Raw genomic sequence first — 144179 nt, 5'->3', positions numbered from 1 at the left:
GCTCATCTCAGGTTAACTTGTTGAAAACAGGGCAGGATTGTTCGGAAGCCGGTTAACGCTAACCAAGGATTAAAAGTTAACCGAATTATAACTTTTTTTTCTATACAAATGTTTTTTGGCTGCTTTGTTTTGTGTATACAGTGATTATTAAAGCTCAAAACCGTGAGAAGGCCAAACAATATACAGAGAACCGCGCCGCAAAGCTACAAAACTGAAATCAAAATTCTACCTTTCTCCTGGGTTATTTGACTCTGAACAACGCGGCCCAGGAGCTACGCTTTTAGGCTGGCCTAAATCTATATATTAGAATTAGAACAAGAGTTATACGTACCTTTCGTGGCATTGTTCTGGACCTGAGTGTTATCCGAATCCGGCAATCAAGTGGACAGTCCTTACTCTTTACATTCTTGTCATTCGTGTGCTTGCTTGCTTCGATTGCTCTTTAACATTGCATCCAACAACGGAAAGACAAACAGTTCGGTAGATTTCTGATTTTATTTATTTTGATTGGTGAAAGTATTTGTGTTTTAACAGAACAATTAAAGAGGACACTTGAATGGACAATTTACCAAAGTATGTTGTTCCCGATAGAAATAAGAATAAACGTTGACGTTCAATTTAATTAGACAACCAAAGGTACAATTTAAAAAAAAGGAAAAAAAAAATGAGAACCGCGCTTTCTCCAGTGGAAACAGAATAAACTTGAAAGCAAAAGAAGATAAACTTATTTAACGCTATCACAAGTGTTGAATTTTTAGTTTTCATCGATAGCGATGTTGGCAATGGGAATGCCTGTATGATAACAATCGTCGGTCAAATGGCAAGGTAAACAACTGATTTAGGGCGGCGGTGGCATCAATCGTTCGCTCCTGTAAGCTGAAAGCCCACGGTTGATGGTCGTTGATGATAATGTTCTTTTCCCAAGTTTCGTAATCACCATCTCACGCTATTTCCTATAATACTGATTACAAACAGCAACGTGGATACCGCTAATTAGTACGGTTTCCATTTTGTCTTGAAACTCAACAAGCCATGCGATGGAAATCTTAAATATGCCTGGAAAGATCATGTGCTTTTCTTTTAAAAAGTAATTGGGTTGAGATGGGTGTAGAAGCCGTTGAGATGGACTTACAATACGGTAAGCTTTAAAATGATACCAAGTTGCTGTCAACTGAAAAGTCACGTGACGAATTATTCACTTCCGGAAAAGCCAGTACAAGTGTGTATGTTATGAAAGTACGATGTTCGGGTGCAATTTTTCGATAGTAATTGCGTTGAGATGGGTGTACAAGCCGTTGAGATGGACTAATAAGACGGTAAGCTTTCAAAGGATACCAAGTTCGTGTCAATTGAAAAGTCACGTGACGAGTTATTCACTTCCGGAAAAGCCAGTACAAGTGTGTGTGTTATTAAAGCACGATGTTCGGTTGCAAGTTTTCGATAGTAATTGCGTTGAGATGGGTGTAGAAGCCGTTGAGATGGACTAACAATACGGTAAGCTTTAAAATGATACCAAGTTACTGTCAATTGAAAAGTCACGTGACGAGTTATTCACTTCCGGAAAAGCCAGTACAAGTGTGTGTGTTATTAAAGCACGATGTTCGGGTGCAATTTTTCGATAGCAATTGCGTTGAGATGGGTGTAGAAGCCGTTGAGATGGACTTACAATACGGTAAGCTTTAAAATGATACCAAGCTGCTGTTAATTGAAAAGTCACGTGATGAGTTATTCACTTCCGGAAAAGCCAGTACAAGTGTGTATGTTATGAAAGCACGATGTTCGGTTGCAATTTTTCGATAGTAATTGCGTTGAGATGGGTGTAGAAGCCGTTGAGATGGACTAATAAGACGGTAAGCTTTCAAACGATACCACGTTGGTGTCAATTGAAAAGTCACGCAACGAGTTATTCACTTCTGAACAAAGGATATTTACAGCATCTTTTTACAAATTTACGTGAGCGTTTGGCGCAAATTAATAGCTTTCAATGCAGCTAGAAATTGTTTTTGAGCAATTGGTAAAGATATTTAAATGATTTTATGTTCTAATTTCCACTACTGAATTTTAAATCGAATTGGCAGACAGTTTCAGCCGGTCGAATTGGCAGATGGCGAATTGGCAGTGAATTGGCAGACAACTTCAGCTTGGTAAACAGGACCCGATCTTGAAGATTCGACTGTGAAGTTTGCGGGAGCGAAAGGTGAATATTTATTTGCTATATGCTACATTTTAGCCATCGTTTTCCGATTTCGCGATTTTGCTTTAGAGTTTAAATGCGTAACAGCTGTTACATAGTCTTACAAACTTCAACTTTTAATTTACTCCCAAATGCAAACGATCAATACGATCAATGAACATCTTGCAAATGGTTTTCTTCGAAAACCTAGCGTGACCCAAGATGTAGTCACATTGAGTCACACAGCCGGTTTGATTTTTCTGCTGGTAAAAGTAAGTTGTTCAGGAAAACAAAGATTAACTCAAGATATTACATTTGAAGGAAATTGTATGAAAAAACGGGCAAGGAATTAATCGGAGGTCATATCAGCAGTTAAATTGTCAGAAACTTTACCAGTAATATTTTAGGATAGTGATTTGTTTTAGCCCGGATTTTAGTTAGGGAATGAATGAATGAATGAATGAAAGACTTTATCAAAGTATCAATACTATTTAGCTTAAAAAACTAATTGGGGACACTATTTACACAATAAAATATACCTTAGCTACATAAAGTTAAAACTATTAACAATTTAATGATAATGTATAACATAAATAAATAAATAAATAAATAAATAATTAAATAAATAAATAATAAATAAATAAATAAAAGATATCATATGTATATATATAGAAAGTTAAAAAATTGTGAGAACGGACAACTTCTGACGTAAAAAAGATTAAAAAGTTTAATAAAAAACGTTTCGGTCGGAGACCTTCTTCAGTGATTACAACTTTTGAATAAAAACGAGCTTTAAATAAGATTAAGGTGCTAGTGATTACGTAATTACAAGTGACAATTAATAAAAGTACAAAATCACGTAAAAGAGCAAAAAGTGGTGTTAATTAACAAAGAACAAAAAACAAAATCAACAAAGCGAAAAAATATTGAATAAGTCAAAAACAAACTATTATGAAAATAATCGGCAGAGTCTGAGAGATAAAAGCTAAAAACTAAAAGACCAAACTGGCTAAAACAAATAAAATAACCGAAGAGGCAACCCGGCAAGCATTGGAAAAAGTAAAACCTTCCCCTACATATAACTGAAAACATCAACTGTAACAAAATCCCAAAACGAGGCCTTTGGAGCCTGAAAGGGCAAATTAGCAACAAAATCCCTGGAGGGCCCTTAAATAATATTAATCATAATAAGATCCCTTGACAGGGCTTTTGATTCTAATCAACACCTAAAACGCTGACAAAATCCAAGAAAAGGGCCTTTCAACGATCAATCAATAACGTACAATATAGGAAAGGACTTCATTAATTATAACAAATTCTATTTTTCGAATGAAATTCCTTTCTTTTATTTAAGCCATGGGGTGCCAAAGAGAACAGCTGAGCACTCCAATAAGCCTCTTTTGTAATTAGAAGCCTATCGATCTCCTCAGAGTTGTTTGGGGTCTGTACCTGATCAATACATTGAACGAAAAGTCATCTAGAGTGTGTGGGATTTTGTTAAAATGTATTGCTACTTCACAAGTTGTTTTGTTTGTGAGCATATTGGAGTGCTCAGCTGTTTTTGAGCTATTAAGAGTAATAGGTCTTTACTCTTAATACTGATTTTAAAACTCTTAACATTAGGTACTTGGTGACCTTCGAAAAACGCAGTGCATCAGTAAGATTTTGTTATTTACAATGTTTCCGTGTTAACGTTTCCATCCGTCAGATCTTTTGCTAACGCACGAAACCTCAGATGGGGTCCCTCCGGTATGTGTCTAAAGTAGGCTAACCACCTTTTTTCTTTCCAGCTATCTAAGAATAGATCTTCTGCCGCTGTATACCTCTCCTTGGCCCAGAGCTTATTTCCCTTGGGACAAGGAATCTCTCAGCCACTAGCCAGCCTACTTGTCAAGAAACTCCGTCAAATCAAGATTGTTCTCGTAGCTTCTCTGATAATCGCCATTGGTGGAAATGTGATGTACATTGCTGCGCAGAAAGCCAACTCTGTTTTGCTTATCATTCTGGGAAGAGCGTTGGCTGGTTTCGGTGCAGGTGAGAAAATCAACGAATACTTCGGAGTCCTTGTCGGTGATAAGCCATCAGTTTCCACGTACAAAAATCCCGGTAGCCTCCAGAGCTAACGGTGATGATGCCTTGAAGTGTTTAGTAGAATCTCGATCGTTTTAGTGGTAAAGGATCGTCATTTCCCGGGAGAGGCGCTCCTATACAAAAGAGATGGGGGTGCTCGTGGGAAATTTTGAAAAGAACTCCTAAGAGGTACCAAGATATTTTTTTGAATTGCTTTTTTCCCCTAAGAAGTACCAATTCTAAAACAAGACATTAACTGACACTTTCATAATTTTTTAATAGCGATAAAAACGACTGCTTCAAATACCTTCTACGCTCAAACTTGATTGTCATATCTTTTTCGGCTCAATACCCCAAAGGTACCGCGAAAGCTCTCGCTGTGGACTTTTTGAAGCTAAACACCCTAAGAGGGACCAAAAACCAAGTTTTCAGCCCGTAATAGGTACAACGAGCACCCCCGTTCTTCAATTCACCAAGGAGAAAAACATGAAAGAGGCAACAATGATGGCTAAGATTGTCACACAAGACAAACCTAGTGTGTCACCTAGTGAATCTAGTGAACCTAGTGAATCAAGCGAGCACCATCCTAGTCAACACAAGCCTGTATTTTGTTTGTTCCCAGGTAGTGGAGGAGTTGCTTATGGCTTCATTGGCGCCAACACCAGTCGAGAATCCCGCACAAAGTTCATGTCCTACTACAGAGTTACATGCATGGTTGGAGTGATGTCATCCACGATCGGTAAACAACCACAAACAATATTCACTTGTCTGCCGGTGATGATAACTAAGGCAATAAATAATAATTATACCATCACAAACATAATGTCGTCTTCATGGTTTTTTAGCAGTATTGTCTTCATAAATAATTATCATTGGGATGACCAACAGCAGCATACACGAAGCACCACCAATATCGTTATGAAGTCTCATTTTCGTCGTTTCTTCACAGCATCAGCAACTTTTTTACCCAACTTTAGCAAGAATGCTCTTGGTAAAGCAACCGGACTCGATGAGTTCTCTGCTCCAGCAACTCTCACCATCCTCTTCTTGTGTGTCTCGTTAATCCTGGTCAAATTTGCTCTGGACGAAACGAACTGTTCTCCAATCGGTGAGTTTGTTTAATTGTTGTTCATACCACAGACTACGTCAAACTAAGTCAGTTAAACATAAGAAATGTGACAACTAAAACCATAATTAAGTAATGAAGATCTGTTACACAACAAAATATTTTTGAAAACGAGTGTGCCATTATAAAGAGTAAAAACTTTCCTCGTTCACAAGGTAGAACATGTCGCTATGATCCAGAATATACCGCACTTGCTCTGTTAACATCTCCCATCAATCTAGCCACTCCCCTAGAATACACACTCCACCAACCCCTCCCTCTTGAAATCGGGATATACACCAAAGTGTTGTTTGCTTCATATTAGTTTTTGGTTTACTAAAAATGATTGGTTTCAACCATCTCTAGGAAACACGCTGACAAGAAAAATGTTATCTCCATGAACTTTATTTTTAAGGGGGCTCCAACGATGACGTGTCAGTGGTACGTTCACTCAAGTCACGTGGTGTACTTCTTGGCCTGATGCTGTATCTATTGAATGGCTATATAACCACGTGGGTTGGCTTTGTGTTACCACTGGTCGCTTACAATCATTTCCAGCTTGAGGTCATGCAGTATGGTTGGTTGATGGTTGGTGTTTCAGGCACAGCCACTGTCGCCTCACTCACCATGGCGTTGCTCTCTAAAGCCCCGTGTATGGCTGACAATAAAAACGGCGAAAGACTGGTCCTTATAGCCTGTTATATGCTCATGATCACTGCGATAGTTGTCTCCTATCTCGGCGGGCCTTCGGTAAGTGCGTAAAGTTGTAATTAATTCTTGAGCTTGTTGTTACTGAATTCGATTTTTGCTATTTGCGAATCTTATAGTGATCGCAAATTTTAATACTTTATTCTTTACAATGTAGAGCACCTTATCGAATTCTCCCACTGGGAGAATTTGTAAAACATTTTCGAGTAGCTTTCACTCCCTTAACTCGTTATCTCTCGAGAGGTTTTGGTGGGGTTGTCTTGCTAGGTTTAACCAGCCTTTACCATATTTTCTGATCAAAACATGTGATTTCCCTTTTACTTGAGCTCTGTAATACCTCAAATCTGAAGCGTTAACTTTTTAACAACTCTCTTTCTTGTATCATTTAAAGAGCTACCGAGTTACTTCTTTCCGTGAGTAAATGTATGAAAGATCATATATTTGAACTGCGGAGAAAGATGCAAAGATAGATTAATCATCGCAGTCATGTGAAATTAAAGCCTGAAACATTTCTGCCAAAAAAGGGATTTTCACCGTCATTTAGTTTAGTAAAACATCCCATAATTAACATCAGCATCTGCTCTTATAAACAGGGTGACCAAACTGCGTTTTTGTTTGGATCAGTTTATTTTCGCTCCTAATTTCTACTTTTGATTCATTTTATCAGATTCTAAACACTTTGCGAGTTACGGTCAAAGAAGCTCTTTTCATTGGTGGAGTAATCATGGTGTTTTTAACGTATTCTGTGGCTGGAGTAATATTACCTTCACTGACGACCAAATATGTGGCCAAGTCCATGATGGTAAGAAAAGGGACCCTTTGTAAACAACCTGAGATGAACTCGAACATGCTGAAGGTGACTGAACCATAGCATGAGGGAAATTTAGGATCTTCCCAATGCAGTCACTCACGACGAAGACTGTGCGTTGTTTTAATTTAGTTTGATATTTTTTTTCAGAACAGATTAGAAGTGTTAAACTCGGTTTTGGTTGCTTTTCATTCCTGTCCCAGTTTCATTTCTTACACTTTTCCCTACTGAAGCTGGCAAAAACATTTAGTATCTCATAATTGTAAACAGACAAGCAAGCAAACAAACAAATCTGCCAGTAGCGCGAGTTAGCATTTACCGGATCCCAATACATCACTTCCACTCCCTACCACCCCTCCCACAAAATTTCCGCGTTGAGCGTGTTAGGTAGCTCTTAGGTTTTTTTTGGTAATTCGAATATTCTTAATAATGTACTTAATAATTACTCATTAATTGTATTTCCTGATTATCATTTTGTTTCATAATTTGTTTTTCTCCTTTAGCCAGTCATAATGCCTTACTGTATCACTGCGATGTCGATCGGAAAAGTGATCGCTCCACTCCTCAGCAAAGCGGAGTTAACAATCCAAGGGTGGGAGCTTCTCTTCATGGGCTCAGCTGGACTAACATTCCTAGGTGTCGCCCTGTTTTTGTTCCTTTACCGTCCACCTGAGCCAGAAGAAACCCCACTCCTTCCAGAAAATAGACGCATATCCTCGCTGGAAGTGACATTAATTGATTCAGTGGAACAAGGGCTCATGAATCCTCAAGATTAAAGACTAAAAAACGTGTCCAGATGTCAACAGATAAGTTAGGATCATCATTATGCGCATAGAAAAAGATTGTCAAGTACCAAGTACATAAATGCTTCCGTTGTATTCTACTGTACGGGAACTGTCCCGTCCCGTCCCTAGAACACGTTTCCTTTCCTGAGCACTATTTAAAATAAAGATGTAAAGACTCTTTTAACGAGGTTCATTCTGCTAGCTATTTAATGAAAGAAGTAGCTTACAAAATGATTAAAAACAATTGATTTATGTGTAATAAGTTTTAATGTACACATCAAATGACCAAGCGAGGTACAGCTGAAAGAATTAAAACAAGAAGAATTTGCGAATCCTGGTTAGAAGGTATGTTAGTAGTGTACGGGGACTGAACTCGTTATTGACTCATGGTCCCCAAATTGGCAATTCAGTTTTTAGTGCTCCATTACATTAATCTGGCTAAAATGAAAGTCTTTGTTTGGTTTCCAAGGAGAAACTTTTGGCGCTCTTGGGGTTCTGTCTCTTACAAGACCCTTTTTTGCACAGGCAGAGGTGGTGCTTCATTACCACATTAGAACAGAACTTTTGGCCTCTCGCTCTTAATTGTCAGTACATTTTCTTTCCGGGGCATTTCCTTCCGGCCAAGTTTTTGATTTTAACTCCCAAAGGTTTTCTCAACCTCGGTCCCAGGGTCTCTCATCTCCCCGCCACCCCGGAGAGAGGAAGAGGGAGGACGGGAAGATGAGAGATCCTGGAAACGAGGTTGAGGTTTTCTTTCCGCTGGTCAGTGGAAACCGATATGGATCTTCGTCTATTTGTTTCCTTTCTTTCCTTCTAAATCAGTTAACAGCTTCATTTGAACCCCAGAACCTCTTCATGTTCTTGTCTAATAGTTATGCACATAACAGGAGAGCCCTGAGGGTAGCCGATAGTGTGCCTGTACATTGACATGCAACCTTGGTAGCCACATTTTTTTAAAAGTTATAACTTCTAAGTTTAGAATAATTAAGTCACAGCAGAAACTGACTCTGACAGAAACTGACTGAATGAGAGCGCTTGATAGTGAAATACCTTATTTGGGCACTTAGTCACAAAGGGATATGTATTTGGTCATAAAAATTCACAGCATTCTTGATTTTGATTGCATTTTATTGGTCAACTCTCTTACATACGGTTTTAGTTATAAACATAAATTAATATATAGGTACAATTCCAGGGAATGAATAAGCTCATTGCTAATATGTAATAATGCTTTTGGAACTCACTACAGAAAAGTAAGTTTCCTATTCAAATTCCTAGCTGTACATCCTAACGAAACCTTGCAGGAGGCTTTTATTTTCAAATACAAATTCTAACTTGTAAAGCTTTCATCCCAATTGTTTAGTCTTTACAGTAATTCCAGCGAAATAGAACTCACTTTAGATTTTCTTTCAAACTTTGCCTGTTGGCTGCTTATATCAAGAGAACTAAAAATTTGAAATAAAAAAGGGGGTCCTCATGTTCGTTTAGGAGCAGAAGGACCCTCAATAAACCCCATAATTGCTGAAATTATCTTTTTTCAGAAACTTTTATATTTGAACCATTCACCTTAAGTATTAAGAGTGCAGAAAAATAGAGAGAAAATTAAGCGAGAAATATAACAATGGATGTATTGAATAAATGTTAAGGAGCAGTTTGATGTACGTTTCATGATAAGGGCACTCATATTTTAGTTGACAGGGATGCAAAAAAGTTCCAATCATGCAGTGTTCTGGGGCCACGTATATCTTTTACGAGTGCTAGCTATGCTCTCAATTTCCGTGATAACTTTTTACTCTGCAATAGAAATTGGTCCATATTCACTGTATAGAAAGAAGGTGATCTCTGCCTTCAAACTAAATTTAAAAATAGATAGGTCCCGGTGCTCGTTTCCGAGAAAACAATGATGATTTATCTCTCGTAAGCCAAGAGACACTATTTTGTATATGTTGTGTATGTGCACGCGCTCCTGAGCGCCCGCTAATGACGCAAAAATTAATGAGAACGAGATCTCAGCAAGTATCTAGTTGTACTTTATGATGGCTAGTCCCAGTCCTTTCTTAGGCTCCCCGTCATAATGTCCATTAACAAACTTCTCGTACACAGGCCAGCTGCGATGATAGATGACAGCCACGTTGTCTGTCCTGAAGATGTTTTTGCTGGAGATTATGAAAGCGAGTTCTTTCAACAAGTAGTAAACTCCCTCTTGGATGTTTTCGTCTTCTTCGAGCTTAAATAATTCAGAGGATTCTAAAAGAGGAAGATTCATAAACAATCAATGATGGTACATCAACAAGATGTGGATGGAACACTGAAGAAAAAGCCGTACCATCGACGGGATGCTGCAGAGAATGATTGTGGCTTAGCATAATAAATACGAAGAGCTGTTAGTGTCTCTAGCGGTCCTGTTATTACTATAGTTACATGGGAAAGCAAAAATGATTCTATTGCCAAAAAAACAACAACATCAACAGTAAATTATTAAAGCAAGAGCTAACGATCCAAAACCCAGCTTTTCCAAAGTCAATAGATGGTTTTCACTGTCACGCAACGAAAAAATAAATCGAAAACTATTCAGTGGATAAAGTCAAGAAATTTTGATATTATAGGAGACAGGTAAAGGAGAAACTTCTCCAATTTTTGGGTCTCTGCGTTTTCCCAAACTTCAGATATTCGTCGAAATGTTTTGCGCAAATTTACAGAGCCCAGTATGGAGCCGCCATGTTGGTGGAGCTCTGTGCTCCACCAACATGGCGGCCGGAAAATAGTGCAAACATCTGCAACTTACTTTGGCTATCTAGGTGACTGATTATCTGAACTGAACCAACAAACATTTACACAAGCACTTTTCCTAACACTTTAACTCCTAAAAAGGTTAAAAATCATTAGATAAGTGTATATTTCTCCACAAACGCGATCGGAGTGGTATGTCACGCACCGACATAACTCTGAACTTCAAACGGCACTGGTTTCTAAACCAAGCACACTATTGAGCTTAAAAGTTGTAAACAGATTTAAGTTTAGATCCCCTTATGCCTTATGAGGATAAAAATTTTCGTGGCTCTTTAGTTTTGGATTTTGGAATTTGATGACGTCACGTGAAAACGATCTATACGGTGGTTTCGAGCAGTTAATTTACCTTAATCAACTAGCACTAAAGTTTTGGAAGAAAGAAATCGTTTCATTTCACAGGAAACAATTTGTCTTTATCAGTCATACCTGATTCACTCTCATCGGAAGATGTGACATCTTTGCCTAAGACCTTGGCAGTAGATATTGCTACATCGAGACGGAAGTTGGAATTGTTCTTATAAAACTTGATGACGAACTCCAAAGCTTCTAGGTAAGCTTCGTGTGTATCCACCTCTCGCGTCCAGTCCAACATGTAAAATTCTCCGGCCATTTCCTCAAACCTGCTTACCTGCGGAGAAATTTTACAAGGCATAAAGAACAAACTAATGCACATCAGCTCTCCTAACCACTGGACATACTAATGACTTAATGAACCATCTCGTTTGTTGTTTTGTTGTATATTTTGTCTATAGTAGTAAATGCGCTTAATAGCTACACCTAGCTAGTTCACAGGATGCCACCAGGAGCCCATCACTTGGAGTGAGCAACTACCCCATATTCCTGTCACGGCGTTTTCGCAGACCGATCTATTTTTGGTTTGAATTTACCGCGAATTCTAAAACTCAGTGACCAATCACAAGCACGGACTTAATTTCTAACTGACGTCCTCATTTCACCGGAAGAAGAAAAAAAAATGGCAGAGTGAGGCGAGGAATCCTCTGATAGTTCTAGTCCTTCTAGTGTAGACCGGTCTGTAAAAATGCCTAGTGCGGGAGTTGCACGCTCCAAGGGATGGGCTCCTGATGCCGCTTAACTGAAAGAAACAAATATATCAACTAAACATCATAGGCTTAAAAATCCCAGCTGATGGGAGGTAGACCAGTTGGCTAGTTACAAGCATGACCGAGGAGTTGAACTAGGGTCTACCGAGAAACAACTCCAGCTAAGTGTCAGAAAGGGACTTGGACCTGCTATCTCCACGTTATCTCCCTGACATGGAATTTAGATGGCTACTCGGCCGTATTTCTGAAATGACGTAGATACATGCTGTCGACAAAGGAGTTCAGCATTAAGACAAAACTTAATAAATTGAAATCGAGAGATGCCAACAATTCAAAAATCCGCCAAAGGTGAAAGTGGTTGTGAACTCAAGAGACGTCAAACAGTTATGTGAATTGGAGACGATCAGCGGCACTTCTCGCAATTGGATAAAATTTTATTTAACACTTGCTCACGCTATATTGGACGATGAATTCCGATGAAATATCACGTTCAAAGTAAAACTGGTGTTTTTTAAGAATTTTTCTTATTTTCTGTCCTGGTCCTCAAAAGACATATGTGCCAGGAGTTTTGCAATCCGGTGCTAATAACTTATTATAGTTCACAACTAAATTTTCTCCGATTCTTATTGGCTTAAACTGATCGCATGACGCGATGATGTTCGTCCGCGGCGAGACACTATTAGCCCAAAATGCCCGTCCAAGGAAAATACCCGGATGGATAGTTCTCGTCCGTAAAAATTTTTTCTGTAAACAAGCGGGCTTATAGAAAATAAACAATTGAAATTGTATTAAGTGGGTTTTGTCTGTTTTCTTTTTGAAATTTTAGATTTGGCTTTCACGGCTTTCATCTAGAAAAGTTGAAAATAATTCAGTATGATATTTGAACTGGCGCACGGAAGAAAATTTAGTGGTGAACAATCAAGACCATAGAGTGTTTATGTCTCGGAACTATCGGTCTGATAGTTGCCCCTTGGAAATTTGATGATGTTCTTAAAAACTATCATATTTTCCCTTGAAGCGTCGCTTCTCGGGCAAATATTTGTTTTAAGAACATCAAATTTCCGCGGCGGGCAACTATCAGCCGATAATTCCTCGACAGAAACACTCTGTTGTTTAATTAGTCATTAATTCTGTTATTGTTATATATCACAATTTAAAAAATAGGTCCGCAATGCGAATTAGTGTGGAATTTCAGTCAAATAAAAATTGATGCGATATGGATAAATCAGAGAAATTGTAGCTTTACAGTGAATATTTTGCATTTTGTCACGTTGAAGTGATGAATGTCGAGTAAAGATACCGTACAGTCCTGGTTATAAGACCCGAAGCTGCAGACGAAAAAACGGTTACAGGAGAAACATGTTTGGACTTTAGTTTCCAGGAAATTTTCTCTCTTAGGGTTTGGTTACACGGGGCTCTTTTTACTGTGGTAAATGACCCTTGTACCACGGGAAACTGCATTTAGTGAGTATGACCAATACTTCCGGAGGTAAATTTCCCGTGGTTAACACCCATGGATACGTCAAAAAGATCACATGCAGCGCCCTTGACATTTAATGTGGTAAGTTGCAATGGTGTTTTGATGTCCAAGGTAAACGAGCAAATCACGATTCTCCGTTTGACATTAATACGTAAGCGAAAAGGAAAAATGGTTTTCCTCCGTGTGCCATTTTTGTTACCTCGGCAAAATCCCGTGTAAACCGTTGGTTCAAAGCGTATACTAAAACCCAGCAAACAAAAAATAGAGTCAGCAGACATATAGCCCCAAGTTATTAAGGGGGGGGGGGGGGGGTTGATTGACAGATTAAAGAGTCATTGAAGTAAACACAGTTTGCAGGTTAGGCTTGTTCTTCGCAGCAGGTCGAGCACGGGCGAAAACAAATGGCATCATCGCAAAGCACGTGCACACGAGACGGTTTGGTTTTTAGTTGTGATTCTGGACCGTGCAATGATCAATAACGTGGCCTGTTCGTCGGGATGCGAGATGACGTGCTATTGTGCTTTTGTTACATAACTGGGACAATTATTCATTCTGTTCACGAACACGACTTTTGAATCGCGTTGGCTTGGGGACGTTTACTGTGGGAACAGCTTTATTTCATTGGCTGTTTTTTAACTACATTTCAGTTCCGGGTATTAGTTGATTAGTTCCAGTGGAGACGCCTCAGCACCTCGGCAGACGCTCCCCCCCCCCCCCCACCCACATGAATAGTTCAGTCTGTATTCAGTCGAAATTGTTTGGAAAAGTACTCTAAAGCCATAGGAGTAAGCCTGACCCAAGGAAAGGCAATGTAAATGTTTTCTACTTTTATTCATCAGCGGAAATATTAGAATCGGTCGCTTGTTGAACGGTATTGGTTTTAATACGATAAATCCTGTGCACGCGATTGGAAATGTCAGCTAATATCCGTGCTTCCAGCTTAGAAAACTGTATGTAAATTATACTTTTAGAAATTGGCTTTTGTGCTTAAACATGGCCAGTAAATGTGAAAATGTTTAGCATGAAGTTTGAAGGCAAATGCAAATGCTTTGGTCCTATTAATCTTGTGAGTCTACGGAAACTGCACCGTCACGCAACGTATCAACAAATCATGGTTTACAGAGGGGACCTAAACTTGCTAACCATAAATACACAGGAAATTACTGGACTTTGTCATTATGTTACATCTGTCCGTAAAACTTGGCTGTTCCGAAAACGCGGAGTGCGGAAAAGAAAAATTAAAAGTGAAGTCAACAGTCCGGAATATCCCGATATATGAGGACGGCCATGACGTCATGAAACTATTGTTAGCAGGAAAAATGGCGGACCTTCCATGCGGACAAAGAAAACATGTTGTTTCCTGTCTCCCATAGACTCTAGTCAGCATTAAACGGGACTTTTTGTGACGAAACGTTGAGAAGGAGAATAAGCGGCCATTTTGGCAGTGGGAGAACGTGAACTGTCCTCTAATCATTGAGTTTTTTGGTGTCAAGCGACGAAGTACACGCGATTTTGTGGTCAAATATTAAGGTTAGTAAAGAGTACGCGTTATTTTCTAGTATTTGCGTATTTTTAATTGAGCTGTGAATATTTTTTACTGGTTCTAGTGTTGTTAAAGTTTCATCATGCCAAATTCCACGGTTGTAAACAACGCCAATATTTTGTAAACTCTCTTTGAATCTGAGGCCTTACAAGTGTACTTTGCATAGAATAAAAAGAATTGTTTCTTTGCTAAAGATCTGGTCTTGAAAGCCGAGCTTCTCAAAAATATCTGACTGATGACACCAGTCTTCACGCTGTTGTTGTCACATAATAACTCGCTGGCCTCTTTGAAGTTTTTCAGTAATTGGCGATGTTTACCTTACTTTATTCGCCTTGAAATCCCCTAAAACTTTGCAAGGAATAAAAAAAATTGTTTCTTTGCTAAAGATCTGGGCTTGAAAGCCGAGCTTCTCAAAAAAATCTGACCGATTGACACGAGTCTTCACGCTGTTGTTGACAACAACTTGCTCGCCTCTTTGAAGTTTTTCAGTAATTGGCGATGTTTACCTTACTTTATTCGCCTTGAAATCCCCTAAAACTTTGCTAGGAATAAAAATAATTGTTTCTTTGCTAAAGATCTGGGCTTGAAAGCCGAGTTTCTCAAAAAAATCTGACCGATTGACACGAGTCTTCACGCTGTTGTTGTCACACAATAACTCGCTGGCCTCTTTGAAGTTTTTCAGTAATTGGCGATGTTTACCTTACTTTATTCGCCTTGAAATCCCCTAAAACTTTGCTAGGAATAAAAATAATTGTTTCTTTGCTAAAGATCTGGTCTTGAAAGCCGAGTTTCTCAAAAAAATCTGACCGATTGACACGAGTCTTCACGCTGTTGTTGTCACACAATAACTCGCTGGCCTCTTTGAAGTTTTTCAGTAATTGGCGATGTTTACTTTACTTTATTCGCCTTGAAATCCCCTAAAACTTTGCTAGGAATAAAAATAATTGTTTCTTTGCTAAAGATCTGGTCTTGAAAGCCGAGTTTCTCAAAAAAATCTGACCGATTGACACGAGTCTTCGCGCTGTTGTTGTCACACAATAACTCGCTGGCCTCTTTGAAGTTTTTCAGTAATTGGCGATGCTTACCTTACTTTATTCGCCTTGAAATCCCCTAAAACTTTGCTAGGAATAAAAATAATTGTTTCTTTGCTAAAGATCTGGTCTTGAAAGCCGAGTTTCTCAAAAAAATCTGACCGATTGACACGAGTCTTCGCGCTGTTGTTGTCACACAATAACTCGCTGGCCCCTTTGAAGTTTTTTTTAAAGTAATTGGCGATGTTTACTTTACTTTATTCGCCTTGAAATCCCCTAAAACTTTGATAGGAATAAAAATAATTGGTTCTTTCGTTTAAGCAAAACAACTGCGCGCTGGTCGGTTCCCGTGCTGTTCTCTTTGTCTGCGTATCACAAGCTTTTCGTTCGCCTTTCTTCCTTGAAGAGAAGACGTCTGCTACGCAGGATTACAAAAAATATTGTCTTACGCTATACATTGTCTACCTCTGTCCTACTATGTTGATCAGCAGGGGATGGATCGGGGTTTCGAAGAGTTCTGAAAAGAACTCCCGATCACTTACGATTTCGCTTTCCATGTTCATTGAGCAACAGGTTTTCGAATGAATCAGCTGCGCCGACAGCATACTTTTGAAATTCGCGGTAATGAATATTTCAGTTACAGTCAAGTGGTTTTCTTGAATGGGTATTGTTTAGTTTTGACAGCCATTGTTATACAGACGTGTGCTTAAGACAATAGCTCTTCCATCGAAGACGCGCCATTTTCAAATGCAACTCCAACAAGAAGTTTTCAAACTCAAAAAGCTACAGGTTCCTGTGGACCGATTTTCAAATTTGAAACGGGTTTTGTTTCAGTAAAAAGCCATCTTTCATTTGCCGTGCGTGAAAATTAGGAAGGCCGGTTTAGATGGTCTGAAAATTGCTTCTGAAAACGGTCCCCATACAAAAAATGGCCAATTTTTGCCCATTTTCAAGAGCAAAAAGCTACTCCTTATACCTCATATATCAACTTACTTAACGGCTTAAATTGAAGATTCAACCTTCTTCTTCAAAAAGCCGCGCGTGAAAGTTGAAGTTTTAACTCCTGGAAACCAGAACAGTAAGTTTTATCAACGCTATTGGGCCAATTTGGACCCTTTCTTCTCTTAATCAGGAGATTTCACGACACGCAAACATTCAAATTTGCCGCTTCGCCGGTCATGAATAATTAATAATGTCCAGGCATTCTACCCGATGAATTATATGTAAGCTTTCATAATTTGAATGTGGAAATCAGACATGATATCGTTTAGCACAGCAACAAATAGATACAAGAAATATCTGAAATAAATACCAAAATGGAGAAATTTCAGATTTGCAAAGAATATATTAACAGAATTTTTGACTATCTATGCATCTGACAACACTAAAATTTTGGCTACATTTTTCTAGCTTAGTTTATCTTGTATAAAAGAACAAGAATTTCTCACTCGTATGCGTTATTGAAAATTCTGTTTTAATAATGATTTCATTTCCTCGATTTAGCCAAAATGTATGACATTTTGGACATTTACAATTTATCTTTGCTGGCATATAAGAACACGCGCGTGCTGTCGATTTCGGCCCGATAATCCCCAGATAAAGTCTCAATTCTCATATCGATCATTTCTGTGCCTAGAAAAATGCAGAGTAAAGATGCTTACCGATTGTACGGTCTCTTTCCAAAGAATGATAACAGCAGCTCGTCAAACTTAGCCCGCATTGCGTTCCGTAGTGCTTCCTTCAGTCTGAGGGTAATCGTTATCTGGGCAGAATTGTCTGTGACATGGAACGCGAACACAAACTTTCCTTTTATTTTATAATTTGGACAGTATTTATCTCAATTCGAGATAAATATATACCTCCTGAAGGCCCGCATTCATGGCATTGGAAAGTATTTGCGACTCTCTTTGTCCGCCATCTTGAATCTCTTGGTTTGTTGTGAAACACAAAACTCCAACCAAAACACGCATTCTCATTGGTTGAAACGTGAGTTTCGTGACATCACAGCCGTCCTAATATATCGGGATATTTCGGACTGTTAAAAACATAATTAAATACATAAATAAACTCGACATAGAAATTAAAGATATAAAAATAATAATTATTTTAAAAAAATTCACACCGCCTGAGGTGGACTGTTCATATTGCGTATTCATTCAGTCTAAATAGTATATTCAACTCACGATTTTCATACCTAGCAGTTCACTTTTAGGAAAAAAAGTAAAGAACAGTCCAGTTTTGACCATGTTTAGAAAATGTGAGAAATTACACCTTCGGTATCCTAGGAAAGCCGTGTTGCCTCGAAACAAACTCAAGCTTCGCTTTCCAAAAATAAACTGCCCTTGTGAATTAACCCTTGAACCATTCAACAACTTGTCAACTGCGCGTCCTAAAATAAAGTTCTGGCAATTTGATTGAAGTTTAAACTAAAACCTTGAAATATTTTCAGCGCTGAAAAATAGTAAGATAAAAAAATGTACATTGGCAAATAAAGAAACAAATAAGTACCCAGGTAAACTGAGTTGCACTTTGAGGAAACAAATTACAAAAATAAAGTATTTTCCCAAACAGCCATTTAACTGCACAGCGTCGCTTGTCTCGCCAATTCCACGTGCAACTGCGGCCATGTATTTTTTGCTGTTGGAATTTCATATCTTCTCCGGTAGAAAATTACAGATTTATGTCTTCTTCCCTTGTTTTCAAAATTTTAACTATGAAGCTATACCTATGTCAATTTTTTAGGTCAACAGTCGAGCTTTGTTTGCTAGAGCGCTGCAAGAAATCGAAACCAGACAAGTGGTTGTTGGGATAAATTTTGGCCACGCAGACTGACCTATTTATTCATTAAAACTAATATGAAATACATTATTAACAAATTATTATTTGTTAAGCTCTTGCAAATTATTATTTGTTAAGTGCCCATATTAGAAATACATAATATAAATGAGGTGGAGGAAGAGAGGAGAAGGGTTGAACTCGCTGAGTGTGTCTGGTCTGCAGACAAAGAGGACGAACTCGAGAAACATGCCACGTCTTACCAGTATACCGATCGCTAAAAGCGACGCTAAGTTATTTCTTAGTGAAACTCTTGACTATTACCAATGAACTCGCTATTGTTATCGAAGTCACAAGATTGTCTTTTGATGGTCTTGTGATTAGTGACCTAAAGCCTGAGACTCCCTCCGAATCTTAAAAACAAGTCTAAGTTCGCCAAAAACAACAGCCGATAAGAGTAATCACACTAATGACCGCCGCACAAAAACTCGTTCCCAGGGTCCTCTCTCTTGCTAGTGGAACCCAGTGTACACGCCAAGTAGAAACCACGTGACAAACACTTTGCTCTCGTACACAAATAAAGGAATAAATATCGCTGGCGCTGACAAAGTGTGGGAAATCCCACACAAATAAAATATGCTGTGACGCTCGACAGACAATTTTGCACTTTAAAGGGGCAAGAAAATATCCAGATTTTCCCTTAAAAAAACTTTATCTGGCATGATTTACTGACCTTTTCAATAGCTTTCCTGCAGTGTGATTTTAGCTGACTGGAATTTTTCTTGGCTCGTTTGACAGCATCCTTGCTTCCCAGAGCTCTGTATGTGTGTTCCGCAGGTTGCTGAGGCACGACCACAATGATTCTTCTCTTTTCCTTTCCAAGGTATTCTACATAGTCCTCGATGACACGGGATTTAAAGTAGGGATTTCCAGGACTCATCCCAAACAACACAACGCCATTGTTGGCCATCACTTCCTGGCCTGTTTGGAAAACGATGCTGTCTTCAACTTGAGCAATACTGAGGCTCATTTTGACTCAATGGCAAAAGCTTCTGTTCTCGGAGAAATACTTTTGCGTAGAAAGCCGCGAAGTAGCGTTGTCGCGAGATGTAGAGCTCGCTGGAATTACTAGCAAGTGCTTTACCAATGACACTTTTTATGTCATTCGCCACTTAAGGAATTGGCCAATTAATAGCTAAAACGGCTGGAAAGAACTAAGTTACAATCCCCGGTTTTATTGAATGACGTGTCGATACACTTAGTACCTAATCACCATTATCGGTCACATGGATTATTCTCTCCAGGAAAATCCGTTAGAACTAATTACAAGCAGCTTGCATTTGAATTTTCATTTCTATTTTCCACTAAGAGGAAATTTCCTTTTGAACTATAATAAGATAATTTGCCAAAACATTTGCCATTTTATATCACTTTTTAATTTTTCTCAGCACAACTAAAATAAAAACTTTTTGAATTTGAAATGTTTTCAGGTCGCAAAAGTTGAACCAGGATTACATACATACTGTTATTAGCAAAAACATCAGCTCATATCCTAAGACCAACAAAGCGAATAAAGGTCGGCACACACGCAACTAGTCCCCGCAACTAGTCCCCTGAAGAGTTTACACGAAGGGACTGGCCGCTGGAACTTGTCCCACGAACAGTTCACACGAAGCGTTTTGAGTAAGAAGTCGCAGGGACTTCAATTTCAAACTGGTTGGAATTCGTGGGACTAGTAGCAGGGACCAAAGTTTGGTCCCTGCGACTAGATTTTGAAGCAAAAATGATTAGTTCACACAATGGGACTTGTGCCCGCGACTTGTTGCAGGGACTAGTGGCAGGGACTAGTACCCTCGTGTGTGCCGACCTTAAAGGTTAAGAAAACTGCCGCGACGTAAGAAACTGTAAGATTTCGGCGAATCGGGGAAATTTGTATATTTTAACGTCAACAGTCCGGGATCCTGGCTGAGAACAGGGAAAAATCTAAACGTGCTGAACACGTAAATATACTGTGTCACTTGTATTATCCACTCAGTGATTCAGTATTACCTATTACTCCTGCAACTACAATGTCCACTTACAACAGTCAATTATTTTGGATCGTACAATAGCACGCAACTACAAGGGGTCAAGTAGGCTTTGGTACATTATGCTAGTATTTTTCGAGCATTTTAGTGAGGCAAAAGCATTAAGCATTATTCGAGCATATTAGTGGCATTTTCCCGGAAAATTAATTGTTTTCCACGTACCGAATACGAAAACATAAAGACTTAATGCCACCCTAATACGGTCGAGTGGAGACTAAGGAGAGGTCAGCGGTAGTCAAATCAAATTAAAAGATCATTATTAAAACTATTACATACGTTGAGTTATACTACGTATATGTCTTTTAAGCACCCTGAGCTGTTAATTGTGTTAAAACGTTAAAATGTTTAAAATTAAAAAACCCTATATATGAGCATTAACCGAGCATTTTAGTGACTTTTTGGGAGAAGACCGAGCATTTTAGTGTGAAAAATGGAGCATTAAGGTGGAACATTTTTAGTAGGGAAATATAAGCATAATGTACAAAAGCCTAGGGTCAAGCGCCACGATACAGTAGCTTTCGTTGCAAAATCAACTTGCGGATTTTAATTAATTGGCAAATGTCAGTGGAGACCTTGAATTTGACGTCAACAGAAAATCATATGAATTGCACGCTAGTGTAAACCCAGCAAACAAACCAAAAAAAAAAAAATTCAGCAGACCTATAGCCCCAAGTTATTGTGTAGGGAGGGGGGGGGGGGGGCAGAAAGGGGGTTGATTGACAGATTAAAGAGTCATTAAAGTAAACACAGTTTGCAGGTTAGGCTTGTTTTTCGCAGCAGGCCGAGCACGGGCGAAAACAAATGGCATCATCGCAAAGCACGTGCACACGAGACGGTTTGGTTTTTAGTTGTGCTTCTGGACCGTGCAATGATCAATAACGTCGCCTGTTTCGTCGGGATGCGAGATGACGTGCTATTGTGCTTTTGTTACATAACTGGGACAATTATTCATTCTGTTCACGAACACGACTTTTGAATCGCGTTGGCTTGGGGATGTTTACTGTGGGAACAGCTTTATTTCATTGGCTGTATTTTGACTACATTTCAATTCCGGGGATTAGTTGATTAGTTCTAGTGGAGACGCCTCAGCTCCTACGCAGACACTCTTCCTCTTTCCCCCCCTCCCCCCCCTCCCCATGAATAGTTCAGTCTGTATTCAGTCGAAATTGTTTGGAAGAGTACTCTAGAGCCATAAGAGTAAGCCTGAACCAAGGAACGGCAATATAAATGTTTTGTACTTTTATTCGTCAGCGGAAATATTAGAATCGGTCGCTGGTTGCACGGAGTTTGTTTATGATAAATCAGCACGCGATTGCAAATGTCAGCTAATATCCGTGCTTCCAGCTTAGAAAACTGTATGTAAATTATACTTTTAGAAATTGGCTTTTGTGCTTAAACATGACCAGTAAATGTGAAAATGTTTAGCATGAAGTTTGTAGGCTTTTGTACATTATGCTAGTATTTTTCGAGCATTTTAGTGAGGCAAAAGCATTAAGCATTATTCGAACATTTTAGTGGCATTTTGCCGGAAAATTAATTGTCTTCCACGTACCGAATACGAGAACATAAAGACTCAATGCCACCCTAATACGGCCGAGTGGAGACTAAGGAGAGGTCAGCGGTAGTCAAATCAAATTAAAAGATCATTATTAAAACTATTACATACGTTGAGTTATACTACGTATATGTCTTTTAAGCACCCTGAGCTGTTAATTATGTTAAAACGTTTAAACGTTTAAATGTTTAAAATTAAAAAACCCTATGTATGAGCATTAACCGAGCATTTTAGTGGGGAAAATGGAGCATTAAGTTGGAGCATTTTAGTGGGGAAATAAAAGCATAAGGTACAAAAGCCTAGAAGTTTGAAGGCAAATGCAAATATTTTAGTCCCATTAACCTTGTGAGTCTACGGAAACTGTACCGTCACGCAACGTATCAACAAATCATGGTTTATAGAGGGGACCTCAACTTACTAACCATAAATACACAGGAAAATACTGGACTTTGTCATGATGCTATATCAGTCCGTAAAACTTCGGTTGTTGATATGAAAATGCTTATTTTAGTAATAGACCGGAGTTGAAAATAATGAAATCATGCAAGTATAAAATTTCTTCCGACAGTTGCAGACTGCGCTGCGCGACATTGTTTACCCGAATTTTATTTTCCGCAGAAATTGTCGGCTAGATGGAAAACGCGGGGCCCGGGTTCCGGGATGTGGAAAACACGGGGTCTGGTGGAAAAACCACGAGTTCTGGTGGAAAACACGGGATCTGGTGGAAAACATGGGGTCAGGTGGAAAACACGGAGTCTGGTGGAAAACACGGGATCTGGTGGAAAAACCCACGTGGTCTGGTGTAAAACACGGGATCTGGTAGAAAACACGGGGTCTGGTGGAAAACAAGGGATCTGGTAGAAAACACGGGGTCAGGTGGAAAACACGAGGTTTGGTGGAAAACCCACGAGGTCTGGTGGAAAACACGGGGTCTGGTGGAAAACGCGGGATCCTGTGGAAAACACGGGGTCAGGTGGAAAACACGAGGTCTGGTGGAAAACACAAGGTCTGGTGGAAAAACCCATGAGGTCTGGTGAAAAACACGGGATCTGGTGGAAAACACGGGATCTGGTGGAAAACACGGGATCTGGTGGAAAACACGAGGTCAGGTGGAAAACACGGGATATTGTCGCACACACTTATTACACGTATGCAAATCTTGCCATAGAAATTTTATTCCACCCAAACGTAGATTGAACACGGTAGCTGAAAATAACAAAATTACAAACACGTGAATGAACATAAAATAACTAACAACGACCGAATATGGAGAATGCAGAGAAAAGGCAAAGCGAAATAAACGAGGAAACTTACAAGATGAATGTGACGAACCCCAAAAACCAAAGACGAACTATAAAACTAAAGCAAATACAAACAAGGCGTGCACAGAAACTAAAACCGCTATTGATTAATTACGCGCGAACCGAACACATAGAGTATGCACATGGACATAACATGTACAAAAGGCCACAAAACAAAGGCAACTAATTACGCGAAAACTTGACACCAAACATGAAGCTATGAAAAAAATTCTGGCGCCTACATTCCGGCCCCTTTTAAAAATGCGAAGGTGTAAACCTTGTATTTACCAACGAAACAAACAGAAATTAATCAAGCGGTAGTCACTCAAAGTCTAGACGCCTTACAATAACAACAAAGAATACTGCTATAAAGCGTCATTTTCTAGTGTTTCCTTTGAAGGCAAGTCACACGATCTTTAGCAGTCACGCAAACAATAACAGTCACGTAACTTTCGCTTCAAGTTGCTCAGTTGACTCTTGTAGGCACAGCTTCCTGATAGGGCGTTCCTAAGTCAAAGTCTCTAAAGTTGCTCTTAGCTTGCTCCTATAAACAAAGTTTGCTGATTGGACGTTCCAGCATCGACTTATTCGTCTAAGACGGCCAAAACGGTCGACGTATTTACGACTATGTAGTGCCTAGGCTCTCGATTTATCGGACAAAAATGTACGCCTTTCTAATCCCCCCCTCGTCAAAAAACCTTCCTGAAGACGACTGAACACTCTTGGACAAAAACAATACTTAGCAGGGGAGGTAGGAGAAAATTGTTTAATCCAGGCTTAATGAATAAATTAAGGTAATTCCCCTGAAATAAAACAGCACATAGATTTTTGTTCAAACTTTGTCCAAAGAATATTTATCATATGAGAACTTAGATTATAAAATAAAAAAAGGGGGTACCCATGCTCGTTAAGGAGCAGTGAGGCATTGAAAATGTCCCTTTTTAGCGTTATTTAATGTTTATTACAAGAACGCATTCCAAGTTATTGTAAACCCTTTGTGAGCCCAGACTCATGAAAACACGCCTCAAAATACAGTCAATACTTTTGTCGGACACAAACAAACTTTTTAAGTTTGATTTTGACAGACAGCTGAATCTTTGTTAAAATATTGGAACCAAATTGCTTGCCACGGCTATCAAACTGCAAAATAGAAAAGACTACAGTGCAGCTGTTGTTTTTCTTATTTATTCAATTTTCAAACGCAAAGCTAATGATTAGTTGATTAAAATGACTGAAAAAAAATTCGGGGTGCCTGAGCTCATTAGGTAGCTATAGCCATTTTCAACTGACAGAACTCAATATCAAGGCAAATCCGCCATGTTTTCAATGTGCGCGTGCACGAACGCGCGCTAATGACGCCATAAATTATGCGCAGTAAGGATGCGCAATGCAATGCTGGGGAATGACCTTAAGATGGCTCGATAGAGTTATGCAAGATCACGAAGCGCGCGCCAGTGACAGCAATCGAAAGTTAATATCCTCTTTCTTTTCGCTATTTTCCAAATCAAAGCTACTGAAACAGAACCAACAAGGGCCAAAATTTGCTGTACAACAGTCACCTCTGAAATCAAGACTTTTAGTCTCAAATTAAAACTACTCGAACATTGCCATTAACTGATGTCTGTTTGGCTTTGATTTCAATTTTCTTCAATTTCCTTCGGTAAAATGTGCTGATATTCTCCAACTGGGTAGAGTCTGACAAGAAGAAACTTTTAAAATCCAAAAAAGTAGGGGTTGTCAAGGTAGTTTTTTCGTTTTTAGCATTTTTGTGCTTTTTTGGCTGAGCGAAAACCTTGTCTTACAAATTTTTCTTATAAATTGACAGCGAGGAAAGCTAAAAAGGTATAACATCACTGTCAAATTTTAAGGAATTTCACCGAAGGAAATTCGAGAAATCTTCGGGGAACTCTCTATTTGTTCACCTCAATGGCAATTACGTCATCAGAATAGGAACTCGCCAAGATCGCTATTTGGGTATGCGCGAACTTTCGAACCACGCGTCGAGAACGAATGTGCAAACACGGGCAGTCACTTATCTTTGACGTTTTTATACAAAATGCTTTTGACCTGAAAGTCTGTTGAGGACATACCTTAATTCATTATGTCGCAGAATCTTTGGAAATCTCTTCGAAGTGTTTCAAAATAGCGGAGACTATTCTCGTCGTGTTTGTGATCCTTGGAAGCGATGAGCGACTCGACAATAGCGGTTTCGTCAAAAAAAAAAAAAAAAAAAAAAAGACAAAAAAGACAAAGCAAGACCTTTCCGTCCAAACCGTTGGTACAAATTCTTCAAATCCTCATATCTTAGGCCACTGCCAGCAATTTTTTCGGCGATGCTTTGTTTTATTGGGCTATCCGCATGACCTGGGTTGCACAGCTTTCCTCGAAAGGACAGGAGTCTCTGATGACGGTTGTCAAGATATTTCAGGTCTTCGGCGGCATCCTTGACAGAGATAACAGAACTTCTGTTCACCAGCATTTCATCAGACAAAGCCAGACGAAAGTAAGATTCTTCGAAGAGCGATCACGTCCCCTAGGGCGTCGTGGACGTCAAAGGTTGTTTGAAATAAATGTTCGTAAACAGAACTCTGGCCAGGCTTTGGATATTGACCTTCGGTGTTTTGGAGGGAAGAGTGCTTGCTTTTGATGAGTGACTTCAACAGTGTCAGAGTGTCTGCAAACCGGATGGAACTGATGGAACTGAGCTCCGCGATAAAATTTTCGCCACCATTTCGAAGAAGAATTGGAATATCAAATGTCTCGACGTTGTGTCCAGCCAAGGTTGTGCAAACGGGCTTTGTGGACCGTGACGAAGCTGAATCAATGCTGGACCTCAAAAAAGTCAAGAACTGCCTAAGTGCTTGCGATAACTCAAAGGCTTCTACGGATCGATTATCTTTAAAAAGTCGACGGATTCCATTGACAGTTTTAACTGTAAGTTTGTTGACCTTTGACGTGTGAGAATCTGTGTCCCTGTTTGACAGAATATAGCATGAGAGTTGTTTGTCTGACCTATCCACGGCAGCGAGCTGGCATACTTCTGCTGATTTTCCCGTTGAATTTGTCTCGATGTCAAATCAAACAACCTGATAAAATTTACTGTCATTAAATTTTTCCCTTTGAACTTTGGGTCTCGAAGTGTATTTCGGAACTACATTTTCGTACTGTTCTTGTTGTTGTTTCGTGATAGCAGCGTTTATGCTGTAAAGTTCAGTGATTGAAAGCAGAATTGTTCAAGTCCATTGCTGTCGTAGAAGAGTTTAGGTTTAAGCCAATGCCAGTTTCATACATGGTACCTTCTTTGGCCTCTTTTTTCGAGGTTTCTGAAATCTTGTGTTTGTTTAATTGTCATCGACGTCGCTTGAATGCAACTGTTGACTTCCTTTGTTTGTCCATCGCACTTTTCTTGTCCATTTTCGTAGTATGGTCTACACAGAAAACACCTGACTCTCTTTTAAGTGCTGCTAGAGTTTGAGGAATGTACCTGTAACCTAAATTTTCTTGAGAGACACTGCAGGACACTCGATAATCATTGCTTTCACTTCCCCCGTAAAAGCGAATTTTGGGGTTCTTCGAGACCACCACACTGTTCAGAGACTCGTTACGCTGTGAATTTGCCACAGGTGCAAGTTTGTTGATAACAAAGTCTGTGCTATATTCATCAAAGAGAGACTTCTGGGCTAATTGAAGGCTATCTCCCCTAAGGTCTTTACCAAAGGGAAGATCTCTGTGACAATAATGTGAAGGGTCTTTCTTGTGCCGACACCATGTTTCTCTACAACCAGAGTGGTCACAAAATGCATGAGGCACAATGCTTTGAATTGCAGATTTCATGTTTGTAGCAGCCCCTTTGTTTTGTGCAATACAGTATGTAAAGGACTTGACAAGGTAATTTATGACTTTCTGTGACAACACCGAACTGTTGGGAAACTTACTTCGTTGGCTCAAGTTGTATGGGCGTGTTGTAAGGGATCTTTTTATGTGAACTGTGTCACTCCATTTTTCCACACCGTAGGGTACCTTTGCTTTAGGTGAGATTCAGTTGTTGAATCATCATATCCAGTGTAAATTGAAAATCTGACATTTGATTCAGTTACCTTATCGAAAACTTCAACTGCAGTTTAAGGTTCCTTTGACTTTGAAGAGTCCGAATGATTTTTTCTACAGTCGTGGTCTTTTGGTTGTTTTCCCCCCTTTTTAGCTTCATCACAGGAGCGGCACATTTTATTTTTCGTTGTGTAGTCAAGGACCTTTCCAGTTGAAAGGCCCATGATGTCCGGTATTAGAGTTGAGGCTTCGCCCCCGTTTCTGCCACCCCATGTCGTAAGAACAGGCAATGGGTACCAAATTGTTCTCGTCCGGCTTGTTACAATTTTCGATTGCCTTCTCTCGTTCACGGTTTGAAATTGTTGGCAACTATTTTTGGCTACTAGTACCATTGCCTTTCCAGCTTCCCTTTCCCGATTTTTAAAAGTTGATAAGTTCATTGCAGGCACATTGAGGGTTGAAAGTAAATTGTTTAAATAGGTGTTGCCCACTCCTGTATGTAAACAACCAAGGGCAGCTCTCGTGTTCACATCAAAGGTCAATGGACCACTTGCACCGGACCTGTGCTGTTTTGATGTTTTAATGGTGTTTTCTGCATTGCATTGGCTGCATAGAACAGTAAATGTGCTTGCTAAACCATTTTGTTGTTCTTCAATAACATTGCCAAGGGACAACGGGCCTGAAAATATTGTAAAATACACTGTAAACTAATAGGGAAAAAGGACTCCATCCACAATATTTGTTATGTTTTTTATATGATAATGGTGTATGGTGCAAAATTAACTGACCATGTGATTTCTGAAGGGGGCAAACAACTTCAAATCCAGAAATTTTAGCCAGGTTTTTTGTATTGTGATGAATTTTCTTCAGATTTGCTGTTTGCTTATGCCGTTGCACTACATGGTACACTTGAAAAAAAGAGATTTTTAGCTGTTTTGAAAGATAACTCCTTGTGCCACTAACACGTCAATGCCATACAGAGTAATCTTTCCTAACTTGTAACAAATCCATTATAGTTGTCTATTATCTGACACTCCAGTGTGCTTTTGAGAAAAATACGGGAGTATGAGGTTAAGCTGATTTCCCAATAATTTGCATTGTTTGCTCTCTGGAAGACCACATGGCTAATTTTGGTTGTAATAAGGGACCAATCTTTGGCGATAATTATCTGGTGCTTCGAGTCATCATGCAGAGGTGCTCTGCTTAGACGTCCACCGATACGAAGAAGACCGTTCACCAAGATCGGGTCCGATTTTGCAAGCACCCTTGACTTCTTCACGCAGTTTCCTTTCTCGATGGCTCTTCTTTCTTCTGCGAAGGCACGACTCTGGTCAAACAAGATTACTTCCCTCTCTGCATCATTTATCTCTAAGCAGGTCAAAGGCTCCAAACTGCCTACCTGGGAACTTCTGTCAAAGCCGTCTTGCCTAGACTTCCGTTTCCTGGTAATAAATCTCCTTTGACACCGAAGACAAAGCGCGATGAACTTCAACAACTTGAGCCAGGATGAGAACCGCTGGACCATAGAAATGACTTTTGACTGAATCTCACTCGGACGCGCGTCGATAACAAAGAATTTTGACTCTCGTTTCACCTCGGGTCATCACCAGACAGCTCTGTATTGTGTTTGGGTAGGGTAACCCATTCGGAAGGAGGCTTTAAAAGGAATTCCGGCCCCTTTATCCATCGGTCATTTCGAATGAACGTATCTGCAGAAGTTCCTCGTGAGGCATCGTCGACTGGATTAGACTTCGATTCTGTGTATCTCCATTGTGAAGGACTTGAATCTTCTCTAATGATAGCAACACGGTTAGCGACGCAAGTGTGGAAGCGTTTGGACTCATTCGCAATGTAACGTAGGACAGTCATGCTGTCAGTTCAGAAGGTGATTTTAGCTATTGGAATTTCCAGCTCATTCTTCAATAACTTCTTTAGACGAACTGACACAGCTGCGGCTACTAATTCCAATCTTGGAATACTCATCTGCTTCAAAGGGGCGAGGCGGGATTTTCCAACCAGAAAGAAGTAATGAACCTGACCATCTGAATTAACTTGCCGAAGATGTGAGACAGCTCTACAAGCGCACTGGGAAGCATCGTAGAAATGATGAATTTCAGTGATTATTACTTCTCCCAGATCGGCTCCCTTAACACATCTTTTCAGTGGGAGCTTCGGCAGATCAGCAAGCCACGCCAGCCAACGAGATAAGTGTAAACACGGAATTTCATCATCCCAACTGAGGCCTTTTCTGCATAAGTCCTTTGCTGGGAGAAAGAAGGGTGCAGCCATGCCGAGCGCATCGTAGACTGAACTAACGCCCGAGAGAATCCCACGCCTGGTACAAGGTTTCTCCTTAATGTCCACTTTGAAACCGAACGCATCCGTCTCGACAAACCATGACACGTCCAAAGCTCTCTCTGTAGGAAGCGTATCGCATTCAAGATTAAGCTCCTTCACATCTTTTGCTCTTTCTTCCAGTGGAATAGACTCTAAGACTTGTCGATCACTGCTCGCCCATTTAGTCAAATTGAATCCACCAATCAACATAAGTTTACGTAAATCACCCACAAGCTTGACTGCTGCAGAACTCGACGATAAGGACTTCAGGCAGTCGTCAACATAAAAATTCCTTAAGATCGTATTAGCCACGTCGGGTGAGAATTCGTGCTTGTGGTTTTCCGCGTTCCATCGCATAGCAAAATTGGCACAACTCGGCGATGAAACTGCGCCGAAAAGATGAACAGTCATCCGGTACTCTTCCAGCTTCTTGGTGAAGTCACCTTTGGGCCACCAGAGGAATCGCAGGACATCTCTATCTTCTTCCGGAACGCGCACGTGGTGAAACACTGATTGAACGTCACCAATTACGCAACTGGATCCTGGTGAAAACGAATCAAGACACCAACTAGACTGTTAGTTAGGTCTGGTCCTTGGAACAGCTCGTTGTTTAGAGACGTCCCATGAAACTGGGCGGAACAGTTGAAAACCACCCCTATTTTATTCGGCTTCTTATAATGGTAGACACCGTGGTGTGGAATAAACCACACCTTACCATCCGATCTATCCAGAACATTCTGGGGTGCCTTCTCTGCGTAACCTACACTGATAACCTATTCTAGGAAAGCAACATAGTCCTCACGATGTTTCGTATCACTGGAAAGCTTGCGTTTGAGGTAAGAGGCACTTCGTTCAGCCTGACTCCTATTTACTGGCATTTTCATGGTGAGGTTCCTTAACGGCAGTGAAACCTGGTAATGTCCATCTGCACACTGCACAACCGAGTCCTCTACAATGTTCATAAACTTGAGGTCATCCCTTGACATACTTAGGACCATCGGAGTAAGGTGCATCCACGAGATCAGTACAAGCTGCACACATAGGATGAGTCTCCTTAGACGTAACGAAGAAACTAGGTACATACTTCTGCTTTGTCCCAGTTGGACCGTTGATGACCCAGCCGAGGCCAACTCTGGTTGCATATGGACTTCCATCAGCAGCAGGGATTATTTCTCTCGGCTGCAAGGCTTCAGGAACATCGGCTCCAATCAATAAATCCACGTCAGAATTCAGATCGGTTACGTACACATGGTCCTGAAGGTGAGACCATCGCTCAACATCCTCTTGCTTTGGGGTTTCGTCCCTACCTACGGGCATACCTGGTCTAGAAAGTACTTCAGGCAGGAGTATGGCAACATTTTCCTCCAGATCAGATACCACCAGGTCGTTAACAAGAGCAGTGTCTACACCTTTACTGCTATCCATGGTGGTTAGCTTCAGTCTCGTCTTCTTGCCGACGACCATTAGACGCTCCATCAGGTTAGCTGAACAAAAGGTAGAATTGAAACCATTGTCCAGTAACGCGTAAGTATCGATGCACAGAGGACTTCCTTTAACTTTGACGTTTACAGCTACTATAGGCAACGCAGTAACGGGGAACCTTCCATCGTGGTTAGGCCGCAGAAGTGATCACCAGTGCTCTGGTTCGTGTTCTGGACAGTGTTCGACTGGCTGTTCAAAGATTGAGGTCTGCGTTCTCCCCCCTCAGTTCCAACAAAGCCTTGTTGTGTTCCGACTCCAACAACAACTTCCGGGGTACCTGGATGCAACACAGTGGCATATTTCCTATCACAGTAATTACAGGGTTTCTTTTTGTAGCAACCTTTGGACTGGTAGCCGCCACTCAAGCAAGAAAAGCAAAGCCTCTGCTTCATTACGAAGTCGTGTTGATCAGCATCGGGCACTTGGGCGAAACCGGAACATTCAGCGAGAGTATGATCTGCATTGCAAAAGGGGTACTTCTTCTGGGAAGGGTTAGCTGAATTGGACGAATCACGACTGGATGTACTGGGAGGCTTCTTGTCAGTAATGGTAACGAGGGCAATTTGCTTGTCACCACGCTTCTCAGATTTACATCTCAGGCCTCTGTCCCTGTTATTCGTCTTTTCCTTTTCCAAGAAAGGGAGTTTTCCAAAGACTGGATTGGACAAAGCACGCGCCTTCTCCTGAACGAACAGGGAAATGTCATCAATACAAATGTCTCTCTCTTCGGTGTTGAGGATTCTGTCGGCGTTGTCACGCCAACTAGCTTGGAGCTTCGGAGGAAGTCTCTCGATAATCCGCATGCAATCCGGGCTTTCAAACTTGCTGGAGTAACCAACAGCTTTAAGAGTGTTTGTACAACTGGCCAGCAAAGCGGCGAAACCTTCTAGAGCTTCGGCGTCTTCGGCCTTAGTGGCAGGGACCATTCGTCACTTTATCCACATAAGCCATTACAATTTTATGCTTCTGACCGAATTTATTCCCCAAAGGCTTCCTTTCCTGTAGGTAGCCTGCTTAAGCGTTCATGTAGAGACAGCTGCGCACCAACTCCTGTGGTCTGCCAGCCGTATGCTGTTCTAGGTAATGAGTCTTCGGCATAATCTGACTCTCTAGTCTCGATCACAGTTTCAAAGGCACGAATGAAGGTACAATAATCCAGCGGGTTGCCACTAAACACGGGTACACGTCTCCTGGGGAGCGAGTTTCTTTGTTGTTGGCTCACAAATTCTTTCATGACACGATTCTGTAGCACAAGAATGTCATAAGCCATGTCACTCAGTCCAAATGGACCCTTGCTTTAACGGATCCTTCCTCGTTTTTTCCAGAGGGTACAAACTGCAAACTTCTAACGCCGTTGGTCCTCGTCACCTTGGTGTTGGAGGACACATCTGGAACATCAGCACGAGTGTTAGATGCCGGCAGTTTGTTTGGAACAAAGTGCCCTGCTTCTGCTTGGGCATAAGCTTCCTCTCTAGCCAGAGCCTTAGCATATTCCGTTTTGAGGTTCAACTCATCTTTCTTCAGCTGAAGCTCGTACTCTTGTCGTTTAAGGAGTAGCTCCGTCTCCTGAAGAGAATGGCGCTGATTTAAAGCAAGTACCTCGGCTCGAAGTTCGGCGATCCAGGTTGCTTCTTTGGCTCTTACAGCTGATATAGAGCTTGTTTTAGAGAGCCTGCTTGACCTAGATCAACACTCAGAGGGTTTAGGCTTGTTTCGAAGACCAATTCCAACTTGAGAAGCACTGTCTTACTTGGTTATCCAACTGAAGATTCGTTTCCGTAACCCGTAACCAATCGTTTATCGTTCGACAGAAGAAATCTATACTGCTTTCGATTTCAGCGAAATAGACCTCTGATTCTTGCCTTTGACCTTCGTCAGTCAAAGCCCCATTATACGCGTGCTGGGCTTCAGCAAACGTACGAAACGAAGGCGTAATTTCCGGCAGCTTTATTTTCACTGCTTCCAAATTCGCTGTCATCGGTTGCAAGGTTGTCAATCGCTCTCCGTTTAGCAGATAAAGAAGATAACACTCCTCCTCTGTTCTTTCTTAGTGCTCGAATTCGTTCACGTGGCGCTCCTTCGTGATCCAAAGAGGAGTTAGGTTTAGGAAAACGTGCGCTTGTGCGTTGAACAGTTGACCGCTCTTCCCTGCAGAATTCGACGCATTAACAACCGCAGCATCGGAAGACATCATGATAGACCATACACACAAGCCCTTATTCGCCTTTTACAAATATTGTCGCACAAGCTTATTCCACGTATCCAAATCTTGCCATAGCAATTTAATTCCACCCAAACGTAGATTGAACGCGGTAACTGAAACTAACAAAATTGCAAACACGTGACTGAACATAAAATAACTAACAACGACCGAATATGATGAATGCAGAAAAACTGCAAAGCGAAATAAACGAGGAAACTTACAACACGAATTGTGACGAACCCAAAAACCAAAGACGAACTGTAAAACTGAAGCAAATCCAAACAAGGCGTATACAGAAACTAAAATCGCTACTGACTAAATAAATTACGCGCGAACCGAACACAGAGTACGCACATGAACATAACATGTACAAAAGGCCACAAAACAAAGGCAACTAATTACGCGAAAACTTGACACCGAATACGAAGCTATGACAAAAAATTCTGGCGCCTACACGGGGTCTGGTGGAAAACATGGGGTCTGGTGGAAAAACCCACGAGGTCTGGTGGAAAACACGGGATCTGGTGGAAAACACGGGGTCTGGTGTCTGGTGGAAAACCCACTAGGTCTGGTGGAAAACACGGGGTCTAAGTGCAAAACGGGGGGTCTAAGTGGAAATTACGGGGTATAGTAAAAATGAGAAGTCGAAATTTTGTTAGTTAAATTTGTAATGAAAATCAACTCAGCATCTCGGCGTGAAACGCGTTTCTCAAGCATTTCGTGAGAAAGAAAACCATTCAAGAGCCAACGTGCTGTGCAGTGGTTTTCTTTTGCATGGGGCGTCCATTTTATTTTTCGCAGTAACTTGCATGGATCTTTTTTTTACCTTTATAATAGCAATATTAAAATAACAAATATTGTTTTGCTTAGTATCTTTAACCATGAAAAGCGACTGTTGCCATATTTGCTCAATTAAAAGCCGGTTATCTGTAAGTAGCACCCCAAGAAATGGCAACAAAAATTACCATAGAATATAAGGAATAAACAAATAAAATATTCCTGGCCCAGGCGGGCCAAATTTGGAACAAAAGCTAAGGGGGTTTAAAGGGTTATTAATCGAGAAAATACAGTAACCTTTTCGAAATGCCAGTTCCAAAGTAAATTCTGGTGTTCTTTCAAATAAAACAGAAGTCGGCGCAGTACTGTGGTTAGCAGCGTTAATTTCAGCGCCAATAATCCCACTGTTACGAATGTGGATTTCGTTTTTGGTGTCTCCTTACACAGTTTACAAAAAAAAATGTTGTTCTAATGAAATCAAAATGTTATTTCCTTTACCTCAACTATCGACTGGGACCTCACTAGCGATTCATAAATGATCAGTCTCCAGGTTTACAATTATTTCTGTCGTATGGTACATTAGGGACCGGTCATTATTTATCGCCCGGGCGGGGGGGGGGGGGGGAGAGGATTTTTAGGGGGTATCATTGGATTTTTTGGATGACAGAGAGTGGAATCAGTCATAATTGAGGGCCCAAAAGGGGGATCACTAAATATCACATGCCCATACAGACTTGGTGGACGGCTATTTGGCACTCTAAAAAGTAACTTTGCAGTTTCCAAACACTTGGGATGGTTAGTTGCTGGTCTGTCAACTGACATCAGTCACAGGGTTCTCAGTAGAACGGCGGAATTCTACCGGCTGTAAAATCGAATGTAGCCACCGGTTCCAGTCATTAAAATTTGTACACATATAGCAATAAATTAAGACTTGCAGACTGCGACGTTTCAAGAAGAAAATAGTATTTCAATTAAAAAGGTGAAACAGCGCTACTTGCTACATCTAATTTTTTGATCGTAAACAACTCATTTTCTGTAACACTTTGCCCCCCAAAATGCATGAAATCCCATCTTTGGCAAACTACAATTTCAAAAATTTTCGGGGGAGCTTACTCCCGGACCCCTTACGCTGGCTTGCCCCTTCGGGCGAATCGGGCTTCACTTTAATTTATGCCGCCTGTTATGCTTTATTGGAGGGCTGCGAAAACTTCTGTTAAGAACCCTGATCAGATATCGGGAATCGAAGACACGGATCAAGAGACTGCACCATTGCGGCTTCATTCATCTGTAAGTCAACATCATAGTTAGAAATATTACTGTCATATGACCGTTGAAAGCACTAAATATAGACGTCAAAAGGTGAATATGTGTGCGAAGACATTGAGAAGGGGGGATCACGAAATTTATTAATAGCTATGCGGGGGATACTTCAATAAAATAACATTTAAAGGTAGGATCAGCTAAAAGTTACTGTCTTAAGCCGAAAACCCTCCGCCACCCCCCAGGCGATAAATAATGTTCGGTCCCTTAGTCGCGCTGAACGCTCAGGTCTACAGTCGAAAGTGATTATTTGTATAGAGGGGCTCTTTCATGGTTAAAGATACTAAGCAAAACAATCTTTGTTATTTCATTAAAAATCCACGCAAGTTACTGCGGAAAATGAAATAGACGCCCCATGCAAAAGAAAATCCTGCAAGGCAAGTTGGCTCTTGAATTGTTTTCTTTCTCACGAAATGTTCAATTTGCTTTTTTGAGCGAAAAACGCGTTTCACGCCGAGATTCATTGCAATTTTAAAAAAATTTTGATTTCTTATTTTAGCCGAGGATAATTCATATTTTGGCGAAAAAATGGTTCCCCCGTGCTTTTCACTTAGACCCCGTGTTTTCTACTTAGATCCCGTGTTTTCCACCAAATCCCGTGTTTTCCACCAGACCCCGTGTTTTCCACTCCCCGGGACCCCGTACCCCGAGACCTCGTGGCCCGGTACCCCGTACCCCGTACCCCGGGACCCCGGCCCGCGTTTTCCATCTAGCCAAGCAATTTCAATGTGACATAATTTAAATATGTAATTGCAGACAGTTCTGTCCGAGAACTGGAACTTTGAATGATTGTTCCTTATTCATCCAAGAATTTCGTGCATATACAAGCAGGAAGCGAATGTTTACCCACCTCATAATAAATGGCGCGTCAAAAATAAATTCGGCAGCGAGTGTCTCAAACACTAAGACCTAAGGCCTAAGACTCTCTCCGAATTTCAAAAAAAAGTCAAAATTCGCCAAACACAACAGCCGATAAGAGTAATCACACTAATGGCCGCCGCACGAAAACCCTCAACCTCGCGATCGTTTCCAGGGTCCTCTCTCCTGCTAGTGGGACCTAGTCTACACGCCAAGTAGAAACCACGTGGCAAACACTTTGCTCTCGTACACAAATAAAGGAATAAATATCGCTGGCGCTGACAAAGTGTGGGAAATCCCACACAACAAAAATATGCTGTGACGCTCGACAGACAATTTTGCACTTTAAAAGGGCAAGAAAATATCCAGATTTTCCCTTAAAAAAAAACTTTATCCGGCGTGATTTACTGACCTTTTCAATAGCTCTCCTGCAGTGTGATTTGAGCTGACTGGAATTTTTCTTAGTTCGTTTGACAGCATCCTTGCTTCCCAGAGCTCTGTACGTGTGTTCTGCGGGTTGCTGAGGCACGACCACAATGATTCTTTTCTTTTCCTTTCCAAGATATTCTACACAGTCCTTGATGACACGGGATTTAAAGCAGGCATTTCCAGGACTCATCCCAAACAACACAACGCCATTGTTGGCCATCACTTCCTGGCCTGTTTGGAAAACGATGCTGTCTTCAACTTGAGCAAGACTGAGGCTCATTTTGACTCAATGGCAAAAGCTTCTGTTCTCGGAGAAATACTTTTGCGTAGAAAGCCGCGAGGTAGCGTTGTCGCGAAATGTAGAGCTCGCTGGAATTACTAGCAAGTGCTTTACCAATGACTCTTTTTATGTCATTCGGCACTTAAGGAATTGGCCAATCAATAGCTACAACGGCTGGAAAGAGCTAAGGTACAATCCCCGGTTTTATTGAATGACGTGTCGATACATTTAGCACCTAATCACCATAATCGGTCACATGGATTATTCTTTCCAGGAAAAACCATTAGAACTAATTACAAGCAGCTTGCATTTGAATTTTCATTTCTATTTTCCACTAAGAGGAAATTTCCTTTTGAACTATAATAAGATAATTTGCCAAAACATTTGCCATTTTATATCACTTTTTAATTTTTCTCAGCACAACTAAAATAAAAACTTTTTGAATTTGAAATGTTTTCAGGTCGCAAAAGTTGAACCAGGATTACATACATACTGTTATTAGCAAAAACATCAGCTCATATCCTAAGACCAACAAAGCGAATAAAGGTCGGCACACACGCAACTAGTCCCCGCAACTAGTCCCCTGAAGAGTTTACACGAAGGGACTGGCCGCTGGAACTTGTCCCACGAACAGTTCACACGAAGCGTTTTGAGTAAGAAGTCGCAGGGACTTCAATTTCAAACTGGTTGGAATTCGTGGGACTAGTAGCAGGGACCAAAGTTTGGTCCCTGCGACTAGATTTTGAAGCAAAAATGATTAGTTCACACAATGGGACTTGTCCCCGCGACTTGCTTTAGGGACTAGTGGCAAGGCGGGACCAGTTCCCTTGTGTGTGCCTATATTTTAACGTCAACAGTCCGGCATCCTGGCTGAGAACAGGGAAAAATCTAAATGTACAGAACACGTAACTATACTGTGTCGCTTGTATTATGCACTCAGTGATTTTATTACCTATTACTCCTGCAACCACAATGTCCACTTACAAAAGTGCATGATTTTTGATCGTACTATAGCATGCAACTACAAGGGGTCAAGTGCCACGATACAGAAGCTTTCCTTGCAAAATCAACTCGCGGATTTCAATTACTTGCAAAGGTAGAGGCCTTGAATTTGACGTCAACAGAAAGTCGTATGACTTGCACGCTAGTCATATGACTTGCACGCTAGTGCGTGTACAGCGGTTATTTTAGGTCGAGGGAAAAATATTATTCAAGAGCAGTGACTCCTTCTCACCCACGTTATTTCGGGAACTGAAAACCCTGCAATGATTACAAAACTCGGCTTTCCTGACATTTCTCAACTTCAGTTTTAACCGGCTTCATCATGATCGCTAGCCTTGTCGTCGCTGTCCTAGCTGTCTTATTGCTTTCAATGCTGTGGATTTACAAAAAAATAATAGAAGTGAGTAGAGCTTGTTTGGATTCGTCGAGGTTTTTCCATTTAGTAGCATATTCTACAGCCTGCATGTGAGCAAGTCTAGCAAGCAGTCTTGGCAGTTAGATTACACATTCTGCCGCCCTGTGTGATTCAAGGTCATCATAAATCTTGTTGTCTTTTTCCCTCATTAACCTGCTGCCATAAAAACAAATTAAGCGGCAAGTGCTTTGAAAACATCGAACAACTAGACTTTGCAGAAATATTTAGCTAGAGAACTCGTCTTGGTTTGTAATAAATGTTTTCCGGTTTCTTAACAGAAAAATGACCCAAGCAATCTCGTTCCCAAAGACTGACCTTTTGAAAACTTTTCTTTCAGTTGTACTTCTGGAAAAATGATACTGGTAAATCAATTAAAGGAACTGGATTTAAAAAATTTTCTCCGACACTCATAGCGATGAAAGATGAAAACTTGAAGAAATTCGGAATGTACTTGCTACGATTTTTACCTGGTCCTCCAAAACTGTAAGTACAAATTAATTAAGTCGTATTTCATATTTTTCTGTTACTGTACACGTATTGTAATGCGACAATCTTAACGTGACAACGCGAACGTGACCCGCGCACTTTCGTGACAAACAAAAAATCTCGAGCGGTGCGGTCGCGAGTCGAGAGAATCGCGTGAACGCGAGGAGTTTTCTCGCGCATTCCGCGTTCCTTCTACCAATGTTAGAGAGAAAAGAAGAGATTTCTCGTAATCTAAGGAAAGTTAAGACGAACCCTATATATTTTTCCTTTCGCTCAGTTGTAAACAATCTACTGTCCAGGCTACTGACGACGAGTTGGAGGTTCCTAAACGGACTATCAAAAATGGCATAAACATTCCGTTTTCGGGAAAATGTTTTGGTAGTCGTTTAATAGCTCGGTCAGTGGGTTATGCTGAACCAATCAGAAGGCTGTTTCTCGGTTCCTATCGACTTCAGTTCGCCCCTCGTCAACTAATTTTTTAACTAGAAAGCCAGGGAATCAGATGCGCGTTTACCTAATAGTCGGCTAATAACCCGGGACTGATAATTAACGTTGACCAAGACAAAGTTTTTCTTTTTAAGACTGACGAAAACCGTTTGAAAACTGAGAACAACTAAGCAGGTTTTTCGCCAATTGATAGATAGTGATTCAGGGGGTATGACACAAAAGGGATTTTGATACTTTGCTGTTTAATAACACTGGCCCGTGCGAAACGTCTACATAGACTAAATACTGTTGTTGGTTGGAGATAACCATCTTGATTACGTCGGTGTTGATAGTTCTTTCGGGAAATAAAATCTGAAGTATTTATGTGTTGTATTATTATTGTTATTGTTGTTGTTGTTGTTGTTGTTATTATTATTATTTTTGATAGCATAATTTCAGATCCGCAAGTCGCTGTCAAGTTTATGGCCAAACAACACAAGTATGAGCGGCTGAAGGACTTCCGTCTCGGCAGTGTTTTTCATCAGCTGTTTGGTCACGCAGCTGGTACGGCCAGCGGTGAGGCGCACAAGCGCATACGCAGTACGTTTGACGGGTGTTACAGTGCAGAGAGCGTTTCACAGTCAGTGGATATGATGGAACAGGAATGCAAACAGTATTTACGCCTGATCGTGGAAGAGAGAGAGGTATCATGGAATAACTCATAAGTGATGGTATAGCTTGCATTGTGGCTGTTTGCTTTTTGACCATTGCTTGGTGACTTGTTAATCTATGCTGGTTGACTAACTGGTTGACTGACTAACTGTCTGACCGATGGACGGACGGACTGATTGACTGACTGACTCATTGACTGAATGACAGACCGACTCACTGACTCCCTGACTCATTGACTGAATGACTGACTGACTAACTGACTGACTGACTAACTGACTGACTGACAGACTGGTGGACTGCAGACTGACTGACTGACTAACTGACTGACTGACAGACCGGTGGACTGCAGACTGACTGACTGACTAACTGACTGACTCACTCACTGGCAGACTGACTGACTGTTTGACTGACTGACTGCCTGACTGAATGAATGACTGACTGACTGACTGATTGACCGACTGATTGACCGATTGAGTGAATGACTGACTGAATGACTGCCTGATTAACGACTGACTGACGTACTAATTGATTGATTGATTGATTGATTGATTAGCTGTGATGCCACTGACTTGATGCTGGTACATAATGCTCCCATAAAATACATACAGGTTATTGACCAAGTGTGAGGTCAGAATGGCTAGATATTGGCCAGGTTCTTTTTTTTAGCATGGTTATGGACTGAGACGGAGTCAAGGTCCATAATTTCGCAAAAAAAGAGCGAGGCCAATATCCAGCCATCTTTACCGAACAAGCGTGGTCAATAAGGGAGTTATTATATGGCTGTTAGGGAAATTTTTCTTGCGGGGCACGGCGGGTAGTCCCGAGCGGGCAAGATAGCTCCATCTTGCCCGCTCGGATAGACAATCACAGCGCAGGGTTTCATTCATCTTGCCCGCTCACGGAGCTAGCCATATAATAAATCAGGTTATAGTTTATCTAGCCATTGTTTTAATACTTTATATTTCCTTCAGGGTGTATTTACTATGGATGACCTAATTCTGCTGACGTTTAGAATGCTAATGAAGTTCACGTACGGGAGAAATGTTTCTGAAGAGGAGCTACAAGAATTAATTGAGCTAAGAGCATTAGTGGGCACTCTCATCGCAGACACCTTCACAAACCCTTTTGTTAAATTTCCATTTTACAAATACTTACCGACCGATACAAACAAGAGATTGACGGAGTTTGAAAGACGGTGGCTACAGTTCAACAAGTGGTGAGTAACTTCCCTATTTTTTTGTTCTGAAGATTGTTGCTGTGTGGGCAACTTTTGATTATTTTTCAGCAAATTTAATTCTCTCATTGTGGCAGAAGTTACATGGTGGATAATAATCAGTTTGAAGGTTGACAGGTCGGGTAGAAACTTGCAATGAGCAGACGTCTCATTGTCGTTCATTATTTTAAGCGCGTTTGAACGATGGTCGGATGTATGTCCCAATAATTGGAAAGAATCGACACTCACAACACATTCTAGACAACTAGAGCATTGACATAGTATTCTCGGCCATCAGTTTAGGTTATAAAAAACAGTGTTGATTTCCATTAATCTTCCACTACTTTACTCTTCCTTGGCTTAAGATCGATCACATAAAATTACAATTAAAATATTTGTGACTAAAGTATCTAGCTTTGTATTCACCTTGGGTTCTGATTTTGTTACCCTTAGTTTCGAAGAGCGGTTTTTAGAGGGAAAGTTGCGAGACACAAGCTGTGCTTTTTACAAGATCCAACAAACCCTTGTTAAAAATCCTGGTGCTCTATCACAAGAAGAGGTAATGTACTTTTGATTGTCAATCATTCTAATTTGTAGCAAACCTTCATCTCAGCGGGGTATTGTATCCAGGGAAGAGACTCGGAGAGGGGGTGGCACACCTCAGTAAGCTTAGAACTACTTTCCTTATCCATGTTTGGTCCAGTCAGTCTACTCCGGACCCTAGCCCTGACCGGCAAGTGTGAAATGAACTTACATACTAGGCCTACAGGCCTGTGATCTGTAAACCCTCGTGTAATTGAATAGAAACGCTCGATTTCAAAGCGCAACATCAACTGGATTTTAGAGGCATTGTTTTTGTGCGCCTTAGGCCTGGTTCACACTTGTGAGATGAGCATAACACAAGTGAAATAAGCATAAGCGCAAGCACAAGAAAAAAGGAACATGTTTCTTTTTCTTGTGCTTGTGCTTATTTCGCTTGTGTTATGTTTATCTCACAAGTGTGAACCAGGCTTAAGTGTTTCCACATGCGTGTTTAACTAAGCTTGAGAGCGACTCCACCTAAGCAAGTTTAAAACGACTTGTACTTTTAATTTTGGTTTGAATCTCGCCAAGGTTAGATTAATAAGCTGGGAATTGCATTTGGGAAGCCCTCCTAAATTAAAATGCATCTTAGGCATTGTTTCTTAACAATAGCTACGAGACCTTTGTGAATCTGCCCCCACCCCAGCTGATCATCAGATCAGCTTGCTGGGAGGTTTTACTTACTTTAGGAGGTTTTTTCATGTCTTAGTTTCAAGAAACTCTGGAGGAAGCCTCCTTGGCTAATGTGGATATCACGTGTGGTGCCACTGCCTGGCTTCTGTTTCACGTGGCTCTTCATGAAGACATTCAGAAGGAACTAACAGATGAGATTACGGACTCAACTTCAGAAGTGAGTAAATAACAATCTTAGTACTGCATAAACTCCCGGATGCCTGACTGCTGGGTTCTGTTTGTTTTTCAATCTCTACTAACAACCTGCTACTTATGATTTTAAACATGATACTTTGGCCGATTTGGCTAAAATCATTTGAACACTGCCTAATAGAATGTCAACCAATCTCATATCTTCAACTAGGTATAGCACATATTGTAAATCCTCGAATAAGGCGCCCCCCCCCCCACCCCCCTTCGAATAAGCGGCCCTCCTATCGGCCAAAATTTAACCTCCAATAAGCGCCCCCTTCCCCGCCCCCCATTTTGTGAACGATTTATGAGACAACAAAGGATGTATAGTTTTCGTTGTGCAGTATTGGATTTGTACATTGTTTCAGTTTGTGAACTCGTTAAGTTTGGAAAAAAATATTGCAACGGGTGCCGTGATTTAAACTTTATGATCAGCTTGATATGTCGATAAACATCGAATAAACAGCTTATGTTGTTTTTATGCGCAGATGATGTATTAAAAAAATGATCATGTCAGGCTACGATTTGGGAAAAATTAAATAAGCACCCTTCTCCCCTCGAATAAGCGCCCCCCGTGTTCTCCTATATTTGAAATAAGCACCCCGGGCGCTAATTCGAGGATTTATGGCATAGCAAAATTTACATGCATTTGACTTTTATGTCCATCCTCGGGCATCTTGATAACTTGATAAATAATATTATAAAGCATACGGACTTCTAGATTGCAGAGATCAGAAAAACTGTCTGTTTTCCGCATGAACATGATTTCCTTCAAATAGATGTTTTATTCACGGCTTCATCACATCAAACACCATCAAAGCCAGTCAATTATTCCCGTGCGATGAAACTACTCTAGTTGTCTTGTCTCATACGTGTCACTCTCCTCTAGCTTTCAGGACCATTGAGTTTAGACTTTCTCAGCAGAATGGATTTCTTGGGCAAAGTAGTGAAGGAATCAGCCAGAAAACGGCCCGTGATGGTTATCAGCACCCCGGAATATGTTACTTGTCCAATGGCGATCGGAGATTTTCACAGTCCCCCAGGGGTAAGAGCTTTACAGGGTTTTATGGTAACGTAGAGCCAAATACTAAATTAGAGCTTAGAAATGTGAAATTAACCTGGAGAACAGCAGGGGTTTCATTCAGGGCCGGACACCGGGAAAATTGACCGGGTGTGACAAAGATTTTGCCCGGCTGGTTCGACAATCTAGAGGAAAGTTTTTCTTACAAAGAAGTGTTCAGTTTAAAAAGTTTTGCCTGCCTGTGAAAACCAGTTGCCCTCCTGTTGAAAACGTTAATGAAACCCCTGGAACAGTGAAAGTTTAAAGTAATGTCTTTTTCAGTTTATATCAAATGGAACAAGCACTGATTCAGTTCATATATCCGGGTACAAACATTGACTTTGCTGGTCCGGTTTCTTCTCCTATCTCTAGTAACATTGTTCACTGATGTTCTCATGGTTTGGGGAATCCATCATGGATAAATTTCCGGTTCCAGTTACAAAAACAACCGGTTGTTAAATGCAGAAATTTAATCTATTTTCTTAAACCCTTTCAGTCGTAAGATCAAAATCTGACTGCTCGTTAATGTCGTTTATGATCGTCCCTCTTTGAAATAAACGTCTCTTGCCCTCATCTTCAGTCCGTTAACATTTCTATATAACAGGACTTTCTTAAATTTGTGTTCCGTGCAGTGAGACAAATAAGGTATTCTGTTTTTTCGTAAGGCCAAATTAGGCTTACAAGGTCGTTTCAACATTCTTTTTTCAGGTTGAAGTATCCATTGACAACAGTGCAGTAAACAGCAACATGGGAGTCTGGGGCGAGACCGAAACTTTCAATCCCCGGCGATTCGACAACGAAACACCGAACATGCGCAAAAGCTTGTGTCGCTTTGGTATTGGCCCGCGAAGGTGTATGGGATATCGGGTGGCTGATACCTTCATGAAAGTTCTACTGATTGTATTTTTGAAACACTGCACGGTTACCTTGGAAACCAAAGTCACAGGTGATGATGACAGTGTGCCAGTACAGAACGTTGGACCATTTTGCTATCCGTGTGTAGAATTTAAACTGGAAGCCTTGAAGTAAAATTTTAAGCTGTTGGATGGTTTAATCCAGGTTTACTCAGGAAATGTCATCGTTAAAGTTTAGTCTGAAGGATCCCATTTAAAGAGAGGATAGATTTTCAGCTTTAGATCTAACGACTAATTTAGGAACTATTGTGTAGATGTTGATAGCTGACTATGTGTTTCACCTGTCTGCCATACAATGTAACTTACAGTTTAATTTGTTTTGAAACTACTTGCCCTATAGCAAATTGAGACTATGAAACCAAGCTGTTTACGATTGACCAAAAATCTCAGAAATTTTGATTGGAAAGCAAATCATGGAAAGGTAATTGTCTAAGAATTTCAGTGGAAATTATGGGGTACAGGTAGACTTCTTATTCTAAATGGTAAGAAAATTAAAAAAATCTCACAATATATATATTTCCAGTTTCCCATCATGGGTAAACATTTTCAGCAAACCAAATCTTTCAGTTAATTTGCTGTTCTTGGAACCAGTTCTCTCCGGTAATTTGTTAGCATTATATTTCATATGTGCAAGTTATACCAAAAATGATGCCATCATGCGTAGAACTTAGCAGGAAAGGCATTGGTTCCTAAAGAAACTGCTTGGCAAGTGAAACACTGAGCTATTCATAACCCTGAAAATAACAAACGAAAATTAACCACTTAGAGAGTTTGAGAAGCTGATGTTTTGAATGTTAGATCCTTGTCAGAGCAAGGGCAGTTATAAGTGCAAAGTGACAAATTCTTAGAGCAAAGTTTTGAAAGGCTAATACTTGAAAAAATTAGTTTCACTAGCTTGTTACAGAAGTTAATTTACCCTTATCAGCTTCAAGTTGATAAATAGCTTGGCAAGATCCCAGTTTCTTACAGTGGTTGTAGTTATCGTGAAAGTTTGAGGTACGTGTGTACCTCTCTAAGAATCTAGGGTTTTTTTGTGAAAGAAAATTCTGCAATAGGTAGTATCTAGTATAAGTGGGTGCAATGTACATTATTGTTTATAGGTTGAGCTTAAATAATTGAGGAATATTTATACTAGCATTAAAAATCTATCTTGACATACATTGTAATATGTCGAATTATTCTTGCATTTTGATTGGCTCTTACTTATTATCATTTGATAGACAGACGTATAGATGATGTCATTAACATATAACATATAAAAGATCGCTATATCGGTGAAACAGTACGATCAATTTTCGACATAATGGACTTAACAGCCAAACAAGATATTCCCGGTTTGTTGATCTTCATTGACTTCCGGAAGGCCTTTGATAGTTTGGAACTTAATTTTCTTCAAAGATGTTTAGAATCATTTAATTTTGGTCCAAATTTTATTCGTTGGGTAATGACTTTTTATAAAAATATACAAAGCTGCGTTATTAACAATGGCATCACCTCTAATTACTTCACAATTAAACGAGGAGTTAGGCAAGGAGATCCACTTTCTCCCTATCTCTTTGTGGTGGCCGCTGAAACCTTGGCTATTGCAATTAGACAAAATTCAACGATAAAAGGCATCACTATTGGCAAGAAAGAAACAAAGTTACTCCAATACGGAGACGACACAACGGCAGTTCTCTCGGACATTAACTCGGCTCAAACTCTTTTCAGGCTGCTCGACGATTTTAAGAAGCTCTCAGGTTTAGAGGTTAATCCCACCAAAACTGAAGGAATGTGGATTGGATCTTCAAGAGAAAATAAAACGAAACTCTTGGACAAATAAACCAATTAAAGCCCTAGGGGTTTATTACTCTTATGATCAGAAATTACTACACGAAAAAAACTTCATAGAAAACCTGGACAGTGTTAAGAAACTTAGAAATATTTGGTCTGCAAGAGGTCTCTCCCTCTATGGAAAGGTTACAATAATAAAATCCCTGATTGTCCCAAAATTTGTCTATGTATCGTCATTATTAACTACCCCCAAGGGAGTTATCCAAGAACTGAACCGATTGATTTTTAAATTTCTATGGAAAGGCGTAGACAAAGTCACACGTTTGTCTGTAATATATGATTATGAAAAGAGTGGACTGAAAATGATTGATTTAGAAACAATGATTAAATCCTTACGACTAGCCTGGCTAAAGAGAATTTTCAGCAAAAATGACGGCACATGGAAAAATTACTTACATCACATACTAAAAAGTTTTGGCGGCCCTTTCTTATTTCATTGCAATAATAATATAAAGGATCTCACAATCTCTTCTCAATTTTATACCGAGTTGCTTCAGTGGTGGGCGGATTTTCGAGACGAGTTCTCTGCAGAGAAACCGTGGCACAATATAATATGGAATAACAAAGACATTCGTATAGATAATAAACCAATATTCTATAAGACATTTTTCGAATCTGGTATTACGCGTGTAACTGACCTTCGATTTGATTTAAATGTTACAGAGTCCTGTACTATTGTTACGAAGAAGATGAAAAATCAAATATTTTGGTATGGGCAGGTCTCAGACATGCCGTACTGTCCCACTTAATTTCAAAATCCAAAACAAATAATCGCACCTTTTTAACAATGCCACCCTCTTTGATTATTGAAAACAATGTTTTTGATATTCTCATGAAAAAAATCAAGACTATTACACAATGTTAATAAGTAAAAAGCACAATTTTCTAATAGTTCCTTAGTTCTGAAACGCGATTTTAATTTAAATGGGGATCAATTAAAAAAGTGTTTCTTCTGCCGCATATTGGGTGTTCTGAGGCTTATGTTAAGGCCTTTCAATATAAGGTCCTTAACTTTATTCTATATACCAATAGCAAATTACATAAGATAGGATACATTACAGACGATAAATGCTCTTTTTGTAAGTCTGAACCAGAAACCCTATTGCACCTTCTTTTTAACTACGTATACTCAAAGCTTTTCTGGAAAGATTTTGAATTTTACTTTTACTCTTTATCAAAAGAATTTGTTCATCTAAGCTTGCGAGATGTATTAATAGGCATTATAACTTCAGAATGCCCCTTACTAAATTATTTCTTGTTGATAGCCAAACTATATCTATGGGATTGCAGAAGATCTCAAATACTTCCAAGCTTAGCTGGGTTTAAGATGAAGATCAAAATTAAATTTGAGACGGAAAAATATATCTGCACTAAGAACAAAACTTTAGATTAATTTATTAAAAAATGGGGGACAATTTGTCCTGTGTAAACAATAACTGTATTCTAACTATTTATTGAATCGCTTCCTTTGTAACTTTCTATTGCCTTTGTGATTGTATTTTAACATAAATGTATTGTTCAGTATGTTTAAGCTAGTATTGTAAGTTATGTAGTGTTATTGTAAGTAATAATTTATACGGCTTAATTAGTACGTTATGTTTATAAGTAATGTTTTAGTATTTGTAGTTGTTGTAGTATTGTAAATAGTGTGAGTGCTCTTAAAAAAAATGACAAAAAAATAACAAAAAAAAATTAACATAGTATATTTTGTTTCTTTATTATACAAAACGTATAGTTTCCATGTTGCCGTGTGTCTGTTCAGTAACTGATCAGAAAAAACGTCAAAATGTGGTAAGAACCACAGTGACACAATCTGTTATTGTCTCGTGTGCCACCGTTTCTTGTTCTCCCAGATTTTGACGTCATCCTTTTTCAGTTACTAAACAGACCCATGGCAACACAGAACTAATACTATTGATGTTAAGTTAAAGAACGCTCGTGAAGTTAATAGAGCTTAACAAAACCTTACATGCGTCATAAGATACTACATAAAAGCCAATAACAAATCTTGCAGGAAGTTGATGCTAACAGATAAGCTTACACCACGTTAAACGAGCACTTACGGCAGATAATGATACAGAATATAAATACATCAACTCATAGTTAATAGAGGAGAATGGTTAAGAAGCCCGGCAAACATTAAAGGAGCAAACAAAGATGGCAAGATTTATGTTGGAAGGTCCACGACCGTCCCGGGGAGAGGGGGTACTCCCTTATATGGGCTATATAGGTATGTGCGGCCCCAAAGGGTAGAGGTTTTCAGCCGTTTTGGTCATAAATAGGGTATCGATTTTGGCCATTTTAGCCTTAAATAGGGTATGGTTTTAGCACTATAGTCTTGAATTGGGTATGGTTCTTCGAAGAAGCTACTTTTTCATCATTATCAATAAGGCCGTCAACAAAAGCCCTTCATAACTTATGTTTAGGGCAATTGTGCCAGCCGCAATGGTCATAAATAGGGTATCCAATTCTTGTCCAGGTTACAAATAGGGTAGGAAAATCGCGGATTTTGGTCATGAACAGGGTAAGGGTTCTAGGAAGTGGGCTGCACACCGCCACCCAACTTTTCTGGGAGTACCCCCGGGGATGCACAATCTTTTCTTTTGCGTTCATACACTATGCATGAGTTACGTAATCGAACCATTTCTATTGGTTGGTTCCTCGGTCAGTAGCAATCAACTACTGTGTTTTGTGCACGGTCAAGGCCATAAAAGCCGATAAAAGAGAACAAAAACATACAACAAAGGACTTTGTCAGGTTTCATAATCATAAACCGTCTGTTAACTATTATCAACTGAAAGTCGATTCTATTCCACAATGTATAACTTCTACTTGATAAAGAAATATTCCCGACCAGTAGCAAAACTTAAGTGTTTGCATTCCAGGCATCTTTTAAAACAGTGTTTAAAAGCTTATCGTTCAATACAACAATTACTCACCTGTGTTGTTGTTGTTGTTGTTGTTAACTCTAACCCCCGTCTTCAGCAGCTGGGCGACCACTACACGGAGACGAAGCGAAAGTAAACTGGATTTTGCCCGGCCAAAGCATAGTTCGATGGATTCCTCATCGAAGCTCACATCCCGCACCATTTCAAAAGGACGCCAATTTCTCGAAAGACCTGGTAATTTCGGGCCCGATAGCTTATCGGGTCGTTATCGGGAAACTTTATCGGGCCCGAAGTAGTATTTCTCGAAGCACCCGTAAACTCTCCCGGTAATAAATGACGGACCATTACCAGTCTCTAGCGTGTGCCTCGCACTCGTTCGCAGGACACTTGGCACGACAAGTTTCATTTCATTCGATTTCACGCGGCTGATGGATTCGATGGGGGTGGGCTTTTTTCATGTCTTTTGAAGGACAATGCAATACGTTGGAACTTAAACTTTCAGTTTTTCGTTGTGTCAAAGAAGAGCAACCGAGAGAAATCAGTAATTTGTATTATCATGTAGTTTGGAAGTGACGGTCAGCTGCCTTTTTGCTCGATTCGGCAATCTTAATCTTGGCCACCAAAAAGTTATCTTTTTTGTCGGTAGAGTATTCTCATACTAAACATGGATAGCCGAATTCGAGACATGTTAACATTATTTTGGAACGAACCAGCGTGAAATGTAAGTATATGGAGTTTTCAGGTAAGTTCTATTTGATGCATGAGCTTTGAATTGCACATTCACGGCGGCCATGTTGGTACGCTGCGCTCAGTTTGCGCGGGAAAAAAAATTGGCTTACAAACGCAGTGGCGGATCCAGACCTTGAGCTAATAGGGAGGAGGGGGCGGGGGGGGAGGGCGTTTTTTTTTTTTTTTGTGCTTGCCCTGCTGGCTATTCTTTCTTCTGCGTTTCTTTTTTACCCAAAATAAGAGAGGGGACACCCGGGCCCCCCGTCCTCCTTCCCTAGATCCGCCACTGAAACGTTTTGTGGCGTTAAAAGGTGTGTTTATTTCTTTCATTTTCATCAGTTACTCTATCCATTAGTTTTTTTGTTTAATTGTTAAAATCAAATATTGTATTATCTTTTGTTGGTTTGAAACATTTATTATACCTTTTCTTAGTTTCGTTCCCCCCTCCTCCAAAAAAATAAAAATATGCTTTACTTAGAAACGAAAAAATACAAAATACAATAAGTAAGCCATGGTCATTTAACAAACAAAACGTTCATGGAGATGAGGCTTACCGTAATTAAATTTTCAAAATGATTTGGGTATCATCACACATTCAGTGAGGTTATTGATAATTTATTGTTAATTTTACATATATAAAATTAAATAGATGTCTGCAGAGAAGAAATCGAGAAGTGCACGGTTCTCTCAGGCCATGAGCAAGGCACTTGTGCAGGCTTATGCAAAACACCAAGTAAGCTAAGTCGTATTATAGAATCATTTTGGCATTAATTCCTTAATTTTAAGTAGTTATAATGTGAAAAAAGTTTTGTAAAAATTCACATTTCCCAGAACTTAGAGGTTCAAATGATAAAACAACTTGACCAAGTGAAGAAAGGTGGGCAACAATTTAAACACACTATTATAGCATCAAACATTTTCTTTAAACATACATAAATTTGTATGGATGTATTGAAAAGTTCTTTATTTAAATTTTTTTCCCCTAGTATATCCTTCAGGCTAAATTTTCCGATACTGTATCCCAGGAGAAGAAGAAAGAGGCTTGGGCCTCTGTTTTAGATGCAGTAAATGCGGTGAATACTGGGGAAAAAAACTGTAGAACAGGTATATAAAAAGAACCCACTTTCATTATCTCTTTTTTTTTCAGCAAATATTGTTTAAAAATTTATTCAAATATCGAAATATTTCCTAAAAAAATTGAAATATTATTATGTGAAGAGGAGATGGGAGGACATGACGGGGACAGTAAAGAAGAAAGAGAGAGAAGCAAGAAAAAAGGAGTTAAAAAGGTTGAGAGTGACTGGAAAGGGCCACTTGGCAGATGAGGTAGGTTAGCTTCTAAATTTGTGCTAGACTTGAATTATTCCCATGTCACAAAGTTATTTAACAAAGACTGAAACTATTTTTTAAAGGATGACGACCTACCAGACCCATGTGTCGAGACCTTAAATCCCGCTGAGAAGGAGATTGCCCACATTTTAGGGCCACAAACTTTTGTGTTTAGACCAAGGAAATATCCATATCTTCTGTGAAAGGTCACTGAAAATCCCAAAGGCATGGACATTAGGATGTGTAAGTATGATGCTTTTGAACGCTGGAATTCAGCAAGGGGAGTAAGGGGGGCTACAATCACGGTAGGAAAAAACCAAGGTCTTGTAGAATGCGTAGAATGAACTCACGACAACTCAACACAACACATGTTTAATCATCATGGCGACCCATGAAAGCACGAGGTCTCAGCATGCATTGCAAGCAAAGAACATGCACAACAAATACATATTTGGGCATAACCGTACATCTCCCTAGTACAATCAATTGGACTAATTAAGATAAAGGAAATTGCATGTCTACAAACATTGTTCCATCCTTAAGCCTGGATTTGATGGCAAACATAAACTATCACTTAAGAGGCTGTCTCTCTAAGAACCACCCACTCAGTTTTGCACCAAAAATAATTTTGCCTGAAACTCTGGCAACTGAAAGACTTTATCAAGGTTAGAATAAAAACAGGTTTCGTTTGATTCAAAATTATTTTCTGGTCACGTTAGGAGCCAAAAAATATTTCGTCCGGTCAGCGCCCGTTGCAACGTCTCCAAAAGCATAAAATTGGCATTTTTCGTGGCGCTGAAAAATACTTGATTCGCAACATCTAGTATTGAATCATATGTCAATTTACTCATAAACCTCTCTAGTTTTTCAAGAGACCAGCAATGTTTTTCTTTATTTAAGTGGCAAGAGAAAATCAAGCAAATTGCTCGACACTATTAATCGTCATCGAACGATAGTTGGAAATAGCCTTCATCTAGAAGCTAATTTCTAAACTTTGGGAGCTAGTTGAGAACTCCAGTCCACACAGCCAAAAAGTGTAGTCCTTTGTCGACGAAAATACACAAAGACCCCTGTACGTTTTCAGTATTTGAAAAGTTATGGCCGTTTGTATCAGCAGTAGTATCAGCACATGAACGTGACCTATCTCGAGCAGATTTTATCATAAATACAGCTTACCTGCTACGCAGCTCGGGTTTATCTCCAACTTCGGCCATTTTCCAAGCCTTCACATTGTTGAATTTAGCAACAGTTCCAGTATATATACGTAAACAGGCAGGTGTTGCCTTCGATCGAAACTTGAGCGCGAGTTTTATCGAGTTTCGGCTTGTAAGCGAACAAAGCTTGTCGACTCCTGCCCAATTTGTGCTAAATATCCTATCCAAACATCTTATCAGAGCATGGTTTCTTCGTGAATCAGACAATTAACTATCTAAGTCTAGTATTAAAGAGATAATCAAGACTGGAGGGCTTCAATTTTGGGAAAATCTCGCCATTTAGACGGCCAAAAGAGGGCGTTTCGTTGTGATGCTGCTTTTGCAGGGGTTCGCACAAAAGGGGAGACCGCTGATTGCATGCATGCCCAGATGTTTTTTAATGTCGCAAAAATGAAAACGTGCCTATTTAATTCACTTGCGCCCGATACAAGATTTGAAAGGCCAACTTATGACTCAAAACATCAATTCTGTGAGGTATAGTTTGATAGGCTCACTGCATCTCTAAAGGTGCGCTCCCTAACTTACCCCCTAGTATTAGCTCTGTTATACCTGACATCTTATAGCTCGAAGACGCGTTACTTAGCCAGCAATTGGCGTTAGGTGGTATTACCAGCCCTGTTTCCAATCGCTTTAGGAATGGTTCCAAACAACACATACGTACCAGCTATCGTTTTTTGGTTTGCTGATTTTGAAGCAATGATAACGATAGAAGTAAAGGGGAACGGTATAAAAAAATAAGGATTACTGCTGACATTAAGAGCTACGTAGCTCCTTTGCGGTCTGTTATAAAGTAGCAAAAACGTTGGCCAATACCTTGCAATTGCTGTAAGTCATTTTGAAGCCGGTCGACTTTCTGTTGTACAGTAATGTAATTTTACAGACATTGTTATTTTATAAATAATTACTGAAATACGATAAATGCAATATTTTATCCTACAGCTATGTCTAGATAGCTTTACGGGGAGGAAACTGAAGCTAAGAAAACCCAACAGCTTTTTCATTGGACTGCTTAACGTGGTTGTACTGTGAAACACAATCACATTCATTAATCTTATCCGACATTTTAGCCATACAGTTTATCTGTGAGAGTCATGAGAGACTTTTTCGGTCTCTTGATTTTACAAGAATCTGAAAGTGACTGCAGATCGTAATAAGCATGGTTCTAATGTGAAACACATTCACATTCACTAATCATTTCCGACGGTTTGTCTTTGAGAACTTTCTTTTTGTCTCTCAACTTAACAGGGATCTCAAAGTGGCCGCAGATGATCTTGAGCACGGCTACTCTGAATTCTTGGAGCATATTGCTGTGGTAACGTTCGCACAGGTCAAACTTATCGTAGCAGATGGGGTGCGAGACGTTGAGTTGCGTGTTTACCTTTTCTGTTAGATCTTGTCGGTTAGCGTTCTCCTGCAAGCATTCGGCATCTTCCTCTTGGTCCGGTGATATCCCGACCATACCCTGATCTTTGCGCCGCGTTGCTGCTGGTGGTGAGAAAAAGCTCTGGACTTGGGTTTTCGTAATCCACTCTGCTCTAGTGAACAGACGTTCATTAGATTCATTTTTGGCATTTCGCATGTCTACTGCAACTTGTGCAGGATCGGCTTTGCGCCCATTCCTTTCCCCAAGTGAAAACCGTGCCGTCAGGTATTCTTCAACCTTCTGTGAAAATCTTACGTTGCTTCTTGGCGTGCCCATCCTGTTTGTAGAGGCGGAACATCAGAAATGTCCTCTGAAAGTGTTCTTGAACCCTTGGAATCTGAAGAACAGTTTTTGATATCAGCAGTGTCGACCGATGAGAATTTGAGGGCCTACTCTCTTCTGATCACATCATACTGGCTAACTCTGCTGACAGTATGCTTGCCGACGTCAAGGTGCAGCTCTAGTTGCCCAAACGTTTCGAAAACCTCAACACATCCAAGAACGGAACATTTGAAGAGTGGCACCGGACTCTCAATTTTCTTGCTAACTTCTAAACGGCGCTTAACTTCTCGCTTCTCGCTTCTCGCTTCTTCCATGTGATTCGTCGGTGTGAAGCAATGTTCGACCCTGTTGCTTGATATAGAAACCGTCGTATGGAAGGAACTTCCATTTACCAATATCATAACATTTCCAAACCCTCAGGCCAGAATCTTCATACTGGAAGTTGTGGAGACTACTGAGCTGCTCTATTTTGCTGACTGAAAGTGACTTCTCTTATTCTTTGACAACGCTGACTGCAGCGGTTGTTCCCTTCACTGGGTGTTCTGTTAAGGCGTTTCTCATGTCCACAGCAGTTAGAACATAGTGGCCATTCGTTGCAGTAAGTGCGAGTCGAGGAATTCATTGGACATAGTATACGATCACAAACATCCTTGCCAGATTGCGGCTCTGAATAATGATAATTTTGGACTGTAACGCCAACTCTCTTTGCAACATCTCTCACAGCGAGTATCAGGGAGCTATTGTGATAACAACGAGCTTCATCCGACCTTAGATAGACTCTCTGCAGCTCAGGATTCTTAACTTTCAGCAGCTTGAAAAGTTCTTTAAGGTTTGACGTGACTGCGTACCAGTCCTGAGTACACTGCTCAAACAAGTGCGCGTAAGAGATAACTTCAGTTGTGCCAGAGTGGCTGCTAAATTTTACGCTGCTGATATGCCAACTAAGACCTCTTTTTCCGTACCAGTCACTTTCTTTCTCTTTATGGCGAAGCTGTAGGAACTTCATGGCCCAATCCATGACGAGAAGACAGGAGCTCTGGTCAAGCTTTGCGTGGATATCTTGCTTCGCGTGTTTTTGATTCACGGATCTCGTTATGTGAGCTTTCCACTGGACTATGGCTTCCGAAGATTTGTCAATGTCGTACAAAAAGTCATCTTGTTGCTCCTGGCTGTGAAAACAGATTTTTGCCATCCTGGACAATTTGGTGCATCTTTTGCAAACACAAAGTAATGTCGTCACATTGAGGGCAGCGAAGCGTATGTTGGTGTGTTCAATGTTCCTGGAAATCTGAATCCTTTGGATCGCTGAGACCCAACTTACGGCAGTGGTTGGGGCATTGATTTTCATCATCTTGGCAGTGACTTTGGTATTCCGTTTTGAAGTACCTCTTACCGTCGCGAAGCGATCTTCTCGATTAATCGGCTACGTCCTTCTTCAGGCCTATTTGATTAAGCTCATCTACTATTCGGTCGATTCGCTCGAATCCCACTGAACCATCGGCTGCTATGTTGTCCAAGCTACTAAGTGACTTCTGCTGAGAGGCTTCCCTTACCTCAAGAACTCGAAATAGAGTTGCACGGCTTAGTGGTTCGAACTGCTCTTCTTCACAAAACTGGAGGTACTGCTTGACCATTGTTGCCCTTGTCACCTTCCGAATAACGTTGGGCATCGTGATCTTTTTGCCGCTGTTAAGCCTGAGTTTCCTCGTACCGAACGCCACATCTTGATAGAAATATGGGCGACTCACAAAGTCTAAGAAATGGTGACGTTTCGCCGGGGGTAGACAAACTCGACGAGAAGGCGACGTTTCTACTAAGGAGCCTGGACCACAATCTCGCGCATGAGCTCTAAGACATCAGATTTGCCACTCGGTTAACTTAGCGTATGGCTCATGGATCCTCTGAAGGGTCTTCACTGGACATCGATATTCATACAGGCTCAGAATCTGGGTCTTCATGTTCTTAGTGCTAGCGTTACTGTAGGCTTCCATTAGCAGTACAAGGTCACTGAAGTGTGTGTCTTTTTCCTGGTGTGACACAGGGCTGAAACAGTTCCAGTCCAGCCTTCGGAGCTATGACGTCACATACCAGATTGCAGGCTTCCGTAGCCTTGTCAATACAGACCTCCTTCTCTTGTTCACTCGCCTCGTCCCATGAAGTTTTGAGCTGCAACATTAAGGGACTGACCCTACCAGCATTATTTGCCACGCACTCGCTCGCAGTTTCGTTCTCTCCACGTGCTTTTTTAGAAACGCCTGCTACACAGGCTACTAAACAGTTGCGGCTTATTCTAATGTTGATGTCACCATTTTGGTCAGGTTATACAAATATGGCTTCTAACTGGCTCGGTGAGTCAGTGCTGATTGTGCAGAAATTGCAGCTTGTAGCCATCTCTAGAGAAAAAAAATGTTTCGTGTTACATTGTGTGCTCTTTTATTGCGTGTGTCCGGTCCTTAATTCTTTTTGAGTCAAAGCAAAACTTCATTGAAAGTGCTCACCAGCTGAACACGAGTTTCGCCATTGGTAAACACCCAATCAGTGTCCCAATGCATGTACAGTCATTGTGCAAAATAGTGAATATATTATGTTATTTGTAAACATCAGTATTCTCGTATCATCATTAACGAACATTCATATGAGGATTTTGTTTTTGTTTTTTTTTTTCTAGGTAGAGACGGGTTAATGGACTTTCGACTTCGATTTGTCTTTATTTTTTTTCTGACAGCTGCGTCCCTGTATAACGTGGACAGCCATTATTAATAAAGAGTAAATACAAAGTAACCCATAATCACCTGGAAGGCTCATCGTCCTGTTAGGTAGTGCTCTGGATCTGTTGCCCTTGCAACCACGCCTTGTTTTCCTCCAACTTGATATGGTGAAGCTTAGAGCAAGATACCCAAATCACTGAAAGGCACAGTCTATAGGAAATAACATTCTTAGCTTGGAAACGAATGCAAATTGAAACTGAGTAGCACAAAACGGCTACGTTGTGGTGCTGACCAGGCCCAGTCAGTGCAAAATCTACAGAGCGTACACTAAAAATGTGAGTAATTTTCTCTTTATTTTTTACCTTTTTTTTTCTTTGCAAGTAGCTAATCCCTACCGCAATATGGACAACTCTTAATAAAAAAAAAATGCTTGAACATTTTTACCTGTTTCAATCACCGGCATGATTACGGTGTTTATTTCAGCTGGAGACAGTTGTAAATACTCAAAGAGCTGTAAAAAATTTTAATAAAAACTCAAAAAAATAAAAAAGCGAAAGTTTTTTTTTTCCAGCGGAAACCAAATGCAGTGTACTTTTGAATAATTATTTTTAGTCTTAAAAGTATTTTCATGTCTGTTTAGTTTTAGCGCGTAAAAGGCTGTGCAAACATAACAAAGTTGCATACGCGAAAATTGACCAGCCGATTTTCTCAAACATGCATGGAATTTAAGCTTCAACCTTCATTTTCATGTTTTCTTTGTATAAAAGAAAATTGTTTTTGAACCATTTTCATTCAACACTTCTAGTTAGGAGCGCACTATACGTGTATATTTACTGCGATTTTAATAATTCTTCCGTGCTTATCTAACACTTCAATTTAATTTAATTAAGGCACGTCAACCAACAATATTGTCGGCAGAGACCGAAACTTAAACGCACGTCTTATTTAATCGGACTCAAATTGAGTACTTTCTCCTCGTTTCTTCGCTATCTTTGAATTAGAAAGGGAGAAATTAATGTTTCTTTCTGAAACAGTAATTCTAATCTTAGTCCTAAATATTCTGCTCTAAACAAAGCAAAAACAGCGTCGTAACAATGCCACACATGTTACTTCGAAGTTTGGTTCTGTTGGCTTAGGAATAAACAAAAACTAAAAATTAATGATTTATGCCATATCTGCAATTCTTCAGACTTACGGGATCCCGCTGGAACATGCTTCCCATAAATACCAGTTATTTCCCTTGACATGTCAGGGCTGACTGCGTTTCTTGTCTTCAGTTGCTTCTGCCGACCAGAATGCAGCGGGTATTGGCATGTGCGTCACGGGCGCCAGTTTTTACCAAAGTGATTTCCATTTTTCTCACAGATCCATAGTCCTTCGAGCTGTTCAGGGGAAAGGTCATGAGGCAAACCCAACCTGTTTAGAATTATCTCAAATTCTTGTATGGAACCTATTAGCTGGCTGAAGTGCCACGTTTGCAACTCGTCATCGATATTACTTCGACAGTCAGAAAGCTTTATCAAGCCGAGTGCACGTGCCTACTCGGAACAAAATGATTCCCCTCTAGTCTCTAATAAGCACTTGAGTTCCATATTTTGATTTTCGAGATTACTGAGCCATTTCGCAATTGTAAACTGGCTAGCGTGTTTACACGTGAGGTTATTAACCGGACCTCCGTGGAAGCAGCACCACATCAAAACGCCATCTTTCGGCGATCTAAATGGCGAGATTTCTTCAACCTTTCAATTCTTTTCTCCCTCATACCAGTCTTGGATAGTTAATTGTCTGATTCACGAAGAAACCATGCTTTGATAAGATGTTAGGATAGGATATTTAGCACAAATTGGCCCGGAGTTGGCGAGCTTTGATCGCTTACAAGCCGAAACTCGATAAAACTCGCGCTCAAGTTTCGATCGAAGGCAACACCTGCCTGTTTACGTATATATACTGGAACTGTTTCTGAATTCAACAATGTGAAGGCTTGGAAAATGGCCGAAGTTGGAGCTAAACCCGAGCTGCGTAGCAGGTAAGCTGTATTTATGATAAAATCTGCTCGAGATAGGTCAATTTCGGTGCAGGTGTGAAAGTTGCACATGCACGTACATGTGCTGACACTACTGCTAAAACAAACGGCCATAACTTTTGAAATACCTAAAACGTACAGGGGTTTTTGTGTCTTTTTGTCGACAAAGGACTATACTGTTCGGCTGTATGGACTGGAGTTCTCAACTAAGTCCCAAAGTTTAGAAATTAGCTTCTAGATGAAGGCTATCGTTCGATGGCGATTAATAGTGTTCAGCAATTTGCTTGATTTTCTCTTGCCACTCAAATAAAGAAAAAACATTGTTGGTCTCTTGATAAACTAGAGCGATTTATGAGTAAATTGACATAAGATTCAATACTAGATGTTGCGAATCAAGTATTTTTCAGCGCCACGAAAAATGCCAATTTTATGCTTTTGGAGACGTTGCAACGGGCGCTGACCGGATGAAATATTTTTTGGCTCCTAAAGCGACCAGAAAATAATTTTGAATCAAACAAATCCTGTTTTTATTCTAACCTTGATAAAGTCTTCCAGTTAATAGAGTTTCAGGCAAAATTATTTTTGGTGCGAAATTCAGTGGGTGGTTCTTATAGAGACAGCCTCTTAAAATCTGACTGCCAAATATTTAACATAGGCATGCGAGGCGTGCAAGAGCTATTTGTTTTTGTGAAGTGTCGGAGATAGGAGCATTCATGGAGCTGTTTACAGTAATGATTTGGTTAATTTGACTAGTTATTTTGGTTGCGATGTACAGCAAGAAAGAAACTGGGAATTTATGATGTACATGCGATGTTACATCGGTCATGGTAAGATTGCTAAATAGTAAGCCATAAAATGTTTGACTGAACAAACTACAGTAATCTGACACGTCTCCAGATTAATGTAGATACCATCTTATTTTCTAACAGGCAATTTGATTCGTTCTTTTATACAACCCACACTGTGATTGGTGTGACACGTGAACATGCATAACTTCCTCACTCACCGATCACATAGCCCTTCCAACCCCCAAGAGGAATTCAATGCTCAAAAATACTCAAGTTAAATAAGAGACCTTTTCGCATTTTATACGAGTCGTAAGTTTACTCTTTTTACACAACACAACACTACTTCACCGAAAACAGAAAGAAAGAGGAAAAAACCTCTCTGACACGTTGAAAGTCTGATTTAATTAAATTGCACTTTAACTTGGTGCCACGCGGTCTTCAAAGAACATTTGAACAGTTTTCATACTTTTTACCCTTAAAAATATCGGACAGAAATTAATTTCATCAAATGAAAATATTAAACTGCTACTGAAGAGACGTAACAACCGTCCAGAAACGAAAGTTTCTTTTTTGTTTGATATCCTGGAAAAATAGCCGATAACTTGTCAGCTCCATGTAAAAAGCAAAAGTGTTAAGTTACCATTTGTAACTAAAGATAGCAAACATCTCGTGGTAAAGAGTTGTGACGATTCGTCAGCTCTAATTGAATTTACTCCCTTGTGAAAAACAAGAATGTCAAATTACCCTTTGTAACTAAAAAATAAAAATATCTCGTTATATTTGCATGCAACAAGAACAAAACAATCGTTACCTGCACTTACTATTGTAAACGTTAGAACTCTTTCATATCTAAATAGTCTCGTCTCCTCTAAAACATGTCCTAAGAACTAGAAGCGACTATTCGTGACCTCTAATTGAATTTACTCCTTGTGAAAAACAAAAGTCTCAAGTTACCTTTGTAACTAAAAATGAAAATGTCTCGTTCCATTTGCATACTACTAACTCACGAACTGTTTCAAACCTCAAGGCTCATCTCCTTCATAACTAAAATCCTCAGCCTAACCCACAGAAAATGTCGAAGTAAACCCAATAAAAGAATACTTCCTCCTCTTTTATAGAAGAATAAATATGGCCGTTCTAAACTCTGTCGGGGTCAAATCTTCTCACATACCATTTACCTTTACAACAAGAAATTTAATTGGCTGTTTATAGTAGATCCGATCTGATTGGTGTGACATACATACATCTCTCACTCACTCACTCACTCACTCATCCATTAACCCGTCCATAACATACCCCACGCGCCGACTAAGAGATTTTTTTACAAAAAAATAGCTCAACAAGACTTGATAGTACATAACACAGTCTCTGAAGGGCATAAACGTAATAGCTGTCTCCTAAACTGCCCTGATAGAGTCAGACATATTTGTCTGGAGGTCCAATCGATCAGGCGCCTTAACCATTTTCCTTGAACATCTTTGTAATGGAGCTATTTGACTGGGGACAGGCTGCATTGGAGCTTCAGTTGTAGTACACAGGAGCTTAGATGAACCAGTCATTTCCTCTGTGTCCTGAACAGCATGGTTGCTCACAGTACTGGTGAAAGTGGCTTGGTTGTCTACCTTTGAAGGGGACTGCAACTGAGCTTTGACAAGAGCAGATCTGTTACGTCATAGTGTGCCCTTCTCTGTTTTGATGACAAAGGAGCGAGGATGCTGAGTGCGCCTTTGTATCTTCCCTAGGTGATCCTGGTCTCTGATCCATACTGAGTCACCATTTGTCAAGTCGGAGTTCCTTTGCTTGATGTCGTTGGTTAAAGCTTTGCCTTTGGTTGAACCTGTAGATTTCGTCTCGCTTCATGACTTCTTCACGCTCTCTCTTCAAGTGTCTGGGTGCCAATGTCGTTGCAAGGACAGGGAGCTGAGCCCGGAGTCTTCTTCCCATGAGTAGCTCACTTGATGAGAGACCAGTTTGCACGGGAGTAGATCTGTAGGTGAGGAGTACAAGGTAAGGGTCATCATTCTTCTTTAAGAGTCCCTTTACAGCCCTTACAGCCATTTCTACCTCTCCATTGGCTCGAGGATATCTGGGAGAGCTAGTTGTGTGGACAAACCATAGTTGGCAGTAAACTCTTGGAAGGATACTGCACTAAAACAGGGTCCATTGTCTGAAATCACTATATCTGGTATACCATGGGTTGCGAGTAGCTCCTTGGCAGCTTTGATCACACTCTTTGCAGTTTGTGTTGTGAGAAGTTTGATTTCGACCCATCTGGATTAGTAGTCAACAGTGATAAGGTATGTTCGTCCTCCATACTCAAACAAATCCATGCTAATCCTCTCCCAAGGGCGACTGGGAAAAGATGACGGCATCAAGGGCTCCTTGGGTTCTGGTAGCTCTTTTGCACATGTGAAGCATGCTATGACCATGTCTTCAATGGCTACAGATAGCCCAGGCCACCAAACTGACATTCGGGCTCTAGCGCGGCATTTGCTAATGTCAAGGTGACCACGATGGATGCAGTCTAGTATGTCCAATCTCAGAGCTTGTGGGATTACGATGTGTTCATCATAAAGGAGAGGATCGTCAACGACTGTCAAGTGAGCTCTGCTCTTCCAATATGGCTTGAGTAGGGGTTGATGGGGCGTGTATACTGGCCAACCCGCTTGGCAATACCCTCTGACTTGCATGCATACTTCATCATTTTTTTGAGCCTCTATGATTTCTTGAAGGCGCTGAGTAGTGGCAGGAAGTTGGTCCATTGTGGAGCTAGCAAAGGCTTCAACCTCTTCAATGAACTGTATGTCCGACGTATTTGGGGAGCTAACTGGAGCACGCGAAAGTGCAGCAGCTGAAATCTGACATTTACCAGGAACATGCAAGACTTCGGGGTTGTATTGCATCATTCGAAGGCGGAAGCGCAGTATTCGAGGGGCCATCTTGGACAAGTCGGTTGTTGTGAGGAGTGGAACAAGTGGCTTGTGATCTGTTTCCAGGGTAAACCTGAGTCCAAGGACGTACTCCTCAAGGCATTCGCATGCCCAGGTTGAGGCGAGCGCATCCTTCTTGATGACTGCATAGTTCCTTTCAGCATCACTAACGGATCTGGAGATGTAACAGATAGGACGGCGCTGTCCGTTGTCTTGTGTTTGAAGAAGAACTGCTCCCAGCCCTGTTGATGACGCATCCGCGGTAATGACTGTTTGACGGTTGGGGTTGTAATGTGCAAGGATTTCAGGTGATGCAAGCTTCTCTTTGACTCGCTGGAATGCTGTCTGCTGCGCCCCATCCCAGTACCAAGCACTATCCTTGCGAAGGAGTTGCCGTAAGGGTGCATTGGTGTCTGCTCAGCCAGGGACAAACTTTCCCAGTTGGTTACCCATGCCCATGAACCTCTGTAGTTCTGTTACAGTTGTGGGGGTTGGAAAATGGCCAGTCGCACGTGTCTTCTCTGGGTCAGCATGAACACCCTGGGCATCGACAATGTATCCTAGCAACTTGAGTCTTCCTTGCGAAAACTCACACCTCTGAATGTTCAATGTCAGTCCAGCTCTTTGAAGGCGAAACAAAACTGCTCGGACACGTGCATCATGTTCCATATGGTTTCTTTCATGGATAAGGATATCATCCATCCGGCATATGACTCCATCAAGGCCCTCCAAGATGTCTGACATGGTCCGCAAGCGGTAAAAGCGGCCAAAGGGGGTGACAATGGTGGTCAACAATTTGGAGTCCTCATTCAAAGGAATTTGCCAGAAACCGCTGTTGGCATCTAATTTCGTGAATACTCTGCTTTCATCTAGCATGGCAAGGCTTTCATAAATAGAACCCATGGGATGAGTTTCGCGCTGCACCGCTTTGTTCAGTGGTGTCAGGTCTATACAGATCCCTACACGCCCATTAGGTTTTGGGACAGGGGCAATGCCAGAGCACCAGTCTGTGGGAACAGTAATGGGAGAAATGACGGCTTGTCAAAGCATAGAATCAATTTCGTTCTTCACTTTAGGCAACAATGGGTGAGGTATTTTCGTTGGGGTGTAGAGGCAAACTGGCTTTACAGCCGGGTTGAGCTTGATCTGATACTTGGTTTCCAGTTTCCCCAGACCACTGAAAAGCTGAGGAAATTCTCCAATGAAATTCACTGGCTGAGCTAGTGTTCATCTCTCCAATTTGGGCAATTAACCCCAGGTCAACACAAGCTTTCTTGCTGAGGAGGGAGTAGAACTGATCTTTCAAAACAAAGATAGTTTCAGAAATCTGACGCTATTTATATGTCAAAGTGGCTCGAAAGGTGCCGACAACTGATAGAATGGTGCCTCCTGGACCTCTTAAAATCTGCTGCGATTTCGTTAGCTGGTGGTCTTTGAGCCAAGGTTCCTTATCACTGACAATGGAAACTGCTGCTCCAGTATCCAACTTAAAGTGCGTTTCATGACCATCCACCTTTACAATGGCGGTACAGAAGTCTGCTTCGCTGCTGTAGACTTCACCAAGGAAAGGAACTTCGACCTCTTCAAGATCTGCTACTTCTTTGATGGACGTGCGCTTCACCGCCGGTTTTTTGGAGAGACAAACAGTTCGAAAATGACCCCTTTTGTGACAGCTGTTACAAGTTACATCCTTCGCAGGGCATGACTGCCGTTTGTGTTGCTGTCCACCACACCACATGCATTTACGTTCGCGCTTTGACCGTGCTCCGGTTTCGGGTTTCATGGCTGATTTCGAATCTCTTTTGTGATTTTCCACTAAATCCACACGTGTAGAGTCGGTAGCCGTTTCAGAGATAGCGCTTCCTCAGATGAGATCCTTCTGTTGCTTTTGTGCTTCCGCCTGACAACTCATTTGCACTGCCATTTAGAGGGTTAAATCTGCTTTGGCTTGAAGTTGATCTGACAACGAGTCGTCAACAACGCCTACGACAATTCGATCTCGGATAAGCCCATCTTTTAGCAAACCGTACTTGCAGTCTTCTGCAAGCCTGTATAAATCTTGAATGAATGTGTCCAATGACTCGCCAGCCAACTGGTGTCTCTTGTTAAAGAGGGCTCGTTGCACAATTAAATTGCGGCGGACATCGAAATAGCCGTTGAGGGCGGTGCGAACTTCATCATGCGTAGCTTTGGTTTCATCGAGGCGGAGAGTGGCTAGAATGTCGTCTGCACAGTCTCCCATAGCATACAGTAAAGTACTCACTTTTTCGTACTCGGGTTTAATTTTGAGGTCAGAAGCTATCCTATAGCGTTCAAAACGTCGGCTCCACCGAATCCAACACTCTGCCTGGTTTGGTCCGTTTGCTCCATCAAATCGAGCGGGGAGTGGAAGTTGACTCGTTTGTTGTGGAAGAGTTTGATTTTGTTCCGGTCCCAAGGGCAAACCTTGTTGTTGTACTGGTTCTCGGTCCGACATTTTAAGGGTCAAAGATCGATGCCACCATGTAGAATCCGTAGAATGAACTCACGACAACTTAACACAACACATGTTTAATCAAAATGGCGACCCGTGAAAGCAGAAGGTCCCAGCATGCATTGCAAGCAAAGAACATGCACAACAAAGACGTATATGGGCATAACCATACAGGTCGGATTGCCCGGGGCAAGTACATTTTGCTCTTGGGCAAGTGAAAATGCAAGTTTGGTGGTCTGGTAGGCGAGTGAAATTAGCTTCAGTAGTCTTTTTAGTGATACTTTCCAATCAAAAACAATGTCAAAACTTAAGACTGCAAGATGAACAAAACTCCTTAACAGTGAGATGAAAGCATGGATTAATTTGTATATGTAATGGCATGGCCCTGAGGGCAATTAAGGATTAATTTCACTTGTATGTTCAAAGTTTTCACAAAATTGCCCAAGTCGCGAAGCGACAAGGGCAATTTGGAAGTGAAATTAATCCTTAAATGCCTGAGGGTACTTGTGATTATTTGTTTAATATGTAGATTTAGGCCAGTCTAAAAGCGGAGCTCCTCGGTTATTTTTCGGAATGTTGTTACTAATGAAAATAATCTAACATGTATGTGAGGTAAATTGCGAATGATTTAATAGTTTCAGCCGGAACTAGGATTACATCAGTAGATCGAGGTGTAGGATGGTGTGATTATGAAATATAGAGCCATGATTTCAAGGATTTCTGGGAAGCCACCAAAAATCTTGATCACATAACAGAACTGTCGTCTGTGCTTTTTGGTGGCATTTCTTGTTCTTTCGTACCTTATTCAGAAAGACAAGGCATTGTTATTAATCGTTATATTCTTCCTTAGTTAACATGGGGACTCCCACACAAAAGAAGTTTACACATTTTCTTGTTGTGGGGTGTCACGAGTATCGTTATAGAGCAGGGTTGTTTCCAGACAGAACTCAGGATCGCCGGTAACAGCAACAAACTAATTTATTTCCGTAAGGTAACTTCGCGAATTTACAGCACTAAGCTTCTTCAAATTTGAATCAATCTCTTTTACAGAAGAACCTCTCGCTCTAATATACACGAGGCTTTTAAGTTCCAGAAACTTCTATTAGGAGCTAAATTTAGTAGTTTGACACAGTTTCTAATCTGAGTAATTACATAAGGATCAGAATGTTCTGGGATGTTCTTATACAAATTGTTCACGGCTGAATGACTTCCGGTTCTAGATTGTTCTAGAACTAGACTTAGACAATTTTTCGTAACATGGGGATTGATTGAAATGCAGTGGTTACAATATACTTAGTCCCTAAATCTCTACCAAATGAAATCTCGCAAAAATACCAAAACAGTATACATATGTGAAAAGTTGGAAAGTTTTGTTTTCTAACTTGTCCCCAAAGATGCATTTAGCCATCTTCACTATTGTATGGAGTCTCCTCCTGCTGAAAGGGTTTGCAATGAGCAAAATCCCTCACGCATGAATAGTAATTATGACATTTTTTTTGCTGATCATGAATACTTACATAGGCTTCTAATAATGATTTTATTATTCAATTTCAATGTGATTTGTTCTTTTTCTCGACTGAGACTGTGGACTACAGGAGCTGTTATTGGGTTCCATTAATAAATTTTGCTATGATTAAATTATACCAAGAATTATAAGTAAGCTAAGAGTAAGTTATATTATGTACATGTATTTTGTCTGCACTACACAACCAAATGCACTCAAAGGTTATCAGGCATAGGTACATTTGTAAGAAGAGCCCAGCATATCCAAGATATGTTTTGATTGACACATCAATTAAGATAACTTACAGCAAAATGGATAAACGATACATCAATATCCTACATGCACCAAAGCCAGACATGGGGTTATAAAGTAATCATTTAAACAACAGATTGAAATAATTTATAAATTAGAGAACACTATTTGTACAACAGTATGGAACAAATTAACCTTATTGGACATTGTGAATGGCAAGGCTGTCTGTAGAATGTCACAAATTTCTCAACCCTTTCTTTCTACAAAAATGCTAATCCTGCAACTTTGCTTAAGACCCAGTTCTCCATTTCTTGTTGGCAAAATATCAATTCATGCCATGTCCAATGCAGATTATCACAAAATTGATTTAAAATCTCAATAAATACCATTTTAAAGCCAAAAAGCCAATTATTTAAATAAACCATGAGTAAATTATCTCTAACAAAAACTGATTAATTTAACAGGCACTTAAAATAATTAGTTAATACATGTGTTTTTTAATAATGTAATACAGTGTATCTGTCACAATGTGGCAGCTATAATATTACTGCACAGGATGGGTTGCAGAACTGAACCTCCAAGTCAGTTTATTCAATGAACTTGGTGCAGAATTTATAATCTCATCAAGTTGTCTGTAGATACAGAGAAACCAAACAAAGCATTAGAATCTTAAGTAATGAATTATTGGACTCTTTTACATGTATGTGAAGTGTATGTTCCATTAATATTGGGGATCTCTTAGAAGCTGCATCCATGATAAATTTATTTGTTCCCAGGTGCATTTGCTTATAGAACTTTTCACAAATCAATATCTCTGTCATAACAGTGATGTTGTAAGATAGCTTTAGATAAGGCTCAAATACTCAACGCAACGTTAAACACTGTCAACACAATGTCCGACATAAGCCAACTCACATGTTCGCGAGATGTGGGGCGGCCCACGAAAACGTAAGGGACTCCACAGAGGGGTACCCACAAGTTAATATTACAACATCTCCCCTCTAACAGGATTCAATGAGTCTCTGGGGCTTTTTAACTTGTCGCCCGGATCTGGTTGTAATAGGTGATCGTTCTGCATTTCTTGGTCCTTCTGCTGATTCCATTGGTTCTGGTGCTGAGTCCTTTATAGAAGGTGATGATGGACATATTGGAGAGTCAGCACACTGGGGACTTGAAGGAGGATCATGCAGCCGTGGCCTCATTGGATGATCATTTGGGACTGAGATTATCTGCCTTCGATTTCTTCTATAGACACACCCTCGTTCATCCTGTACTAAGTATGATCGTGGCAACACTTCTGCTTCACGCCATTCTCTATCTCTATTTGGCCGAATTCGCACCTTGTCCCCAGCTTCAAGTGGAGGCAGATCTCTACTCTGTTTGTCGTAATTCTTCTTAGAGACAAATTGACGTAGCCGCAGCGCTTTCACTACTCTATCAGGATCCACTGCCTGCGGTAATAAGAGACGTCGATGGGTTGGTATCATTGTGCGTGTGCGCCGACTCATCAGCAGCTGTGCAGGCGACACGCCGATATCTTCAAATGGAGTGTTGCGGTACTTCAACAGCCCTTCAAAAGGGTCTTTTTGGTCAGCTGCAGCCTTCTTCAAAATGCGCTTTGCTGTCTGCACTGCTCTCTCCGCTGCACCATTTGATTGGGGGTACTCTGGAGAGCTCGTTGTGTGGCAAAAACCCCAATCTTCAGCAAATTGCTTGAACTCATGAGTGCTGTCGAATAGATTCCTGGTATTGCTGTATTGGGAACCATTATCGCTCACAACCTTATCCGGGACTCCAAACCTTGCAAATATTTTCTTCAGGTTGTTAATGACACAGGTGGCAGTGTTCTGACGCAGTAATTCAATTTCAAAGTATTTTGAATAGAAGTCAGTGACCAACAAGTATGTTTGGCCTCCATATTCAAACAAGTCAGTCCCGACTACCTGCCAAGGTAAACCAGGGATGTCATGTGGATGCAATGACTCTCTTTGTTGTCGGTTGCGGAAGGCATTACAAATTGAACAGGAGCTGACTTTGTCTTTGATCTGGGCTGTCATTGAGGGCCAGAAGACGTAATCTCTGGCAAAGCTAAGGCTCTTACTTTCTCCCATATGAGCTCCATGGATTTCATCCAGCACCTCAGCCCTCAGTGGTCTTGGGACGACTATTCGGTCTGATTTAAACAGCAATCCATCCTCCACACTCAGCTCTTCCTTAAAACTCCAGTACTCTCTAGCAAGCTCATCAACCTGTTCTTTCTCAGACGGCCACCCTTTCAAGACATACTCCATCACTACTCTCGAGGTTTCGTCAATGCTGGAGGTCTCCTTAAATCTCTTCAGTGTGCTGCTTTCAAATCCGAGCTCCTCAATAAGATTGATTCCAATTACATCTTCTGGTTCACTGACTGGCTCCGTATCACTGAGAGGTGCTCTGCTAAGACAGTCTGAGATGACTCTAAGCTTCACCTTTTTAGGGTTGAAGTTCAATTCTACCTCCCTGCTCTTGTCAAATACTCTTCTCAATTTGTCATCAACTTCAAGCTGATCTTTACCATGTATCAGGAAATCATCCACTATGATTTCAACAGGAACCCCTTCAAACAGTCTGTCCATCTCCCTTTGGTAGATTTCAGGGGCTGGTGAGACACCAAAAGGGAGTCTTGTAAATCGGTATCGCCCCCACGGTGTGTTAAAAGTCAAGAGCTTGGAACTCTCCTCATCTACGGGGAGTTGCCAGTATCCACTGCATGCATCAAGTGATGTGAAACTCTTTGCACCTGAAAGTCGGTTTGCAACTTCTTCTACGGTAACCATTGGATAATGGGGTCTTTTCAGGGCCTTGTTAAGATCTCTTGGGTCAATACAAATTCTGACATCATCCTTTGACAGTGGAGTGTCCTTTCTTTTATCCTTCACCTTTCTTTTGTCAATAACTAGCATTGATGAGACCCACGACGTAGGCTCATCCTCTTTCACGATAATACCATCTTCTTCCATCTCTTTGAGTTTCTCTCGTACTGGCTCCAACATAGCAACTGGAATTTTCCTGGGAGGGTGAACAACTGGGGGTACTGAAGCATCAACTTCCAGATGTACTTTGTTTGGAAGTGTGCCGGGTTTGTCACTGAAACAATCTGGGTACTCCCTCAATATTGGGTCCTTCTGGAAGATGGTCTGGTCTCCACGTGCTCTTGGCGTATCCGGCATGGCTGGATTAGGTACTGGTGTATCTATCAGTTGGAGATTCATAAACTGAAGGACTTCTAAATCCAAGCAGGCATCACATTCCAATAAGGGTGTAAAGTTCCCGTCAACAACAAGGTACAACAGGTTCATTTGACGATTCTTGTATTGAGTTTGAAGGCGTACACAGCCTCTTGGATGAATGGGCTTAGTTGCAAGCCAGCCTTTCAAGGGTTGCTGAATCTTTTGGAGAGGTTTTTTGGAGATTTTCTTATACAGATGAAAGGGTATGACGGTGGCCTCTGCACCTGTGTCTGCTTTTACTTCAACATTCTGCCCTTCAATCTTAAGAGTGATAAGGCTCTTTGTTGATTTCCTGGAATCGGAAACACTGTCCAGTTCAATAGATCCAAAATAGGTATGTGCCTCCTTATTCATATTCTGAGTGTCTAGGTCTGGTGGACTTTCTTGTTGCACTAAATCAACTTTTGAACCTTCTTTTACATTCCCTGGGCACACTTGGGCAAAATGACCTTCTTTCTTACACTTTAAGCACTGTTTTCCAAATGCGGGACAACGAGATGGTCGAGTAAATGGGTGCTTGTAACCACAAAACTTACAAGAACGAGCAGCTGTCTTGTCAGCTTCTTTTGACTTTCTAACAGGCTGAATTCCTAATGAATGCTCAGTTCCAGCACTCGCTTGAATGTTGAACTTGAACTTTTGTAATTCTGAGGCTTCAAAGGTACGACAATAATCATGAGCCTTCTGTAGGGTTAGATCAGGTTTCTTTAGCAGTTCCCCTCTTAGCTCATCAGATAATACACCTCCCACAATTCGATCTCTTATTAGCGAATCTCGCAGTTCGCCGAATTCACATGTTAGCGACAACCGTTTCAGTTCGCTGACAAAGTTATCAACTCGCTCTCCCTCTTTCTGGTTACGCTTATTAAACACTAACCTCTCATAAATGACATTCCTTGCTCCCTCACAGAGTGCCTTAAATTTGCTGCAAACATCCGCATAACATTCTTTGTCTTCTCCAGCATTGTAAACAAAATGACTATATTCTTCAATCGCTTCGGGTCCAGCACAGTGAAGTAACATGTTTACCTTCAATTTGTCCGGTTTGTCATCTTTGCTTTTCGCCACAAGATAAATTTCAAACTGCATTAAAAACTTTCTCCAGTTGTCCGCTGCGTTTGCATCGAGCACCAAAGGACCTGGAGTTCTCGTATCTCGCTCAGCCATCGCGGTTTGTAACTCAGCCAAGCCCTGATAAACTCCTTGCAATCTCTAAAAGGTTTTCATTTCTGACACCATGTTGTAAGATAGCTTTAGATAAGGCTCAAATACTCAACGCAACGTTAAACACTGTCAACACAATGTCCGACATAAGCCAACTCACATGTTCGCGAGATGTGGGGCGGCCCACGAAAACGTAAGGGACTCCACAGAGGGGTACCCACAAGTTAATATTACAACAAGTGATCTCTGTGTTCTACAACAATTAGTACACAAGAAAAATACACTCAGTAAGATATTGCTTACAATAAAAATCAATGCCTATAAGCAATCGTAACGACCTTAAATTTATATTTCCTCAGAAATATCTCACCAGGCCATGATTGCTTTGAAAATCTTTGATGTTTTAATACAGGCTGCCCATGTGTAACTGTTCATATATTGACTGACAGGAACAGGCATGTAATTCCTTTCTTTAATATACAGTGTACTCCATTGTTAGTTGTTTACTGAGTGTCAGTAGTGAATCAAATGCTACGGATTGGTACTCCAACTTTCACAGTGGCAGGCTCTGCCCTGAGATGCAAAGCAAACTTATATAACTGTTATGAACTTGGCGACTTGCTTTCGAGAGCAAATGCAATTTTCTTCAAACAAGGAACTGGAACACTGCAAGTTACAACAATGTGCACAGTCCCAATCAAAGGGCCATCTAGGCTGTTTGGCTGTACATATAACTGTACAACTGTATATGAGTTCAGCTTCCAAAAGAAAATCAGAGTTTGTCCGGATAAATACTGATGTTCTTGCTTACTGAATGTGTAGTTCCAGAAGATATTCACACCCAACACCCATTCGTGGCCAGTCTTAAGAAATTCCAAATTAAAGTATCGGGAAGAGAGAGCTCTAATAGAGAAAAAACCTCCATGTGAGGTATGAATCTTTTCTTGAAGAAAACAATGTCTGAGAAATCATTAATTACAAAATAATGTTTAAGAAACATCTTACCTGTCAGAAAATTTTGTAATCTAGACTGTATGGTCAGTTCATATATTTGACAAGTTGACACTGGGCATGTTTGTAAATTCGTGCACTTCAACATCACATTACTATGTAGTAGCATTGGTCAACTAAAAACAGCATAATTTGGTTAATTGATATACACTGTACATTATTAAGTTGAAATATTGGTGTAGATTGTTGCACACCAACAGATACAGAAACTATTGGCACCTGAATCATAACAAGTGAAAAATTGTGCATGACACATTTGCAGGTACATGTAACAGCCCTCCACCTCAGAACCATCACAGATATAATATGATATTTTTAAACTCTCTGAAGTTTCAGATTATTCAAGATTAACATGCACATACATCATCTAGGGCAACCCTAAAACACTGAATCCGGAAACCGAAATCCAGAATCCGGAATCCGGAATCCGGAACCGGAAACCAGAATCCGGAATCCAGATATTATGAATGATGATAGAAATAATTCGCTTCAACAATGTCTAATAAATAAATATGAGCAAAAATTATTTTGTTGTTATTTATTTTCTTGGCTTTACTTCAGCCACAAACTGTAGTTGCTAAAAAATTATTGACTAGTTCTGAACAACCCTTAGCTATACATCTGGCCCGGTTGTTCAAAAGCTGGATAAAGATATCCATTGGGTAAATCACTATCCAGTCAGGGTTAGTGATTTTTCGGCTGGATAGAGTTACTCATAGCCTGTGAGCAGGCTCTAGTATCTGTCTCTAGTTTCTGAGCGGGCTAAATAGGTGTCTAGTGTTTTTCTGCATTGGTATGTGACCAAGTGCCTTCATGCGGCTTTGCCGCTCATGCCCCCGGCCCAAACACCATCTTTTGTTCAACCTGGCCCTGGTGAGAGCCCGGTTCTTGTCTAGATCAAATTGCTCTGAGAAGACTGGTGAGCAGCCCAATAACAACAAGCTATTGTGGTGAGTTTCTGGCAGTCTTTTAGCATCTTTTAACAACATGTGGTCTGATCTGCAAGCGAGAAGCAGACAGAAGTAAGTGTGCAACATTTCTACAAATTGTCTTAATATGATGGCCGCCAAGAATATGAAATGCTGATTTGTCACAGTATCAGTGTGGAAATTGTGTTGATCTGGAATTGGTCTCGTATCTGTTGGAAAAATCAAATTTCATATTTAGACCAGCCAGGTTAGCCTTTGGACTTCGAAAGTGGGGGGCGTGACCGTCAATGTACAGGGGCTGCCACTGACGGACATCCTGTTCTCTATGACATTTTCTATCTTGTTCTGTATCTACTAAGCATAAAGGATAAATTTATACCTCCAGTAAATTGAAGATCACTTATTAAACAAAATGGCAATTACCAGCAAGCTTATTTTAGACGCTCTCAGGGTGCTAGGAATAAAATTAAGACGCACCTTACTGAGATTGTAGTAATCATAGCCCTCACTAGAAATAACGGTTGCACGATTTCAACAGATGGGGAATTTTTGTTTCAAAAAAGGTTAAGTTTGAGGTCCTTTTTACTTGGCAGCTTATTTTTTACAGGCGAAAAGCTAAGCAAAACAATTTTCGCATATTTGAAGAACTTGTTTTCTTTGATTTGCAGATTCCAGTTTCTGGTTTCTGGATTCCGGTTTTTGGTTCCGGATTCCGGATTCCGGTTTACTGGGTTTTAGGGTTGCCCCATCTTTAACAGTGTGTTTGCTTCACATTCAGTTTACACATGGCTGTTATCCACCATAGGCAGACTTATAAGTTTTCCTTCAAAAAAAATATTGTAACAACTATTGTATCTTTCATTACCTATTCTTGTGATGAAACGACACAAAATCCAAGTACAAGAAGTCATAAGCATAAAACTAACTTACGTGGTAATGCTTACAGTTCTTCTTACTGTCTGCATATGCCGTCCATAAACTGGTACTGCCTGGACAATATACTCATTATTTTTCTGATCACACCTTTTAAAATGTCACTGTTATATAACTTGTCCTGAAAAAGCAATACATGAAATGTTATGCCTTTGGCACTCACCAAATATCTTTACATGATGTACAATGTACACCATATCAACATTCACAATTCTTTTTTACTTTTATTGTAACTCTTTTGTGTCATTTTCCCTCACTTGAAGAAAGGACTTCCACATTAGGTGATGAGTCGCAGCCAACACCAACATCAGGTTATGTATACACATGTATATTTGTTGTCGTCTGTAATCACAAAAAAATAAAAATTTAAAATCCTCCATAAAGTTCATACTCAATAACACTACTACATGTAGTGCTGTTACTGGAAATCAACTTACGTGAAACTGTTGAAACAGCTCTGTCAAAATTGTTTCTAGCAGTTAAGGCAGGATAACAGAATATACATGTAGTACACAGCAAAGGCTAGAGATACACACATGTTAGTTATTACATGGTGAGCTTCTGTGCTGTAGGCGTGGTGGAAAATAATGGATTATCAAAAATGAAGGTTCCTGAGACATTTTGACAGCACTGAGAGGAATTAATATATGTATGTTATTGGCCGGCTCCGGGGGAGGTCCGTATAGGGGAAAACTGTGACCAAGGTCTTGAAAATGCTGCCCGAGGTCACAGTTTTTCACTATACGGACCGACCCTAAGCCGGACAGTAACATGTTTATCTTTTTTTCTTGTGGTAAATTAGCTTACAAGTGGGTTTGTTTACGAAGCTTTGTCACTGAATTAGTTTACGCGCCGTTTACAGTCTCAAACCATTGGTAAAAAATCTAATGAGCGAACGAGCGAGTAACTCAGATACTAGACAAAGAAAGACGTATTAAAGAACAAATTTATACCGAACTACTTCATGTTAGTTGCATTTAGGTCACCATCTAAGTTCTCTACAAGGGGTATATATATAAATAAAAAATTTGCATTAAATTTTCTCTATATATATCAAAATTTTTTTTCTCCGTCGAGCTTACGTTTGTGGAAGCGAGTTAAGGCATCTACTAGACTTTGTTCAGCATCTAGCTTGATGTCCTTGATTTCTTTTTAAAATATGTTATCCGGCGTAATATTTAGTTTCGCCGTGTATCGCAAAGATTTCGGACAAGTCCGATTTGTTAGGTGTTCCTCTAATAGTTTTATTGAGTTTTCAGTCTTTGCTATTTTGTTCTCCACAGTTCTGTGGTCTGTGTATTTTCTTTTTTGGCCTCGCTTCGGCAAGTTGGATTTTGGCGGGCTGTCAGGCCTGTTGCTCGTTGGCAGGTGGTTTTCCCTGCGTCCCCTTGGCGGGCTCTGGGTTGGTCCTGGTTGTGATGGCGGTGGGTTGTTCCCCGAATCATTTTCTTCATCGGTGTTAAGCATTTCGTCATCGTCCTCATTTGGACGGTAGTCTGGCGTTTTCGGTGGCGTGATGATATTATCTGTATCTAGTTCCTCTTCACCATTACTGGGATGGAGGTATTGCGTGTTTGAGTCATCGCACATTGTTGCTGCAACAGTTACAGTGGCTACAACAGGACCGGCGGTTTCGACTCTTTCTGAGTCAGCTGTTGTTTGAAGACAGAGAGTGTTGCAAGTTGCTTGAGGGAAAGGTAGAGATGTTTTCTCAATTCCGTTCCCGTTAAACTGAAAAAGATCTGATTTTTGCGGTTTACGATCGAGTTTGCATTGCTCCTATTGGCCCTTTATAGAAGGTATATCAGCCAATCGGGTGTCAGCATTTTCGATCCAGATGGTCGTAAAATTGAGCTTGTGTTTGTTAGAAGGCGTTTTTTTACTGTATAATTCGCCTAAACGGCTAGTAGAACGCATACAAATGTTTTGGACGACAATCCGCTCATTGTTGGAATTCCCTTAGTAAGGGAAAAGGCTGAAAGCCTTTTATTAGCTTTGAAACGTGCTCGTAACATTTGTATATTGTGTGCATAAACTGATTATGCACGCTAGAATGGTTCCACGAGGGACGGGGCCTATCTGGAAAATTTCAAACTAGACAGGAAAAAACAGAGACAGGCCTGCACGGACTCCCAATGTGGTTTTTGTGGTTGCGTCGCATTATCAAAAGCCTTCAGATTATAGTTTTGCTCTTACAAGCATGTCTTTTAGAGACTTACCTCTTTTGTAAGATATGATGGGAGGCTTTTTAAAAATTGTTTTCAGCAGAGGCTGATTTTCTATGGAACTCCAGTTTTCCATCACGATTTTGTTAAGTTTCTTTACTGCAGGGTGGTATGTAGTGACAAAAGGCAATAGTCTCTCTGCCGTTTTTTGTTTTCGTGGTTTAAGAGCCGATTGTCTGGAGTCAAAGATGACCTCTGACAGGGACCTTTCTATATATTTCCTCGGATACCCGCGTTCTTCGAGACACTGCTGTCTTTGTGCCCATTGCGACACCATGGGTTTGGAGATAATTTTTTCCACTGAACTCAAATGAGTTCTCTGTTAGGATTCCCCTCGACGGGATCAAAACAAAAGTCTTTTGTATCATAACACCCTATATCTTAGCTCTTTTCAGTTCTTTTTCAAAAAAATTATCCCATTATTGAAGAACACGTTGATATCATTTTCGTAAACCAATAGGTATGTTCTGCTACAAACACCATTACTATTAGCTTTTAAGTGGTTATAATACAAACAGCACGATGAAACGCATCTTTTAACATTGAAATTTTTGCAAAGTTTAAAAAAATTCTGTACATGGGATTCACAGCTCACTTAAATTTTCAAATTTCGCTGTAATTTACTGCTAAATCGAGAATATTTTAGCCGTTAATTTACTACAAAATCGAGGGCCATGTTTATTGTATGGAACAAATTTAGCCGTCGATTTAAGGCTAAATTGAAAACCTTACATTTTATACAATTTTAGCCATTACTTTACCGCTAAATCAAGAGCCCTGTAATTTATGCAACAAATTTAGCCGTCGATTTAAGGCTAAATTGGAAACGTTACATGTTATACAAGTTTACCAATACTTTACCGCTAAATCGAGAGCCCTGAATATTGTATGCAACAAATTTAGCCGCTAATTTGCGGCTAAATCGATAGCACTGTATATATATGGAACGAATTTAGCCATTAATTTACGGCTAAATCGCGAGTTTTGCATATTATGTAGAAAAAATTTAGCCGTTAATTTGTGGCTAAATCGAGAGCACTGCATATTATGTGACAAATTTAGCCGTTTATTTGCGGCTAAATCGAGAGCACTGCATATATGTGGAACAAATTCAGCCATTAATTTACGGCTAAATCGCGAGTTTTGCATATTATAGTACAAAAAATTTAGCCGTTAATTTGTGGCTAAATCGAGTGTTCTGCATATTATGTGGAAACAAATTTAGCCGTTAATTTACTGCTAAATCGAGAGCCCTGTATATTTTGTACAACAAATTAAGCCGTTAATATACTGCTAAGTTGAGAGTACTCTATATTATATGCAACAAATTTAGCCGTTAATTTACGGCTAAATCGCGAGTTTTGCATATTGTATAGAAAAAATTTAGCAGTTAATATACTGCTAAATCAAGAGTTTTGCATATTATATGCAAAAAATTTAGCCGTTAATTTACTGCTAAGTTGAGAGTACTCTATGTTATATGCAACCCATTTAGCAGTTAGTTTGTGGCTAAAAGTGAATTTTGTAATATACTAAGTAGGTTTATTGCGAAATTCTTTCTATATCTGTAGAATGCGTTTGCTGCAAAATTCGCCGTTGTCTAAACTCCGCTCTACAAGTATTTTTCCGGTGTGAAATTTCGTGCAAAGTTTGAAATTCTACTACAAAAACAATTTCTGTCAGTCGTTGTGAATCACTCAAAATCAGACTTTTCTACCGTAAGTTGAGTGGCAGATAGCGAGGAAATTCGTGAAGTGTATTCCACAGAAATTCTCTCAAATACGGCAACGATCGGAGAGGTAAACTCGACTGAACTGTGAAAATGACTTATTTTTTACTTAAAATTGTACAGAGAGAGACAGAGGATTACGCGCCATTACAGCGCCGAGCTGCAAACAGCCAAACAAACTCTCACAACTTCAAAAAACTCAATTGAATTTACTTACAGTGACTTTCCTTGCCATTTAAAGGTGAATAGAGATAAACTTGCGTTGATTAATCGTCTATGGAAGTGACGATGACGATTACCGCTAATTCATTCACGAAAATAGATCAACTTGACGGATTCCGCCTGCTGTGGCGGTCTGGATGAGAAAATTCCGCCCGCTCCAGGAACCATTCAGATTACAGGATTTGTTGAATTGCGCCCGCTCACGAGCGGAGAAAAAGTTAAATAAATCTACAAAAGAAGGAGAAGTTCTTGCCCTGTCCAGTTCTCTGTAATAAGAATATCATTTACATACATTTATTATATATGGTTTGTGTTTAAAGCCGATACAAGGCACACTCTGATTTGCCAATTCTAGTGCATTATTTACATTTACATGGTATACCTCGGTAAAATCATGAAACATCACGTGCGACTAAAATAAAAAATAAAAAATAAAAATAAATGCCTAATTCATAATAATTTAAAATACTTAACACTAACGTGAATCTAATTCTTTACTTGAAAATTATTCTCCCGTAATGCCCATGGGCCAATTACAGGCATGCTAAAAAGTCCTAACACAAAGTAAAAGGAAATTAAGAAAACTATTGCTTTTTTCCGGAAAATTGTAGCAACTGAAGACAATGATTGAACAGTCTGAGGGTGCATTCTATCGCCCTGACGAGATAATATTTAAGGAGAATAGAGAATTCACAAAGTTATATCACAAACGAATTGGTACAGGACAGGACAAAGGAAACTGTACAGCCAGGAAGAAACTGAAACTTTCTTCGACGGGCAAAAAAGTATGCATGCACTAGAAAGAAAACAGTCAGTGACATTCGGTTAATAAGTTAGTTAATAAAAAAAATTATGTGAAGAAGAGAGCAGAGAGAGAGAGAGAGTGGAGAGAGGAGAGCGCTCTTACCAACTAAACTGTGTGTATATGTATGTAAAAGTTATTTTTATTACCGAGAAATGGTCAGGGCAAGAACTTCTACTATTACACTGTTCAATTTACCAAGTAGAGCTTTTTGCATTTCTTTGTTAATTAGTAATCTCACTTTTTAGGAACATTTCCCTATTAAGTGTAAATACCACATTGGGGAATAACCTCTCGTTAAGAAAATAGGGTCCATGTACCCTCAACCAAAAGCAATGTCACAAATAAAATGAAATAGCAAATCAAAATCAAAGTAGAGCTTTATTTGTAGACAGGATTTACATGCATAATCGTCTACTCGACATTTCGACTATATAAGCATTTCACCAAACCGAACTAATTGGACAGAGAACAAAATAGAACGAGGAAATCTACATTATAAGCACAAGATGCATATCACTACATCTGAGTATCAACAGCAAATCCCTTCTCAATGAAAGGTGACCGAATAAAAGAAAGGATAAAGAAAATTCGTTTAATAATAATCTTTATTGAGGAAACTTTTTCACATACATGTGGTTTTCGAAAAGGACCTCAAAGATTAATACTAATTAATAGAACTAAAAATATGAAATTTATAAAACACTTAAGTTAAAAAATTAAAAACCTGTCTCTTAAAAATATTTAACAGCGTGATAGGCAGTTCTTTGTTTTCCGCAATTCGTTCTAACGCAGGGGAGTCTAAGATTGACTTTATGTCTGGTGTTATAATTATGCTGATGTTGTTGTGTTACTAAAGTCAATTCGTGATTTATAAATCCATTTAGACATTTGTATACAAGCACACATCTTCGCTGGAAACGCCTTTTCTCTAATGGTGTCCACTTCAGAGTCGCTAATGCGTGCGACGCAGATGAATACAGCGGTCGATCTAAAATTATTTTAGCCGCTTTATTTTGCAAAACTTGTAAGCTAGACGTTAAAGTTACGTTATGGTTGTCACCCCAAACTAGATCTGCGTACTCGAATAAGGGCATAACAAGACTTTCGTAATAAAGAATACGCGCCCTCAACGGTAATAAATGCTTAATGCGCCTAAGTAGGCCAAGCCTTTGGTTAATTTTCCCTGCCATATATTCGACATGATTTGTCCAGGTAAAATCAGACGATATTAAAATTCCAAGATATTTAAAACAAGTAACATCGTTCAAACAATGATCAAAAATTGACACAGTTAGGGCAACTTTGCTCTCTAGTTTCCTGTTACTGCCTATGAGCATACATTTGGTTTTGTCCAGATTCAGTGTTAATTTATGTTCGTTCAGCCATTTCGCCACCGCCAGGAGGTCTTAATTGAGCTTGTCAGTCAGCTCCTGGGAGGAAGACCCATAGTAGTAGATCACCGTATCGTCTGCATAGAGTGACGCTTGACAGGCATCTAGAACGCTTGGCAAATCGTTGATGTAGATGACAAATAGCAGGGGACCCAAGATACTTCCCTGAGGAACCCCGTGGGTGACTGGTAACTCATCAGACAACTCATTCCCATAACATGTGCGCTGTTTCCTGTCAGTGATGTGAGAGCGAAACCACTGAAGCGAATTCTCACATAAACCTATCTCTGAAAGCTTACGTAACAGAATCTCGTGGTCCACTGTGTCGAAGGCCTTGGTTAAATCCAAAAACACGGCCCCGCATAGTTTACCTAGTTCCATATTCAATAAGACTTCATCGGCAAATGAAGTCAAAGCAGATAGAGTAGGAAACCCCTTCCTGAATCCAAACTGTTTCCTTGTGAGTAGATTGTTCGTAACCAAGTACTGGTACAGCTGTGAATGCACGGCTTTCTCAAGAATTTTACTGAGTGTATGTAAAATAGAGATAGGTCGATAGTTCGACGCATTTGTCCGGTCGCTCGATTTAAAGAAAGCTGTAATTTTGGAGCACTTCCACAATTTAGGAAATTTACCAGTACGAATCGATAGATTCAACAGCTCAGTGACAGATGGTGTGATCGTATTAGCAGAGCTCTTCAGCAGTCTCGCACTGATTTTGTCCAAACCGATTGCTTTGTTTGCCTTCAAAGTGGTAAGCTGTTGAAGCACAAACGATTCCTCTAACTCAGTTAACTGGAGCTGAGATAGCTGTTGCTCTAAGACTAGGGTGCGGTTCGGCCAGATTGTCCTTATTTTGTCAGCCAAGCGCCTGCCTATAGACGCAAAGAAGCTATTAAAAGCAGAAGCGATGGATTTGGGCGTGGTGTGCTGGATGCTATCGGAGATGATACATTGAACATTTTCTGAGGTTGAATTACGATTGCAAACTTCGTTTACAGCTTTCCACATTTTTTGGTGATCCCCTTTGGCTTCCTCAATCATATCACAGTAATATTTCGTCTTGGCAGATTTTGCTAAGCGGCTTACCTTCTTCCTCAGTTTCCTGTAAGTGTTCCAGTGTTTGACTGAGTTAGATTTCCGCGCTTTTCGATGAGACCAGTCTCGCTCTCTCATTGATTCATTTATTTTCCTATTCAACCAAGGAAGTGGTGTTCCCTTCACACGTCGTCTTTTGACAGGTGCATGATCGTCTGCAACTTCTGAAAACAATTTGTTCCAAGTCAGTAAGGCGTCATCAATATTGTTTTCATTCTCAACGACGTGCCAAGGAATATTCCCAAGATCTTCATTAAATGAAGTCGCGTCGAAGTTCTTGTAAGAGCGATACTCAAACATTCTTGGTTGAGCTTTAGTGTGAACACCGGCCTTCAAAATGCAAAACACCAGGTAATGGTCACTCAACGGAAACGGAATAACACCAGATTTAACAATGCGATGTTCATTATTGATGAAGATCAAGTCAATCAGGTCCCGCGAGGTGTCAGATACGAGTAGGCTCTTTTATTAGTTGAGTCAAATCAAAAGCGCGCGAGAAGTTGAGAAGTTCTTGTTTATCTTTCTTAGGCAATTTTGAATTTGGCATCATGTTTGCATTTAGATCTCCTAAAATGACCACATCCGATTTTTCAAGATCAACGGCAGGCATTCTATCTCGCAGAGACGAAATAAAAGTTTGGAAATCGGCATCTGGTGCTCTATAGGCGCAACACAATAGCGTTGGTTTGCATTTAACTCGAATTAACTCAATCCATAAACATTCCTGACCACCAGTATTGATATCGCTCCGCAAACGAAACGCCAAATCTTCTCTAATATACATAGCAACTCCGCCATAACCTTCTTTATTGCCAGTGCGATCTTGCCTTATGCACACAAATCCAGGGAGTTTTATTTCTGCATCGCTTGTAGAGGAATCTAGCCAAGTCTCGGACAAAGTTAGCACGTCAAAAGTTTTGTTGGTAATTCCCTCAAGACGTAGAGAATCGGTTTTATTAGCGAGACTTCGTATATTCAGATGAGCAATCTTGAGACCTCTAGTAGACTTGATATAACCAAATGTCTGGTAGCCGGTATTAATCTGAATGTCACCAGCAAGAGCAATAGGAGCAAGGGCGAAACAGGCACGATGAAAACGTTTACAGAGCATTACACTCTTCAGCCGTCCATTGGACTCTTGCCTTCGGGTCGGTTCGTTTCGATGAAATGAAGCACCTGCGACTTCAGTCCTGCAATTCATCTGGGAAGCAAAATATATCTTCCTATCGTTAAGCAAAGTGCTCTCCCGTAAATATGAGGACCTCTAACTCTCAAAAGTGATGTAGATACAGAGAAAAACACTGACCGCCATGACCACCTGGTATTCCCCGAAGAATCGGTATGATTTAAGCTTGCAGTGTTACGGTTAAATAATTATTCACGCTTAAATTTGAATATTACTGACAGTCTGTATTTTTGCCGACGGCTTAATTTAGCTTTGCAGTCATTTTATTGGCGGTAGCTTTACCAGTCTTCAACCAAATTAACCAGGGAATTCGCCCAAGCATTACACCAAACCGAATAAATTGAACTAACAAAACGAGGAAATCTCCATACTTTGTAATCACAATATGCAAATATTCACATAGGAACGAAAGTAAATTGAGCAAATCCTGTTCGCTTCGGCTTGAAAAGGTTTGTAGACCTTTCTTGGTTTTCAACAACAGAAGAAGAAATTTTAGCACTCTACGAAGCGGCTGTGCAACTAACTCAGAGAAAACTTCAAAACTCGCCCGGTCGGATTTGCAAATACGGTTTTGGTTAAGCTTATTTTTGGACGTGAGGTTATAAGCTCAAGTTGACGACGAAAATCGACAGAAAACTTAATTTGTTTACAACTTACAGCAACCTCCACAAAGCGACTTACGTGTTAACTCAGAGAAAACTTCAAAATTCGCCCGGCCGCTTCGGTGCAACCCTATCCTAAAAACATTAGATCAACCTCGGATATCGTTTTTCTTTAAAAATCCCGCTAAGAAAAATGGCATTCTTTCGCTACAAATCGAGGGTGCAAAAAAACTGCGCTTTGCTGCATGTCAATCTTCTTTCATGTTAAGATGAAATGATCCGTTTGAAGTGGGAAACCAGCTTAATGCACGTGTGCTCAGCCAATCAGCATCAAGCAATCATGCCCACTTGAGTACCAAAAGTGCCCTCGTGATTAAGAAAAAAATGCCCTCTGTCTCAGCCAATCAGCATTCATTAATTTTGCCCCGTATGTGATAAAAAATCTAAGCATACTTTGCTCGCGTTTGTCCTCTGATTGCCATACTGGTGGCCATATTGGGTGTTGCTTACAGCAGAAGTCTGCATGTGGGAGATTCAAAATTAGAACGAAAAACGTAAACATTCTGCATTTCTTTTTGTCATTGCCAATTCAAGTAAAGAGCCAGAGGAGCGACGTGAATCAAACAAACAGAAGGCTGAACAGCTGAGTTCAAAATTGCATGTATTTGATATCAGGGTTCATACAGGTCCTAAAAATCTGGAAAGTCCTGGATTTTATTGTGGCATTTTCCAGGACTGGAAAGTCCTGGAAAAGGCTACTGGTCTTGGAAAGTTCTGGAAATCTGTTAAACTCAAGTAATAAAATGAAATGTATGGCAGACAGTAAGGAGAATTAACAATGAGATCTTGGTAGTGAAAGGGTTAATGTGAATTTTAGAGTCCTGGAAAAATCACTCTGACTCCTGGAAAAGTCCTGGAAATTTGTTTCTGAAAGAGGTTCTGAACCCTGTTATAAGGCATGAACATTGTGTGCCTAAAATGTACTGGCTAACTGGATTTCCAATTTTTTTTTCCTGCTCTGACAATACCAGTAAATAAGAGTGTAGAGGTATCAAAATATTTATTTTTTTTGCAACTGCACAATGCTGTGTGACCCTATAGAATACCATTTGTTTCCCTTATTTGTTCACTTTATTTGCTTTACTTTGCTCCAAATAAAAGGTAGACAAGCAAAGGAAACAGAACTGAGGGTAGCATGGAAGCTGATATACAGGTACACTAATTTATTATTGTTAATTGCCAAGTTGTTTGTCTGACAATGGACAACTGTCAAAACAAGGAAGATCTAAAACCTAGGTTGAACACTACAATTTAAAACATGTATTTTGTCTCTGTATGACATTAAATTTGTACCATACTTCAAATATTGAAATATGATAGAACGTGAAGTTAAATTCTCAGCCTCATCTTCTTCATGATGTATATGTTGTGTTTCACACTTATTTTTGGTGTACGTTTTTTCAAAGCACTGGGATTTTTGATTGCTATGTACTCATAATCTGAAGTGAGAAATAAAAATTAAACTGTTTCAAAACATTTTACCCAAAGACAGAATTAGATACCACAACAGATGCTTTAAAATATCTGTTGATTGTGAGAATGTTCCAATAATTATTATGACATTTGTTATTTATCATGACTTTTTACAGACGTCAGTCTGGCAGCTGAGAATATATGCACTGCTGATGTTACAATCAAGGTAATATGTCTCTGATTGTATTTAAACAACACTTGGCAGCCAAATTGCTCACATGAGCATACCATACAAAAATTTTTGTACTACCATCAAAATCATTCCAAAACCATTCATTACTCAAGGAAGGGGGAAGGGGCAAAGGAGGAGGATGCTAGTGTAGAAGCAGTGACACTGGCAAGTGTAATTACAGTATTACCTATGGTCATCCAGGATTAACCAACTGTACTGGATGACAGTCATAACTTGTGTTGATGATCATTGTAATGAAGTCTATGACAACAACAGCTCCTAATAGAGCTAATATGATTCAACCTTGCAGGAATCTAAAAACACTGTACCACTAATAGAGCTAATTTGATTCAATCTTGTAGGGTTCTGAAAACAGTGCACAGGTAGACCATCAGCTGGGCCAAACAAGGAAAAGGCCTGCACCAAAAACACTCGCACAAGCCCAGCTCGAAGTAAGATACTTCTAACCATACAATTTATATTTTCAAAATTATTGAATCATCGGGCCATATTATTATTACTGTCTGCAAATTAACAAAAAAGCCCAAACAAATAAATGGAACTGAAGTGACTTATTAGACATGCTAGGTAACTAAATAGCAACATGTGCACAGTTCACAATTTTATATACACTGCAGTTAAATTTTATTCAAACTTTTCTCTTGTTAAGTCCATAACCCCTGAGTGTCTCCAATATAAATGTAACTAATAATTTTATATTTAGTTTATGTACTTAAGGAGTCGATGCTACAGTACATAGTTTCTAGCTGCCAGTGTTTCAGGAATTGACGTAGGACTTAACGTAAAGAGATGAGATGACATTTTTTGTTGGCAGAACTAAGTAACCCTACTGTATATGGGAACCTTATCTATAATACTACTTCTACATACATGTAGCTATTAGAATATTGTTAGAATAATATCATTTTCATTGGTTGGCGGCTTAACAGTCCACCAAAAGCAACGTGCCTTCAATATCCCCCAGGAGGTAGTGAACAGTTGGATATCATGATGTATAATTCATTGAATTCTAAGGAAGACAACGACCATTTTTCTTTTAGTACTTTGAAACAGTTACCACATACTACAAACTGAAGACGAGGAAGGGGCGATTGGAAATTGACCTCCTTAAAGATCAGAAGAGGGAACGTGTGTTTCCTGTGGCTGAAATATTCATTTTGAAAAAACAAAACACTGACCTTTACGGCAGCCCTCTCAAAACCAATTCTAGCTTTGATTAGTAGAATTCTACTAGTATACTAATTCAAATGCTGCAATCTGATTGGCTAAGTTACTCGTATACTATCAGCCATTAGAGTGCAGTAGCTGTCGATCGTCCACAAAATGCAACTTTGTTATCGTTTTTCCGACGTTTTGGAAGAAAGTTTAGATGTAAATAGACAATTAAATTCCTGAGACGACTGAAAAAAGGAAATTGATGGTTTCTTGACTTTAAAAACTTGAAATTATTGAAAAATCGGGTGCGCGGGCGTAAACAACTGCAAAATTACCAAGGACGATTTTGTGAAAGCCTGAAGTTCAATAATGTGGAGAAAAATAATTGGAAACCGTTATTTGCGTTAATTTCAGTCAGAATTCTACTAAAACAATTAGATTATTCGCTCTCGATTTCTATGCGTTGATATTTGATTCGGCCTTCGGCCTCACCAACTATCCCTCATAGAAATCTCGAGCTCATAATCTAATTGTTAAATAGTATACAGACTTCTATGCCTACACTGGAATTCTGAGAAGTTCATTGGACATGTGACTTTGAATACCACTGGGCCAGATAACTTCAAAATAGAATTTTACAACAATACAAATTTACACATTGTGTTACAAAATTTCCCTTTTTGATTTTATTTTCCTTTGTCTCGTATTCATTTATCAAAATATGCAACAAGGAAAATCAACATAAAGCACAACATGTTCCATCATAATTTGACAATCCTTATAATGGAAGCTGACAGCCAAAATGGGTACTTCCCTTGCCTGACATGTTTTATATCAATTTATTCCCCAGTCATCCTACAGTGGAACTATTAATTCATAACCTAGTTATGTTTGGGTGTCTACTACATTAGAATGACACAAAGACATTACCAACACTAACACTTTTCTTTTACCATTTGGGTTGCAGTGCAAACTCCAGTTGTGGACAAATAAATCTGCCAAAAATTAAAGCCTCCCAAAAGTTCAAAATGACTATACATCAAATCCACAAAAACCATATTACCTCTACTACTAATACAACCAAGTAATCTCCCTATGGGAGAGGAAGAATTCATGTCTTGAAGATACGTTGACGATAATTAATATGCTTCAGTTCTAAGGTAATTTGCTCAGGAAAATTTCCAACGTGACTGAAATAATAGACAATTAGTTCAACAAAATAATGATCGAGTATGTTGTCGTGTCATTTGCATGAACAGAATTCTGTTTTTTGGTTATCATAACCCTGAGAATATTCAGTTAAACTTTGCATGAAGCAAATAACATTATGTTTGTCTTGTTTACAACATTATGTTTGTGTTATTTACTCAACATTAACCCATATTCCAATCCAAAAAGTAAACATAACTCAATACTTCATGAGTAATCAGTAAACAAAGTTCATTGTACGTGTACCTCTAATAACTTGTTGAAAGGCTTCAGCTAAGAACATCAAAAGTCCATAGTTACCAAAGGGGCGAGGAGAGGGGAGAAGTGGACTGAGGACCAATCACATTTAAGCAATTTCCTAGCATACAGTTATTAGGGTCTAAAATAATAACATTTATTTGTATTTAACTCTGGAGGAAGGGGGAGAGGACTGGTACTAGTTTTCTCTGACATGCGCTCTACGTACTTCATTCGCCATGTGCTTGTGCACAACGTAGCTTCGCTCAACGCAAGTTTCTTTCCAGAGTTCTTCTTTACAATACGTATTTCGATGTTTACACTATGGCTTCTAGAAAGAGCAGCAGGAGAACAAAACCTCCGCTTAAACTGAAAGATTTCGACATCGACGGCTTCATAGCAGAATCAACACCGCAACAGATGAGCGAAGCAGTTGAACGTGAACTGAGTCAGGTCGAGTCCATGATCAAAGACCTCTCTCCAACAAAATTTAAAGCAGAGCAGTCCACTGTAGAGCAAGAGAGAGCGGTAGAAGATCTTCGAAACCAGAACTTGAAGCTAGAATTGGACCTCACTCGTACCAAACTCGAGCTGTTGAAGCTGCAGCAAGATTCAGCGCAGCCCAGTGCCCCCAAGATGGCGATGACGATCACAACAACGCCTAATGATAATCCTATCGCAAAACCAACCTTAAAAAGCCTTCAGCAAGATCCTACCGTTCAATCGGAGCTTAAATCTCTCATGGACTCTTTGGGAGATCCAGTTTTACTGGGTTTAACTGAAGAGGAGCAGGATCCAGCTCAACAGCTGTTAGAGCCCACTATTTCAAGAGGTAAAAGTCCTTTACTTATACCTGATTTCATTAGTTCGCTCCCCATCGTTCTGCAGGAGGATAAGGAGACCGTGCTTGGAACCTCTGGTGATGCTAGAATTGTGTTAAAATCCTCTCAAGAAAAGAAGCTATCCCTTGACAAAATTTCATTCCCACAGTGGTCAGCGGCTAACTTTCGCATTATGCATACTCTCATGAAAAATGGGCTTCTTTCGTCCACCCAGGAAATTCTCGATTATATTGTGTACAGTTCAAAAATTTCTGAACTAGCGAAGTGTTACCCTTTGCCAAAAGTGATGCAGTATGATGATTTGTACCGCAAAATGCAATTTGCCACAAGCTGTAAATGGGGATCTGACAGCCAATTCATATCCCATCAAACGCTTCACAGACCAGATCCATCGACTCGCACATCCACACGCCCACCTCTTCGCAAAGCGTCCCGCCCAGTCATAAACCAAGCAACAGGGAAGCAGGTTTGCTTTGAATTCCAACGGCGTGAAGGTTGCCGCTTTGGCTCCTGTAGATATGATCATGTTTGCATCAAACCACAATGTATGGGAACCCACCCACAATGGCAACACCAGTCTGCCACTGCTCAAGACCCCCAATACTGAACCCACACTCAACTGCAGAGATCTCTCCAAATTGTACTTTAACGGCAGAACTAGCAGGAGATATCTCGACCACATTGTTACATGCAGGGACCGATCCCGCCTTAATGACATGCTGTCCCGCAGAGTGTGGGGAAAGTTTACCTATTAAAGCAGGGGCCTTTTTGGAATCTATGCAGCAGCCCCAAGCAGCCAAGGTCTCCACAGACTTAATTTTTGGGACCTGGACAGCAGAACTATCAAATGACCCGGACATGAAATTTATTCTCGATGGTGTTAAAAATGGATTTCAGCTACTCCCTCCTGATTCAACGGTGTCACATGACTTTACACACAACAATAAATCTGCTCTACGACCTGGAGCTAAAGATCAAATTGAAGCGCAACCGGTTAAGGGTCTTCAAGAAGACCATTTTGCTGTAGCAGACAAGTCCCACATGCCCATAATCGTTAATGCACTTGGGGGTGTACCTAAAAAGGACTCGAATGAATTACGGATGATCATGGATTGCAGCCGACCGTTAATGGCAAATGCCAACTCATACATGGATTTAGAACATTACAAGTATGTTACTGTTGATGATGCAGCAAACCTCTGTCAACCAGGTTGTTGGTTGGCAAAAGTTGACTTAAAACACGCTTACAGAAGTGTTGTTACTCACCCCGACAGCTGGCGAGTTACAAGGATGTCTTGGTGTTTCAAGGACTCTAAACATTCTACCTACCTCTATGATAAGCGACTCCCGTTTGGAGCCAGGGCCTCTCCAATGATTTTTCATCGCCTTACACAATCAGTCTGTCGAATGATGGCCCGAAGAGGGTATACTGTGTTGGCGTACCTGGACGACTTCCTCATCATTGAACCAACTCAGCTTCAGTGCAAAGCAGCTTTTGACATTCTACTAAACTTACTAGAGTCTCTTGGCTTCACTGTCAACTGGACAAAAGTTGTCTTCCCAGCCCAATGTCTGGTTTTTCTGGGAGTTGAAATTGACACTGTCAAGTGTGAACTCCGCCTCCCAGAGGATCGTGTATCTGAGTTGTTATTCGTTCTCAAGGAAACCAGTTCAAAACGTAAATGCTCCAAGCTTCACCTCCAACGACTCATTGGCAAGCTCAATTGGGCAGCACGTGTTGTTCGAGGGGGCCGCACGTTTCTCAGGCGTCTTATGACCTTGGCAAACGCCCGCACCACCGTGTTTATTTAAACCTATGCGCCAAAGCTGACCTCCTGTGGTGGACCTCCCTCTTACCTGCACACAACTGTAAAACATTGTTCCCCTCAGCAACCCCAGAACTCCCTACAGCAGTGCTTACGGATGCTTCCCTGTCTGGTGGGGGGTGCGTATGGGAAACTGACTGGCTCTATGTTAACTGGGCCTTAGACTATCCAGCTCTCCGCTCTCTGCACATCAATTACAAGGAGACATTCACAATCATTTTGGCAGCCCATCGTTGGGCACCCTTTTGGTCAGGTTATCAAGTGGTCGTCAAGTCGGACAGCCAGGTGGCTGCAGCTATCTTAAACAAAGGTTCAACCTGTTGCCCAGTAATAATGGACTGGATTCGTTCGCTGTTTTGGCTTAAGGAGTATTACAATTTCAGCCTGTTAGTCAAACACATTCCAAGAACAACCAATAGCCTAGCAGATAGTGTTTCACGCCTTGACAATGTACACTACTGGCCAACATTCCAGGCATGGCTCTCCGAATCCCCTGTATCATATGATTTAGAATCTCACATGTCTTCATTGTCTCTTGCACTCCTTAGATACAAAGGATCAGCAGCAACTTGACCGCGAAGTCATCAATTTCCGGCGTCAAGCATGTGCCCCTACTACCAAGTCCACCTATACGAGTCAAATGCGCTCATACCTCTCCTTTTGTGTATACTACGGTTACCAGCCTATCCCAGCATCAGTATCAACCCTTAACCGCTACACAGCCTTCCTAGCAAGATCACTTTCAGCATCCTCCATCCCAGTCTATTTGAATGCAGTTCGCATCCTTCATCTTGAACATGGACTTGCAGACCCAACCAAAAACAATTTTCAGCTGGCAACTATACTTCGGGGAATTAAACGTATAAAAGGTTTATTAGTATCCCAAAAGAAGCCAATTACGTCTCAGATCCTGTTAGCCTTCAAGAATCACTTAAACTTAGATGATCCTTTGCATGCAACATTTTGGGCAGTCTGTCTGGTAGCTTTCTTCGGCCTCCTACATAAAGCTAACTTGCTATGCAGAGGATTAACACATTTCAACCCATCAAAGCATCTGCGTCGAGGGGACATCTTCTTCTTTACAGACTGGGCCATCATTGTCAACAGATGGTCAAAAACAATCCAATTTAGTCAGCGCATACTGACTATAACTTTACCACGCATTGCCCAGCACCCACTCTGCCCTTATACAGCTCTCATGCATGCTTTCAGCTTAGTACCAGCCTCCTTATCAGGCCCAGCCTTTGTCATCCCAGCTTCAACCAAGGGAGGTCTGGTCCCTCTGACGTATGGAAAGTTTAACTCCCTACTTAAATTATTGGCAACCACGATGAACTTGGATCCATCTAAATTTAGCGGACATAGTTTTCGATCAGGCGGGGCCACTCTGGCCTTTCAAGCTCAAATCCCAGCAGAACTTATCAAACGCTTAGGAGACTGGCAGTCAGATGCTTATAGATCTTATATTCACATCCCAGTTAAAGACAGAATGCAAGCTGTTAGTCAGCTGGCTTCGTTTGTTTAGATTTTCTTCCTTGCTCTGTTTTTCGTCTGGGGTGAGGTCGTTCCTCCCTAGGGAAAATTTCTATTAAATGGAAGGGATCACTTCCGAGCCCTTTCCCGTTTACCCCAGACTTTATTGTTGTTATTTTGTTTCTTCGCCTTTCGTTTAGAGAGTTAAGTCTAAAATAATAACATTTATTTGTATTTAACTCTGGAGGAAGGGGGAGAGGACTGGTACTAGTTTTATCTGACATGCGCTCTACGTACTTCATTCGCCATGTGCTTGTGCACAACGTAGCTTCGCTCCCCCCCCCCCCTTCCCCTCCCTAATTATTTGTTGTTATATTCCTTGTACATTTACCTTTTCCAGTTTGGAAAATTTCTATTAAATGGAAGGAATCACTTCCGAGCCCTTTCCCGTTTACCCCAGACTTTATTGTTGTTATTTTGTTTCTTCGCCTTTCGTTTAGAGAGTTAAATTTGATATATATATTGACCGTATGAACTATAATCTAGCAACAATTTGCAGAAATCTATCCTGGTGCAAAAAGTAACTTGGATGTTCTTGCTTTTACACCTTCCAACTGAAAATGTTTGGCAAAGTAAAGTTAAGTAAACACATTATTTATAAGGCGATCTCTCACCAATACACCAGCATTATTATGAAGGTGAGCTGATACCTCAATCACCAAGTCTGGTTCACGAGGGGGTTGCTCTACATAATCAGGGTGTGCTGTCTTGTCATATATGCACATATTGTGCAGCACACCAGTTGCTGCAATGATAGTGCAACAACGATTGGGATTAAATTTCAATGCCCCACCAGATACATCGAGGCATCGAAATCTGGACTTCCATAGGCCAAAGGCCCTCTCGATGGTGTTCCTAGTTTTTGTGTGAGCCTTTTGATATCTCCTTTGAGGCGCGGTGGAGACTGCGGTAGAATGGAACATGGACACGAATATAGATTTGCTTAAAGTCTTATTTTAATCGCCATGTGCTTGGCCCGACAAGAGATTACATGATGCATTGGGCGCGCATGCCCGTATATGATGTGTCACGCTGGACATACCGTGACATCCCCCTCTTTCTGAAAAGAGGTCCTGGTTACATGCGGATAAATCGATAAAAGGGGACATGATAATCAATGCTAATCAAAGTAATCAAACGTCTATCAAACGACAACAGGAACTAAGAACAGTTTCATGGGTGTAAATAGGAACCCAATGTCAATAAAAGAGTTTTTGTCTGTCCCTATTTAATCTTTGAACTTGGTTGGGACGCGGGTGATGCGTCCAGTCCTTGTAACTTGGCTCTTTGTGTGATAACAGGTTCCTTCACTGGTTACAACAGCACCAGCTGGCTCAAGATCAATTTGCCTCTTGCTGCACGGTAGTTGGAGAGATAGTGACTGATCTGGTGTCGGTGTATTGTCTTGAGGACGGGCTTCTGACAACGGGGGTGGTCTGGTCGCCTTGGGTATGTGTGCGTCTTTGGGGTCGTCTACTGGAGTCACTGTACCGATAGGTGGAGTGTTACTGCCAGCTGAGGGGGGTATTTCACTCTGGCTCCTTGGTCTCAGGTGCTCCCTTGTTCTCTGGTAGATCTTGCCTTGAATGTCCACCGTGTAGGTTCGGGGGCGCTCCATTGGCTGTGGCCTATTTAGCACAGTTCCTGGTTGCCAGGTATTCTTCGAGGTGTTCCAGACGAACACTGGTTCTCGGTTGTTAAGGGCCTTCTTGTCGCTACCAGCCTTAATGTCATAGAATACTGCTTGCCTCTCTTGGCATTTCTGGTTAGCTTCATGGTGGTCATCATTCGGGTGTTTGGACTTCAGTGCGCTTCTGCTGCTTGGGAGTGTCGTTTGGGGTTTACGTCCAAACAGCAACTCGTGGGGTGATGGCATCTGGTCACTAAGGGGAGTCGTGCGATACATCCATAAGGCTGTGTAAGGGCATTCCTTCTCCTCTAGTGCTTTTCTTAACAGTGACTTGCAGGTTCCAATTGCCCTCTCTGCCAGGCTGTTGGCTTGGTGGTGGTATGGGGAACTACAGTGTAGTGTGATGCCACTTTGTTCGCATTTGGTTTTGAATCTTTCGCTGATGAACTGAGATCCGAAGTCGGCAATGATAGTGGCTGGTAGGCCATATTCTGCAAGGATGCTTGTGAAGTGGTTGCACACGGTGTGGCTGGTCATGTCGTTGAGGAGTCTTATCACAGGGAATCTTGAGTAGTAATCGACGACCATAAGGTACTTCTCCTTGTTAAATTCAAAGATGTCCGTGTCGAGCTTCTCCCATGGTCGGGTTGGAAGGTCTGGCTGCAAAATGGGTAGTCTGGGTTGAGCTGGCTTGTGTTTGTTACACAGGTCGCGGTCCTTTACCATCTGCCTGATGTCAGCGGAGATACCGGGCCAGAACACTGATTCTCTAGCTCGGAGGATGCATTTGTTCTCTCCTTGATGTCCCAGGTGGATCGCTTGGAGAACTTGGTTTCTCATGGAGGCTGGTACGACGATCCTGCTACCTTTTAGTACTAGACCGTCCTCTAAAGCGAGGTCGCATCGGAAGTTCCAAAACTCCCATAGTTCTTGCGGGCATTGTTTTCTGTAGGGAGGCCAGCCATTGTAGATGAAATTCTTCAGTAGATTCATGGCAGGATCTTGCACTGTAGAGGACTTTACTGCTGTTAGGTCAATGGGGGTGGATATGAAGTGGATGTTACGCTGTGATGCGGTGTCCTTAGTCGTAGTCTCAGTGCCATGTGTTGCTCTCGTGTAACACACTCGTGACAGGGCGTCGGCAACTGGGATGGATCTGCCCGGCTTGTACTAGACATTGATATCAAATGGCAGGCATCTAAGAAGTAGCCTCTGCAGCCGGCCTGGAGCCTCATTGATGTTTTTCTTGAAAATTTGTTCCAAGGGGGAGTGATCGGTTTCAACTGTCACCTTTCGACCGAGCAGGTAGTACTCGAACTTCTCCAGGCCATATGTGACTGCCAGACACTCGCGCTCAATATTAGAATATCTGGACTCTGCGTCGGTGAGTGACCGGGACGCCATGGCGACAATGTGTTCATTCCCTTGAGAGTCTGACTGTCTTAGCCAAGCCCCAATGCCTGTTTTGCTTGCGTCACACTGAAGGATCGTGGGTGTGCTCGGATCTGGGTCGTAATAGGAAATGAGTTTGGACGCGCAGAGTTCTTGCTTAATCCTATCGAGTGCCTGCTGGTGGTGGGGCTCCCAGCTAAAATGGACGTTCTTCTTGGTTAGCTCTCTTAGTGGCGATGTTAGGTCCCCTAACTTTGTCGAGAAGTGGTTCAGGTAAGTTACCATGCCCAGGATAGTCTGAAGCTCCCCCATGTTTGATGGGCTCTTCATGTTGTGGATTGCTTCAAGTTTCTCCTTCGCTGGTTGGATTCCATTCTCTGTCAGAACGTGCCCGTAGAAGTCGACTTGTGCCTGCTTGAACTGCAGCTTTTCGGAGTTTAGGCTGACATTGTGCTTGCGAGTGGCCTTGAGCATTTCACAAAAGGCTTGGTCGTGCTCTGATTGGGTTGAGCCACATACCACGATGTCATCAGCAATCCCCATTACATTGGGGATGCCCCTGTAAACCTCAACGAGTTTGCGTTGAAAGATGTCTTGGGAGAGTTTGACCCCGAAGGGTAATCGTTTAAAACGGTACCGTCCGAAGGGAGTATTAAAGGTGCACAGCAGGCTTGACTCGTGGTCCAAGGCTACGTGCCAATAACCTTTCTTAGTGTCAACAACAGAGAAGAATTTCTTTCCATGCAGCTGGGGTAGGAGCTCATCGATGGTACGGGTGTAATAGTGCTCTCGACGTATGCTCTTGTTGAGGTCCTTAGGATCAAGGCACAGTCTGATCTTCTTTTTGCCTTCAGGAGTTTCTCTGATGTTACATACGATTGAGTTTACCCAGTCGGTTGGCTCGGTCACGGCTGTGATGACATCGTCCGCGATCATTTTATCAAGTTCCTCCTTGTATAAGGGAAGTATGTGCACTGGAACGGTGCGTGGCGGGTGGATGACTGGGACAGGATGGTCAATTAGCTGAATGTGATACTTTTCTCCCGGAAAACAGCCTAGCTTGTCGAAGCAATCTTGGTATTCTTCCATAACAGTGGGCTTGGATAGCTGACCACGTTGTGCCTCAGCTTCTGTCTTGGTTGGGGGAATGGTGTTAACTTCATCTAAATTTGTTGATATTATTCCCAGATCTTGGCATTGTCGGCACCCCAGTATAGATGGGCTTCCTGTGGCTTCCACGATGTTGAATTTGATATTGGCTGACTTGTCCTTAAAGGAGACCTTTAAAGTGGCAACGCCAAGGTTTTCTATTTCAGAGCCTCCATATCCTCTAAGGACATTGCTGCATGGAAGGATAGCAATCGGGAATGGGAAGTGCTGTAGGTCTGCGGAGGTGATGACGCAGGCGTCTGCTCCCGTATCTACTTTCAGGCTCATGTCATGGACTTCATTAATCTTGACCTTGGCAAAGATTTTGTCTGGGTGGCTGTCGAGGGCGTTTAGTGAAATTTCTTGGGTTTGCTGGTGCTTTGTTGAAGTGAGAGTTCCAAGAAATAGATTAATGGGTTCTGTGTCACTTGTTTCTTCTTCTGATTCTTCTTCGAGCGTGTACTCATAATCATCCTCAAGGGGGTACTCATCCTCTAGGTGGATGCCCTGGCCCTGGTACTCTGGGCTACTCACGATCTGGTGAACCTTTTGGAGGCGTTTTTGCATGCACACTCTCGCGTAATGGCCAGTCTTGCCACGGTGCTTGCATTTTGCATTCTTGGCGGGACAATTCGCTGATTTATCATGGGTGTTTCCACATCTGAAGCAGCCTTTCGACTTGAATTGAAGTCGGCGAGGTTTTCTTTCGGTATGATCTCTTTGGTTTTGGTCGCCGTAGGACGTTTGGTGTGTGAAGCTTTGTCCCGGTGGGTGTTTTTTAGTCGAATATGCAGATTCTCTTTGAACTGTGTGAAGATCAGATTTCTCGTCACCTTTGGAAATTATCTTCATTTGTGCTTTAGTGCTTTCCTCGACTTTCGCCAAGTCGTAGACTTGCTTGAAGGTTAGCCCGTTACCAAGTGCTATCGCGTCTTTGCGTACTTTATCGGACGCCACGCCAAATACCAGCGTATCCCTGAGGGTATTTTCTTTAGCGGCGGGATCGTATCCACCATCTTCTATTTATAGTCGCGCTTCGGTTACGAATTCCTCAAGTGGTCTATCTCCCTGCTTTAGGCATCGAAGTTGGTATCTAGCGAGGATTTGATTACTTTGGGGCTTTGTATAAGCCTCTAGTGCCGCCATAACTGGACTGATCTTGAGGTCGTCGCCTTCGCTGGCCCATGTGGTCGTGTTGTAGATTTCGAGGCCTTTGTCGCTAATCCATAAAAGCAGCAGTCTCACCTTTTTCGCCTCTTCGACTTTGTCGAGCGGCACCGCGAAGATAAGTTCGCATTTCTGTTGGAAGAGTTTGAAACGCTTGTGAATGTCTCCTGGAGTGGTCCAGTCCATAGCTGGTGGTTTCAATCGATCGGCCATGTTGTTTTTGAATGCTCGAAGTAATTGATGTGCTCTACAACTTGCCCTTGAATGAATTTATGTTCGAATGCTTGAAATGCTTCACCTGGAGGATCCAGTATCTTCTCAGGCCACCACTTCTGACACCATGCGGTAGAATGGAACATGGACACGAATATAGATTTGCTTAAAGTCTTATTTTAATCGCCATGTGCTTGGCCCGACAAGAGATTACATGATGCATTGGGCGCGCGTGCCCGTATATGATGTGTCACGCTGGACATACCGTGACAGAGACACCATCGGGACTGAAAGGGGTCAATAAGCAGCCAGCCATTTCTTCCACCGCCATGTTCAAGGCGTGCATGGAGCATGCTGCCATTGAATACTGCTGAATCTTGAACAGATCCCTGCCATCTGCACACATAGTTAGTGAAAGAAAGTTGTGCATTGCACACTGTCATAGCATTGATGGCATGAAAGCCCTTATGGCAGACATACATGTGTTCATCATTGTACGGAGCCCTAATAGGGATCAAGGAACCATCCACTGCTCCTATCACCCTTGGCATACGTGCAAATTTGAAGAAATCAGCCATTATTTCCTGTCAAGCAAGAACAAAATTTGTATGCATTGAGTTTCAAGCAACATCCTTCCTGTTTGTTTCCTCTAGAATTCCTGCTAAATTCAAAGCCCACCATTCCCTATGCCTTCAGAATGCCACTCCAAAGAACTCACCTTTGCCTCCAAAATTCCAAAAAGTCACCCACGTAGTGTGTTGTAATGAAAATATTATGTATTCACTCATTTTGTTTAGAACCCGAGAAATTTATGTACTGGAAAGCTCTGTGATAAAGCAGTTGCACAGAAATCTGGTTAAATTTTGAAAACCTTTTTATACTTTGACTATTTCGTATTCAAGTCTAGCTTCAAAAGGTACTTACATTCAGCTCGGTATTTCTGGTTGGAAACACTATCCATTCTGCAGCCATTTTTGTAAGGCATTGAGAGACTGCCAACAAGGATCTGCTCGAACTTGCCTTTGACACTCCCATAATTTGTGTCGGCAATTACTTTTTGGAAACTCCCCGATGCATAGTATCGGAGAGCTATAAGAACCTGAAAAGGGATTATAGATGTAATCAACATCAGTTCTTGCAGTGAGCATCAAATTATCAGTATCAGTGTGTTTTAGCAGCGAAGCCAAACAAATTGTGCGGACCGCCGAGGAAACAGAGTCCGCGTTGTCAATAGCGGGTCCTACCTCAACGATTATGCAGATATTGTCTGGGGTGACCAGCCTGGTCTTACAACGCAGATGAAACAATTACAATCTTTTCAAAATCGCTTTGCGAAGAAGATTGTTAACTCGAAAATGTCATCAGCAGAGGCTCTGACGTCGTTGCGGTGGGTGCCTTTACATGCGAGGCGGTTCGGTCATCGGTGTTGTGCTGTGCAAGATGCAATGAAAGGTAGCATCCCCGAACATTTCGGTGTTTTCAGATCCACCATGAACCAACAACACGGTTATAATACCCGAAATGGCTACATGACCAAAGTCAGTAGGCCAAGAACGGAATGGGGGAAAAGCAAAACATATTATAAAGCTATTAACGACTGGGCCACACTACCAAGTGCTTTAAAGAAACCGATGCCGAAAACTATTTTTAAATACAAACTGAAACAGTTTTTATTGAAACATTTTAACCTTAGTTAGTAGTATTTTAATTCTTGTTTTAGTTTTTAATCTTAGTTAGCTAACCGCATAGGTTTTTTGTCCTTTTTATTGTATTTTAGATTTTAATGTATTTTAAAGGTTTAACATTTATTTTCTCAGAGGACCCTCCTGAAAACCACCTTATGATGATTGGAGGCCTCCTCTTGGTATATTATGTATTATGTATTATGTATTATTATTATTATTATTATTATTATTATTATTGTTATTGTTATTATTATATTCGAGTGAGAATATTTTGCGAAGAGGGAACATGCATTTGGCCTGGCTAAAACGACTATTTAATGATTCAATTGCAACATGGAAGACGTATTTACTTCATCTGTTAGAGCCCGTAGGAGGTCTGTTCTTTCTAAATTGTCATTATGAAGTTTCTGATTACACGATATCTTCTCAATTTTACCACGAACTTTTGTTATGGTGGTCGGAGTTCCGCGAATCTTTTCCTTCAGAAAGTGATTGGAAAAATACTGTTTGGAATAATAAAGAGATTCGAATAGACAACAAGCCGGTTTATTATAAAAATTACTTTAAGTCGGGAATCATTTACATACACGATCTTCTATTTAACTTAAATACAATACACTCCTATAACTATTTTTTGAACAAAATCGACAAATGGGCGGGCCTCCGTCATTCTATGCCTTTACATCTAAAAGAAGTCAGCCTAGATACATCAATCACATCATCATCACTTATAATTGAAAATAAAATATTCGATATTAAAGACAAAAAATCAAAAGATTATTAGTCGCTGCTGGTTTCAAAAAAAGCTAAATCTCCTAATATTATCCACAAATTAAAGAGTGATTTTAATTTCACAACCCAACAATTTAGAGAAATCTTCTCGTTACCACATTTAGTTGCACTGGAGTCATATGTCAAGGCCTCCCAATACAAAGTAATTAATTCTATTCTCTACACTAACAGCAAACTATGCAAAATTGGATTTAGAACTAATGATGCATGTACTTTTTGTAATGATGAACCTGAGAATTTACATCACCTTTTCTGTGAATGTCCTCAATCCAAAACGTTCTGGACTGATTTCGAATCGTAGTGGTACCATCTATCGGATCAGCCGGTCCATCTTTCTGCACAAAACGTTTTATTTGGAGCTTTATCGAAACAATGCCCTTTATCAAATTTATTGAACTATTTCATAGTAATTGGAAAATTATTTTTGTGGGACTGCAAAAGAAGCCAAACACTTCCTAAAATTCAAGGACTGCAATCAAAACTTAAGATTAAATATGAAACTGAAAAAAATATCAACAAGAAAAACTTCTTTGAAAAGAAATGGGTGCTCACTCCAATATAATTAATTATGCCCATCTTATTTTATTGCCTTTTTATTTAAATATGAATGTATCTTATTTTGTTGCTCATTGCTTTAATATGAATGTAAGTAGCATCAGTAATCATATTATTTTGTAAGTAGTGTAAGAAGTGGTATCGTAAGTTGAATAAGTAATCGTATTGTTTTGTAGAGTAAGTTATGTAAATTGTATTATTGTAAGTAGCACCTGTAATTCCATTGAATTGTAAGTATTGTAAGTAGTGCGTAAGCAATTGAATCGTATAAAAACGTTTTGTCGGTAATGTAATGGACTTTAGTAGTTGTAATACTTTTGTAAATAGTGTAAGTAGTCGTACCATTGTTTGTAAGTAGTGTGAATCACAATTAAAGTGTCAAAACAAAACCACACATTTGCGATTTCCCGGTAACTTTACGGGAGGTCACGACCTCCCGTAAATTATCGGGCAAATTACTTGGAAAAATATCGGGATGATAACGGGATCGAAAATAATTAACGGGAGCCCCGAGAAACACCCAAAAAGTTTACGGGGACTTACCGGGGCCGATAATTTACCGGGTCTTTCGGAGTGTACCCTGGCACTACTGACAACGGGGTGTTTTACAATTGGGATCGAGTGATTGTTCCAACTGCATTACGCAAAGAAATGAGAAAGCGTTTCTCATGCAAGTCATCAACGACAACAAGCTTGTTTGAGACAAGTCAGAGGTGCCTTGTTTAATTTTAGTCTGGTATGAGTTCCAGTTCAGCCTAGAGAGCTTCTGATAACTCCAGAGCTGCGAGCTGTGATCATAATTTAATAATTAAAATGCCAAAACTATCTGAACACCTTAGAATCTGTCATCCACGTTGGCCACTTTTTTTCGAAATAACATGTAACTGATTATGTTTGTCACAAAAAGATGTCGCGGGTAGTTTTCATCTGGTATTTTTTCGATATTATACCGAAAGACAAAATCGACTTCAGAATGTGTCACAGGAGAGAGCCTGTATATTTTACATTCACTTATTATCTGTACTTGAGAAGTTTTACCATTTTCTAGATTTCTTGTAAATACAATGGTAATACTGAAACAGTTGTAGATCGCAATTTGTTGTTGCTATTTTGTATTAAGCAAATCTTTGACCAATTGCAAAGACCTTTCGAGTTCTTTGACAAAGGCCTCCTCATTTTTATAGCAGGGATGATCAGGATTTGCATTCACCGTGATGGAAATCGCATTTCTCCCAAACATGTAATGTAGGGCCATTGATGTGGATGGGAGAATGCACTTGACCCCAGGCCTCCCGATCGCTTCGATCTCAGGGTACCAGCAGGGATTGGACGTCACGTTTTCAGCGACTTGGGGCGGCAGTATATTGAGTTGAGGTGCTCTAACATATCCCAAAACAATTTCTTTTACATTTTTCAACAGTCCTGATTGTGGAGTTTTTCGAAATGGAAGGCGATTGGTCAGACCGAGATTTCTATACAGAGAGTCTAAATGCCATAGATTGATTTCGCCATTCTTATATCGCAGGACTTCGTCTTTGTAGCTTTGAATCGCCTTCTTCAGCAGAGACTTGAGTGCCAAGCGTTCTTGCTCACTCATGCTCAGTGATGATCTGCGGGCTTCTTCGACGAATTTCTTCATGTCTGCCATACTGCTGTCCATTAATGTCATTCCACCAAACCGAAGGTGTCTGGTAAAGCAAAAAAACCTCTGATCAGTTGTTGGAAAATTAAAATATTTCAACACTGAATAAGGAAAAGAGTGCTGTAAACTGTGTGAATGGGAAATTGAGCTTTAAAATGTTGTGTATCTATAGCTAAGAGGTCGATTATGCATATTCATTCATTCGATTCGTCCGTTCCTCCGTACCTCCGTTCGTCCGTTCGTTTGTCCTTCCTGTATTTATTTTTTTCTTTTCAAGTCCGTGCTTCAAATTTACCTTATGCCGACCACTTCGTTCACACTCATACATCTTCCAGCAATCTTCACGAGCGCCAGCTGCATTCCAGCTTGGAAGGCGCCACCTGGGGTAACCCGATGTTCCTTACACAACTCTTCAAAACTGTAGCCAAGGGAGATTTTAAACACATCTTGAGACAGTGGCTTAAAGGGCCCGAATGTTCGACTGGTCTTGATTACACTTTTAATCTTTTGCTTGAAATATCCGTCTGCAGTGTCATCCCACCTGATAGCAAAAGGCTCTGGCGAGATCGTCACGTCAACGTCATCTAATCAAATATTTCAAAGTGATAATACCCATTAGATCTTAGATGGCCTGGATGGCTGCGATTTTTTTTACCCTTATACTCTTTTTATATATCAAGAAATTTTAAGAATATAAAATTTTAAGAATAAACCCGAGGCTGAGACTTTTAAAAGAATGTTTTATGCTAATAACATTTCTGAAAGAAGTTATGTGTGTCATATCAGGCTTGAATGCCTACAGTCTGGTTCCAAAAATACTTTAACACCAAACACTTGTAATTGATACCCCAATATATTGTAAAACGGAAACGTCATACGCTGTAATATAAGAATTCACAAGAATATTTTCAGCCCAAACTCGAAAAATTAGAATGTTTAGCCCGAGCAGAAAAAAAAACAATATTCTCACAAGAAAGATGGTGTACATGTTACCAATGTTCACTGTTTTTTTTTTTACCATTGTTTTAATCAATTTTTATTGCTAATTTTTGCACCTCCTTCCTTCCTTCCTTCATTCGTTCCTTCCTTCCTTCTTCCTCTTTCCTTCCTTCATTCGTTAGTTCTGGTTAGTTCGCTTGCTCTTCTTATCACTCGTTCGTTCGTAACAGGATTTTTTTCTATTTTAAAGCTTCTGTTTTTTTTTTACTGCTCATACACTCGTGAAGAAAAAAACCACCGAAAATACGCTAGTGAAGCTTACATTTGACAGTGAATAACAAATCTAATTACAGAATGTGTACACAAACCAAAATATGGATAACAACTTACCGTTTATTGCCTGCTCCTCACACAAACCTTCATTTCCCACAGCAATTCGCACGAAGTTTGTGCCGACTGTTCCTGTCATCCCTGCTAAATAGTTATTGACGAATCCCGCGACTCCATTACCGAAAACAACCAACTGCACACTTTTGTCATACCAGCGGTTTACGAAGTTTCCCGAGTGAAGCGCGAACATAGCTTCGTTTACTGTTCGTGGAGAATCTTCAGGGTCGAGTGCGACGACGAAGAGGGCATCGCGGACAAGCGAGAGATTGGTGACGTTTCGTTGGCCGATGCACTTTAGGCGTTGTTCTCCTTGGCATCTCTCAGGTGGAGTCATGGTTGTTAGGACAGCTATTGGAGTTGATGGTTCCCTACAGGCATCCGTCAGTAGGATCTCCTTCATTTGTTTCTGTTATCAGAAATAAAGGAGCAAACCATTAGAAAACGGGCGAGGCCGCGAAACATTCCAAACAACGAGCCGTAAGGGTGTACGTGACTACAAAAGTAAATCTCCCTTCTTTTTGCTATCCAAAAATGTCTGGTATTCCTTAGTACCATATCTTTTCTCAGGGATTAATCAACTCACTGGAAAATAAAATTGTCAATTATCGTTTCAAACATCTCTAAAACGAGGAACGAGGAATCGGGAAACGGGGAATCGGGAACTGAGCTGTGAAAAATAACTGAACTGTTTCAAAAATCACAACTGAACAGTGAAAAATCACAACTGAACTGTGAAAAATCACAACTGAATTGTGAAAATATCACAACTGAATTGTGAAAAATCACAACTGAACTGTGAAAAATCACAACTGAATTGTGAAAAATCACAACTGAACTGTGAAAAATCACAACTGAACTGTGAAAATATCACAACTGAACTGTGAGCCTTCTGGGCCATCGTAACTAACACCTTGTAGTTAAGTTACAGGATTTTCATATCACACTTCGCGATCGACCGATTTAGTTTTAAGTCGAATCTGTATTAAGCGGTGGTCCGTCGGACGAAAACCGCCAAAATGCCCCTAACTCTGAATTCCCGTGAATCGTATAAATTACAAGATTTTTATAGATCGTTTTCACTGTTACGCAATAAAAAAATAAATCGAAAATCATCCTTTGGAAAAAACTATGAAATTATGATGTTATAGAAGATAACTGAATAAGACACTACTTCAAGTTTTAGGCCTGTGCGTTTCCCCAAACTTCAGATATTCGTCGAAATGTTTCGCAGGTATTTACAGAGCCCAGTATGAAAACGCCATGTTGGTGTACTTCCGTCGTACACCAGTGTAAACATCTGGAACTTACTTTGGCTATCTAGGCGACTGATTATCAGTACTTATCAAACAAGCATTTACATAAGCACTTTTCCTAATGCTCTAACTTCTAAAAAGGCTCAAAATCATGAGATAAGTATATATTTTTCGACGAACTCGATCGTAGCCTTGTGTCACGCACCTCCATAACCCTGAAATTCAAAATGCTCAGGATTCCAAACGAAGCACGTTATTGAGCTGTAAAATTGTAAACAGATATAAATATACCGCCTCTCGTGCCTGATGAGGATAAAAACTTTGGTGACTCTTTAGGTTTAGATTTTGGAAAGTGATGACGTCACGTGAAAACAACCTATTCGATCTGAAATAAACAGAACAAATGACATGCTTAAACAATAGCAATTAACAGAAAATAAAGGGCCTTAATACATCGTATCAACCAAGAAACGCGAACAGATTTCACTGACTAAACCACGCGGTATTATACAATTGTTAATCACATGCAGGCGATTACCGAAATAAAGTAAAGTAACAAAGCCTTAGAAAACGGAAAAACCAACTTTAAAACTGACTCACTTCGTGACGGGATCCCAGTGTCCAGTTAAACTGTAAAAACCTTTAAAACGGGAAGCTATCCGTACCGACACGTGTAAACTAACTGAAAACGGATTCCTACATCGAGCTGCTCAAATTACAATGTCAATCAATGTAATCATGTTTGATAGAAAGTGTAATATTAAACTATTAAAATCAATAATAAAACGTCACGCGAAATGTTACGCAAAGCAGGAGCTCTGCTATCAAAAAGTAATTGACATCGTGTGACCGTTTTATGCAGGTCAGGACAATACAAAAAGTCCCGTAAAATGGTGACCGCCACCGCTCAACAGAGGTCAAAATTACAGTGATTGGGAGAACTAATTTTCGGTACTTGAAAATTTGACCCCATAGTAGAGGGTGGCCGCTTAATACGGTTCCAGTGCTTCATACAGGTTCGACTGTATTAAGCCGAATTGCACTCCACACATCATTTTGTTTATGAACGAAAGAACGAAATAAGTTACAGCAACAAGATTCTCGTTACGACGTCTGTATGTATCATTTCGCCTGTGGAGTAAATTTTTGCGGGATCTGATTTCCGCGGAATATATATTTTGCAGGAACTCTTTTTTGCCGAACGTGGCAAAACCGCAAAAATCGCAAACCTTACAACCGAAAGAAAAGCTTTCAAACTTAAGAGCAGCTTCGCCTAAATGTCAACTAGACTTGAAAATAGCGAAAAAATCGAATTTCTTCAAACTCGCCCAGAATGCCCAGGCACTAGTTACAAAAATATTGTTTTAAGTTCGATAAATCAAAAATTATTTTTTTACGCATTTTTTTCGTTTTGGTGCCTCAAATCGGCCAAAATCGATTGAAAATGAGCGGCACATTCAGAGGCTCGTTAACTCAAAAGTAAAATTCTTCATTACAAACTGATTTCACGTCGTATTTGCACTTGCTTTCTTGTACATTTAGAGCGAAATAGATCGCGATTTGATTAAAACTAAAATATTTGACGAATTTTCTAAATTAACGACCCAAGATGGCTTAACAAGAGGTCTCCATTTAGCCTATTTTCAAAAGCTAAAAAGGCGTTCTGGTACACGGCTTTTTCCAAAACGACTAGTTTGGTCTGAAAGAACATTGTTTCCTCTTTAAATTAGTGAAATAAAATTTTGGGGTAAATAAAACTGCGAGCGCTGAGATAGCGAACTAAATGCAGCACTTCTTCCAGAAAACTTGACTTTTGACCCAAGCGTAACGAAACCGATTACTGCAAGAAAAGCAAACGTTTCGTTATTTTGAAACATTTTCTAGCGATATCTCTCCGAAACCATTATTGCAAGAAACTGCTTCCAGATATGAAATCTTACAGGGTCAAAGAAGGAGCTAAACGGCGCATTTTGACACAATAACTTTGTTTGCTGAGAATTCAAGTCAATGACCGTTAACGAATTCGATTCCAGTGAAATTTGCGAACTTGAAGTATGTTAACTCTTCATGAAGACAGCCAATTTCACTTTACATCTTTGGGGATTGTTTATTTTGGGGTTGCCTATGGAAACTGTCAGTGGAATTCAGTTGGTTTTACGACAAAAATGGGGTCGACATGTGCATGGAATTTATAGCAGCGGGTAGGTCACGGAACATTAAACAATTCTTCTTTTAGAGGTTTTCTAAGCTGGATCCAGCTTCTTTTGAAGGCTAATCCAAGAAGACGATTCTGCTATAAATATGAATATTCAGGTAAGTATCGGCTAACGTACTTCAAGTTCGCAAATTTCACTGGAATCGAATTCGTTAACGGTCATTGACTTAAATTCTCAGCAAACAAAGTTATTGGGTCAAAATGCGCTGTTTAGCTCGTCCTTTGACCCTGTAAGACTTCATATCTGGAAGCAGTTTCTTGCAATAATGGTTTCGGAGAGATATCACTAGAAAATGTTTCAAAATAACGAAGCGTTTGCTTTTCTTGCAGTAATCGGTTTCGTTACGCTTGGGTCAAAGGTCACGTTTTCAGGAAGAAGTGCTGCATTTAGTTCGCTATCTCAGCGCTCGCAGTTTTATTTACCCCAAAATTTTTTTTCCCTAATTTAAAGAGGAAACAATACTCTTTCAGACCAAACTAGTCGTTTTGGGAAAAGCCGTATACCAGAACGCCTTTTTAGCTTTTGAAAATAGGCTAAATGGAGACCTCTTGTTAAGCCATCTTGGGTCGTTAATTTAGAAAACTCGTCAAATATTTTAGTTTTAATCAAATCGCGATCTATTTCGCTCTAAATATACAAGAAAGCAAGTGCAAATACGGCGTGAAATCAGTTTGTAATGGAGAATTTTACTTTTGAGTTAACGAGCCTCTGAATGTGCCGCTCATTTTCAATCGATTTTGGCCGATTTGAGGCATCAAAACGGAAAAATTGGGTAGAAAAATAATTTTTGATTTATCGAACTTAAAACAATATTTTTGTAACTAGTGCCCGTAGGGCTTCATTCTGGGCGAGTTTGAAGAAATTCGATTTTTTCGCTATTTCCAGGTCTAGTTGATATTTAGGCGAAGCTGCTCTTAACATCTCACCATACAGTGCGCAATTTGTAGTTGAAGAATTTTCCGTTTCATAATCTGCTGCACTCACTACAGTTTATACTTTATCAATTTGTAGCTGTAGGACAACTTCCATTGAGGACAACTTCTGTTGAGAAGAACTTCCGTAACAAAAGTGAGGAGGAGTGAGGAGTGAGTGAAGAGTGAGAAGTGCAAAAAAGTTAGAGATTCCCCCGTTTAGAGATTCCCCGCTCCCCGCGCCCCGCGCCCCGCGCCCCGATGATCTCGGTTTGCTTTTGTTGTTGTACCGGTAATGCTTTGCTGGATTAACCTCTCGACTTCTTGAACTTGAACGGAGATCGGCTGTTTACCAAATTAGAATAAGGGCGCGATTTTGATTTGCTTCAAGATATTTCAACTCGATTAATTTACAGTCCTTTAACGTCCTTGATGCTAAACAGCATTCCAAGTTGACACATTATTGTGTCTTAACGAACTTAAAGCGTTTTGGTGAATCGAAAACATTAAGGTTCTAGGAAACCTCTTGAGTTTGTTATGACAACCATTCACGTGTTGTTTACATTAAGGAAATACACGCGATGACAAACTAGACATGACGGCGGACACGAAATTAAACAAAGTTAACGCGCAATGGCTCGAAAACGTCTAAAAACAGTTTTTATGCAGTGGACATTTCTACTGATAGCAGTGAATTGACGGGATTCTAATAAATGATAGCCTTTTACTTTCGCCATTGAAATTGATTTGTCTCTGGTTCGTGCATAATTATTGTGTTATTTGCGCCCAACACATTGACATAGATTTTCCTTTTTCACAAAGGGAAATACTGCGAGTTCGAGCATGAAACATGGCATGGTATATCTTTAATAATGATATTTTAAGGCTGTAAAGTAAAATAATCGGAAAGTCAGGTACCAGATGCATTTTTATGCTGTTAAACATGGCCTGTATTTTGCCGTTGTTTTTCACACGCTTCATAGCTGTTTTTAAAATGGTTCGGAAAACCACTATATCAACATATCTGAGATTAGTTTAAAGCGAGGAATAAATTAGAGTGGTTGTTCCACATTTGTGTTAAGTTTGAAGTCAATTGAGTTTATTTTAAGGCTTAAGTAGCGCTTCGTCCTCGCACTTTATTTCGGTCATTTTATTACACGAAAAACCGCACTTTGACCGCGCTTTCAAATTTTGCGAATTTCTGAAAAATAAAAATTCGCTGGAACCTTCAAATATGATTTTTAGAATTAGGTCACCTAAGGGTATCTTTGGGCAAAATATGAGCGATTTGTCAAATAGGACGTTGACCGGTGTTTCTCGATCCTAACAGTCAGCCATTCTTAAGTTACTAAAATGCGAAAGAATTATTGACTTTTTTGTTTGTTTTTTTCCCTAGTAAAAAGCGACGAACGACAAAGGAACTGCTTGTCGCTAATGATAAGTCATGCGTGAAATCATGCGGAACTCTAGGGATCATATTTTATGCGCGCAGCATCTGGAGATCACGTACGCTTTCAAAAAATTAAAAAAATTCGCAGTTGTTTGAAAATTTGAATGATGCCTATATAATATCGATGGCTATGTTTGCAAATTGTAAATTATCTTGTGTTCATGAGAAATCGTGACTCGGCATTTTGAAAGAAAGGAATGTTTTTCGGCGGCGAGTTGCGAAGTTCTGTGGGAATTTCTCACGGAAGCGAAAACTTCGGTTTTTGTTGTTGAACAACGCCTATAATTATAACGTCGATGCCATGTTTGCAAATGTGTGCGTCTGGCTAGTGAAAAAATTGTTTTGGCTAGTGAATCAAACCTGTCACTAGCCACTGGGCTAGCAAGCTGAAAAGTTAGTCTCAAGCCCTGCAGGTTTGTACTTAGATCCAAAACCTTCCCCACGAAAGACTCGCTGACGCAGAAACACAGCAATGTTCAAGACAACAATGACGTCACAAAGCCCATTCCTCCATTAAAGCGCGCGGTCATTTTGGAAACGTTTTCGTGAAGCCATCGGCTGTCTTCGTACTCTTAACATTTTTACTCCTTTTCAGGGCTAAGAAAGAAAAATTTCCGCAAAAGTTTCGTTTTACATGTGTTTTTTTAACATTTCTTCGCTATAAAATGGCTGAAGAAAAAATGTCTAAATTTTTGTTCATTTGACCTTTAAGTCTACAGTTGTAAACTGATAACATTTGCACTCCAAATTGCAGTCGAAAATAGAGTGAAATAAGCTAAACATTCACATTGTTTACGTGGGCAGAGTTTTGACTACTTACTCTTAGTTCGTTATTGGTTATACCAATCTCTTGTCCGTCCTCATTGCTGCAAGTTAGATCCACTTTGTACATGTTACCTCGCACCATCACAATAATGTGCCTTGAATGACCTGCAGGAGCCTTGTAGCGCTCAATAGAGCCTGGCAGAAACTGCATGGAGCATGAAAATATATAATTATACCACTGCATCGAGAGTGGCGTCTCCTTTATTACATCTTGGTTGAATTCACTGCTCATGTAAAAATCCCTGGCTTTCATGAGTCCATCTATAAGGGAGACAGCACGGTCAACCATAGCATCTGGTTGGCTTGTCGAGGATACATCTCGAGAACTCTTGAATTCTCCAATCCCGCCTTCAACCGATGTGCCAGCATTCCGTGAGCTCCCTCGGATTAGCACAGCGTATGACGTCACAGGTTGTGAAGGAATGATGTCTTCGTGGAAATATATTTCATCATGGCGGATACCGAATGTGTCCCCGTGATTGGCTGGTGCATACCAACAGTTGTGTACAGGGTCTCTGGTGTGTTGTTCACGCATCCTAATATAGCAAAACAGTATCAGGGGTCTTAGCACATCTTATCCTGGATTGATATGTGAAAATAAAACATTTTTCATAAGGAAAGACTAGTTACTATGTTATCAACGAAAATAGGACAATGAGGCAGCAGTTATGAATAATATAGAGAGTTAGGCCAGCCTAAAAGCGTAGCTCCTGGGCCGGGTTGTTCAAAGCCCGATTAAGCTAACCCAGAAAAAGGTAGAATTTTGATTTGAGTTTTGTAACTTTGCGGTGAGGTTTTCTGTATATTGTTTGGCCTTCTGTTTTGAGTTAAAATAATCACCATATACACAAAACAAAACAGCAAAAATCATTTGTATGGAAGAAAAAGTTATAATTCGGTTAAATTTTAATCCTGGGTTAGCGTTAACCGGCTCCCGAACTATCTTACCCGCGATCCAATCGATAACCAGCACTTGGTCAGCGGCCAACTTCAAAAAACACGTGACCTCGAGGAGCTGTACACTTGCGCCCGCGATATGGTCACGTGATACTGGTCAGCGGATACCTTGTTTTGACAAGTGTCAATTGATCATAACGTGGATGTCCAATATCAAGGAAGTACACGGTAAACCAAGGCTGCATGTCTCTGTCAACCTATTACTTGGAGTATGGCCGCCATATTGGGCAACTCCGCCGTCGTCGTCGTCGTGCGTACGCGCCCACGAGCAATACCGCTAGCGATAATAACCATGAGAAAATCAACTCATGTGTTTCCTTTCCTTTCCGATATGAGTATGGGGCTCCGCTTGGCGGCCCTTCGGGCCACCGGAGCTCCGCTATAAGCAAGGATGTGCTAATTGTGACAAGCCTGGAAAAACGTAGCCTGTGTTGCAGACGGGGTACGCAGGCTAGGAAAAACGTAGCGAGGCTCCCTCTTATTTTCATAGCCCTGGTCAATTTTGATCCAGCATTCAGGTGGGTGAAAATGTTGTAACCGTTTGATCCTAGGCCCCTGTTGGGGTATGTTGGAGGAACATTTGATTCAATTCAACCTTTCACCCAAAGTGCACTTACTGATTTGAAAAGCTGCATGCATGGAACCGTTGAACATGGGTGCATCTCTTGCAGCTTATAAGTTCACAGTTTTCGTACCCACTTTCAGGAAAAAATAAAGTAGAAATGTGTGGCGTTGTAATATCATTTACATTTAAACAAATCTATCCACAGCAAGATGTCAATTCAACCAACAGATTCCATGTTGCCGTGCGTCTCTTCAGGAATAGATCACAGATGACATCAAATGTCGTAAGAACAAAAAAGTGGCATACGAGCCATTTGGCGAGTATGCCAGCAATGGTTTTACCACATTTTTACGTCACTTGTGATCTATTACTGAACAGACGCACGGCAACGTGTATATGTCGGTTGTATATAGTAAAGATCATATCACGAGCTGATTTTTGTCACCTCTTATGTGCACGTTGAAGTCCCAAAATTCTACAGGTAGACCAAACAAGAAGTTTGTTAAAAGCACGCGTCCAACCAGATGAGCATGAGAGTGTTCGTCTTCTCACTAGAAAGTCTAAGAGACTTTTCAGAGGGGGAGGGTCGGGAATTGGTAGCTTTTCATCCCACTGTAGCACTCGTTTCTGCAAGTCTTGCTTCCCCAATGCATCCTATGAATGTGAAAATATTTCAATCGTTGTTAATATAACGTGAGTTTAATAACCGGAAGGAAAAAACGTTATTTTGTTAGTTTGCTCTTTATCGAACCTATTTGTTAGAGCTTTGTAGTGTAATGTTTTTAAGGCCTAATGGCTGAATTTTTGCATAACGAATTTGATATTTTAATATTAATATTAATTGCGCTTTTCTATTGCACCCGTTGACTGCACCTTTTATAGCTAAAATTTAAAAAAAATTGAAATTAAAAATGATCTTGTGGAAAAACAAACGCTATGCATAGCTAAATGAAAATATAAATTAAAATATATAACTAAAAACGAGGAAAATATTTCGGTGAAAGATCTACAATCTTGGACAAATAAAATTGAGACCACCTCTCCTCCCATTTCAATGATAGTAGTATAGTAACTGGGGCTACTAGGACATTGTACAAAAAAAAACGACCTTCCCACCCCTCCGCAAACCAAAAAATACCCTCGCCGGGCCTCAACTCGAAAAATGTATTTTCAGGCCTCTCAGAGCAACTTCCATGTTAAGCCCTCTCATGAGCAAATTTCATGTCTCCCACCCCTCCACAAATCAAAAAAAAAAAAAAAAACCCTTCTGCCAGAAAACACTTCGCGGAGTCGGCTCGTGATTAAAATATACTCTTACCAGGCCTCTAGAAATCAAAAAATGCTTATTCTTTGAAACAGCATGAAAATGGACTGTCCCAGGCCTGTACAAATCAAAACAAAGGCACGTAAGGCGTGCAAGAGTTATTTTTTTGTGTGTGAAGATAGGAGCATTCATGGAGCTGTTAACAGTTTGGTTAATTTGACAAGTATTTTTGGTTGCAATGTACAGCAAGAAAGAAACTAGGAATTTATGATGTACATACGATGTTACATTGGTAATGGTAAGATAGCTAAATAGTAAGCCATAAAATGTTTGACTCAACAAACTACAGTAATCTGACACGTCTCCAGATTAATGTAGATACCATCTTATTGTTTTTCGTTGATTCGTTCTTTGATAAAACCCACACTGTGATTGGTGTGACACGTGCACATGCATAACTCCCTCACTCACCGATCATATAGCCCTTCCAACCCCCAAGAGTAATTTTTGCTCAAAAATACTCAAGTTAAGAGACATTTTCACATTTTATACGAGTCGTAAGTTTACCGTATTTACACGACACAACAGAACACAACAACACTACTTCGCCGAAAAAAGAAAGAAAGAGAAAAAAACCTCTCTGACACAATGAAAGTCTGATTTAATTAAATTGCACTTTAACTTGGTGCCACGCCGTCTTCAAAGAACATTTGAGCAGTTTTCATACTTTTTACCTTTAAAAATATCGGACAGAAAAGAATGTCATAAAATGCTCATCAAATAAAAATAAACTTCTACTGCAAAGACGTAAAACCGTTCAGAAATGAAAGCTTTTTTTAATATCCTGGGAACAATAGCCGATAACTTGTCAGCTCTAATTGAATTTACTCCCATGTAAAAAACAAAAGTGTTGTTACCATTTGTAACTAAAGATAGCAAACATCTCGTGGGAAAGAGTGGTGACGATTCGTCAGCTCTAATTGAATTTACTCCCTTGTGAAAAACAAGAGTGTCAAATTACCCTTTGTAACTAAAAAATAAAAATATCTCGTTATATTTGCATGCAACAGGAACAAAACAATTCCTTTATTCTTCTTTTGACCAGCCTCTGTGGGTGTCACTTTAATTGAACTGTGTTTGGTGTTCTTGTACTGTTTCAATATTTCGGGTAGAATGTCTAAATACTGTGTATTACCTTGAATAGTAAACTGCTTCCACATTTTGGTTTTTATTGTTTTGTTCCATCTTTCACAAACTAATGAATTTTCTTCATTCTCAGTGGAATACAATGTTATTTTATTCTTATCCAATAAGTCTCTCAAATGTTTGTTATAGAATTCTTTACCCTTATCAGTCCATAAGTAGTCAGGTTTTCTACCTTCTTTGATAATGGTTTTGAATGCTTCAGTTACAGTTTCACCTTTTTTATCCTTCAACGGCACAATCCAACCATATTTACTAAACACGTCCAAAACTGTGAGAAGATATCTGTAGCCTTTGTTCCACTTGCTGAACTGCTGCATTTGAACTAAATCGGAACACCATATTTCATCAACATGATTGACTATTACATGCCGTCGAGTAAAGTTACGCTTTATTGGTTTATGTAATTCATCAGCTAATTTTTCTTGCCAGTTTATTCACTCGACGGCGTTTTCCGTTTTTTGATACACCAAGACCTAGTTTTTGTTTTTTATCAATCAAGAATCGTGCTTTTGATCCCCACTTAGGCATTTCACCATATGGAATTTCATCCAATGATGCAACCATTTGCCTATTACAAACTCCCTAGTTTTTTCCCATATCATAACAAATATCGTGATAAGCAGCTATTTCATCTACTTTGTTGTACGGTTGTACACGCCATTTGAGAACTTCACCAGTGTTTGGGTTGCATTCTAATTAATTGCTTATCAAGGGGGTTGTACGGTCCCATATATTTGCACTTTCCAGGAGTAAAACCGGCTTTGGGTTTTAGTTGTTTACCAATCGCTTTGTGGATGTCAATTGCACCACCTTTGTACACATCAGCATCAAGATCCATTTTGTCAGTTTTATACTTGTAATTCAGTCTCACTTTGGTTGATAATTGATTAACTGCTTCAGATCCAACTTTTTGAATAACTGGTGTTGCTTTCTTGATTCCCCAATCAATTGGTTTTTTTTTGTAATTTTGGATCTCTCATGAATTAAGAAGCATAATATCTTCCAGCTTCTGTACCTTTCTTAGCTAAATAAGGAATACCTTTGCTGATAAATAATTCAGCAGTTGTATCTCCAACAGAACTCAATATACCTGATCCACTCTTAGGCTTGTATTCATAATCGCCATTTTTTTTATGCCTGCATTTATATGTTTATTCCAGAAGTCTCTGTATTGATCTCTGATATACTTTTTTGGCTGCATTTGATAGAGTTATATTTGTTTTGTTTTTCTTCTTCGTGTCTTCCTCATAAGAACTTTCCACCATTGTTTCTAAATAACCGGGAAAACGTTTGCCGAGTTCTTTTCTGGCCTTCACAGTTTTGTGACCTTTGGGATAATTTGGATAATATTCATCCCATTCCTTTTTCGTAAATCCTTCAAGTTCTCCTCTTGTTCATTTTTCAGCTTGTTCAGTTAGCTTTGCAAGTTCATAACCTAAATTCCTTGGTTGAAATATATTGCCCCCAGCTTGTGAGGGCACATTTAGTTTCCTGCTTCACAAATTTTACCATTGTTATTCCACATTCAGCGCAAGTACATTTTATCATGTTTCTTCCATTCTTAGCCTTCATATAACGTTCACTTCGTGGAACACATTCTGCTTGCTTTTTTTGTTTTACGCAATAAGACTTCATATATATTATATATTATATAATATTTATCTCCAACAACCATATAACACAGGTCTTCCTTTTCCGTCATAAGAAGTGGTTATTACTTTGCAATTCTTTGGTTTCTTTGGTGCTACATAATTATCTACTTGGTGCATTATATGCCACTCCTTTATTCGGATGTGGATGATTACCTGTTATATTATCCCAGGTTCTGGTAAATGTTTTTCCACTCCAAAAATCATCAAATGCTTCTTTTGCTCCTGGTTCTTTTACAAAGGCTAATGTACCTTTTTCTATCCAGTCAATTGGCTTCTTCCATTGACCAGTCCATCCGGAAGCTTCACCACCTTTTTTATTTTTTACAAACCTGGTTTCAGTTATTCCGCACTCAGCACATTTACATTTCATCATGGTTCTTCCATTTTTAGTTTTGGTATAAGTTTCACTACCTGGAACACAGTCTGTTTGCTTCTTCCGTCTTACGCAATAAGATTTCATATATAATATATTATATAATATTTTCGAAATATCTCTCAATAGATCTCTCATTCTTCATTGTATCATGAATATCGAATACATTCAATATGAATACATATGATTTTCCTTTATTCATCTCGTTCAAAAAGTACAAGCAAAAGTAACCACAAGTAGTTGTCAGAGGATTTTGAATTTGATTATTTTGATACAATGAAGTTAGGTTTTTTCTCTTGGCATGATCAACAAGTTCTTGAAACGGCGGCATTCCAAAAGTATCAAAATAATTTATTTTATTATCTTCGGCATATGTTGTAACCCAATGAGATCCACTCATATATGATTATGAGGTACTGATTGATCTCTCGATAAAACCTCACTGATCGGTATTCTGAAGTACTTGCACCATTCTATCAAATCATGGTTGCTCATTGGAATATTTTTGTGAAATTTTAGAATATCGCTCCTAGTACTGGAATTGAGTTGAATTGGCTGTTTTTTCCTAATAGTAGCCCCTTTCCTGATTTTTTTTGTTTTTTCTTTGTTCCGTAACCCATCGTTTTGTTCCAAGTACCGATAAAAGGAGGCGGTTGTCCTATTTGTGGAGCTGAACCACCTTTTGATTTTGGTAATGGAGGTGCTCCCATTTGTTGAGCTCCACTACCTTTTTCGAAAAGTTTACTAACTAAATCAACAGCTATTGGAATTCCAATTGATGCAAGTATTGATCCTAGTCCGGTACCCATCTGTTTTTGAGAAAGTCTCAGAAGAACGTTCGGATCATCTCTTGCTAATCCCCTTGCCAAATCACCTACCTGTTTTGCGGTTAATAAATGATTGTAAGAATTCACAAGATCACTGATACTATTATTTGGAATCATAAAAGCACCACCTTTCTGACCTCTTCCTGATATTTTCTTAACAACTTGGGAAGGTCCTTCTAAAGCTAATCCAGCCAATGCAGATAATCCAAGTGTTTTGGCTATTGTGGGTGCAAAAGTGCGACCAAGACTAAGGATCTTGTTAATAGACTACCTCCAACTTGTTTTCTTATATTAGTCTTGGCCAGTTTGATTTCCATTCCTTTATTCAGCTGTTTATTCTTTCCCAATCGTTTCACTACATTTTGTGGAACATATAAAACGTCATTTCCTGACAGAGCATCTTTTGAAAGCCTGAGAACAATGCTTTCACGCTTATAAAAAGCACTAGCAAGATTTTTTATCTGATTTGGTGATAATTTCACCCTTATTTCAAATAATTGCGTCATATATTATATATGTTATATAAAATTTAATCATAAATAATATATTTTAAAAAACATCCTCATATTGAGGAACCAATTTATAACTAACTTCCCTATTTTATCGATTTACACAATAACTAATTCATTTCCTATTTTGTTAATCACAACCATCTCTTCGTAAAAGACAATTGCGTGAACATTGAATGCAGCTGCTGGAGCAGCACTTATTTTGTATCTGAAAATTAATTGTTTGGGATCTCTTGTCACTTTTTCTGTTTGGCTTGTTAAATCAATATATATCATACCATAGAGACTATTAAAATTTGCAAGAGTCAGTTGTGTACCAGTATTATAATCATTTCTTCTTGCGGCGTAAGACATCAAATCGTTAAAAATTCTCACCTTACTTTCTGCATCATACTCAGTTTCTGGATAAAATATGCCATTTCCATATTCAAGTCTGCATGTTGTTAAATGACTAAGAAAATTACCATCAGCTGCATTTAGTTTATAAGTATCAAATAAGTAAGGATTTTCTGCCACGACATTTGTTTTATTTCTTTGGAGACAAATATGTGTTGAACGTTATCAACACTTGCTGATATCTGATAAAAACCGCTAGCTTGTGAAGGAGCAGACATTTGATACATCGATCTCAGATAGGACCATTTGGTTTCTTTTAAAAATGAGCTGACAAAATTGTCATAAAAACTATCCTTCGGAATTAATTTTGGCGCCCATAATAGAAATCTATTAAGGACTACTTTTCCAGCATCGGCAGAAGCTGCTTTTTGAATGAGCTCATCATCATTCTGAAGTATTATATTGAATTGTAATTGCATTGGTATAAGCATCTTATCTTCTAACACTTCGAAGAAACTATATCTATTGAGAGGAATAATAACATTAACCTCTTGTGGAGCATTACCAGAAGCATTTTGTCTTGTAAGAAGCCTTCTTGCTTCAAATCCTGCGTTTTGATTAGCGTTAGCAAATAATGCGTTTGTATCAAGATACCAAAAAACTGTTTTTTCCAACTGATCTGCTGAAATCATCAGAATATTCCAACAGATTCTTGACAAAAGTAACCTTGGGAAGATTATCTGTATCATATTTTACCAGCAGATTTGATCATCAGATGATTTATGAAACTATGTGATCCATTGATAACTGTTATTCTTTCGTCATCATAATGAGTACCATCCGCGAGCTTTTGTACTTGAAATTGAATTTCAAAATACGCATTATACCAATCGTAAAACGCTGATCTGTCATTGAATTGAAAAAACTTCAAATGCCACCCTAATACAGCCGAGTGGAGACTAAGGAGAGGTCAGCGGTAGTCAAGTCAAATTAAAAGATCATTATTAAAACTATTACTTACGTTGAGTTAAACTACGTATATGTCTTTTAAGCACAAATTTTTAAAGTTAAAAACCCCTATGAATGAGCATTAATCGAGCACTTTAGTGACTTTTTGGGGGAAGACCGAGCATTTTAGTGGGGAAATAAAAGCATAATGTACAAAAGCCTAACTATACTATTAGTTTAAATAAAAATTATAACATTCGCCCAAGTATTGGAATCGAGTTGAATGGGCTGTTTTTTTCTAGTAGTAGTCCCTTTCCTTTCCTGTGTTTTAGTCCTTGTCCTGATAGTAATCGATTCAATATCATATCAGTACTTTCTGCTTGTGTTGCTTTTTTAGCAGGTGTTTTTTGTCTCATATTTCCCAATCTGTTCATTATCAGATCAACAGATTTTTCAGCTGCTTTTTTACCCAAACGCTCACCAGCGTGTTGTACTCCAGATTTTATTGCTTTTTTTGCGAATGGTTCGGCAACATTTTGGAATACAGATGATGCTATACTTCTTATCGGTTTGAATATATTGTGAACAATCAATCCATTTCCTTTGTGATTGTACACAAATTTGCCCAGTTTAGGATGGTAAAATCTTTTGAATTCATACGGTTTCATATAAATACATTGCGTAATTCTTTTCAACAGTAAGCTAAAAGCTGTATCTGCGCCATTAAGATTTATCTGTCGTCTTTTGCCATCGGTTATATGTATTCTTATTCTCGAAATAGCGTTCTTATTCACAGGATTAAATGTGACTCTTCGCGGTTCCATAGTGAAACTATATGACGGTTTGAGGATACTGGTTGAGAAAGAATAAATTATATCTGTATCTACTTCATCAACAAGGCTGGTATTAACCAAATCACAGTGTATGTTCAGCATTTCTGTATCTTGACCTAAATTAGACATTCGTGACCCATAATTTTCAGCATCTTTCAGAATCACTTTGTCAAAGCCAATAAGCTCTAGTCAAGTTGGTAATTTGTTTTCAATTTTATCAAAACTCTGAAGGTGCTAGTTTGAAATTCTAATGTTATTGGATATGCATCTTTTTTACCAGCACTTTTAATTACAGTTTCATTTTTCAAGAACAAATCAGGATTAATGTAATTATAAACTCCAGCTGGAAATGTAAGTTCTTTCCAAGTTGAACCATTATCTGAGCTGTATTTTATTTTCTGATTATTATAACCAGGATTGACGTTGAACCAGGTGAATGGCATGTTTATCATTCTGTTCAAACCAATCACATACTCATGATTACTATCCAAAATAATAGGTCTATCAAAATAAGTCACAAAATTAGCTGGTGTATTGTTTGCGCTACTGTTATTCAGATAACTAGTTTATACAATTTCTCGTTCCATATACAATTGGTTAGATTACATTGCGAAATAGCTTTTGTGCAGCTTATTGTATTGTGATTTATTGATTGCTGATATACTTAACAATGTATCTAACAAAGCAACTCCCGTATTTCTCATTTTGATTGATGTATTATTAGCCATAATCTCTACTATTATGATCTCCAATTTTTTGAGAAGCTGTTTTGGATCGTTGAAAAACATAACGTTTCCATCTTTCTGTCTAATTCCAGATCCTTTCATGGATTTCACTTTGGTTTTGTAATAATTTATATATTGACCCAACACAGCATTTGCATTCTGTATTCTTTTCTTATTCCCTTGCCTTTCAGCTTCAGATATTTTTCAACTTTTGTACTGTTTTTTGACAGCTGACTGAAAACCTTTCAGCTGATTACGTCTTAATTCCGCATCTTTTATTATTTTATCAAGATATGTTTTATTCTTTTGTGGCGTCATTTCAGGTTGATTCAATCGCATTTCTACATCATCATAATTTATTACACCAATACCACCTAGTATCTTGTTAGCCATGTCTTCATCAGCTATCTCATAATCAGGTACTTCATCCTCATCATATTCTGGAGGCATTTCTTGTGGTTCTTGAGACAAATATTGAGGATCAACATAAATCTCTTTTTTTCCCTCCAGAACATCCTTCAGCGATTTTTCATACGTTGGTGGTTTTGGTACTATTTGTTTTTCTTGCTCTGGTAAACAGGTTGATCAAATAAATCACCCAGATTCATATCTTCAACCTCGTCATCAATATTAATACCGTAATCGGGTACACCTTCCTTCTTCTTTGTTTTTCGTCTCATTGGTGGTATTTTCAAATTACTAGCCACAACATCATCTAATTTGGTTGTAATCGGTTTGAACATCTTTTCGAAAGATTCATGACTTGTCTGTTTATCAATATCACTCTGTGTTATTGTATTATGAACATAATTGATTTTATCACCCAATTCAGATTTCTTTTTTGCAAGTTCTCTCCACTTTAGTAAACTCATTATAATATTGTGTTATATAAAACATAATGTAACACACCATATATATTACTAAAATTATATACCGGTATAATATGAAAATACCAAATTATGATATCAAAGAGGATGTTGGTGCTTACAAACAATTGTACCCATTTATGCCTGACCGTTGTTTCAGAATGTTAATATGCGGCCCATCAGGCTCAGGGAAGACGAATTCATTGCTTCATATGATAATGAATTTACTGTATTTCGATAAATGTTCTTTGTATGCGAAAAATCTCGAACAATCAAAATATGAATATCTGATGAAGACTTTCAAACCAATGAGTGAAGAAGTTGGTTATGATATATTAGAGGTTATTAATGATAAAATACAGCCAGTTTCAGAAATGAATGGTTATAACCAAAAGCTTGTCATATTTGATGACTTTGTTTGCGAAAAGAACCAAGCGCCATTAATCAATTATTTTATAAGAGGACACAAGAATTGTTCAGTAATATGTCTAAGTCAGAGCTACTATAAAACTCCGAAGGATATTAGATTAAACTGCTCTCATTTTTGTGTATACGAATTTCTATCAGCAAATGAAAAATCACTTTTATGTCGTGAAAACAATGTTGACAAAAAACTATATGAAAAAGCTGCTAATAATCCGTATAGCTTTCTGTATGTAGATAAACCACGAAAATTTACCGCTTAGAATTTCAATGAGCGATTGTAATTTCAGATGATAATTTTTTCTAATCTAATACAATTATATATGTCTTATTCAAATGGAATATTAGGTTGGTCAGGTGAAGTTGCCTCATCTGAAACATTAATAGTGAAGGGTGAAAAAGGAGACCCTGGAATAGCTAACTTCTGATGGTAATTATGATTTAAAAAATAAGAAAGTATTCAATCTGGACACTCCTGATGATCACAAAGTTGATGATGATTACAACACAAGAGTGAAAGATCTAAAGAAAGCTGTTAACAAAGAATATTTGAACGGTAAATTTCTGAAGAAAGATGAAAATGGTAATTATTTTGATTTGAAAGGAGCAGTGATCAAAAATTCAGAATCGTATTATGATGGGTTATTTGAAAATAATGATTTGTTTAGCAAGGCTTATGTTGATACAGAAAACAGTAAGAGAGATCTTGCTATTGCTAATAAAACTAATAAGTCTTATGTTGACAACGCTGATACGGCTCCTCAAACGAATATTGATGGAACAAAAGAAGCTCTACGAGAAGTATCAGTGAAATTGGACCAAGGTTTGGACAAAAAATTAAGCATTCATGGTGGAAATTCCATGACTGTTGATTTGGATATGGACAATAATAAAATAAAAAACATGGCAGCAGCAACAATGATGCATTCAATTATCAACAGTTCACAACTAAAGCAAATGAGGATGAAACGCTTTTGCTTGATGGATTAAATAAAATGGCTGCTGATTTAGACATGAACAACAACAAAATTATCAACTTATCCACTGACTCCCACAACGTGCTGTCAGCCACCAATATCAGGTACGTAAACCAAGTCAACAGGGCTATGATTACAACGCTGATAGTTTTTCTAAAAAAAAAATAAATGAGTCACATATCAGAGGCTCAACTGGTAAAAAAAATATTTTCCAATACCTTATGGATGATGTTAATTAATCAACAAGTGAAAGTAACATTATCGTTGATGGTATCGAAGACTTTTCTGATTCACCTCGTAATATCAATAAAAAAGCTTATAGTTTCAGAATGGAAAAGGAGCATAAAACTGGTATGCATCTCGGCTGGGATTCAACATGTATCTACTTCCTCAGGGTGAATTCACTTTAGTGATTGAATTCTTCCCACCAGCTATGGATCAAGTGACAGTGTCAGTTGTTTCCTCTTCATTGAATATCGGCCAAGAAGCAACCAGGCTGTTTTCAAAATACAGTAGATCTATCATTCACTTGAATAAATATGATGTAACTCCACCTGAATACACCTATGTTGACTTGAAATGCCGGGGTATTGCAATAGCCCATCTCAGGGGCGTGGCCATTTGGTTATTTATGGAATCGAGGGAAAACAGAATGATGTGAGCTCAGATGTCTTCGATGAGCTGTATTATTTAGAAAATGGCAAACTGACATTCAAAACTGCTGTTGATTTTTCGAAATCTGCACTTTTCAATGAAAATATCGACATGAAAAATCATCAGATAAAAAATATTCAAGATGGTGTCGAAAATAATGACGCTGTAAATATCAAACAGTTGAATGAAAATGCAAACTAAAATCGATCTGTTGGAAGCAAAAATAAAGTCTTCAGAATATAAAATAATAATAATGGAAAAACAAATAGCCAGCTTGACACTGAATACAGCATTATTCAAAAAATTATTTGAATTTTATGCTGATTTAATAAGTCCTGATACTGTCAAGAGGAGTGGTCCTGATATAAGTGCTTGGGATAATTTGAATGTGGCTACCTCAACTGGTTCACCAAGTAACAAGAATTTTTCTGATTTAAGTCTAGATTATGGATTCAAAAATTTCTATGGCGAAATGGATGTTAATCTCGACGTTCGGAACGATTTCACCATGTTTTTTATCATCAAGCATGATACCAGTCTTCCATTTGTTTTTGGTACGAATTTCAGACACACAGATCCAACAGATAACTACTCTATAGACGTACGGAATAGTGGTAATTTCAGCAATCTCAGATTAAGACCCAGTAATTTCGTATCTCCCAAATTTATCAATTTAGCAGATAATTTCAAAAATAAACAAATCATGATATGGGCCGTCAAAAACGGTAGTACATACACTATAACGATAGCAGGAACATCTAACACAATAACAGAAACACATTCTTATTCTGAACACACATCTTCAAAAATACCTCTCCATACAATGGGATATCTTTTGAGAATGGGATTCACAACTAACTCTTATGCAATAGGTGGAGATGCTTATAAAGCTACGGCATTAGCAGAACAAAAGTTAGGCACTTATTTCGGGTTAGATTAAGTATAGTCTAATCCATATATATGAAAGCATCAAAAGCTATTTTCAATTTCAATCATATCGATAATAATTTAACCGAAACTGAGATATCAGAGTTGAAAGCTTTGTACAAATACTATGATAAAAGATACTGGCTATTCAAGATGACGTACAAATATTTTAGAAAAATGGAACTCGCGTGTAAAATCGGATCTGTTGGATTGATAGCAACAGGGACAATAGTGGGAGCTGCAACATTGAACCCCATTGTTCTTGGGACGATATCAGGTGCTGGTCTTATTCTGAGCGCATTCACAGAAGCCAAAAATTACAAACGAAAGATTGAGATGTGTAAATTCGCATACACATCATACGAAAAATATTGACCGACATAAGGTCATTTCTGAGAGGATTAGAATTCGATGACGAACGATTTCTAGACTACATCAAAATTGTCGAGGAAATTATAACAGATATGTGTCATTATACGACAAGTTTGAGGATAAATACAACAAATTGTTTACAACTGAGGATCGAAAGGATTCCCTATAAGGTTAATTGTGTTATGCCAGTAATATTCATACATTAGCAAAGTTTTTTCCGACTTTGTTATTGGTATATTATCAGTCGGTAAATCCAAAAATTCGAATATTTTTTCCAAAATAAAATTGATGTTAATCATTCGTTTACAGTCACCATTAATTTGTGGCATTATCTTATCTATTTTTCGGAAAATATCATGTATTCTATTATGATTTTGTACTGATATTTGCCATCCAGTTTTACTAGAAATATCAGTCAGCACATTTTCCAAATTTATTTTCTTTGGTAAACCGATTTCTTGACAAACCTAAGTTTATTTTCACAAAAATCAAACTATTAGCCGTTCCACAATTACGGCATACATTTGTGCCTTTGTTATTTATCATGTCTTGTTTTTCACAACAAGGAAGGTATATTGTTGATGGTTGTTGTAATTCTTGATCGCAGAATGGACAATCTGTGTAGTCCATTGTGATCATTTCATCGTGTATTTCTGTATTGCAGTTCATTACGGTCCGTGGGTCATTCGTCCATTCAATTTTTGTCTAAAATCAAAAATTGAAAATTGATTTCGATATTTGATTATCATGATTTTTTATCGTAAAAAATAAGAAAGTGCCAAATTGAAAATATTTGACTTTTTTCCTTTCGGTAGAACACTGAAACAGAACTTATATTTTGACTTTATTCCTGTCAACAATGAAGAGAAAAATGGACCTAAGCGGCTATTTTGTTTCTCCGACAATGTTGCAGTCTGTTGCATGGCTTAGTTTTTCTGTTTTCGACGGAAGTCTAAAAATTGAAAATTGACAATTGAAATCAATTTTAAATTTTTGATTTTAAACGAACTTGAATGGACGAATGACCCACGGACCCATTACTAATACGTTAGAATAAATTTGGCCAGAATTAGAATCTGTCGATTGAGAAGAATCACGTAACCATTCTTCACCCGAAGATTGGGAATCCCAAGTTGAACTCTGACTTGATTGACTTGATTGACTTGATTGACTTAGACTTTGGCTTGTACTTTGGTTTGATTGGCCTCATTGACTCGATTGGCTCGATTGGCTTATACTTTGGCCTGATTGACTTGTTTCCCATGATTGACTTGAACTCATATATTATAGATATAGAGTTTATTTTTCATATAATAGTTATACTATGGAGTTCGATATGAACAATTATGGAGTATATTCTTTCAGATTAGAAAAATACCCTGACAAAATATTCTATATGGTTTTCAAAAAAGAATCATTTTGGAGGAAACTGAAGCGATTATGTAGATAAAAAATATATAGTATTATTATATGAAGAAACAATATGACTTCTGTGTTTGGTTCTGCATGTTTTGCAGACAACAATATTTTTACAAAGACATCAAAAAGCATTTCCAGACAATAAATCATCATAACAACAAAGTGATATGGCAAGACACTTTGCTAAGTCATCCATTAGTGAAAAACAACAGAATATGTTTCTTACGCGTAAGAAATAAAGTGAGAACGATTCAACAGTTTTAGCGAGATCAACTCTGAATTGAGCAAACCTTTCTTTTTCCATGATGTGTTTCTGATAGTATCAGAAAGAAAGGCGAGAAATTTATCTTGAGAAAGCAATAGGTCAACGACTGTCTGATGCAACAGACAAGGGAAAGTCCCGGTATAATAAACTCACAAATGAAGTACACAAATTCAACTAAGTTTCAGTGAAAAATTTCACAATTGCGAAGCCACAAAATGATCTTTTGATTGGTTGACTTTGATGACTCATTTCCAAGGGAAAGTCCCGCGGATACATGGTGTGTTTCTAACGTGTTAGAAATAATTCGACATACAAACAGTCTAACAATAGAAATTGGATGACTCATTTCCGAGGGAAAGTCCCTGCAGTGTGTTCTTGTTTTTCCGAGAATGTCACACAACACCAATATTTTCAAATCATGAATACTTAAAAAATAGAGCCGTATAATATATATGGAGAGCAAAAATGAATCATGGTACTGTTCTGTTTGTTTGAAAATTACAAACTAGCTGGAAAGCATAATCATCTTAATACTCAGCTACATCAAAGAAATGTCAATATTACGAAAGATTTTTTGACATTAAAAAATGAAATAGAATTTCCAGATGAAATACATTTTAGAAAATTAAAAAGTGAAATAGAATTTTTGAAACCGAAACCTTCTGCTGAAATCCCACCTGATTAAATTTTTGATAGACCATCTTTTGATAAACCGCATTTTTGAAAAATTAATTTCTGATTTTATAATGACCATATGCATATGATCGTATGCCATCTTTTGTACTATAATGACTTTTATCGTCAAAACATGATAGTGATACTTAATTCAATTCATAACTACCTAGTTGATGACAATTAGATCTGATTGTCTTCATCTTATGATACATTTGCGTACCATTGAGAGAGTATTTTTGTAGTCAGCAAGATGAATGTTCTTTTTGATCACGATTTTCTTGATTCCTTTGGCTGTCTTACCGTTTTCACCATTGCCTTTGATATAGCTGTCCATTTTACTTCTGAGACCAACAAATTCTGCTATTATTTCACCAGCTGCCTCATCTTTGAACTTTCCGATTACTTTCTTATTGGTTTTATCATAGAATTTACTATCTTCTGGATAATAGGACAATCACATGACTTTTGGAGGGCATATAGTTTATTTGTGGTCCGAGTAGCATCATTTGCGCCCGAGCGCGAAGCGCAAGGGCGCAAATGATGCTACGAGGGACACAAATAAACTATATGACCGACAAAAGTCATGCGATTATCATTATTATCAATACACAAGGCCAAATCGTACAAATTCATTTAATAAGAAAAAAATGTTTAACAGAGATGTAGCATGAAACTATGGCATGGAAAGTTGTTGCTACAATACGAACAGCTAAACAAGAGCCAAATAAAATTCCTTTTTGTTTACAATAAAATGTCAAATATAATCTAGTTTTAAAAAGATTGGTAACAATGATTAGCAAAAAGACAGTTTACATTTTAAAAAATGATAGTCTTCCCGTTCACAGGCAATGGACTCAGACTGTCTTTGCTAATTTCATCAAATAAGTTACAGCTTTTAGTCGCTATCATCGCTCTCGATTATTCGGCGGCGTTTGCGGGTTGATGGCGACGGTTCTTCATACTTTCCGTGATAAATGTTCATTGTTCCAATCTGAATATGTTGGGTGCAATTTTGGTACGGCTGTGCCAAGGAAATAAATTGGTTTTGGAGAAGAGACTGTGGGTTTAAGTTTGAGCTAGGACCGGCTGACGGGCCCGCGACATTTTGCCTTGTGATTCCTGAAGCTTCTTGCTGAACAGCGAGTTGTGGCTGAAATGTGTCACTTAAAATCTTTGAACACTCTCTTTTTTGTGCACTTGTTGTCTCGCTGATGTAGTGGGAAAGGCTCCGTTCATCTTTGTGCTTTGTGATTGCACAGATTTTCCTTGCGTCCACACCGCGCTGGAACAAAGAAGTGACAGTCGATGCACGAATGCAGTGATTCGTGTACCGCTCCGATAACTCTGCTTTGATGGAAATCCTTTCCATCATCTTGCTGATAGTATTTTTTCCCATAGGCTCATTTCTGTACCAGTGTCGGGTGCTTGCAAAGTTTACATTCTTGGTGGTAGCTTTGCTTGGAGTCTGAAACTGTGCCTTACAGTCGGGATGAGTCTTGCCGAGGTAAAATTCAAACGCAGCCACTGGATCAAGTGCAGTTGAAGTTTCGTACATACGAACATCCGAGTATGACTGCTCAGACTGTTTAGCGCCTCCTTGGTAATTTTTAGTTTGTTCAGTAAGTTTTTCGGTGATGTAACGGGCTCCAGTGTCATCAGTTTTTATTTCAAATGACTGCCTTGTAAGCTCCCGCCATCCCTCTCTGCCGCGGCGAGCAAAATGAAAACACAACGAAAACCAAATAAACTCAACTAACTTCTCCGCATCTTTCCAAACGCCGTCCGTGTTCTGCCCTTCCATGAAGTATCGATTCAATTTCTGCATGTCTCCTGACTGAATGGATGATTTGTGTTTTGGTTTCGCATTGTTTTCTTTCGTAAATAGCTTGGCCTTCGCTTCAAACATTTTGTTGGCAGACATAAATTCGCTGTCTTGCAAGATGTTTATGTTTCGGCTGAGTGGAGCACAGGTTAGATGGCGATGAATGGCCGCTCTAATTCCAGTCAATGCACTTGGAGTTAATGCTTGGCCTTTCTCTGTTTTCACTTCAGCGAAGAACTTTCGCAGAATTTCACTCAAGTCCGTTGCACTTACTGTTTTGAGATCCACTGTAATTTTTCTTTTCTCACACCATTTCTCGAACTTTTTTACTCCCCACTCAGTTGCTCTCTTGGTGTTTTTCGCTTGAGCTTTTTGCTCAATCTCATTCAGTTGCTCGTTGTCTAAGTCCGAGTTTTGACTAGAAAAAAGCTGAAAATTTGGGAGTTCTTCCATTTTAAAATGAAATTTCCAAACGGCAAACGTTCACTATGCAAGCTGTTCGCACCTGAATGGTTTTCCCGCGTCAATAAACGTAACCTGATTGGTTAATATTCATCGGATGATGAACCGAGAACCAATCAGCTGCAGGGCCGTTAATACATTTACGGCCCGCTAGGAGTCATTTGCGGCCCGCAAAGCGCGTGTTTTCAAGAGGGCGGTTTTCAATTTGGCCGCGTATATTGATAATAATCACTGTTATCAAACTTGTTTTTGTCTTTCCAAAAGTCTTATTACAAGTCTTTTGTTCTAATTTCATATGTGAGAGAGTCAGTGTCTGTGAACAATAATCGAGCTTTTGATTTATATTTTTGTTTGATATAATTATAATGGAAGTCGTACATCAAAGTCTTACACAAGTCTAAAATACATATACCTACATAAGCAGGTCTATTCAAGGTTAGTGCTTCTTTGATCTTATGCACTGCAACCAGATTTTTGTTGAAAATTTTTGATGATACGTAAGTTGGTTTGCTTACTAATTTAACTTGTTGTTTCTCATCAGTAACAAGTCTGACATCAACTCGTTTGCGAACATTCTCCGTAGTTTTCCCGAAGACTGAATTATTCATGAGTTTGAAGAAGTCTTTTTCCAATGAATTTTTAGCATTAGTTCGTTTCTGTGTATTAAAATCAATATAGCTCTTCAACCACGGAGATTGATTGAACTTTAAAACACTATGAATTTTGGTTAGTTTTAGTCCTAAATCAAGATATAATTGTAGATTCCTGTAGTGGAGAACATATTTTTCTCTGTTGTTCAATGTAGGTATCAATTTGTGAACTTGACCAACCGAGATATTAAATTTATCTTTTATTTGTCCCCAATATTCTGACAACATATTTTCTGTTACTTTTACCTGTTCAGGAGCAAGAGAAAAATCATTATGCAAGTCATGCAATTCATGGAGGTATTTCAGGTCTACTTCTAAAATTATTCCTGCTTTGCTATCATCTGTGTATTTATTGAGATCTAATTTATTAATTTGTTTGTCTATCATCCATCTGAATTTACCAGTTGGAAGATACTGACTCATTGCCCAACCATAGAGATTATTTGCATCAACATAAGTGATATATTTTGATGTTTTGGTCTTATCATATGATTTCATATATTTATTATTTGCTTCACCAAATCTGTGAACGATATAGGAAGTACCCTTCTCTATGAACTGGAACATATCAAATATCAGTCATCAATTCAAGTTCAATGTCAGTCATTTCGAGCATGCTGTCCCAAGATAAACCTGAACTTGTAAAATAATGAGCAGGATCAAGTTTATAACATTCCAAGTATGATTTTCTGAAATTTTCATACACGTCGGCTAATAACAGAATATCTGACATCAAATATAGATCATGATATTCACCCATATTCTTGAGCTGAAATCCTTTCCAAACGCATTTGGCATGTTTGTAGTCATCATCAGATATATGTTGATCATTGAGAATACTGTAGAATGCTTCTTTTGTCGGTAATCCTGTTTTGTTAAATTTATCAAATGAGTCCATGTAGTCGTATGGATAAACACCTTTCTTAGACATCAAATCAAGTGCTTTTCCTTTGAAAATCTCAGATGTGTATATTAATGATTCTTTGGGCAGATTACTGACTAGTTTATCAAGACTAGAACTCGTGAACTGGAAACTATCAATGAATACCAAATTGTGACCTAGCATGAGTGCCATATATTTCTCCATGTTATTCGGGATGCAATTCATCTTCATTTCTTGCTCCTGACCTTCTTATTGGTGTAGGTGTTATTCTTAGCTATTTGGCCAATCTGCTACATTATAAAATGGCTGTCATAGCCTCTAAGATTATGAAATATGACTGGTATCTTGTCGGTTAATTGAAAATTGAGGTTGCAAGCTTCACGAGCAGACCCTCTGTATTTACCTGTCACATGACAATGATCTCTGACTCTTTTGTCTTTGTTGGTATACTTCTTGCCACAAATATGGCACTCTGTTGCTTGTTTGAAATTCTCTTCGTCAGCAGGAGTCATCTTGATTGGTTTATTAAATTTGTATTTTATTGTGTTTCTGCAATATTTTACTTCATCTATCATTTTTTCCATGAATTTGTAAACCGCATTTTCACCTCGGTAAATCTGAGCCGGTTTGGAATACTTATCATCATAACAGCATACGACTTTGTAACCAAATCCACAATCAGTATGTTTTTGATAAGCTTCAGTATAGGATTCACTATCATTTGGTTTACAAGAATCAACTTTTTCTGTAATAGCTTCGAAATCAGCATAAATCACAAATGGTACTTGGTAACTGGTAAATGGTAACTGCCGATTGTGATTTATAAACTTAATTTTCTCACCTTTCCCAGGCATTTTTGTTGCTTGTTCACCATTTATCACGAAACATTCAGTCTTATGTTTACTGAGAATATCTTCAGATGAGAAACACTGAAGACAGTGCATACAAAAGTGTTTCCTTGCTTTGTGCTTCGTTTGATTGTACATGAATCTATCAAAGTCTTTGATCAACACATAGTGTTGTTTGTCCTCATTGGTTATTAATAGAAGATTCAAATGATCATCAAATCGTTCTTTGGAAACATAAATTGGATATGCTTACTTGTTTTCATAACCGAAAACATTGATATTAATACTATTCTGTTTCTCAATTTTATTGTAATCATTGATTTTAACAGGAAATTCAACACCAGAACAATGTAACTTATTAATAAGCGATAGGTCTGATTTCTTGATTCTCTCAGAATGAATCTCTTGTAGATTCAAATGTCTGATATGACACCATCTGAAACATTCATTATCCTTATTCTGCACGTTGATGAGGCCTTTTGTTGGGTTTCTCAACTCTTTTGGCAGTTGGATATATGATCTGGCCGACAGTGGAATATATTTGACAATATCAAGATAATGGTTATCAACTGAGTCTATTATCCAACCACTACCTTCTGATAGCCATTGTGCGATCTTTTTCAGAATCCCTTCCTGAGAAATTTTTAATTGTTGATTTAAATCAATAATGTTTGTAACATTCTTGGCTTTACTACTGAAATGAGCAGTTTTACGTTTCAAATAACGCTTTACACCAGCAACATCAATTTCAACTTCAACCTCATCATTTTTTCCACTATCAGGAACTTCTTTGATGAAGGTTATTCTCATAGTTTCATAAAATTTAAAATTTTTACTGTTTGCCAAGTGAGATTTATTAAAATGATGACCAGTTGCCTGTCTGGTTGTTTGTAATTAAATCAGCGGATCACTTTTATTTTTCAAATTAATTCCATATGTTTCAACAGCATCTTTTAGAACTCGTTTAACAGGCGTTATTCTAGTTCTTGGAGCTGGTATTGGTATTTTAGATTTAATACGAGGTTTAGGAATTGGTTTTTCTACCTTCAACATAGCTCCAATAGGTCTTGGAGCTGGTATTAGTTTTTTAGATTTAATACGAGGTTTAGGTTTATCTCTAAATTCAAGAGGTGGCGCAATTATATTTTCCTCATAATCTTGTATCATTTGTTTCACAGTTTTGCAAGGTGCTGGAATAGTTTTTTTTCAATTTTTGTTGATCTTTTAACAATAGATCAACTAATTGTTTCCTTGATAATTTACTCAAATTCGATTTATTCATCTCTACTATATTATAGTTAGATTGTTTATTTTCATAATTTCTAATTTTCATACTCATACTACTAATATATAAATAACGTTTCTCCTTTAAGTGTCAATCAAAAGCTCTGTTTTGCCACTTGGTGAATAATATTTTGATTTGTGGAGGCCTGGGACAGTCCATTTTCATGCTGTTTCAGAGAAGAAGCATTTTTTGATTTCTAGAGGCCTGGTAAGAGTATATTTCAATCATGAGCCGACTCCGCGAAGTGTTTTCTGGCAGAAAGATTTTTTTGATTTGTGGAGGGGTGGGAGACATGAAATTTGCTCACGAGAGGGCTTGACATGGAAGTTACTCTGAGAGACCTGAAAATGCATTTTTCGAGTTGAGGCCCGGCGAGGGTATTTTTTTGGTTTGCGGAGGGGTGGGAAGGTCGTTTTTTTTGTACAATGTCCTAGTAGCCCCATTCACTATACTACTAATGATCGAAAATAAAGCAGCGCATTTTGGTATTAGCGCGAGTTCATCATTGATTCGGGGAGAGAGGTGGTTTTGTTTCTTATTTTATTCCGACTAAGATTAGGTACCCTTAATTTTTTTTTCATAATCTGTCACGTGACCGTGGACGTGGTCTTGGTGTTACCGGGAAAGGGAAAAGCATGAACGTAAGTGAAGCTAATGTGAGTGTTAGTCTGTAGTACAGAGTGTGCAGTGCGAAAACGCGCGCGAGGGCGCGGCCAGCCTGCGAGCAGTCCCACGAAGAACGCGCGAGGGGAAAATGATCATATGGCTCGCGCGGCCATTTGTTCCCCTCGTGTTCCCCTCGTGCGTTCATTCGTGACAAAACAAATTCTACGTATGCTAGCCCTCGCGCTCATGTATCAGACACTCGGGTCGTGTCTCACACTTCGTACTTGCCCTTGCGATTCGTGATTGTGTATCGCACTCTTTTCGTACTTCTAGTTTCGCCGTCTCCCTCCCCTTTGAACGCCTGCCACGCAGGCTATCGCGCTCCGGGCTGTGTCCTACTAAACTGCATTGTGACCTTTGTGGTCCTTTGAGTGTATAAATTATATTTAAACTGTGGTCTTTACCCCTACCCTTAAACAGTAATACTGAATTGAAGTAAAACTGGCTTGCCTTGGTGTCACTGGAGATTTGGCTAGTATTTTCTTCCAAGGAATGCTCTTCTGGTTTTGACACTGTGCATAGAAGTGACAAAGGGGGCTTGTTTCCGTAAAACACTCTTGCGAACACAAAACGAGGACTCGATAATCGGTACATTGCCCTGGGTAAGTGTCTACCGATGTTCAGCCTTCAATACATCGAAGTCGTTTTCTTATTCACTTGGCTACAAGGGAAAGTCCACGTTAATCAATTAATCTATAACAAGAACTGACCTGACGGATTTCACATCCGCTAATTTCGAGAAAACGGATTGTGCAACGTAGATGTCACACTCTTGAAACCGGAACTGTTTCTTACAGGTCTTACCAAAGGGGTTTTCCCTTTCGGTTCTCCGCTTCATAGGCGTCGCCAACAACGTCATGTCACGCGCTAAGGAAGCTATTTTAAGAGTTCACTCATTTTGCAAGAGACACAAAACGGATTAGTATCAATCCGAGAAAAAGAAAATTTCGGTTTATCTTTGAACCAGTCCTCTGATCAAGCATTACCATTGACAGCAAACAATTCCATCTAAATGTCTCAGTTTCCATATTTGACCTGAACGAAGCAGATTGCAGACATGGCATTGAGCAAGACGAATACTGCAGTGGTTCTGCTGGTCGGCTTTGTCAATTATTTGGAATGGGCTGTAGTTATGACTTCAATATACCCATATATCCTTTCTGTGAGTATCTATTTCTTTGTTTGGTTTAGGATGTGTTCAATTTGCAGGATTTGCTTGTGACGATTTCGTTGAGTCCATGAAATTTTAAAAACGTGCAGATCAAACTGGAAATGGTTTTCCACATTCAAAAAGTATTTCCTTCTCCAAGTTTTCTGTTGGCGAGCTTTACAATATTTCCAGGTAAATTTTTTAGTAAAATTCGCTGAGAGAAAGCATTTTTAGGGAAACAGGACTCGATCTTGAAGTTTCGACTGTGAAGTTTGCGGAAGCGAAAAGTGAATATTTATTTGCCATATGCTACATTTTAGCCATCGTTTTCCAATTCGCGATTTTGCCTCAGAGTTTAAATGCGTAACAGCTGGTACATAGTCTTATAAACTTCAAGTTTTAATTTACTCCCAAATGCAAACGATCAATACGATCAATGAACATCTTGCAAATGGTTTTCTTCGAAAACCTAGCGTGACCCGAGATGTAGTCACGTTGAGTAACACAACCGGTTTGTTTTTTCTGCTGGTATTTGCCACTAAAGTAAGTCGTTCAGGAAAACAAAAATTAACTCAAGATATTCAATTTGAAGGAAATTGTATGAAAAAGCAGGCAAGGGATTCATCAAAGGTCATACCAGCAGTTAAATTGTCAGAAACTTTACCAGTAATCTTTTAGGCTATTGATTTGTTTTAGCCCGGATTTTAGTTAGGTGTAGTTGGTGACCTTCGAAAAACGCAGTGCATCAATAGGATTTTGTTATTTTAGTTTCCCTCCGGTATGTATCTAAAGTAATTAATTTTTAGATTATTTTTTTATTTTCTTTCCCCCTCCTCTTTGTTAGCTTTTTAAATATTTTTTTTTTATTTAATGTAAAGCGCCATGGACAAATAGTGGATTGGCGCTATATAAATATTTTATAATTATTATTATTATTATTATTATTATTATTATTATTATTATTATTATTATTATTATTATTATTATTATTATTATTAAAGTAGGCTAACCGCACCATTTTTTCCTTTCAGCTATCTAAGAATAGATCTTCTGCCGCCGTATACCTCTCCTTGGCCCAGAGCTTATTTCCCTTGGGACAAGGAATCTCTCAGCCACTAGCCAGCCTACTTGTCAAGAAACTCCGTCAAATCAAGATTGTTCTCTTAGCTTCTCTGACAATCGCCATTGGTGGAAATGTGACGTACATTGCTGCGCAGAAAGCCAACTCTGTTTTGCTTATCATTCTGGGAAGAGCGTTGGCTGGTTTCGGTGCAGGTGAGAAAATTAACGAATATTTCGGAGTCCTTGTCGATAATAAGCCTTCAGTTCTCACGTAAAAAAATCCCGGTAGCCTTCAGTAGGAGCTAAAGGTAATGATGCCTCGAATTCGATGCCTCGTATTTGATCAACTGGAAAGTCTTTCTATTGAAATTAGTAAACCAAGAAGCAAATCTTTTATTGTTACTACATGGTACAGACCTCCCAATTCACCTTATTATTCTCCGATTTTGAATCTCTTGTTGGAAAGCTAGATGCTGAAGGGAAATAGTATTACCTTATGGGTGACCATAATTGTAATATACTCCTGTCATCTCTGAATAATGTAAATACCCGGGCCCTACTAAACATCACTAATATTTACAATCTAAAACAACATATTAACGAACCGACAAGAGTAACGCCTGTGAGTTGCACTTTAATTGATGTCATTTTTGCTAGTCACCCGGACAGTGTATCTTGCTCTGGAGTATCTCACGTCGGAATCAGTGATCATAGTTTGATTTATGTTTTTCGTAAAATTTCATTGCCATCGGCCGTCAAAGTAGGCTCGATTACCAGCCGCTGTTCGGGAAAAGAGCTCGCGCTCCTCTCCCGAACTCTCTTCTCGGGGAGGAACGTAGATCGGACTCGAGAAAGCGGCGGAAATTGTTTAGGCAATTTAAAAATTTCGATCGTAATAGGTTTCGTTCGGACATCTTGGCTCAACCGTGGACTGATCTCACGGGAATAGCAACCTCCTTCGATGAATTTGTTAACCAAACCAACAGTTTGCAACAGTTTGCACGTTTTGTCCCACCTAAATAAATTATGCAAGAGAAAGGCGACAGGTCTTGATTCTGTGTTAGCCAGACTGCTAAGAGAATGTCCAGATTTAATTATACCCTGGATCACTCGCCATGATATTCAATCAATCTATCGACACTGGTATTTTTCCCGATGAATGGAACATTGCAAGAATCGCGCCTCTTTTTAAGAAAATTGGAAGTAGGAGTGATCCTTCTAATTATCGACCGATATCGATTACCCCGGTTGTGGCCAAGGTTTTCGAGCGAATTATTTATGATCAGTTGTATCATTATCTAAACGAAAACCATCTTCTCAGTAGACACCAATCTGGTTTTCGCTCGCTTCATTCTACAATTACTGCTTTGATTGAAGCGACTGATAACTGGTCTTATTAATGCCGTTGTATTTTTAGATCTTAAGAAGGCCTTTGATACTGTGGACCATATTATTCTTCTTTCGCTGTGGTGTTCCACAGTGAACGATTCTTGGGACCCTTCTATTTCTATTATACATAAATAATTCGCCTAATTGTCTCCAGCATTCCCAACCAAGGATGTACGCCGATGACACTAGTATTACTTTTTCTGGTAGTGATGTTGATGGAATGAAGAATTGTATTAATCTTGATTTGGAGAGAATTCGTGTGTGGCTTGCAGCCAACAAACTAACTTTAAATATGACAAAGACAGAATTCCTACTGATTGGGTCTAAGCAAAGGTCGTTAAATTCTACTGCGAATCCCACTGCCACAGTTAACCAGTTCCCGATAAAGCAAGTCTCGACTGTAAAATTCTTAGGTGTACACATTGATGAAAATCTTACTTGAGAGTGTCATATCAACGAGCTTTCTAAAAGGATTACTTCTGGTATAAGCGCCATTAAACGTATTAGGAATTCGGTCCCATATAAGACTCTACTTTCCATCTACAATTCATTAGTCCAACCTCATCTCGATTACTGCAGCTCGGTGTGGGGATCCTGTTCTAAGAGTCTTTCTCAAAAGTTACAAAAATTACGAAATCATGCTGCACGTGTCATAACTTTTTCAAATTACGATCGTAGTAACGATGAATTGTTGCGAATGGTAAACTGGGTTAAACTGGATCGTCAACGCCTTGTTGATAAATCAATAATGATGTATAAGATTGTAAATAATATGGTTCCGGACTATCTTAGTTCGTACTTTGTCTTCCGTTCCGATACCTAAGCTATCACTTAAGAGATAGTGCCTGTTCGCTTGCTATTCCACAGCCCCGCTCTAATTATTGTAAAAGAAGTCTGTCCTACAGCGGAGCTGTACTGTGGAATAGTTTACCCTTGGATATTCGTCAGTCACTCTCTCTTGATGAATTTAAATCTGAAATGAAGAATTATGATTTTGATGGTAGTCTTATGTAAGTTTTATTTTGCTTTTATACACAGCTACCTTGTAAAGCAGGGGTTTTTGATCATTTCTGTTATTGCAGTAGTTATTAGTGATTTAGTTAGGTAGTTAGACTATTTGAGCTTAATATTGTTAATTAACTCCTGAAGGAAATACCGTGTCTAAATAAAGATTTTACCTTACCTTAGCTTACCTAGAAACTCAAACGTTTTAGTGGTAAAGGATCGTCATTTCCCGGGAGAGGCGCTCCTATATAAAAAAGAAGGGGGTGCTCGTGGGAAATTTTTGAAGAGAACTCCTAAGAGGTACCAAGATCTTCTTTTGAATTGTTTTTTTCCCCTAAGAAGTACCAATTCTAAAACAAGACATTAACTGACACTTTCATAATTTTTTAATAGCGATAAGGACGACAGCTTCAAATACCTTCTACGCTTAAACTTGATTGTCATATCTTTTTCGGTTCAATACCCCAAAGGTACCGCGAAAGCTCTCGCTGTGGACTTTTTGAAGCTAAACACCCTAAGAGGTACCAAAAACCAAGTTTTCAGCCCCTAATAGGTACAACGAGCACCCCCGTTCTTCAATTCACCAAGGAGAAAAACATGAAAGAGGCAACAATGATGGTTAAGATTGTCACACAAGACAAACCTAGTGTGTCACTTTGAATCAAGCGAGCACCATCCTAGTCAACACAAGCCTGTATTTTATTTGTTCCCAGGTAGTGGAGGAGTTGCTTATGGCTTCATTGGCGCCAACACCAGTCGAGAATCCCGCACAAAGTTCATGTCGTACTACAGAGTTACATGCATGGTTGGAGTGATGTCATCCACGATCGGTAAGAACAACACAAACAATATTCACTTGTCTGCCGGTGATGATAACTAAGGCAATAAATAATAATTATACCATCACAAACATAATGTCGTCTTCATGGTATTTTTTTTTAGCCGTATTGTCTTCATAAATAATTATATTGGGATGACCAACAGCAGCATACACGAAGCACCGCCCATATCGTTATAAGTCTCATTTTCGTCGTTTTTCCACAGCATCAGCAACTTTTTTACCCAACTTTAGCAAGAATGCTCTCGGTAAAGCAACCGGACTCGATGAGTTCTCTGCTCCAGCAGCTCTCACCATCCTCTTTTTGTGTGTCTCGTTAATCCTGGTCACATTTGCTCTGGACGAAACGAACTGCTTTCCAATCGGTGAGTTTGATTAATTTTTGTTCATACTACAGACTACTGAATGGCGTTGATTTAAACGTCAAACTAAGTCAGATCAAACATAAGAAATGTGACAACTAAAACCGTAGTTAAGTAATGAAGATCTGTTACATAACGAAATATTTTTTAAAACGAGTGTTCCATTAAAAAGAGTAAAAACGTTCCTCGTTCACCAGGTAGAACATGTCGCTATGTTCCAGGATATACCGCGCTTGCTCTGTTAATTTCTCCCATCATATAGCTACTCCCCTAAAATGCACGCTCCACTAACCCCTCCCTCTTAAAATCGGGATATACACCAAAGTGTTGTTTGCTTCATATTCGTTTTTAGTTTACTAAAAATGATTGGTTTCAACCATCTCTAAGAAGCACACTGAAAACAAAAATGCTAACTCCACGAACTTTATTTTTAAGGGGGCTCCAACGATGACGTGTCCGTGGTACGTTCACTCAAGTCACGTGGTGTACTTCTTGGCTTGATGCTGTATCTATTGAATGGCTATATAACCACGTGGGTTGGCTTTGTGTTACCACTAGTCGCTTACAATCATTTCCAGCTTGAGGTCATGCAGTATGGTTGGTTGATGGTTGGTGTTTCAGGCACAGCCACTGTCGCCTCACTCTCCACGGCGTTGCTCTCTAAAGCCCCGTGTATGGCTAACAATAAAAACGGCGAAAGACTGGTCCTTATAGCCTGTTATATGCTCATGATCACTGCGATAGTTGTCTCCTATCTCGGCGGGCCTTCGGTAAGTGCGTAAATTGTAATTAATTCTTGAGTTTGTTGTTAATGAATTCGATTTTTTTCTATTTGCGATCCTTATAGTGATCGCAAATTTCAATACTTTACTCTTTACAATGTAGAGCACCTTATCGAATTCTCCCATTGGGAGAATTTGTAAAACATTTTCGAGTAGCTTTCACTCCCTTAACTCGTTATCTCTCGAGAGGTTTTGGAGGGGTTGTCTTGCTAGGTTCAACCAGTCTTTACCATATTTTCTGATCAAAACATGTGATTTACGCTTTACTTTAGCTCAGTAAGGTCTCAAATCTGAAGCGTTTTCAACAACGCTCTTTCTTGTATTACTTAAAGGGCTACCGAGTTACTTCCTTTTGTCAGTGAATATATGAAAGATCATATATTTGAGCTGTGGAGAAAGGTGTAAAGATAGAATGATCATCGTACTTATGTCAGCATCTCGATGTGCTCTTATTAACACGGTGACCAAACTGCGTTTTTGTTTGGATCAGGGGCAAAAGTGACTTCTGGGATTGGCCTCCGGCTTATTTGCAGTTTATTTTCGCTCCTAATTTCTACTTTTGATTCATTTTATCAGATTCTAAACACTTTGCGAGTTACGGTCAAAGAGGCTCTTTTCATTGGTGGAGTAATCATGGTGTTTTTGACGTATTCTGTGGCTGGAGTAATATTACCTTCACTGACGACCAAATATGTGGCCAAGTCCATGATGGTAAGAAGAGGGACCCTTTGTAAACAACCTGAGATAAACTACAACATCCCGTAGGTGACTGAACCCATAACATGAGGGAAATTTAGGATCTTCCCAATGCAGTTTCTCGCGACAAAGACTGTGCGTTGTAGTAACTTAGTTTCATATTTTTTTTCAGATTAGAAGTGTTAAACTCTTTTTTTTTTTTTTTGCTTTTCATTCCTGTCCCAGTTTCATTTCTTACACTTTTCCCTACTGAAGCTAGCAGAGGTATTTAGTATCCCATAATTGTAAACAGACAAGCAAGCAAACAAACAAATCTGCCAGTAGCGCGAGTTAGCATTTACCGGATCCCAATACGTCACTTCCACTCCATACCACCCCGCCCGTAAAATTTCCACGTTGAGCGTGTTAGGTAGCTCTTAAGATTTTTTTTTTTGGCATTCGAATATACCTCTCATTAATTTTTTTTCCCGATTATCACTTTGTTTCATATTTTTTTTCTCCTTTAGCCAGTCATAGTGCCTTACTATATCGCCGCGATGTCGGCCGGAAAAGTGATCGCTCCACTCCTCAGCAAAGCGGAGTTAACAATCCAAGGATGGGAGCTTCTCTTCATGGGCTCAGCTGGACTAACATTCCTGGGTGTCGCCCTATTTTTGTTCCTTTACCGTCCACCTGAGCCAGAGGAGACTTCGCTCCTACCCGAAAAAAGACGCACGTGCTCGCTGGAAGAGACATTAGTTGATTCAGTGGAACAGGGCTCATGAATCCTCAAGATAAAAAACTAAAAAACGTGCCCCGATATCAACAGATAAGTTAGGATCATCATTATGCGCATAGAAAAAAAAACTGTCAAGTACTAAGTACATAAATGTTCCCGTTGTATTCTAGTATACGGGAACCGTCCCGTCCCGTCCCTAGAACACGTTTCCTTTCCTGGGCGCTATTTAAAATAAAGATGTAAAGACTCTTTTTACGAGGTTCGTTCTACCAGCTATTTAATAAAAGAAGTAGCTTACAAAATGATTAAAAACAATTGATTTACTTGTAATAAGTTTTAATTTTCTTATCAAATGACTTCGCGAGGTACAGCTGAAAGAATCAAAACAAGGAGGATTAGCGAATTTTGTTAGAAGATATGTTAGTAGTGTAAGAGGATTGAACTCGTTATTGACTCATGGTCCCCAAATTGACAATTACATCAATCTGGCTGAAATAGAAATATTTGTTTGGGCTCAAGGGAGAAAATTTTGGCGCTTTTGAGGGTTCGGTCACTTACAAGACCCTCTTTGTACGGTCGAAACCTGCCGCAGGCTAAGGTCACATGGTACTTCATTACCACCTTACAACAGAACTTTTGGCCTCTCGTTCTAAAATGTTCGTACATTTTCTTTTAAATTAACTTGCGTAACGCAAACACTTATTTCATGCGATCGAGGGAGACCAAATGATACAATGTTATTAAATTACCTTTGTCATATATTTGTAAAACAGATCGCACTGTTAAACTATACATGTATGGTTCTTTAATGTAAATATCGTTTGCCGAGGTTCATCCGTATCAGTTTATGTACTTTCTAAACTTTGACGGCGATAATGAACAATACAATCCAGTGGCAAAGGGCCAGAGCCGAGTGTCCGAATTATGGAGGTGTCCGTAAGGAGAGGTTCAACTGGACCGAACGTGTACAATCACTGAACTGGTAATGTTCTACTGTGTGCGAGATTTTGCATTCCAAGATCCTTTATCACATTGTCCTCTATCGTAGAAACTTATTGGTTTTGTCGAGCGTTACACTGTTTTTCTCCTAAAAAAGTCAAGTGTCACTGTCTCGAACTCAAGTAATTTTTCCCTTGGCATGCCTTTCAGTCATTTACTATCGGCTATCTCGAGCCCCGCCTTGTATTTCTTGCGTTTCCCCAAGATTTAAAAAACGCGGAGTTCAACTGTATAAGCGGAGAAATATCAGCACCTATTTTCAGCCCAGAGTGTTTTATTTGTTTAGTGTATAGCAAGTGTACTGCGAGTGAGGAAAAAATCTCATTGCCTTTACACTCATGAATTCAGTGCATGGAGATGCTATAAGTTTAGAAATCGTCCCCCTGTCACTATTCTACCCCTGAGGAAGTAATCGTGTCAGGCGCGGATCTAGGATAAATGGTGATCAATTTCCGAAACAACGAGTGTCGAAGGCCTAAGTTTCTAGAGGAGTCCAGGGGCATGCTCCTTTGGGCCAAGGTTTGGATTTTAACTCTCAAAGGTTTTCTCACCCTCGTTCTCAGGGTCTCTCATCTTCCCACCATCCCGAGGCGAGGGAGAGGGAGGGCGGGAAGATGAGAGACCGTGGAAACGAGGTTGAGATATTCTTTCTGGGGTTTCTAAATCATTTTGAAAAATCTGACCGACCTCCGTAACTGGTCAGTGGAAACCGATATGGATTCTCGCCTGCTTGTTCCCCTTCTTTAATTCTAAAAGCAGTCAAAAGATGGATTTTCAACCCAGAACCTCTTCATATGTTCTTGTCTAATGGTTATGTACATATCGGGAGAGCTCTAAGGACAGCCGATAGTGTGCCTGTACATGACATGCAACCTTGGAAGCCACATTATTAAAATTTATAACTTCTACGTTTAGAATAGTTAAGTCACAGCAGAAACTGACTATAAAAGAATGAGAGCGCTTGATAGTCAAATGCCTTATTTGGGCACTTAGTCACTAAGGGATATTTGTTTGGTCATAAAAATTCACAGCATTCATGATTTTGATTCCATTTTATTGATCAACTCTCTTACATACGGTTTTAGTTATAAATATAAATAAATACAAAGATACAATTTTAAGGGAATGAATAAGCTCATTGCTAATTAACAATTATTCCATGAGACCGCGTTGGATATGAAGTGATTAATAACCAACGAGCGCGTAGCGCGAGTTGGTTATGATCACTTCATATCCAACAAGGTCGAATGGAATAATTGTTTTAGTATATTCTCAAATCGGGTTTTTGCCGCCGATTTTTATTTCAACAATTTTACAAAGCGGTGAAAAAAACATACAACTTCCGGTCACATGCGCGCCGTGATCACCTGATTATTACATCACTGAATGAGCTGAATGAAATTTGACAGCTTCACAAACGACAAACTGTGGTCAACTGTTAAACAAAATCAACCTTGAAATATTCAACCGTTC

The 144179-nt window shown here is 39.5% G+C and overlaps 7 protein-coding genes, 1 long non-coding RNA gene and 1 pseudogene across 9 annotated transcripts in view; 5 read left to right on the top strand and 4 right to left on the bottom strand.

Annotated features, from left to right (window-relative positions):
• Positions 1 to 9698, top strand: part of LOC145486683 (major facilitator superfamily domain-containing protein 8-like) — a 13587-nt gene extending 3889 nt beyond the window's left edge. The window contains exons 2-8 of one of the 2 annotated variants that reach the window (XM_081465397.1): positions 3964 to 4207; positions 4866 to 4982; positions 5193 to 5351; positions 5764 to 6098; positions 6724 to 6858; positions 7368 to 9011; positions 9656 to 9698. In XM_081465397.1, coding sequence (XP_081321523.1) covers positions 3964 to 4207; positions 4866 to 4982; positions 5193 to 5351; positions 5764 to 6098; positions 6724 to 6858; positions 7368 to 7640 — 1263 coding nt within the window. In that variant the 3' untranslated portion in view covers positions 7641 to 9011; positions 9656 to 9698. Of the gene's footprint in view, positions 1 to 3963; positions 4208 to 4865; positions 5352 to 5763; positions 6099 to 6723; positions 6859 to 7367; positions 9012 to 9655 lie in introns of those variants that run through there. The other variant, XM_081465396.1, reaches the window with a different exon arrangement.
• On the bottom strand, positions 9670 to 19496 carry LOC145486700 (uncharacterized). The gene is made up of 3 exons (XM_081465410.1): positions 19063 to 19496; positions 10866 to 11067; positions 9670 to 9896 (listed from the first exon to the last, which is right to left on the bottom strand). Exons 1-3 carry the CDS (start codon positions 19357 to 19359, stop codon positions 9670 to 9672), a joined length of 726 nt encoding a protein of 241 aa, XP_081321536.1. The 5' UTR covers positions 19360 to 19496.
• Positions 19497 to 25755: 6259 nt separating this feature from the next.
• LOC145486862 (uncharacterized) lies at positions 25756 to 28038 on the bottom strand (annotated as a pseudogene).
• Positions 28039 to 37370: 9332 nt separating this feature from the next.
• On the top strand, positions 37371 to 48126 carry LOC145487027 (uncharacterized). The gene is made up of 8 exons (XM_081465736.1): positions 37371 to 38407; positions 38760 to 38905; positions 39783 to 40038; positions 40978 to 41222; positions 41673 to 41778; positions 42511 to 42651; positions 43555 to 43710; positions 44434 to 48126. Exons 1-8 carry the CDS (start codon positions 38330 to 38332, stop codon positions 44752 to 44754), a joined length of 1449 nt encoding a protein of 482 aa, XP_081321862.1. The 5' UTR covers positions 37371 to 38329; the 3' UTR covers positions 44755 to 48126.
• Positions 48127 to 50531: 2405 nt separating this feature from the next.
• LOC145486697 (uncharacterized) lies at positions 50532 to 89591 on the top strand. The gene is made up of 5 exons (XM_081465409.1): positions 50532 to 50822; positions 85647 to 85736; positions 86346 to 86433; positions 87428 to 87452; positions 89383 to 89591. Exons 1-5 carry the CDS (start codon positions 50739 to 50741, stop codon positions 89501 to 89503), a joined length of 408 nt encoding a protein of 135 aa, XP_081321535.1. The 5' UTR covers positions 50532 to 50738; the 3' UTR covers positions 89504 to 89591.
• LOC145488746 (uncharacterized) lies at positions 51148 to 51945 on the top strand. Its single transcript, XR_014049530.1, has 2 exons — positions 51148 to 51415; positions 51502 to 51945. It is a non-coding gene; the product is annotated as an uncharacterized LOC145488746 (long non-coding RNA).
• LOC145486861 (uncharacterized) lies at positions 70018 to 72304 on the bottom strand (the record flags this gene model as incomplete). Its single annotated transcript, XM_081465578.1, has 1 exon — positions 70018 to 72304. A coding segment is annotated over exon 1 (1434 nt), but the record flags the coding sequence as incomplete, so codon positions are not given.
• A 10053-nt stretch (positions 89592 to 99644) lies between the features above and the next one.
• Positions 99645 to 114544, bottom strand: LOC145486682 (carnitine O-acetyltransferase-like). The gene is made up of 6 exons (XM_081465395.1): positions 114523 to 114544; positions 112284 to 112492; positions 110312 to 110852; positions 103662 to 104067; positions 102628 to 102916; positions 99645 to 102378 (listed from the first exon to the last, which is right to left on the bottom strand). Exons 3-6 carry the CDS (start codon positions 110849 to 110851, stop codon positions 101796 to 101798), a joined length of 1818 nt encoding a protein of 605 aa, XP_081321521.1. The 5' UTR covers position 110852; positions 112284 to 112492; positions 114523 to 114544; the 3' UTR covers positions 99645 to 101795.
• A 20197-nt stretch (positions 114545 to 134741) lies between these two features.
• LOC145486686 (major facilitator superfamily domain-containing protein 8-like) lies at positions 134742 to 143504 on the top strand. The gene is made up of 7 exons (XM_081465400.1): positions 134742 to 134867; positions 135887 to 136130; positions 139025 to 139141; positions 139356 to 139514; positions 139947 to 140281; positions 140870 to 141004; positions 141496 to 143504. The coding sequence occupies exons 1-7, from the start codon at positions 134763 to 134765 to the stop codon at positions 141751 to 141753; spliced, it is 1353 nt and encodes a 450-aa protein (XP_081321526.1). The 5' UTR covers positions 134742 to 134762; the 3' UTR covers positions 141754 to 143504.
• Positions 143505 to 144179: the final 675 nt, after the last annotated feature.

Source organism: Orbicella franksi, chromosome 5, assembly GCF_964199315.1.
Source record: "Orbicella franksi chromosome 5, jaOrbFran1.1, whole genome shotgun sequence".
Taxonomy (NCBI): domain Eukaryota; kingdom Metazoa; phylum Cnidaria; class Anthozoa; order Scleractinia; family Merulinidae; genus Orbicella; species Orbicella franksi.
Note: the sequence above shows the minus strand (reverse complement) of the source record. Positions and strands in the feature narration are given on the sequence as shown.

Bases quoted from the DNA above. Each gene is read 5' to 3' on its own strand.
- LOC145486700 (XM_081465410.1), bottom strand. From the start codon at position 19,359: ATGAGCCTCAGTATTGCTCAAGTTGAAGACAGCATCGTTTTCCAAACA. The intron at 11,068-19,062 runs GTCAGTAAATCA...ATTTCTCCGCAG, and splicing joins GCAGGAAAGCTATTGAAAAG to GTAAGCAGGTTTGAGGAAAT. The intron at 9,897-10,865 runs GTATGACTGATA...TTCCTCTTTTAG, and splicing joins TTCCGATGAGAGTGAATCAG to AATCCTCTGAATTATTTAAG.
- LOC145487027 (XM_081465736.1), top strand. From the start codon at position 38,330: ATGATCGCTAGCCTTGTCGTCGCTGTCCTAGCTGTCTTATTGCTTTCA. The intron at 38,408-38,759 runs GTGAGTAGAGCT...CTTTTCTTTCAG, and splicing joins TTTACAAAAAAATAATAGAA to TTGTACTTCTGGAAAAATGA. The intron at 42,652-43,554 runs GTGAGTAAATAA...ACTCTCCTCTAG, and splicing joins TTACGGACTCAACTTCAGAA to CTTTCAGGACCATTGAGTTT.
- LOC145486697 (XM_081465409.1), top strand. From the start codon at position 50,739: ATGTCTGCAGAGAAGAAATCGAGAAGTGCACGGTTCTCTCAGGCCATG. The intron at 86,434-87,427 runs GTGTGTTTCCTG...TTTGGGTTGCAG, and splicing joins TAAAGATCAGAAGAGGGAAC to TGCAAACTCCAGTTGTGGAC. The intron at 87,453-89,382 runs AATCTGCCAAAA...CAGAGATCTCTC, and splicing joins ACTCCAGTTGTGGACAAATA to CAAATTGTACTTTAACGGCA.
- LOC145486682 (XM_081465395.1), bottom strand. From the start codon at position 110,851: ATGCGTGAACAACACACCAGAGACCCTGTACACAACTGTTGGTATGCA. The intron at 104,068-110,311 runs GTAAGTAGTCAA...TTCTGATAACAG, and splicing joins TAACCAATAACGAACTAAGA to AAACAAATGAAGGAGATCCT. The intron at 102,379-102,627 runs GTAAATTTGAAG...TTGCTTTACCAG, and splicing joins AACGAAGTGGTCGGCATAAG to ACACCTTCGGTTTGGTGGAA.
- LOC145486686 (XM_081465400.1), top strand. From the start codon at position 134,763: ATGGCATTGAGCAAGACGAATACTGCAGTGGTTCTGCTGGTCGGCTTT. The intron at 140,282-140,869 runs GTAAGTGCGTAA...TCATTTTATCAG, and splicing joins CCTATCTCGGCGGGCCTTCG to ATTCTAAACACTTTGCGAGT. The intron at 141,005-141,495 runs GTAAGAAGAGGG...TTTCTCCTTTAG, and splicing joins ATGTGGCCAAGTCCATGATG to CCAGTCATAGTGCCTTACTA.